The sequence below is a fragment of the Moschus berezovskii genome, chromosome 21 (assembly GCF_049115385.1).
Source record: "Moschus berezovskii isolate FMDL1 chromosome 21, NW_MosBer_1.0, whole genome shotgun sequence".
Lineage (NCBI taxonomy): Eukaryota > Metazoa > Chordata > Mammalia > Artiodactyla > Moschidae > Moschus > Moschus berezovskii.
The window spans coordinates 13062771-13206949 of NC_142480.1; positions in this window are offsets into that span (position 1 = coordinate 13062771).

Consider the following 144179-nt stretch of genomic DNA (forward strand, 5'->3'; position numbering starts at 1 on the left):
ATGGACAGGGAGGCCTGGCGTGCTGTGATTCATGGGGTCGCGGAGAGTCAGACACGACTGAGCGACTGAACTGAACTGAAAATATGGATAAGACTTGCCTATGAAAATAAGGGCTTCCCAGGTGGCACTAGTGGTAAAGAATCTGCCTGCCAATGCAGGAGACACAAGAGTTGCGGGTTCAGTCCCTGGGTGGGGAAGATCCCCTGGAGAAGGAAATAGCTACCCACTCCAGTATTCTTGCCTGGAGAATCCCATGGACAGAGGAACCTGGTGGGCTACAGTCCATGGGGTCACAAAGTGTTGGATACAACTGAGCAACTGAGCCAGCACTGCTTTGCTGGCCCTCCCATAAGAATAAGTCACGGGAAGACTGCCTCCTAACCTGTTCCTTTGGCCTGGGTTTCTAGTTCCTTCTTCACACAGCCCCATGCAGAGCCTCACCCAGTTCTTCCAACAACCCTAGAGTAGGAGGCCATGTTCTATTCTTCCCATTTTACAGGTAAGAAAACAGACATCTAAAAAGACTGACTTGCTTGGCAACTTGATGGAAAAGCTGAGTGGTATCCATCTAAAATAAAACTTCCATAGAGTGTGGAGAAAAAGGAACCCTCCTACACCCTCGGTGGGAATGTAAATTGGTGAAACCACCATGGAGAACAGTATGGAGGTTCCTTAAAAAACTAAACATAGAGTTACCACGTGATCCTGCACTCCTACTCCTGGGCATATATCCAGAGAAAATTATAATTTGAAAAGATGTGCACCCCATGTTCCCCATTGTTCATAGCAGCGCTATTTACAACAACCAAGACACAGAAGCAACCTAAATGTTATCAGCAGATGAATGGATAAAGAAGATACACACACAAGGGAATATTGCTTGGCTATAAAAAAAAAAAAAAGAGTGAAATAATGACATTTGCAGCAATGTGGATGGACCTAGGGATTATCATATCAAGCAAGAAAGACAAATATCATATCACTTATATGTGGAAGCTTAAAAAATGATACAGATGAACTTATTTATAAAACAGACATAGACTCACAGACTTAGAAAACAACTTTCGGTTACCGCAGGGGATAGTGGGGAGGTGGGGGTAAATGAGGGGCTTGGAACTAACGTATACACACTGCTGTACATAAAATAGGTAAACAGCAAGGTTTATAGTATAAACCCATGCTGTACAGTACAGGGGACTATACTCAACATTCTGTAATAACCTAAATGGAAACGAATCTGAAAGAGAAGAGACATATACATATAACTGTACACCTTGCTGTACACTTGAAATCAACACAACATTAGAAGTGAACTATACTTCAATTATTTAAAATAAGAAGATAAAACTTCATGGTTCCCAAAGAGCTTTCAAATGCATCATCCCATTGAGTCCTTTGCACAAGGAGCCCCAAGTTTGGGAGCTGAAGCTAAAACGTAGGACTGGCCTGTCTGAGCTTCCATCAGCTGGCCAGTACAGCTCCTGGGAAGAAATCTCTACCCATTTCAGCGAAGCCTGCATCTGGCAAGAAGAACATATAAGACTGGGTCCCTACAGCCTCTGACTCCCTGGAGAAGCCTGAAGAGGAACACCAAACCACCTCCCAGGGCGAGCAGAACCATCTCTCAGGTTGCAATGACACCTGGAATTCCTCTCCCAAAGAGGGGGCCCCAGTGTGTCCCACCCCTGCAGCGATCCTGGCTGGTATGACCTGGTGGGTCACCCCCGTGTCCTCTCCCAGAACAGCTGGGTGTACTGGCCCTGGGGTTCCATCAGATGGACTCAGCAAGCAAAAGGGAAAGAAAACAAGGACATCCAGACAAACAAAATGGGGAGTGGGGGCGGAACACTGACCCTTCAGGAGCATGGTGAGAACAAAAATGGAATACTCTCAAATGTGACCTTTTCAGCTGTTGGATAAAGAAGGTGAGTTGCTTAGCAGCACAACTGATTAATGTCTATACAGTACGTTTCAAATGCTTCTTGCTACCCTTTCCCGTTCAGGGTCACAAAACCATCTTTCCTCAGCTCTGGTTACGACTGTCTACATCCATACCATCTTGAGGCCAAGTCAAATGCCTTGGGAAGAATCTCTTACCGGGATCTGTGCAATTCTTAGCTGCCTCAGTCCCATTCACTGGTGCCATCAGCCTTCTACTTCTCCATGTGTCTGGGAGAACATATTTGCTCACAGAAGCTGTTCTGTGCCCTGGATCGGAAAATAAGTCACAAACACCATGAGATCAACATGGCACCTACATTCTCACAAGGGCCTTACAGTACACATCTAACTCTGTCAGCAACAGCCCTGTTTGACTATTTAAAGCCATCTGCAGGCAATGGCAAGCCACTCCAGTACTCTTGCCTAGAAAATCCCATGGATGGAGGAGCCTGGTAGGCTGCAGTCCGTGGGGTCGCTAACTGAGCGACTTCACTTTCACTTTTCACTTTCACACATTGGAGAAGGAAATGGCAGCCCACTCCAGTGTTCTTGCCTGGAGAATCCCAGGGAAGGGGGAGCCTGGTGGGCTTCCGTCTATGGGGTCACACAGAGTCGGACACGACTGAAGTGACTTAGCAGCAGCAGCAGGGAGTGATACAGTGACTGGAAGCACAGTATCACCTGCTCACCTACAGTAATCTGTTTCCTAGATCTAGTTCATTGTTTCTAGTCCCAGATAGGTCAGCATGCGCTCTGACCTTGGCCAAGGTTGCTTTGGTCTCAGCCCCCCACAAGTGCAATATAGGGTTTAGACAGGTGACCGTTAAGTTCTTAGCCAGTAAATATGTTCAAGTATCCCGGCCCTGGAGGATAAAGTCAGCAAACAGGGGGAGAAAGGTAATGGGGTCCGACCCGGGACTTTGCACCCTTGAATGTGCATACAAATCACCTGGGAACATTGTTACACTGCACATTCTGATTCATTAGGTCTGTCTGGGCCAGGACCTGGAATTCTACACTAACAAGCTCCCAGGTGACACTGATTCTGATGGTCCAAGGGCCATACTGAGTAACGAGGAAGATCACTGATGTGGATGCTGATGACCAAGTGCAGCTGAACTCCTAAAGGCCTTCCTGATCCAGCAAATAAAAAATAAGTCTCACTTTAAGACCTTTAAAGTATTCATTTACCTCTCCTGAGGTGCACACTGCTTCAGCTGGGTAATAATACCCCTTCTATAATGCTGACATCTAACAGCCTCTAGGTATTTTTGTTATTTCTAGTGTGTAATTGAGGGAGAAAACACACCAACTTGCCCAATTGCAAAGCACCAGGTACTATGGTGTTCAAACAACCTTTCTGGATTTCTTTTGGAAAGGGCCAGTTTTGTTTAATCTTTCAGCCTCAAATCACAAAGTTTGAGTTTTGAAAGGCTGTATAAAGTTTAATGAAGCGCCACCTGATTTTTATCAATCAACATGAACCTCTCTAAATTGTCCCTAACTACTCGAGAAGGTACCATCTGCTTTATTCCCCATATCCTAATTGTTAAATCACAGCATATCTTTAGTTTTCTTAAATGTTTGAAAATACACACATAGATACATATGCACCTATATGTATAACCAAATCACTTTGCTGTACACTTGAAACAGACACATTATCAAGCAACTATACTTCAATTAAAAAGTTGAAATAAAGTTGCCAGAGAACATTAAAATTAAAATAGAACATTAAAGACAACACTAAAGGGTCCCCAGCATCCATAAAAATGGGAGCGTTAGCCACTCTGAATGTCTTCTGAAGGTTCCACCTGGGCTCACATCCCCTACTCCATCCCTAACATTTTTTGTAAGTTTCTTTTTCTCGCCATCTTAAATTTGCATATCCTAAGCAACTCCCAAATTTCCTTGTCTCTTCTCGGGTAGAAGGCGTGTGGATAGTGGTTCCAGGCACCAACACTCTAATTCCGCGGGGATTAAGAGGAGTTGAAAAGTGATTTTGAAACACAGCGGCAACCTCCCCACCATTTTTAGGGTTTGGAGAGGACACATCAGGACACCCCGGGCGCCCCTTCGGTAGGGGCGGGGGCGAGAGCTGAGACTCAGTTCCCAGCCTCAAAACCTGGGTTTTCGAGGGACGCGGAGAACAATCTTCCGTGCTCTGCAAAATTGGAAGGTGGTCCTTTCAGTCTCGTCCGCCCCAGGCCAAGAGAATCCACACATGGACCTCGCCGCTGCGCTGCCCACACTCCCTGGGCACCCCCAGGGACAGAACTCTGGCGCCGAGGGGCCAGTGGCTCATGCTTTCGCCTTAGTAACACAGACCTATCAGCCGCGTTCTGAGCCCCCAGGGGCCGCGCGCAGCTCAGGGGAACAGGCACCGGCGCTCAGAGCGTAGCCATCAGCCCTCCTGGGTGCGCTCTACCTGTCCGATGGGGAGGGGACTGGATGAACCCTTGGAGCTAACCTGGCTGGGAAGAGAGGGAAGACCTCCCAGAACTGCCCCGCGGTTTTCCAGCCCAAACCCCCCAACTCCCTGGGCAGGCCCGCACCATTACCTACCCCAGGTGCCGAAGAGGCCAGACGCACAGCACACCAGGGCAAAAATCGCGCACACGAAGCCAACTTGCTGCGGCAGCATCTCTTGCCTCCGGCGAACTTTGCGTGACCCGGGGGGCTCGCGGAGCGCCATCCCGCAGCGCCTGGATGCTGCCTGTGACAGAGGATGGGGAGCCCCAGCGGCCGGAGTGCTATCTGGGGCAAGCGGCGTGGACTGGAGCGGGCGACTCGAGGCTCAGAGGCCAGGGGCTCCAGGCCAAAGGTTCATGGCCCGCGGGCGAGCTCGGCAGGAAAGCAGGGAGAGGAGGTGCGGGGCGCGCGGCGCGGCCGGAGCTCAGAGTCCCGCGCGCGGTGTGCGCGCTCCGCGCACCATGGCTCGGTGGCAAGGAGGCGACGCCGGCACGGTGGCGCTGGCGGCCCTGGATCGCAGGGCTGGCGCAGTCCCGGCGCTGGTGCCGCCACCTGCCCGCTCAGCCTCGGCGCCCTCGCCGGGCCGCAGCCCCGGGAGCAGTGCCCGGGGGCGCCCGCGGGAGCACTCAGTGCTCCCCCGCGCGCCGCGCCGCCGCTCCCACTCGGAGCATCCTCCCCCTCCAAGTTTGGCGGCGGTCGCCGGCCAGCGATGCTTCCCTGCTTCCCGGCGAGCCGAGCCGGGCCGGCCCAGGGCGCTCAAGTCGGGAGGCAGACTGGACGCGCGGGACCTGCGACCCTAGCCGCCAGCCGCCTAGACGTCAGCCCTCCGGGGGCGAGCTCTCCCCGGGAACTTTGTCTCCGGCTGCCGGCGCCTGCGTCTGCGAGGCCTTGGCGCCTCCCGCCCGCTGCTCTCGCCTCCCTTCTCCTCCCCTCCCGCCCCTCCTCCCCAGCACGTGTACTCCTCCCCTAGGGCGCACTCGCCGGTGCGCTCCTCCCTTCCCCGGCGAGACTCAACTACTGACCCTCACAGTCGCCCTCCTTCTCCCTTTTTCTCTCTCCCCGCCCCTACGGAGCCGAAACTAGCCCTTCTCTAACCCTGCGGGGCTGCTGCAGAAAGGAACAGGTTATGGCACCGCAGGGACTCTGGAAACGAGGGTTTCTGTAGAGCGGTCGCTCTAGTCCGGGCTCTGCACGACCCCCGAGGCGACCCGAGGCCCCGACACCCCCGCGGGGCGGGAGATGCAGGAGAAGATTAATTGCTCGAGCTGAGCTAACAAACACGCTTGCACCAAGCCAACTAGCGCCCGCGCCCGCGGGGACCGGCTCCTGCAGGGCTCTCGGGGCGGGCGGGGGAGCAGGCGGCGGGGGCGCAACGCTGACCTGCAAAACGCAGGAGACCCGCTGGAGAGAAACCCGAGAGTTCTGCCGCCCCGCCGCGGAGAGCTGAGCTTTTGATGTTCTGGAGCCGTACCGCTTCACGGGGCTTTCTGGGTTTGGTTTTGTTTTTCCTCCTTCTCTCTGATCGGCCCTCTAGTGTAAACCGCTTTAAAAATGGGGCAGGAGGCAGAATTTCAGGAGAGCAGCTGCTGAGTTGTAATCCAGGTGCAAGCAGGTGGTGGGGACCTTGAGCGAGAGGGCCTCAACCCCTGGGAATGACTTCTTTCCCTGGCCATCGAGCACCTAGTTAGAGCGTGCTAGGGGTTAAGTCCATGTAAAATCCTTTTTGAAACAAGGCCAAGTCTGTTTAATTAAATAAATACACACCCACCGAGTGCGGGATCACTGCCAAGTGCCAGTCAGAGAACAAAACAACCAAAATATGTGTACGATCCAGTTCCTGCTTTCAAGGAACCCCAAATCAAAGGGGAGCCGGACCCTTAGATAAATGCCGGTTTAACAGAGTCAGTTACAAAAGTCACTGTTTTTGCAGAATGTGTGTTATTTTATTTATCATTACTCAAAATGTGGTCCACAGCAGCATAAGCACTGCCTGGGAGCTTGTGAGAAATTCAGGCTTTAGGGTTCCAGCCCAGACCTATGAAGAATGTGAATTTTTAACCAGACCCCCTAAGAGGTTTGTGTGTACATTCAAGTGTCAGAAGCGAGACCCTTTCAAATCTGACCCACTGATTCTAGTGGGACACCATCTGCACAGTTCCTCTCAGACTAAGCACTGCTTGTGTTGGCCTGGCATAGTGACACAAGTGAGAGGTACCTGGAGGGCCAGGGGAGGGAGAAGTTTCACTAATTATTTTCCGTAGTCTCTTTTCAGTACCCACGGATACTGAAGGCATGAACACAGACTAATTGCAGTGGAAACCCCTAGAGTAAATGAGATGGAAACAGCCGGGTAGGCCTTGTATAGAACAGCTCAGGGTTCTGTTTTGTCTGTAGAGCAGCCTTACCACTGAGGACCTCCCTCGATTATGGGTGACCTCTACCAAGCATCCCTGCTGGTGACCAAAAAAAAAAAAAAACACTTTTCATATGTTTGAAGAATTTTCTTAATGACCAGGCTGTACAAAGACTGCTATTTAGCAATAGCAAATAAAAAACCATAAAACAGTGTTAAATGTGGCATTTGGAAAGCTAGCAAAGAGCTGATGGCATCCTATTTTCGCCAAAGGAAAAAGAGTTAAAGTGATAATATGCTTTCATCCCATCCACAGGATGGGATCACATTGGTTAAGGCAACTCTAATGGGAGAAGGCAATGGCAAGCCACTCCAGTACTCTTGCCTAGAAAATCCCATGGACGGAGGAGCCTGGTAGGCTGCAGTCCATGGGGTCGCTACAAGTCAGATGACTGAGCGACTTCACTTTCACTTTTCACTTTCACATTGGAGAAGGAAATGGCAACCCACTCCAGTGTTCTTGCCTGGAGAATCCCAGGGACGGGGGAGCCTGGTGGGCTGCCATCTATGGGGTCGCACAGAGTCAGACACAACTGAAGCGACTTAGCAGCAGCAATGAACAAAATGGCATATTATACATGCACCTCAGTATTTATTGCAGCACATTAATAATACAATAGCCAAGACATGGAAGCCACCTAAATGCCCATTGACAAATGAGTGTGTAAAGAAGATGTGGTATATTTGCACAATGGAATATTACTTAGCCATTAAAAAGAATGAAATAATGTCATGTGCAGCAACATGGACGGACCTACAGATCACTAAGGGAAATAAGCCAAAGACAAATATTATATATCACTTATTGTAGAATCTAAAAAATAATACAAGTGAGCTTATTCACTTGTATTAGAAAACAGAATTAGACCTGAAGACGTAGAAAATAAAATTATGGTTACCAGAGGAGAAAGTGTTGTGGGGAGTGGGAAGGACAAATTAGGAGTTTGGGATAAACATATGCACACTACTGCATGTAAGACAGATAACCAATAAGGACCTACTGCATAGCCTGGGAAGACATACTCAATATATTGTAATAACCCATCAGGGGAAAGAATCTGAAAACACATACACGCATATACGTATAATCGAATCATTTTGCTGTATAGCTGAAACTAATACAACATTGTAAATCAACTATATTTCAATTTAAAAAAACTTATTGAAGCTTTAAAAATGGAATCTTATCACTAGGATTCCCAGGTGGTTCAGTGGTAAAGAGTCCACGTGCCAATGCAGGAGACTTGGGTTCAATCCCTGGGTTGGGAAGATCCCCTAAAGCAGAAAATGGCAACTCACTCCAGTATTCTTGCCTGGAAAATCCCATGGACAGAGGAGGCTGGTGGGCTATAGTCCACAGAGTCGCAAAGAGTTGGCTATGACTTAGACCCTGAGCATGCAATATTTTCTTAAAACTGTTGTCCATGGAGCGCACATAGGGCTGGCGAAAATAGACATTTCTGAATAGAAAACAGGCCAAAGGAGTCATCAGGTGTCCGTCTTTAAACATTTAACCTGCTCTTTAATAGAATGTTTCTTTGACATCTTTCACCTGCTCTCAGTTAATCGAACCCTTGGAATAATTTCATATGCACAAATGGATTCCTTTGATTTGACAGTTTAAAAAGCAATTCATTTGAAACTGTACTTTTTGCTTCATTTAAATAGTGCCCATTACCAAATAGCCTTTGCTGCAGTTCTAATGACTCACCCTGCAAAAGAGAGAATTGGGTCTTATGTTCTTTTCAATTCAAAGCATCCAGGAGCATTCTCTAAGCAGGGCCATGGAGACAAGTGGAAAGTGCATTTCTGGGTTTGTCTTCATTCGCCTAGTTCTGGCTTCAATGACGTTGGATTCTGAGTATTCCCTCTGCAAGAGTGTTCTCTGTCATGTGACACAGTAGGAGACTGTCCACGTGACCAGTTTTCACCATTTTGATAGGACGGCTCAGTTGGTGGAGATAAGTAAAATATTTTTTTTCTTAAAAATTCATTCCTATAATGTCAAGAGCCTTGCCGTTTAATTCTTCGTTTCTGCAAGTTTACCAGGAAGACTTCCTCTATGAATTGGAACTCCTGCTCTGTCTTCCAGATGGCAGTGTCAGTTAGCAACACCTAAGGCAGCAGTTTTCATGCTTTAGAATCCAACTGCTGAGCCCCACCCCAGGGTTTCAGCTTCAGTAAGTCATGCATGGATGTGAGAGCTGGACTGTAAAGAACACTAAGCGCTGAAGAATTGATGCTTTGAACTGTGGTGTTGGAGGAGACTCTTGAGAGTTCCTTGGACTGCAAGGAGATCCAACCAGTCCATCCTAAAGGAGATCAGTCCTGAATACTCACTGGAAGGACTGATGCTGAAGCTGAAGTTCCAGTACCTTGGCCACCTGAAACGAAGAAATGACTCATTGGAAAATACCCCGATGCTGGGAAAGACTGAAGACAGGTGGAGAAGGGGACGACAGAGGATGAGATGGTTGGATGGCATCACCGACTCGATGGACATGAGTTTGAGCAAGCGCTGGGAGTTGATGATGGACAGGGAAGCCTGGGGTGCTGCAGTCCATGGGGTCGCAAAGAGTCAGACACAACTGAGCCACTGAACTGAACTGAAGTCTGGGGTGGGGCTAGAGAATTTGTATTTCTAACAAGTTCCCAGGTGAAGCTGATGCTGCTAGTCCAGAAACCATATTTCGAGAGCCACTGGGCTAGGTTATGCCCTGATAACCATAACAAATGGTAAAAAAACAAAAGTTTGCTTCAGGGTAGCAGAATATTTGACCCCAAAACATGCCACTTTGGCATAAGGATTATTTTGAGCTGAAGGTAAGTAAGAAGAAGCAAATACAAGAAAAGCTTCCTCTACTTGCCTTTCCCCTATTTGCGTAAATGTAGGAAATAAATTTGTAGAGATGTCCCCCCTTCCTTTCTACCAGGAAGGACGGAAGTTAATCACTGGAACAACTCTTATCAACCCAGGGACAGCACCAGAGGAATCTAGCTACAAACTTTGCTAAAACTCACCCTTATCCACCATTGATCTCCCCTTATATTTTTGTTGCTGTTGTTATTGTTTAGTCACTAAGTCGTGTCCAGCTCTTTGTGAGCCCATGGACTATAATCCACCAGGCTCCTCTGTCCATGGGATTTCCCAGGCAAGAATACTGGAGTGGGTTGCCATTTCCTACTCCAGGAGATTGTCCCAACCCAGGAATCAAACCTGCATCTCCTGCATTGGCAGGCAGATTCTTTACCACTGAGCCACCAGGGAAGCCCTTACATTTGCCTCCCCACAATTTGCCACCCCTTAGAAACACAAAGCGGAGAAGGCAATGGCAAGCCACTCCAGTACTCTTGCCTAGAAAATCCCATGGATGGAGGAGCCTGGTAGGCTGCAGTTCATGGGGTCGCTAAGGGTCGGACACGACTGAGCGACTTCACTTTCACTTTTCACTTTCATACATTGGAGAAGGAAATGGCAACCCACTCCAGTGTTCTTGCCTGGAGAATCCCAGGGACGTGGGAGCCTGGTGGGCTTCCGTCTATGGGGTCACACAGAGTCGGACACGACTGAGGTGACTTAGCAGCAGCAGCAGCAGAAACACAAAGTCTTTTTCCTTTGTCTTCTCACTTCTCTGAAAATGTACCTTTTATAACTTTTTATTTTACATTGGAGTACAGCTGATTAACAATGTTGTGAGAGTTTCAAGTGCACAGCAAAGGGTCTGAGCCATACATATACATGTGTCCATTCTCTCCCAAACTCCCCTCCCCTCCAGGTTGCCACATAACACGGGCCAGAGTTCCCTGTGCTATACAGTAGGACCTTGTTAGTTAGCCATTTAAAACATAGCTGTGTGTACATCCCTGACTATCCCTTCCCCTTATTCTTTCTTCCTGGCAATATAAATCTGTTTCTGTTTCATAAATATGCTCATTTGTATCATTTCCTTTTAGATTCAACATTTAAAGGATGTCATATTTTTCCTTCTCTGTCTGACTTACTTCACTCAGCATGACATTCTCTAGGTCCAACCATGTTGCTGCAGATAGCATTCTTTCATTCTCTTTAATGGCTGAGTAATATTCTATTGTATACAAGAAATTATTTTTATATTCCATTGTATATATGAAATGTACATTAAAATGTTATGCAAGCCCAAGTTCTTACCATCCCTTTGAATTACTCATTACTGGGTAATCCCATGTGTATGCACAATGCACATGTTAATAAACTTGTTTTCCTCTTGTTAGTCTGTCTTTTGTTGGTCTAATTTACAAGGGCCCAGCCAATGAACCTAAGATAGGTGGATGGAAAATAGTTTTTGCTCCCCTACGTTTGTTGTCTATAAAGAGGTTGTGTCTTGAGGGCAGTTACTTGGGTACTTGGGAGCAGCCACAATCTCAAAGACTGCTGCTTGTCATGCCAAAGAGTAGAAAGCCCTCTAGAGGATCTTTAGCTGGCAGTCAAGGACTCTGGGCTCTGCACCCCACTACTCACCACTCATTGGCTAAAGCTAGCCACATGGCCCCAGCATCATGGGAGGGGCCAGAAGTGCCCTTCCTCCCCTGCCAGGCTGAGCTCTGCACTCTGCATGGGCAACCCCCCATGACAGCCATAGCAGTGCAAACCTCAATCTGCCTCCTTGCTTTCTGGAACCTTTCTTGCCTGCCCCTTCCCTCTCCCTGATAGAGTTGGTCCAGCTGTTCCAAAGCCCCTGGCGTGCATCTCCAGTATAGCAATTCCATCACATGGTTTCATGAAATGGATGAGAGTATCTGTCTCCTCCTGGCCAGTGAGGACTTCAAGGACCTGCCGTCTTATCCACAGCTCCGAACACAGTGCCCAGCACATTAGGTGCTTAATAAATGAAGTATTTATGGAATGAATAAATGAACATGTCTTGGTTACAATGCGAAAAAAAGAATACTTGCTTCTGTTAGGTGGAGCTCATTCTCACCATCACTTCAATGCCACCCCAAGTTCCCATGCATCTTCACTGTCAAGGCCACCGGTGACCTGGGGATACATTCCAACACAGTTGGACACTCTGAGCAACACACCCTTCTTACAACAGTCACATCCTTAACTTAAGATCTTAACAATGTGTGCTTATAGTTTTTCTCTTCCTTCTCCAACCAGCTCTTCCCTTGGTCCTCTGTGCCTCTGTCCTAGGCTCTCTTTTCTTCTCTTTTTATACCCCTCTTCCCAGAAAAGCTCATTAATTCTCCGGCTGAAGTTACTCACTCTCTGCTACTGACTCATATGTCTATATCTGGAGTCTTTTCAGGAATTCTGAGCCTGCGTCAGGAATCCGGGGCTCATTCCTGTCTTGCCTTCCTGCCTCTTCCCCCTTCCCTCCAGTCTGTTGTCGCTTAGGCCTCAGGTTTGTCCCCTTCTTGTCATCCCCATATCAGCTCTGGCTCCATTTGTCACCTGCACCCCCAGGCAGCCTTCTTAACCAGACTTTACATCACATTCCTTCCTCCATCCAGCAGCTATTCTTGTTGTTGTTCAGTTGCTAAATCATGTCTGACTGTGACCCCATGGACTGTGGCATGCCAGGCTCCTCTGTCCTTTCCCAGAGTTTGCTCAAATTCATGTCTATTGAGTCAGTGATGCTGTCTAACCATCTTATCCTCTACCACCCCCTTCTCCTTTTGCCTTCAATCTTTCCCAGCATCAGGATCTTTTCCAGTGAGTTGACACTTCCTATCATGTGGCCAAAGTATTGGAGCTTCAACTTTAACATTAGTCCTTCATATAAATATTCAGGGTTGGTTTCTTTTAGGTATGACTGGTTTGATCTCCTTGCAGGCCAAGGGACTCTCAAGAGTCTTCTCTAGCACCACAATTCAAAAGCATCAATTCTTTAGTGTTCAGCCTTCTTTGTGGTCCAACTCTCATATCCGCACATGACTACTGGAAATGACTACCCAGCATCTAGGGTAAAGGAAAAATCCAGTTATGTCCTTTCCTCCCACAGAATCCTCAAAGATACCCTGCTGCTTTCAAGCTAGACCTCCAGCTCCTGAACTAAACAAATAAGATACTGCTTGATCTAATCAGTACTTTCAACATTAGCTGCATTCAATTCACTTGGGTTTTTTTTAACCACCTGGGGGTGGGAGCTGGGCATTGGTATTTCATACAAGCTGCAGACAAAATTCAGAGAAGGCAATGGCAACCCACTCCAGTACTCTTGCCTGGAGAATTCCATGGACAGAGGAGCCTGGCAGGATACAGTCCAAGGGGTTGCAAAGAGTCAGACACGACTGAGCGACTAACACACACACAATAGCACCCCAGAGGACTCCCTCTCCCCTTGTAGGGACACAGCAATAGGATACCCATCTATGAATCAGAAGTGGATCTCATCAGTCCCTGAATCTGCTGGCACCATGATGTTGGACTTTCCTGCCTTCAGAACTCTGAGAAATAACTTTCTGTTGTTTATATTTGCTATGTGTACTGCTGTTAGAGCAGCCTGGACTAAGGCACCTGGCTAACTCTTTCTGTTGCTTCCAGTCTTAAAGGATATATCATTTCCTCTGAGAAGCCTCCCAGGACCACTGAAGTCTGAGGTAAGAGCATCGTCTTCTATGTTTTTCTGGTGCCTTGTACTTCTGTCAAAGAATTCATCATGCTGTATTGTGATTGGCCATTTCCTCGTGTATAGTTTCCAGCAGACTGCATGCTCTGTGAGGACAGGAACCACATCTCCGCTGCACACTCACCGGACTCGGTAGATGCTCAGCAAATACAGATGGAAGGAAGAGACAATGTTCCACACTCAGGAAATATGACTTGACCTGTTTCTCCCACTGGCAACTGCCATATGTGGTGTTTTCACCATCTTGTGTCCTTTGACCCCCATAATAGCCCTGGGGAACAGACACAGCCAGAATTAGCATCCCCATTTTATGGATGCTTCAGGAAGCTAAGGATCCTCAGTTAAGTGCCCTACTTAAGGTTGCAGAAGGAGTTAGAGGTACAGATAGGATTTGAAGCCAGTCTTCTGCCCATTCCCAGGTGGCTCAGTGGTAAAGGATCTGCCTGCCAATGCAGGAGACATGGGTTTGATCCCTGAGTTGGAAGGTTCCCCTGGAGCAGGAAATGGCAACCCACTCCAGTTTCTTGCCTGGAAAATCCCATGGTAAGAGGTGCCTGGCGGGCTACAGTCCATAGGGTCACAAACAGTCAGACACCACTGAGCGACCAAGTACACACATATTCTGCTCATTAGCCATACCATCACCTACCACACCAAGCCACAGCTCCTCCTTCTGACAGATCTCATAGGTGTGCTAACTAGTTCACTGGGTAGAGATAGAAGGCTATACATGATATCCTTGTTTACTGCCTGGGTCAGCTCCTGGTTACTGACTATGATGGGAAATCTCAGTCAAGGCCAATTAGCAGAGGAAAGATGTTCAAACAGGTCCATCTAGTCAAAGCTGGATGAGGTGATTGGATGGCATCACCGACTCGATGGACATGAGTTTGAGCAAGCTCAAATTTGAGTTGGTGATGGACAGGGAAGCCTGGCATGCTGCAGTCCATGGGGTCACAAAGAGTCAGACACGACTGAGCGACTGAATTGAACTGAAGAATGTCTTAGAGTGGCTTCGCTAGTGGCTCAGCAATAAAGAATCTGTCTACAGTGCAGGAGCTGCAGGAGTTGTGGTCAGGAAGATCCCTTGGAGAAGAAAATGGCAACCCATTCCAATATTCCTGCCTAGGAAATCCCACAGACAGAGAAGCCTGGCAGGCTATAGTCCATGGGGTCACAGACGAGTCGGACATGACTTGGCGACTAAACCACAAGAGTGTCTCTGAGAACAAGTAGTTTCTTTTATGCAAGAGTCCCCACAGGGCCTTCCAGGTTTGTGGGCTAGCTCTTCTCCTCCTCATCACTCGGACTCCTGCCATGCCGTGGTTCTGCCATCCTCCAGGGCGTTCTCAGCATCTTCATGGTCAAAGCTGGTTCACCAGCATGGCTGGGTTGCAATCCACAGGACAGAGGAGAGCACAGAACAGAAACATCCAGTGTCAGAAGTCCCAGCCCAGTCTTACAGTCCACTGGGGAAAACCTTAGTCACGTGATCAGCCTACCCAAGGAAGGCTGAAAACGCCTATCTGTGCAGCCTGTGCCCAGGAGGCTCCTGTTCTTGTGGAAGCAGAGGAGGAAGGATTTAGGTGGGCAACTGTCAGCCTCCACACAGATGTCAAATTGTGACTTAAGGAGACTAAGTGATTTAGCCAAAATCCCCAGGGTAACCAGCCACAGTCCAAGTCTCCATTCCAAGGTGCAGACTCCTGAGTGCCCTCTGAGTGCCTCTCTGACCACCCGGCGCTTGTCAGTCTGAAAGTAGAAATGAAGCAGGTAGGGCTGACCCCAAGGGACAGTTGGAAGGGCTCTTTGGCAAGGGACACGGCTCAAATGTGCCTCCAATTTAGACCCTTGCTAATTTTCTGCTTTTAGATTGACCTCTCCACACTCAGTATGTAACATGACATTGCACAAAAGCTGGGTTTTCCTTTGTAATTAGTGTACCGCTCAGCCAAAGGTTAGAGCAGCTTGGGTTCTTGTTTTTCTGTGGAAGTGCTTTGTTTTCACTTTTCTTTCTTTCTAATGGCTCAGACCTCAAAAGCCCTGACTTCTCTGCATCTCTGGAAGGGCCTGAATACACGGGGAGAAATGTCAGTCATGCCAGGAGGAAAATGACAAGGGTGGGGAGAAAGGGACAGAGGAAGTGTTGGAGGAAATTTTCATCAAAGGGAGAGGGACTCGGCCACAAGGGGAATTAATAAGTGACTCTGGACCACGGGGACAAACGTGTCTCCAACTCAGGTACACTGTCAGCAAACCACTCCCCACCAGAAACCAGTTTCACATGGTAAGCATCCTTTTATCCCTGGCTTCCTCAGGGAGGGTGTTCCAGTTTGAGTTCTAATGAGGAAACGTTTCACTTTGCCCACTTTGCAGGCTTCTCCACAACCCTTCTGCTAATTCCCACTCAAGGGACCACCATAGGAAAGACAGGGGAGATTCAAGACCTGATGACTGAAATGGGTTTGAACATGGGCTGCTTTGAACTGGGCTGCTGCTGGGGAACCTGAGTAGCTTTTTGTGGCATCTGGGCAGAAATACAGCCCCATTGTCCAGAAAGTGAGGGCAGCCAGCCCGGGTGGCCAGACTCGGGCAATTGTCTGTGGGGAGCTTGCCAGAGAGAAGTCCAGGGCTTGCTGGACATACAAGCTCTTGTCCCCAGCCAGAGAACTGGGTGTCCTTTGGCTCAGTCACCCAGATAACATCAGAAACTTGGAGACAAGACATTGAACAACCACAAGCAGGTCCAGCCCCTCAGAAAAGATGTTTGAGTTGCCACGAATGTCCACACTAGCCTGGTGCCTGGCCAAAGATCTCACTGGCTTAGTCTGAACTGGATGTCGAGACAGGCAGCACTTCTCCATGTGGTGAGACAGAGTTTCCAGTCCCTTCCCTCTCGTGGCCATGTAACACCATCTTCAGCGCTGGGCTTCTAGGGGTGCCAGGCTCACCTGCACTGAAGCATCAGTGGGAGAAACGGAAAATCCCATCTCCAGGGGAGATTTTTATGAGTCAGACCTGGACATGGCGATTTCATTTCCACCCACACTGGGAGGTTAGAGCTCCGCCGTGTGCCAGGGCTGCAAGGGAGGCTGGAAATGCAGTCCAGCTGAACAGCTGGGGAGCCGAGGATATGGCGAGGGGTCTGTGCCCTGCACACAGAGTCATCTCGCCAGGGCCTCAACAAGAACAATCATAATAGTATATAACCCATTTACCAATCCTTGCTCAGGGGCCAAACAGTGTTCAAAGCACTTTACATCTATTGACCCTCTTAATCCTCCCAACGAGGCTGTAATCATCAGTTTACAGATGAAGGAGCCCAAGGCTCTGAGTGGTTAAGTAACTTGCCTAAAGTCACCCAACTGGTAAATGACAAAGCTGGGATTCAAAGCCAGGCAGTCTGGATCCAGGATCTCTGCTCGTCATTGTCCTGCCCCAAGAAGGTGGCTTCCTGTCCAAGCCCTCCTTTGACAGGTGGGGAAACTGAGATCCAGAAAAGCCAGAGTGAGATGGAAGCTCAGAGTTCCCCCACCTGTGTTGCACGGAGGGGAATCCCTTCCAGGGCCCACGAGCAGGTTCTTGTCTAACACTCAGAAATGAATTGTCCAAGGAGACACACGTGCTGACAAAGCAGGAGAGTTTACTGGGATCAGGTGCCTGGGTGGAGAGCAGAACTGCTCTGACACACGGCTCCCAGACTCACCTGTTATGGTGATAGTGCCCGAGTGCTCCGTTGCTTCTGTGGTGTCCGACTCTTTTCCGACCCTGCGGGCTGTGGCCCACCAGAAGACTTCTGTGTCCATGGGATTCTCCAGGCAATAATACTAGAATGGGTTACCATTCCCTTCTCCAGGGGATCTTCCTGACCCAGGGATCGAACCCATGTTCCTTCACATGTCCTGCATTTCTGGCGGGTTCTTTACTTCTAGCGCCACCTGGGAAGCCTTATGACGATACGGTTAGTTTCCGGATTGTCTTTGGACAATCATTCTGACTCAGCCCCCTTCCTAATGGTGCACGCATCGCTCAGCCAAGATGGATTCCAGCAAGGAGGATTCTGGGAGGTTTGTATGACATTATGGACTGGTGTCTCCTTTTGACCTGTGCCCAAATTCTTCCGGTTGATGGTGGCTTGTTAGTTCCGTATTCCTTATCAGGAACCCTTGTCATAAAATAACTCAAATGGTCACTGTGGTGCCTGGGCAGGGTAGGTGGTTTCGGTCAGTGCTTCCCCTCACCCCTGCACATCTACTGCTACTGCTGCTAAGTCACCTCAGTCGTGTCCGACTCTGTGCGACCCCACAGACGGAAGCCCACCAGGCTCCCCCGTCCCTGGGATTCTCCGGGCAAGAACACTGGAGTGGGTTGCCATTTCCCTCTCCATTGTGTGAAAAGTGAAATTGAAGTCGCTCAGTCGAGTCCGACCCTTAGCGACCCCACGGACTGCAGCCTACCAGGCTCCTCCATCCATGGGATTTTCTAGGCAAGAGTACTGGAGTGGCTTGCCATTGCCTTCTCCGCCTGCACATCTAAGCCATTGGTAAATACCTGCTAAGTGAATGGATGGGTGATTCTGCTTTGGTAAATGATTTAAAGTCTCTTTAAAACATCAAGCAAGGTTTTCAGGCCGGACACGAACTTTCACACGGTCCACCATGCTTAAGCTGAAACAAAAAGCTAAATAGAAGGCTGGGATCAACCCAGACTCAACCCACTGGAAAATAAATTAGCAAACTGCAACGCTTTGAGGGAATTGAAGGCCCAGAGGAGATTCATCACTGGGTTGCATAATAAAGAGCCCCCCAAAGTAACACTAATACTTTCATGACTGTTACGCAATGTGGATGGGTGGGTATGACTCATCATTTTAAATTAATTTAAAGGATTTTGGATGAATGCTGGCAATTAGCTCTGGGGGTCTGACCTTCCTGTCTTCCCCCGTTTGAACCAGGTTCTGAACGTCAATTCTTACCTGCAGGGTGGAGATATTTCTGAAGATATAAAGAAAGACCTTTTGTGAGAGCACACACAGTAAGTGATGCTCTCCCCTCGGACTGCTGCTAACCCCGTGCTTCCTGGGATCATGTGTGTGAACAGTCATGAGGGCATTCAAGCAGAGAGAATTCTAATCCCCAAGCTGCTGATAAATAATAATGCATAAACTTATGATTAGTATTCTGTTGCAAAGGCCAGTGATCAAAGGGTGGTCAGAGTGGTAAACTTGACAACTCTCTGAATTAACACTTCAAAGTCTCCTTCTGTGGATGTAGCCTTCTGGTTTTGGTTCCACCAGAATCTTCTTTGAGCCACCCCCGCGAATGCCCCAGTGCCTCCAGATACATTGGTCTGTGTGGACTCTGCTGTGGAACCAGGGCAGTTTCCTGCCACTGTTTCTCAGCTTTTCAGCATCCTCACCGGTTTTCATGTACAGAGTCCAGGGTGGAGGCCTCAGTGTCTTTGAGGAAGAGAAAGTACCTGGCCTCGAGGAGACCCATACTTTCTGGACATTTGTGCCCTTGAGCAAGAATTTAATAAATGGAGCCCTGGCGACCTGTAAGAGATGGAGACTTTCTGGGGCAATGGTAATTTTCTCCCTGCCTTGGAGCATTAATATTCAGTAGCTGAGTTCCAGCGCTAAGAATCACGAGATGACTTTTAAAGGCACTCACAGGGGAAGAGGGAATAAACCGGGGAATGCTGTGCCCTGCCCCGGATGAGTCACTGCTGGACCCTCTTGCTTTCTGCATCTTCTGTCTACTTGGCAGTCACTTCTGCTCCCTCTTCCTCCCCTGCCCTGATTCCAATCAAGATAGCAAAGTCTCGGGCCTTCCCTGGTGATCCAGTGGTTAAGAATCCGCCTTCCGATGCAGGAAACTTGGGTTTGATACCTAGTCAGAGAACTAAGACCCCACGTGCTGCAGGACAACGGAGCCCACATGCCACAACTAGAGAGCCGACGGGCCGCAACTGGAAAGCAGCCCACGCACTTCAACAAAGGCCCTGCGTGCCGCAACTAAGACCCAACACAGCCAAAAATGAATAAACACTTTTTAAAGGTTTCAAAGTCTCATTCACATTCCAACAAAATCAAACCATTTCTACCAAGAGCTGGAACACAATGTTTCACCGTCTTTGGGGTATAAATGCCTTTGAAAATTTGAGAAATACTTTACTCTGGTCCCCCTGGGAAAGTGTACAAAGTAGACACACCTGCTTTGGAATACAGTTTCTGCCAGAGAGGCAGAAACTTCCCTACCAAACCCTTCCCTACCAAAACCACCTTCTGAGGACTTTCAAGAGCCTCTGGTTTAAGGCGAATCCTCACCCCACCCCTAAGACCTCAAAAGGACGATTTACATTTTAGAAACAAACTGAAAAACCAAATAGCCTGAGACGCTCAAACAAGTGAAGATGGATGACTTTGCAGGCTCTCCAAGGAGAGAAAAAGAATTCTAATACTGACCCTGAAAGCGTTTAGAAGGTCTGTGTTTAAATAAATTTTGGAAATGTGCTGTGGTCACTAAGTTGTGTCTGACTCTTTCGTGACCCCATGGACTGCAGCCTGCTAGACTCCTCTGTCCATGGGATTCTCCAGGCAAGAACACTGGGGTGAGTTGTCATGCCCTCCTTAAGGGAATTCCCGACCCAGAGATAGATGCATCTCTTGCGTCTCCTGCATTGGCAGATGGATTCTTTACCACTGACCCACCAAGGAAGCCTAAATTTTGGAAATACCTTACGCTATAATCTTTTGGAAATCTGCAAAGTGTATTAAAGACTCTGAGCACACTCACAGCAATGGAGCATTTTTATTTTGCTGAATTCTACATTTCCCAAACTAATTTGGTCCCACTTTCCTTTCTCCTCTTATCTCCAGTTAATAATCTCACAGAGCTGGTGGTTTGAGGAATCCTGCTATGTAATCCCTGCACTTTACGGATGGGGAAACTGGGGCCCAGAAAAGGGACAAGACTTTCCCAAGGTCACGGTGAGTCAGAGTTGAAGCCAGATGGTTGTGTCCTGGCTTGGAGTTCTTTCTATTTGGCAAACTGCCCCAGCAAAGAGGCCCTTCTCTGGGAGGGGATGCTGTAATCAGCCTTGTCTTTCCTCGGAGGGGAGGCGGGGAGAACGAACAGAAAGCAGATTCATGTCAATGTATGGCAAAACTTTACAATATTGTAAAGTAATTAGCCTCCAATTAAAATAAATAAATTTAAAAAAAGAAAGAAAGAAAGCAGAAACAATATCCGAGGCACTGAGGCCAGAGGGCATTCTCAGTGCCCCAGGTCTAATGCTCAAAATGCGATCCCCAGGTCATCACAGCCTAGAACCTTGATGTGAATGTGAATTTCCTTCCAGACAATGCCCTGTGGATGTTGCCTCCTCATTAAGAGGGCCCCAGGCAACACCAGCCCAGCACAGGTTACTGAATGGGGATCTGAAGCCCAGGCCTGACTCTCAGGGACGTTTATAGATCTGGGACCTGCTCTGGTCTCACTAGGAAACCTCATGTGCCATCCCTGGGAGTGCAGACAACTGGTAAACCCCCCTTGGCCACTCACTCCTTTGTCATCAGCATTCTGATGGCTGAGGGGGCAGAATCAGGGCCCCTGGGATGCGGATGACAAGGCAGAAACACTATACATCAACTATATTAGGGATGAGCTTCCCCTTCCGTTTGCGTTTTTTAAAACCTGGAAATGATGGACTCCATCCTCCCACTGCTCCAAAGTCTGTTTGGCAGCTAAATGGGGGAATCCCCCCTCCTCACACACTTCCCAGAGTATTCACCATTCGGAATGGCAACCTCCTCCCATAGGACACCACTGGTGGCATTTTTCTGAGCCCACTATCTGAGTCTGTCTTCAGCTTCCTAAGGTTAGGGGTGTACTTTGGTTCTTTGCTAAAGATACAGCAATCATGTGATCATTTGCTCAGAAATCAAAGGATGCTAAGGGTTGCTAAGACTTTGAAAATAAAAGGTCTGAGAGTTTTCTATTTTAAAAAACCCAACAATCATCCTTGCAATGCTTATAACTATGTGGAAAATGTGTGCATTACTATACGTGGGTAGAGACTAGAAAGAAAAATATCTCCTTTGATGAAGAGATAAAAGCAATGCCTTTACTGGGGTCCTAAGCCGTTCCCCACCTAGCAGGCTGAGTTTCTAGTTTCTTTAGTGGAGGAATTTCCCCTACAGTGGAGCTGCCTGAGCCTGGAGCCCTCTGAGGCCCTCCTAGCACCCAGTGGTGTTCTTCTGGGCTGGGGGGAAAAGGACATGTGGCTTTCCTCCAGGCTCCCCTGCCTGGATGGATCAGTGCCTTTCCCTGAAGCACAGGTTGGGTGCCAGTCTGGGTTGCCTCGGGGAACATTCCTGCAGTCAGCAAGCCCAGAGGAAGCAATTCTCAAGACAAGAGACACAAATGGTGTGGCCCCCAGCTGCTGAGGAAGCCCCAAGTCAGGCGGCTCTGGACAACCAGCATTGCCCCTGTACGAGACCCCTGGAGGAAAAGGGGGGCACCCTCATCAGTTTCCTGCCTCTCTAAAGTTTCCCCGTCTCTGCCACACTCCTGCCCACTTCTGCCTGTCAGCTGCGTTTCCCCCCCAGACCCCACACCCACCAGCACTTGGCTTGGTCCCCCATTTTTGGCTCCACTGTCCTTTGGGGCTGTTCTGTCTCAGCTTCCCCTCCATCCGTTCCTTGGAGCCCTTCATGGACTCGCTTTGCCATATGCTTCTTGTTGTCCACGCTTAGTTCCTCTCTGATATTCTCCACCTGGCTCTGCCCCTCTGTCGACTGTTGCCTGGACTGAGCCAACCCTTGAGTCCCCTTGAATGGGCATCTTTTGGGGCATATGCATATGGGAGCCCCAACCTCGGTCAGCGTCTGGCTCCCAGAAGATGCTCAGTTGAGTTACTTTCTTCCTGCCTTATCTTCCCGTTTCTTGGATCTCCAGGCTTCTGGAACATACGAGTGACCCCACTGATGCCATTCTCTTTGCGATACTGGATCCAGTACTGCCATGCTGGATGGCAACCCATCAATCTCACATGCCATTTCCAACCAACTGGCAATGACTTTCCAGAGTGTTAATGCTAGAATTAAGAAGCACAAGTCTAGGCTCAATGGGAAAGAATTCCAGGATGGACCAACAATGTCTGTCATGAGCACAGGGGTGCTGGGGGACCGCACGCGAGGTGAGCATGTGCAGTTCCCTGGACTCGCCCTAGCTCTGGTCTTCACTCCATCACAACCCGTGTGACAATAGGAAAGTCACTTCCCTTCTCTCTCTCTCAAGCCTCTGTCTCTAAATGACAGAGGAATCCCTGCCAGTTCAGTGAGTCACCCTGAGTCCCTCATATACTAAGAAAGAACACAGTATTGGTGAGTGACTTTTGGGCTCCTTATCCATCAAGGATTTGGCTCAGGCCTTCTTTGTCGTGTGTTCCCACAGCGCGCTGCTTCTGAGCGGCTTCCCAGGATTGGAGTCTCGCCTTTATTTCTGACGGCAGGCCTTCTGGCTGTGGCTCCAAACCCCTAAATTGGGAAATGTTCAACTGCAGATTGTTTACATTGTGTATTCAGCGTATGAAGTGGTGTTTGAGAAGTGTTGCCATGGAGACAGGGAAGTGAGGAGGCAGCTAACTATGAAGAGAAATAATCCAATATTAACACGCACAAGCTACGCTCTTGGGCTGCTGTGCTAATAAATAGCACGTTATTGGGCAGGCAGCCACTGTACATGTGCTGGTCTTGGTCTTAGAAATTGGAAGAAACTACCTCTTGGGTCTAGTTTATTAAAGAAACCATAGCAGATTCTGAGGTTCCCTGACTTTGGGGCAGAAGTCCCTCCCAACTCTAGGAGGTGATGCCTAGAGGCTCAGGCATCTCAAACTTTGTCGATGGCTCTCCAACTTTGTGACCTGATTGGATAAAAGATGCCCCATGGACCACTAGCCCCCACCTGTCCCAATTTTCAGTAGAAAAGGAACCGTGTGGTAACATGCAATGCCACCATCCAAGCAAATTTGAGGGTACCAAAGTGCGTGTTCACATCTGCCTTCGCAACAGGCGTGTGGATAGTTTGCATGTGAATTTAACGTTATTGATGTTGTTCAGTCATTAAGTTGTATCAGCCTCTGTGACCCCATGGACTGCAGCCCACCAGGCTCTTCTGTCCATGGGCATTTCCAGGCAAGAATATGGCAGTGGGTTGCCATTTCCTTCTCTAGGGGATCTTCCTGAATCAGGGATCAAACCCATGTCTCCTGCATTAGCAGGCGAATTCTTTACCACTGAGCCACCAGGGAAGCCCAAATATAATGTTAGCATCGAGTTATCGGAAAATGATAGATTCCCCAAATAGCTGATGCAAATGGACATCACTGTACACTGCAGGGTTAACCAGATCGCTCGCTACCAACGCCACTGGTGAAGCTGAAAACACAGGCAGCTCAAGGCAGCAATGGGACTCTGGCAGTGTGTATTCCTTCCCAAAGTTGCAGGATTCCCAGCCGTTTCTGATGCCAAGAGTTGGGTGACAGCCAGGCTTCTCAGTAGAATACTGAATTAAGAGTCCTCAGTCAGCTCTAGCAATAGGCTCATCTTATCTATAAACAACAAATATTAGAAACCCTTGACACTCATTCATTAACCTTGGTCTTATGTGAAATGACAGCATTTGGGATGGAGTGCTGAGGAAAAGGTTTACCTGTTTGTATCAGGACCCCCCCCCCACCCCCGCCCTCCCATGGCTACAGGTCACCCTGAGAACTGGGAGGGGGCAAAGCCAAGTAGGTGTGTTGCCTTGGTTCTGCAGCTCCATCCCCAGCTCCCCTGGTCTCTCGGTGTAGCCTGGGGCCCAAGACCTTTGTCCCCCAACCTGGACTGTGGGCCAGCTGCACCAGGGTCATCATCTATGGAATTCTGAAAAAAAATACTGCCCTGGACCACAGCCCTGGAGATCAGGGATGGAGACCAGGGATCCATATGTTTGAAAATGGGCCCAGAGGGTGTGACAAACAGCCAGGTGAGGAAGCCCTGGGCTCTGTGAACCTCAGGTCACCTTGGGACCCCACCTGGGATCTTGGTCTCATTGGGAGAGGTTCAGCACCTTGGTTTCTCTGTCTCCAAGCTGAGCATGGCATGCTTGACTCCCAGGGGAGGTGAGAGTGGCAGAACAAAGGGAAAAAACAGAACACCCTCAGCTCAGCTTGGCTCCTGAAGGGTCCCTGGCAATATCTGTGTGGAGGCAGCATGTCCCATGGAGAGCCCAAGGGCAGGTTCACCAGGGACATGTTTTTTTCTGTTTGTTTGTTATAGGTTATAACCTACATCCTGGAGGAGGGCATAGCAACCCACTCCAGTATTCTTGCCTGAAGAATCCCCATGGACAGGGGAGCCTGGCGGGCTACAGTCCATGGGTTCACAGAGTCGGACATGACTGAGAAACTAAGCATAGCACATAATCTACATAAGTTTACATATATCCTTTTATATGTATCGATTCTTCATATCTTAAAAAAGAAAACCTATTGGGGAAGAAGAGAGAACATGATTCGGAGTCAAAAAGATCAATGTTCCAATCCCAGTTCTGCCTTTAGCTGTGCCCACTAGCTATGCTTTGTCCCCACTCTAAGAAGCAGTTCAAGGACTTTAAAATGGAAATAATAATCCTTACCTCACAGGCTTTTGTGAGGGCCAGAAAACAAATTTACCTTAAAATCCTTTTGAGGTGAATCCAGCTATCAGGATATGAATAAAACAGATGACTGGATCAAAACGGGAGAAAGCACAGAGAAGAGTTGGCACAGTGCCTGAGGGCAGAGGGGGCACTCGAAGGGCTGCTCCTGGCTGGTCCTGACAGGTCCCCCAGCAGGTCAGCATGGGGAACCTGCAGCCAGACAAACAGCAGACACCCCAGGCGGACAGAGTCGTGGCTGACAGCGGAGGGTCTGCTGGATGGCAGGAGAACAGCGTCTATCTGTCCCACGTCAGGGGTGGGGCCAGCACCCGACATCCAAGGTGACATTTCCTAAGATCTCTTTGAGCCCAGTTTCAGAGAACTGAAAGGAACAAAATCTTGAGTCATTGGTATATTCTGCTTCGTGGGCTCAGAGCTGCAAACTGTATCACCACACAGCAGAGGCCAGAGCACAGCTCACCCTTCTGCATGCCGGCTTGACCAGAGATATCCAGACTTTGGTCCTGGGCCCTCCGCCCTGTATGGTTCAGGAATCCCTCAGTGGTGCCTCTGTGTACCCTGGTTCACTGAGGTCTGGTCTCTGATATCTTCAACCGTGTCCTTAAACTCAGGCAACCGCACGAGTCAGAAATTCTTAAGGTATCATTTGCAGACTGCCCCCTCATTATCAGCAATAGTATCTCCTGTTAGAAATTTCTTGTTAGAAATAACTAAACAGACATTTCTCCAAAGAAGATACACAGATGGCTAACAAACACATGAAAAGATGTTCAGCATCACTCATTATCAGAGAAATACAAATCAAAACCACAGTGAGGTACCATCTCACACTGGTCAGAATGGCTGCCATCAAAAAGTCTACAAACAATAAATGCTGGAGACGGTGTGAAGTAAAGGGAACCCTCTCACACTGTTGGTGGGAATGCAAACTAGTACAGCCACTATGGAGAACAGTGTGGAGATTCCTTAGAAAAAATGGAAATAGAACTGCCATCAGTTCAGTTCAGTTCAGTCGCTCAGTCGTGTCCGACTCTCCGCAACCTCATGAATCACAGCACGCCAGGCTTCCCTGTCCATCACCAACTCCCGGTGTTCACTCAAACTCATGTCCACAGAGTCGGTGATGCCATCCAGCCATCTCATTCTCGGTCGTCCCCTTCTCCTCCCGCCCCCAACCTTTCCCAGCATCAGACTCTTTTCCAGTGAGTCACCTCATCGCATGAGGTGGCCAAAGTATTGCAGTTTCAGCTTTAGCATCAGTCCTTCCAATGAACACCCAGGACTGATCTCCTTTAGGATGGACTGGTTGGATCTCCTTGCAGTACAAGGGACTCTCAAGAGTCTTCTCCAGCACCACAGTTCAAAAGCATCAATTCTTCGGTGATCAGCTTTCTTCACAGTCCAACTCTCACATCCCTACATGACCACGGGAAAAACCATAGCCTTGACTAGACGGACCTTGGTCGGCAAAGTAATGTCTCTGCTTTTTAATATGCTATCTATGTTGGTTATAACTTTCCTTCCAAGGAGTAAGCGTCTTTTAATTTCAATGCTGCAATCAGCATCTGCAGTGATTTTGGAGCCCCCAAAAATAAAGTCTGACACTGTTTCCACTGTTTTTCCATCTATGTCCCATGAAGTGATGGGACCAGATGCCATGATCTTTGTTTTCTGAATGTTGAGCTTCAAGCCAACCTTTTCACTCTCTTCTTTCACTTTCATCAAGAGGCTTTTGAGTTCCTCTTCACTTTCTGCCATAAGGGTAGTGTCATCTGCATATCTGAGGTTATTGATATTCCTCCCAGCAATCTTGATTCCAGCTTGTGCTTCTTCCAGCTCAGCGTTCCTCATGATGTACTCTGCATATAAGTTAAATAAGCAAGGTGACAATATACAGCCTTGACACACTCCTTTTCCTATTTGGAACCAGTCTGTAGTTCCATGTACAGTTCTGACTGTTGCTTCCTGACCTGCATACAGGTTTCTCAAGAGTCAGGTCAGGTGGTCTGGTATTCCCATCTCTTTCAGAATTTTCCATAGTTTATTGTGATCCCCACAGTCAAAGGCTTTGGCATAGTCAATGAAGCAGAAATAGATGCTCTTCTGGAACTCTCTTGCTTTCTCCATGATCCAGCGGATGTTGGCAATTTGATCTCTGGTGCCTCTGCCTTTTCTAAAACCTGCTAGAACATCTGGGAGTTCACGGTTCACATATTGCTGAAGCCTGGCTTGGAGAATTTTGAGCATGACTTTACTAGCATGTGGGATGAGTACAACTGTGCGGTAGTTTGAGCATTCTTTGGCATTGGCTTTCTTTGGGATTGGAACGAAGACTGACCTTTTCCAGTCCTGTGGCCACTGCTGGGTTTTCCAAATTTGCTGGCATATTGAGTGCAGCACTTTCACAGCATCATCTTTCAAGATTTGAAATAGCTCAACTGGAATTCCATCACCTCCACTAGCTTTGTTCGTAGTGATGCTTTCTAAGGCCCACTTGACTTCACATTCCAAGATGTCTGGCTCTAGGTCAGTGATCACGTTATCATGACTATCTTGGTCGTGAAGATCTTTTTTGTACAGTTCTTCTGTGTATTCTTGCCACCTCTTCTTAGCATCTTCTGCTTCTGTTAGGTCCATACCATTTCTGTCCTTGATCGAGCCCATCTTTGCATGAAATGTTCCCTTGGAATCTCGAGTTTTCTTGAAGAGATCTCTTGTTTTTCCTATTCTGTTGTTTTCCTCTATTTCTTTGCATTGATCACTGAGGAAGGCTTTCTTATCTCTCCTTGCTATTCTTTGGAACACTGCATTCAGATGCTTATATCTTTCCTTTTCTCCTTTGCTTTTCGCTTCTCTTCTTTTCACAGCTATTTGTAAGGCCTCCTCAGACAGCCATTTCGCTCTTTTGCATTTCTTTTCCATGGGGATGGTCTTGGTCCCTGTCTCCTGTACAATGTCACGAACCTCCGTCCAGAGTTCATCAGGCACTCTATCTATCAGATCTAGCCCCTTAAATCTATTCCTCACTTCCACTGTATAATCATAAGGGATTTGATTGAGGTCATACCTGAATGGTCTAGTGGTTTTCCCTACTTTCTTCAATTTGTCTGAATTTGGCAATAAGGAGTTCATGATCTGAGCCACAGTCAGCTCCTGGTCTTGTTTTTGCTAACTGTATACAGCTTCTCCATCTTTGGCTGCAAAGAATATAATCAATCTGATTTCGGTGTTGACCATCTGGTGATGTCCATGTGTAGTCTTCTCTTGTGTTGTTGGAAGAGGGTGTTTGCTATGACCAGTGTGTTCTCTTGATAAAACTCTATTAACCTTTGCCCTGCTTCATTCCGTGCTCCAAGGCCAAATTTCCCTGTTCCTCCAGGTGTTTCTTGACTTCCTACTTTTGCATTCCAGTCCCCTATAATGAAAAGGACATCTTTTTTGGGTGTTAGTTCTAAAAGGTCTTGTAGGTCTTCATAGAACCGTTCAACTTCGGCTTCTTCAGCGTTACTGGTTGGGGCATAGGCCTGGATTACTGTAATATTGAATGGTTTGCCTTGGAAACGAACAGAAGTCATTCTGTCGTTTTTAAGATTGCATCCAAGTACTGCATTTCGGACTCTTTTGTTGACTGTGATGGCTACTCCATTTCTTCTAAGGGATTCCTTACTCAGCTATAAAAAAGAACACATTTGAGTCAGTTCTAATGAGGCGGATGAAACTGGAGCCTATTATACAGAGTGAAGTAAGCCAGAAAGAGAAATACCAATACAGTATATTAATGCATATGAATGGAATTTAGAAAGACAGTAACGACCACCTTATATGCAAGACAGCAAAAGAGACACAGATATAAAGAACAGACTTTTGGATTCTGTAGGAGAAGGCAAGGGTGGGACGATATGAGAGAATAGTAATAAAACATGTATATTACCATACATAAAATAGATGGCCAGTGCAAGTTTGATGCATGAAGAAGGACAGTCAAAGCCGGTGGGGTGGGGAGGGAGGTGAGAGTTGGGAGGGGGGTTCAGGATGGGGAACACTTGTGCACCCATGGCTGATTAATGTTGAGGTATGGCAAAAACCACCACAATATTGTGAAGTAATTAGCCTCCAATTAAAATTAATTAATTTTTTTTAAAAAAGAAATCACTTGTCGGAATTGATTATTAGGCCCCACCCCAGAAACGCTGGGGGTGGGCCCAGCAATCTGTGTTTTAACAAGCCTTCTGGGTGATTCTGATGAGTTTGGGTTTGAGAACCACTGCCACAGGTTTTATCCTCTCGGGGATGGTTGAAGTTGGGTCCCTGCCACATCCTGTATCCCAGCTGGTGGAGGGAGGGGGAGAGAGAGAAGGTCCTAGAGAAGCTCTGCCAATTTTTCTCAGACCGAGACCAGCAAGTGGCTCACAGTCCACTAGTGAGAATGTTACATGGCCGCACCCACCCGTAGGGAGGGCTGGGAAATGTCGTCTCAACTGGGTGGCCGCCTCTCCAGCTCTGATTCTATTATTCTGTAACTAATGGCAGGCGAGCGCAGACTTTGTGGACCATGAGCCATTTCTGCTGGACATGTCCTCGGTCACCCTGGCCATCACAAGATGGGGGACGGAAGCAGCCCTTGGGACCTTGCAGGGGAGGGCAGAGAAGGTGGGTGTATGGCTGACCCAAGGGCCTCTTTTCTTAGACTTTCTGCCTGTCCTCTCTAGCGGTTCCAACACCCACAAGATCCCCACCATCCTGTCCCCAGGGTAACCTCTCTGCTGCTGCATTCCGTGCTTCCCTCCTATCAAATTTCACCTTTCCTGTGTCTCACTTGCTGTTCCAGGATCTTTTGGGAAATCTTACCTTTCCTCTGTCTCATTATTCTATGATTTGTTTATCAAATCTTACCTTCCCTACATGAAGGGTAGACTTTATGCAGACTCTGGTGGTATTAATACAAGTCCAGGGTCCTAATCCAAGGGGATAGTAACAGTTCTACTCTGTTTCTCAGGCCACAGGTAGACTATCATGTCAATTTCAGATAGGTTCCATCTTTAAAGGAATATTGACAATTTAACACATTCAAGAAAAGTTGACAATGATAGTGAGGGTTTCTAGAAACTTTGGGGAGTTTTTTGGCTTAAAGGAGACCTGGGAATGTAAGGTATAAGTATCCTCAAAGACAGAAAAGATTGTCATGGAGAAGGACTCAACCTACTCCATGTAGCCGAAGAGGGTCGTCAAATAAAGACAGACAGACATGGGCTCCATAATATAAAGGAGAACAGAATGACGAGGAGGCTTGAGAAATAGTGGAACCGAGCACTTGTCTTGTGTGGAAGTAAATTCACTGCTTGAAGCATCCAAGTGGAAGTGAAGCGACTGCCTGCCTAGGAGGCTAAGATGCATCTGAGAAGAGACACCTGGGACTAGATGAGCTCTGAGTCCATCCCAACCATAAGAGTCCTTGGTTCTATTGTGTATCTGCTGGTGACTCTGAGTAAGTCACTGAACCTGTATAAGCCTCGTTTCTTCATCTATAAATGTGGGAGTCTCTGCTTCACGTACCTCAATCGGGGTATTGCAAGGGTTAAATGGCAAACCAACAGGAGCCCCTTGTAACTGTGAACACGAATCAGAGCACAGCTAATGAGCATGGGACAGTGATGTGGATGGTGGTGATGATCAGTGCATCTCCTACTTCCGTTATTTAGAGAGAAGCTTTAGGGACCCAGTGCCTCCAATAATGTAAAAGACTGGCTTGCCGTTGGACACTTCGGGCATGAAAGGAGATAAAGAGGCAGAAGATGGCATTTTCTTCGAAACAGGACACCATGAAACAGCTCAGGTCGCCTCTGTCCTCCACATCTGTTTGTGACCAAGTCTGGGAGAAGCCCTGTATCAGCTGGAACTCTGCAAGCCAGGCAGGCCCTGGCATCTCACTTTGCCCCTGCATCTCAGTCTCACCTGGCATTTGAGTTTATTGATTAAGGTTCTGCCCACCCCGGGGCTCGTGCTCAGGAACAGCCCCTCCTCATTATAGCCCAGCTTGCTTTCGCTGAGGTGTCTTTTCAAGTTTCCAGCAGACATGGGGGCAGGGGGACGCATCGATGTGTGTTTCAAGGCGCGTTTGTTTCAAAGTGGGCCTGGAATAATGCTGCGGTGCAGAACTGAGCCATTGTGAGCGGATAAATGCAGGGCTGACGCCTGTGGGTCTATTATCTGAACTGTTATAACTGCCCAGGAAGGGCAGGCTTGCTGACCATCGCGACTCACTTGACCAAACAGCAGAGGGGAGTGGGGGCGGAGCACCCAGCTCTCTGCTGATCACGTCACTTTGCTGATTGTGTAACAAGGGGGCTAGAGAAACTTCCATCAACTCGCGCCGCACATCTCGGGTGAGGCAGGAATTGGTGGGGCTTATTCCTTCCTCTGGCTCTTGAACACCACACTGACAACGAAAAACAGCACTTGCTCATTCTGTACTTTTCTCTCTATTCTGTTGGCGCCTTGGTTTCCCCTGTTTCTAGTATCAGTTGATATTATCTGGGACCCGGAGAGTAGATGATGACATTTTAGAACCCATGACGTTTATAGCATTTTGTTAGATTGGTTTCTCCCATGCAGGAAGTTATATGGGGAGATGATGTGGAATTATAGGTATTCAATATTATTAGGATCAAAACTTCAATTACTTAATGGATGAAGCAAGTCATTTTCATAGATAAAGAAACTGGCTTGCTCACACTCAGATCCCAGGATTCAAACCCAGGTTTCCAGAATTCTTTCCATTACAACATAAATGCCTTCATTCCTTCATTCATTTGGAAAAATATTGACTGATCCCCCCCACCCCCACCCCCCACCGCCACTATGTGCTAGGTACCATAATTGCTGTTGTTTAATTGCTAAGTCGTGTCCTACTTTTTTGTGACCCCATGGACTGTAACCCACCAGGCTCCTCTGTCCACAGGATTTCCCGGACCAGAATATTGGAGTGGGTTGCCATATCCTTCTCTAGCATAGGGACTGGAAATAAAGCGGTGACTCAGACAAGCCAAGTCCCTGCTCCATGGACCTTATATTCTAGTGGGGGAGGACTTGTGTGTTTTTTTAAATTAATTTTTATTAGAGTACAGTTTCTTTACAACGTGGTGCTATTTGACTTGTGCTTTTTGATTCATGTGTGTGTACTTCCTACTTGCCCAGTGCTGGGCACCTAATCAGTTGTTAATAAATATTTGATAAGTGAATGAATGCAGAGCAGTGACCTTGATCCGTGACTTCATTTGCTTCCCCAAGGCTGCATCAATGGGGTGTTGCAACTAACAGGACACCTAGACCCAGGCGAGGTCACTCATGGACGGGTACACTAACTCCAGGCCAGGGAGCAATTTGTAACTTTTCTCATGAAGCATGAATTTGGAATCATTTCTAAATGGCAGGAAAGGAGAAGACAACTTGCCTTCCCGCTTTCCATCATGCAAATCTTTCAATCGCCATAGGGAATAAGTGGAAATAGATCGAGGAGATCCAAGATTTGCACTTAACTGTTTGGAAGAATAGTTGTCACATCACGGCCAAGAGCAGCTGAACTCAACTCGGGGCTGGTGGGGGTCGGGGTGTTTCTGAGACGTGGCTGAACTGCAACTGAGGCAGATGTCAGAGCAGAGAAGGCAGGAGAGCTGAGTTTTAGAGAGAATTTTTACAATTTTTAATGTCAAAGTTTAGTATTTCAGGGTCTGGGGAGCAATCGGTATTTGTCTTTGTTTGGTCAGCTGTGCCTTCAGGATCAGACTCCATGGCCTTGGCAGGGTGGGCAAAGCCCTTCAAGGCCTACACCACCCCACCCCCCACCGACCCCATCTGCCTTTCCAAGCTCTCCTGCAGGCTCTGCACTCACTCCGTCCACCCCAGTTCTCTTCCTGGGGACCCTTTTCTCTTCCAGAACACAGCACTTTCACCTTGCATCTCTGCTCAGGCCGTTTCCTCTTCCAGGACAAACCCTACTCCATCTTTCCAGGACCAGTTCCAGTGTTAGCTCTCAGCAAAGCCTTCTGTTAGACCAGAAAGGTCGAAGCCCTCCTTCCGCTGTATTCTTACGGCCCTTGGTTCACATCTCTCATGCAGCATGTTTGAATCCCTCTCTGGTTGTTCAGCTGATCTCTCTCTTCAACTAGATTTTGGGTTCCTGAAGTCTTAATTACCTTTGAATTATCCACAGTACTTAAAACTGTGCCTGGCATCCATGTGTTAGAGCAAGATGATACAATACCAATTAAACTTGAGGTTCAGATTGAGGGAAATGCTTGTTGGCTAGAAAGGACTGGGCAATGCACTTAGTTACTAAAGCAGGATTACGGAACAGGCTTTTTGGAATATCTTAAAGACGTTCATTAGTCTGAGATACCATCTGGTCCTTTACAGAAAAAGTTGGCTCACACTCAATGTGCACTAACTGTACATTAAGGGGCCCTACTTTAAGGTCTATCTGCAAAGTGCCCTCTTGACATTTCAGCTTTAAAGTCTTGTTCTATCTCCCACCCCCCTTCCATCACCCAATCCAGGGGTCCCCAAACTTTTTGGAACCAGGGACCGGTTTTGTGGAAGATCATTTTTCCACCGACAGGGGCAGAAGGATGGTTTGGGGATGATTCAAGTGCTTGACATTTATTGTGCAATTTATTTCTATTATTATTACATTGCACTATCTAATGAAATAATTATGCAGCTCACCAGATGCAGCTTAATCGTCACTTTCCACTCACTGATAGGGTTTTGGTAAGAGTCCGCAAGCAATGCATTTATTATGGTCCCTGTGCAGTCAAACCTCTCTGCTCGTGGTCATCTGGATTGGTAGCTGCTTCCCAGCACTAGCATCACTGCCTCAGCGTCACCTCAGACCATCAGGCATGAGACTCTCATCAGGATTAGAGAGGCTCTCATCAGACTCTTATCCTTCCCTCGCATGCGCAGGTCACAGTAGGGTTCAGGTGCCTGTGAGGATCTAATGCCGCTGCCGATCTGACAGGAGGTGGAGCCCAGGAGGTGATATAGGAGATGGGAGCAGCTGCAAATACAGATGAAGCTTCACTAGCTCACCTGCCGCTCACCTCCTACTGTGTGGCCGGGCTCCTAACAGGTCACGGACTGGTACTGATCCGTGGCCCGGGGGTTGGGAACCCCTATCCCAATCCATTCTTCACTGGACTTCTAGACAGATCTTGTCAAAAGACCAATTTGACCCTTCCCACCCACCTTCAGGCAGCTCCACTAGATCAAGTCCAGAATACAACAGTTCTCCCCATTTCCTGCCTTACCTGCTATGCTGTCTCCTCTGATCCAATACGCTTCTGATTCTGTGACGCACCATTGATTTATTAAGTTTCTCGGGGCAGGGGTGGGGTGGGGGATGAAACTATGTGTGTCAGTTTCAGAGCATGTATGAAAATTTCAGAAATGTTACACATAAAAAAAAAAATCAGGCACATCCCTGAATAGAGGAACAAGAGTAACAGGGAGAAAGAAAATGTGCCAGGCGATGGCTGAAGCGTTCCTGGGGAAGCCAGCCATAGCCGCTTCCTCAAGGACTTGGGTGTCAGGCCACGGGGCTGGGTTAGTGTCCTGGAGACAATGCCAGCTCCTTGGGGATTCGGCATGAGTGAGTGAGTGAGTGACGTGGTCAGATTCGACTTTGAAAGAAACCACTATGCAGCCTGTATGAAAAGATGGTTTGAAGAGGGACCAAAGGAAAGCAGATGGAGGAAAGCCAACTGACGGGGTGAAGGGGCAGACACCAGGGTTCGGACATGGAAGAAAGTTAGCAGATGAATGGACTGCAGTTGCTGGCTGACTGAAGATCAGCGGGGTCAGGGGAAGGGACGGGAGGATGACTCCAGGCTCCTGTCTTGGGAATCTGGAAGAACCAGATATGGGCTCGGAAGGGAGTTTCACAAGAAACCTTATATTTCCTAGATTCTTATGCCCAGGTTCAGGTCTCATCCCCTTGAACAGGTTCCAATCTGACCACTACACCTTGTCTCAATTTTATGAATTTAGTAATGGAACTAAACTACATGGCCTAGAACTGCAGGGAAGCAGGGGATAACCAAAGATGAGCTTCATGTGCCTGGAGGCAGTACCAGAGCTGCCCATGGAGGGGAAGGGATCCTCCTTTTTGCTGGAAGGTGGCACTGAGGGGTACGGGTGAGACAGGCACTGACAAGAGTGAAGAGCCTCATTCTCCTTCTGAAGGACTGCCTGCAGAATGGCCATCCTCAAGCTTCCCAGGACCGCTGTGTCCCCGCCACTTCTCCGCCAGCCCACTCCACGGATCAGGGTGCCAAAGAAGGAGAGTGAGCTCCAGCCAGTGGCAGAGCCTCTTTGAGGATTGGTCTCACCACCACCACCACCACCTTCCCCGGCAGGGAAGTTTGCATCAAAGCCCCCGAGCAAGGACCTCACAGTTGCTGGGGACCAATTCTCTGGGACCTCCCAGAGCACCCTCCCTGCCAGAGACGGGTCCAGCCCCACCTTGGGCCCTGGGCCTTAGAAAAGAGGGGAGATTTGACAAGAGTGAGGGGTGTGTCCTGGGGCCAGGCTTTGTTTTGAGCTTTCTGATCAAAGGTGGAAATGGAGGCGTGGTGTGGTCCACTGTCCCTGAAACCTATGAGTGGCAGGCAGCAGTGTCTGGACCTGCAGCTGCAGGGCCAGTAGGCAGCTGGAGGTTCCAAGCTGAGGGTGGCCTCCCCCTCGCTGTTGCTCTAAGGCTTTGCTTTCAGCAGCCATGGGGGAGCAGCCACGGGAGCCACAGGACCACAGGGGATGGAAGGACTAAGTTTGCTGTGGGAGATCTCTGGGTACGACACTTTCTTTGCGGGTAGTGCAAAATCAATGGGGAAGGAAATGTCAGGGAGTCCTGAAGAGTCGTCCCCTTTGAATCAGAGTGTCAAGGCCAACTCCCGAGAAGGGACTGGGCTGGAAGCTCACTTGATATTTAAGTCAAAGAAAGTCATAATACAGGGGACATCTACCAACCCCATTCCGGTCTCTCTGTGGTCGCTCAGATCATTTACTACATGGAGAATAGCACTTCCCACTCACAGTTTTGAAGTTTGATGTCAAGGTTGCTGATCGTCTCTCCTGCGGATGAGGCAAGTAAGCTCCACTGCCCTGCTGAGAAGCTCATGACCCCTATGCTTTTCTGAAGTCCCATAGTTAGTAGGAATGGAGGCATTTCCAGCCTGGGGTGGTGGTTATTATCTCCCTGGTGAGATGACACCACATGATATAATCGAAAGGTCTCTCCCTCATATCTGTAATCAGATCTTCAAACAGGTCTCCCTGAAACAAGCAAGCTTTTCATTGCCCGACAAGAGACCTCACATGAAAGAGATGTTCTCCTGGTCGGGGTCACCTGCTGGGTCCACATCTGCCAGGAAAGGCTGTTGGCTCAGGTATGTGTTGGTTTCAGCCCCACTGAAACATGCATGACATAGAAATAAGTTTTAACTCCGTCAAGCTGTATTTTTTAAATCTTAACAATGGTAGACATGTTCGTCACCCCCCTCTAAAAGTTGAGACAATTATTCTGGAGTATTTGATTAGTCCTAATAACCACAGGCTATTAAAAAATCATCAAAACTCATCCAATTAATTAAGCCTCCAATTACAGGGAAGGTAAGAAGAGAAAGCGGCAAGATTTTCTGAATGCTACTTAATAAGGCTTTTAGTTTGAAGAGAATCGTGTCATTTTGTTCTAACACCACAAAAACCTGCCTTGGGGGAGATTAAAGTAGGGATTCTTCAAAGAAGATAATTTCTGTTAAAGTACATAGTGAGCTCTTTCTGCAGAGACTTGGCTGAGAACACTGAATTCATTCTACTTGAAACCTTTCAGGAGAAAGCCGGGGTTTGAGAGGGAGAGAAAGAGGATAAGGAACAGAGCACAGAGAGAGGGTAGGAAATGCGAGGGGGAGGCAGAGGCAGAAATGTCCCAAATTGTAAAAAAGAATTCAAAGAAGAAACTGTGAAACAAGCTATTAGAAATGATCCCTGAAAGTACAGTCTTTATTGTACTAAGTGAAGTAAGACAGATGGAAAAAGACAAATGCCATGTAATAACACTTACACGTGAGATCTAAAAAGACACAAATGAATTTACAAAACAGAAACAGATTCACAGACTTAGAAAACAAACCTACGGTTGCCAAAGGGGAAAGGTCGGGAAGGAAGGGTTAAATGAGGAGTAAATTTATAAATAAGTTAGGGATAAATTTGGGATTAACAGAGACACATTATTATATATAAGACAGGTAAACAACAAGGACCCACTGTATAGCACAGGGAACTCTACTCACTATTCTAGTATTTCCCTAGATTCGAAGAGCCGACTCATTGGAAAAGACCATGATGCTGGGAAAGATTGAGGGCAGGAGGAAAAGGGTAGGGGGTGGTGGAGACAGAGGATGAGATGGTTGAATGGCATCATCGATTCAACAGACATGAATTTGAGCAAACTCCAGGAGATAGTGAAGGACAAAGAAGCCTGGCCTGCTGCAGTCCATGAGGTTGCAAAGAGTCATGACTGAGTGACTGAACAGCAACAATCTGGAAAAGAATCTGGAAAAGAATGGATACATGTATATGTATAACTGAACGGCCCTGCTGAACACCTGAAACTAACACAACATCATAAATAAACTATACTCCAGTACAGAATAAAAAGTGAAAGTGAAGCCCGACTCTTTGTGACCCCACGGACTGTAGCCTGCCAGGCTCCTTGGTCCATGGGATTCTCCAGCAAGAATACTGGTGTGGGTTGCCATTTCCTTCTCCAGGGGATCTGAGCCACCAGGGGCCTGCCTGCTAAATAAAAATTAGAATAAATAAATAAACAAAAAACAAATGTGTAGAGGCTGTTGTCAATCCTAAAGGAAATCAGTAGTGAATAGTCATTGGAAGGACTGATGCTGAAGCTGAAACTCCAATACTTTGGCCACTTGATGCGAAGAACTGACTCATTTGAAAAGACCCTGATGCTGGGAAAGGTTGAAGGCTCAACAGAGGATAAGATAAGATGGTTGGATGGCATCACTCACTCGATGGACATGAGTTTGAGCAAGCTCCAAACTTGAGTTGATGATGGACAGGGAAACCTGGTGTGCTGCAGTACATGTGGGGTCTCAAAGAGTTGGACATGACTGAGCAACTGAACTGAATTGAACTGGGAGGCTGCTGGAGTGAGGAATGGGGCAGAATGGTGAATTTTAGAGAGCCAAACTCTGATTAAAGATCTCTGGTTCTGCTGGTTGACCTTGAGCAGATCTCCATTCTGAGTTCTGCTTTAGAAACATCCTGGTATTAAATTCCTGCCGCCTCCCACTCTAATACTTCCTCCCTCCCTCCTTAGAAATTGGGTTTTGTGGCCATCGTGATAAAGTCAATACCTTAGATTTGTAAGCAATTTCCATTTCAAACTGGTTCACTCATATTCACTCTCATTTGATAAAAAAAAAAAAAAACCCAAGAAATTGACAGGACAGGAATTATAGACCCAGTTTACAGATGAGGAACTGGAGGTTTACAGATCTTAAGCATCTTATCCAAGGTGTTAGTCATTAGATTTCAGAGGTAGGTCTTGTAGTCAATGGCCTTCTACAAGAAAGTGCAGAATTTCTTGGGCTCAGGAGTAAATTCATACCCTGAAAACTGGATCATGTAAGGCTTCTTTCTCCAAATCTCCCCTGTTGTAACTAAATTGTGTTACCTGGCTGTTGAGACTTAACTCAGAAGGTCGTGGGATTCTTCAAAATTGGGAAGCAGTGGACTACCATGGGGTCCAGTGGCTGAGATTCCACCCTCCCAATGCAGGGAGCCCAGGTTCAATCCTTTGTCAGGGAACTAGATCCTGCATGCTGCGGCTAAAGATTCCACATGTCACAACAAAGATCAAAGGTCCTGCATGCTGCAATAAGACCTAGCACAGCCAAATAAATAAATAAATATTTTTTTAAAAAAGATTGGGAAGCAAAAAAATGACACAGCAACTCCAAAAGGTGGCCATAGCAAGCAGAATGGGGTATTTGCAAGGTCACTCTGAGTCAGTCTGACAGGTTAGGACCTGAGTTTCTCTGAAGAGCCAGGGATGGCAGAGATTGGGTCTTGTTCTAACTGGGAGAGGACCTTGGGGCCCATGGTGGCTGTAAGAGTTTGCTCAGGCTGCCATAACAAATTACCGCACAGAGGGAATCTTCAAACAACAGAAATTCTTTCTTTCACGCTTTTGGACCCAGAAGTCCAAGAGCAAGGTGTTGGCAGGGTCATACGTCATGGTCTAGGAACAAAGTCTACATTGCCTCTTTCCAGCTTTCAGGTGGCTTCAAACAATGTTCATTGTTCTTTGGCTGGCAACTGTACCAATCCCACCTCTGCCTTTGACTCACTTTTTGCTCTGCTTCTATTTCTGTATCCAGATGACACCAGTCTTTGGATTGGGTCCCACCCTAATTGGGTGTGACCTCATTTTTAATTGATTACATCTGCAAAGACCTCATTTGCAAATAAAATCTTATTTACAAGTTCTGGAGGTTTGCACTTCAGCATATCTTTCTGAAGAATACAATTAAACCAGAACACTGGATACCTTCTATTCCACCACTTTCCAGAGCTTCTTAGACAATTATCAGGATGGCTTGCCACAGTGGACACATTTCAGAAGTTTTGACTTTGAAAAAGATAATCTTAAGCAACTTCAGAGAAAAATCTTTACTGCAATTATGCAAAAAAGAGACTTTCAACAAGTTCTGGCCAATTTTCCCCAGCACCGAATTACCTAAAGAAAACCGAAGCCCCTCCATTGGATACCCTCTAGATGGGACAAATACTTAAAGCTAAAAGACGTTTTAAGGCTCTCTGAATAAAGTACTGTTTGTTAATGGAGTTTGTGAGGCTGCTCTTTCTCTCTGCATTTAAGATGCTCATTAGATGCAGAAAGAACGCAGTTTCAGTCTAAGCCACTTGAATACTTTCCTAATACTTGCTGAAATGACATGAACTGTCTTCTGGTCCCACGCAATGAAGTGAATTTTTGCCAGAAATTTTAAGAAGAATTTTTGCTTTTCTTACTAATGATATGGAGTATTGGCAAACAAATAAAGCAGTATAAAAATTATAGAGAAGCTTTATGTTCTAATTTTGGCATCTATCACAATTGGTTATGCCATTGGAGAAGCAGTTTTACTTTTTGCCAGTCTGAACCAGGAAATATGGTACTGTGTTCATTTACGTTATGCCTGATTTTATCCCCTTTCCTGATTCTTTGCATTTCTTTCCCCAACTTGAAAAAGAATGCATACGTGCGTGCTAAGTCGCTTCAGTCCTGTCTGACTGTTCGTGATACTATGGACTGTAGCCGGCCAGGATCCTCAGTCCATGGGAATTCTCCCGGCAAGAATACTAGAGTGGCATTGCCAAGCCTTCCTCCAGAGGATCTTCCCAACCCAGGGATCGAACCTGCAACTCTTATTCTCCTGAATTGGCAGGCGGGTTCTTTACCACTAGCCCCACCTGGGAAGCCCCTGAGAAAGACTCTATCACAGTAAATGGATAAAAACATAAGAATATTTCACAGTAAATGGACAATACACATTTTCCCCCACTTTGTTTTTGTTTTTAAAAAGTAACCCTATTTGCTGGTCCTCTGGATCCCACAGAAAATGCCATCATTTCTGTGGCTGAGAAGCGAAAGCTTTCCTTAGGAAACACACAGGATGGAAGGAGCCCAGTCCTGCTCGGCGTCAACAGTGGGTTACAAGAGAGAAGCATGGTCCTGCAGCAGCTGCTGTTTGGCTTTCTTCAAGTTCAACCTGATGGAGAAGGAAATGGCAACCCACTCCAGTGTTCTTGCCTGGAGAATCCCAGGGACGACAGAGCCTGGTCGGCTGCCGTCTATGGGGTCGCACGGAGTCGGACACGACTGAAGCGACTTAGCAGTAGCAGCAGCAGCAGCAGCAAGTTCAACCTGAAGTACCCAAGTTCCGATTCTAAAGCTTGAAAATAAAGCTGCTGCTGCTGTTGCTAAGTCTCTTCAGTCGTGTCGGACTCTGTGCGACCCCGTAGACAGCAACCCACGAGGTCCCGCTGTCCCTGGGATTCTCCAGGCACCTGGCTTAAGAAGATGTGGTACATATATACAATGGAAAATTACTCAGCCATAAAAAAATGAAATATTGCCATTTGCAACAACATGGATGGATCTAGAGACTATAATGCTTAGTGAAATAAGTCAGAGAAAGACAAATACTATATCACTTCACGTGGAATCTCAAAAATAATATTAATACAAACGAATCTATATACAAAACAGAAACAGACTCACAGACATATGACACAAACTTAAGGTTACTAAAGGGGACAGGGAGGGAGGAAAGGCCAAGTTCAGAGTAAGGAATTAATAGATACAAACTGAAAGTGAAAGTGTTAGTCACTTAGTCACGTCTGATTCTTTGTGACCCCATGGGCTGTAGCCTGCCCGGTTCCTCTGTCTGTGGGATTCTCTAGGCAAGAATACTGGAGTAGGTTGCCATTCCCTACTCCAGGGAATCTTCCTGACTCAGGGATTGAACCCTGGTCTCCCACACTGCAGGCATATTCTTTATCATCTGAACTATCAGGGAAGCCCAGAGATACAAACTATTATGCATAAGCATCGAGGATCTATTGTATAGCTCAGGAAATTATACCAATATCTTGTAATAATGTATAATGGAATATAATCTGCAAAAAAAAAAAAAAAAAACCCACTGTGTTCTGTACCTGAAACTACCCCTGTCTTCCTTGAACAAGAGTGAGGAAGTTTGTTGCTTTGGAAGTTTCTGGAAGCCACCTTGTGTCTGTAATTGGTGCCGGCCTTTGGACAAAGTCAACACTACATACAGTAGAGAGATAGTAGTCCTTGATAATGTTGCTGAATTGCTAGAACTCACCCTTCTTTTAGACCATTTAGTAACGTGGCTCAAAACACTCCTCTTATGATTTAAAACCACTGAGATGGGTTTTATATTACTTACAACTGAAAGGCTATTTTTTTCCCTCTCTTATGTCTTTTTGTCAGCCTTTTCCATGCACACCAAAGTTAATCTGATAATATACTTGAGGCAGGATGAATTTGAGGTGTTTGTGGAATATTCAGTTCAGTTCAGTCACTCAGTCGTGTCTGATTCTTTGCGACCCCATGAACTGCAGCACAACAGGCCTCCCTGTCCATCACCAACTCCCGGAGTTCACCCAAACCCACGACCATCGAGTCGGTGATGCCATCCAACCATCTCATCCTCTGCTGTCACCTTCTCCTCCTGCCCTCAATCTTTCCCAGCATCAGGGTCTTTTCCAATGAGTCAGCTCTTCACATCAGGTGGCCAAAATATTGGAGTTTCGGCTTCAACATCAGTCCTTCCAATGAACACCCAGGACTGATCTCCTTTAGGATGGACTGGTTGGATCTCCTTGCAGTCCAAGGGACTCTCAAGAGTCTTCTCCAACTATTCAGGTGGCAATAACTAGAACAGCATGTCCAAGAGAACTTTCTGCAGGGAATTCCCTGGTGGTCCAGTGGTTTGGACTCTGTGCTTTCACTGCCAAGGGCCCAGGTTCAATCAGTGGTTGGGGAGCTAAGACCCCACAAGCCACAGGGCTGGACAAAAAAAACCCAAAACTTTCTGCAATGATGGCAGTGTTCTGTAGCTGCACTGTCCAACATGAAAGCCACACACAGCTATCAAACCCTTAAAATGTACTTTGTGTGACCATTTACAATAGCCAAGACACGGAAACAACCTAAATGCCCATCGATAGATAAATGCACACAGAAGATGTGGTATATGTATATGTAACAAAATACTATTCAGCCACTACAGAAAGAATGAAATGATGCCATTTGCAGCAACATGGATGGACCTGGAGATGACTATACTAATTGAAGTAAGCCAGGCAAAGACAATATCATATGATATCATTGATCTGAGGAATCTTAAAAAAATGCTACAAATGAGCTTATTTACAAAGCAGAAATAGACTCACAGACATAGAAAGCAAACTTATGGTTACCAAATGGGCAGAGGGGGCAGAGAGGAATAAATTAGAAGTTAAAGTAGATAAAAAACAAGGACTACAGACTATCACAGGGAACTATATACAATATCTTGTAATAACCTATAATGGAAAAGAATCTGAAAAGGAGTAGACATACATATATATATATATATGTGTGTGTATATAACTGAAGCTCTTTGCTGTACACTTGAAACTAATACAGCATTGTAAATCAACTATACTTCAATTTTTAAAATGTAGTTTATGTGAATGAAAATCCAACTGTTAAATTTTATTTTATTTTGAGATTTTTAATTTAAAAGGCCACACGTTACTAGCAGCAACTGTGTTAAACAGCACAGATCTAGAAAGAATTTGGAAACATGGAGCTAAGACATATAATGGGTGAAGACAGAAAGCCGAGCGTCTCAAAGCTGCTCAGAATGTGCAGGGTGAGAGGAGAGTGAAGGACAGCCCTTGGGACATTAATATTCAAATACAAGTGGTGATAAGGATCCGGCAAAGGATATGAGAAGACGGGGGTGAGAAACAGGAAGAAAAGCACAAGATGTAGGTGTCATGAAAGCTAAGAAAGGCACATTTCAGGGGGCCAATATCAGTGCCACATGAAGCAAGGGATAAAATATGATAAATGACCGTTGGCCTCAATGAAAAAGAAGTCACTGATCGTCATCAGAAGAGTAGCAGTATGATAGGAGGGGAAGCCAGATGGTTTGAGACATCAGAGCTGAAACATCTTCAATCATGGTCATTTAATGACCATAAAGAAGAACTCAGATCCTGGAATGTCCAGAAGACATCAGCCAAGTAAGGACTAAATTTATACTTTCCTGGGTCTTTACCTTGTTTGCCTTGATCTGTTTCTAAGGGACATGGCAACATTTCCCCCCAGTTGGCCCTTAATTAATAGGTATTTTGCCAAATCAAATATGGCTCCCTAAAAAAACATGGTGGTATCATATCCCATACTTATAATCTCTCATTCCAGTTTCTAGATTGTCAGCTTAAACCGTCAAGCGATTCATTCCAAATCACCATTTTCTCTTTTCTTCCTCTGATATATATTTATTTATTTGGGACTTCTATTTTTAGCCTGTCTGAAGGGGGAAAAAATAATAGGAATTCACAGGATTTATTGCACAAATTACTTCCCTGGCTCCCTCCAACCTCCATCAAGGCTTCTGACAGTGGCATTGTATTTCTTATTTATTAGATTTTTAAGTGCTCTGTTAGGTATTTTACAAGCTTTCCTTAATGTCTCTGCAACCCGAGTGCACAAAAGCCACTGAAAATTGATCACAGGCCATATCTGGCCCATCTTTAAATTTAAATCACACGTAGCCTTCTTCATCTCCACACTGGCTTCCAAGGGAGATTGTTGCAAACCTTACATAAAAACCAAGGAGACTATGTTCCAAGTTATTTAAAATAAATACACAGAGCATCATTTATCCTTAATGCTAATGGTCCAAGTGAAATAACAAATATTCCCCCAAGTGTGGCTGGATAGAGAACGAACGAATGAACGATGCCTACGGAATCCAAAGCCAGCTAGGTCTGCAAAGTCATCGCAAAGCACATTCACAATGAATGTGGATTAACGCAGATATTCTCTGGGGAAACTGGGAAAGGGGCGCTATGCTGGGAGTTGAGAAACAGGAATTCTAGGAGTGGCTCTGTCACTAACGACTTACATGACTTTGGGCAACGGCTCCCATCTCCAGATGCTCACTGTAAAAGAGAGGGCAGGACTGACTGATCACGATATCCCTTCCAGTTCTTGTGTGTATTAGCCGCTTAGTCATGTCAGACTCTCTGCAACACTATGGACTACAGTCCACCAGACTCCTTTTATCCATAGGATTCTCCAGGCAAGAATACTGGAGTGGATTGACCCTGCCAGTGGACTCCTCCTTGGAGTCTTCCCAACCCAGGGACTGAACCCACATCTCTTACATCTCCTGCATTGGCAGGCAGGTTCTTAACCATTAGCGCCACCTGGGAAGCCCCTTCCAGCTCTAATCCCAAATCACAGGATGGAATTCCAAAGAGCCAAAGTTACGTTGATGGTAACTTGCTACAGACAGATGTCAACAACAATCAGATCTAGAGAGAGGGGGAAGCGGTTTTCACAGGTTTGGGTCCAGCTTGTTTCCATCATTAGGACAAAGATCGTATCTATACTTCTTTGTAAACCACTCATTTTTCTCCCCAGCATTCTTTCCCTCTACCCAGCACAATATAGGTATAACAGAGGTTCCATAGATGTTGATTGATTGATTGATCCAAACACATCTAGGTTAGCCTTCTCCACTTTCAGTTCAGTTCAGTTCAGTCGCTCAATCGTGTCCGACCCTTTGTGACCCCATGAATCACAGCACGCCAGACCTCCCTGTCCATCACCAACTCCCGGAGTTCACTCAAACTCATGTCCATCGAGTCGGTGATGCCATCCAGCCATCTCATTCTCTGTCGTCCCCTTCTCCTCCTGCCCCCAATCCCTCCCAGCACTTTAGTGAGTCATAATTTTATTTACTCATCCATTAATCTATTTATTTATTCAACCAGTCACCTGTTCATCTAACGGTTCATCTGTCTGTCCTTGTATGCATCCAGTAAATATTTACTGAGTACCCTGTATGTGCCCAGCTTTAGGTTACTAAGTACTGAGGTAGTGACAGCTGCCACTTGGATGTGAATAACTGTGGATGGAATTCACATGCCTGTCCTGGGAAGTAAGTGAACTGTGCCACTGGGGAGCTCTCCCCAAAGGGCTCCTGTCACAACACCTCCTTTATGTGGGAAAAGTGTAACGCTGATGTGGGTTCCCACCTCCCACAGAGGTAGTGCACAGAACTAGGGATGATTAGTTTGAGCAAGAGAAAACCTCCAATCCTTAAGCTTCTCTCTGCATGACACAAGCAGTCCAAGCAGGCCCTCCTCTAGAAGTATCAGCTTACCCTATCATCTGGTTCCATCACTTCATGGCAAATAGATGGGGAAACAATGGAAACAGTGGGAGACTTTATTTTGGGGGGCTCCAAAATCACTGCAGATGGTGACTACAGCCATGAAATTAAAAGACGCTTTCTTCTTGGAAGAAAAGCTATGACCAACCTAAACAGCATATTGAGAAGCAGAGACATTACTTTTCCAACAAAGGTCCTTCCAATCAAAGCTATGGTTTTTCCAGTAGTCATGTATGGATGTGAGAGTTGGACTATAAAGAAAGCTGAGTGCCAAAGAATTGATACTTTTGAACTATGGTATTGGAGAAGACTCTTGGGAGTCCCTTGGACTGCAAGGAGATCAAACCAGTCAGTCCTAAGAGAAATCAGTCCTGAATATTCATTGGAAGGACTGATGCTAAAGCTGAAACTCTAATACTTTGGCTACCTGATGTGAAGAACTGACTCCTTGGAAAAGTCCCTGATACTGGGAAAGATTGAAGGCAGGAGGAGAAGGGGATGACAGAGGATGAGATGGTTGGATGGCATCACTGACTTGATGGACCTGAGTTTGAGCAAACTCCGGGAGTTGGTGATGGACAGGGAAGCCTGGTGTGCTGCAGTCCATGGGGTCACAAAGAGTCAGACATGACTGAGCAGCTGAACTGAACTGAACCCTATGAGAAAACTGGCAAGCAGAGCAATCAGAAAATGGAATGGGCTGCCTAAGAGAGTAATGAGTTCTCTGGCACGGGAAGTGATTACATAGGGGTTAGATAATCAACATTTGCTGGGAATGTCACAAAGGTAGGTCAAGCGTGGAAAGAGGGGCTAGACAAGGTGACCTCCAAAGTTCCTTCTCACCCTGAACTTCCAGAATTCTAGGAGCAAGACCGTATTGTTTGTGTCCAATTTAGCACCCGGGCAATTCATTTAGTGCTTGCCATCCTCCCCTTTCCCCAAACCCCTTAATTCTCCTGGAGATAAGTTGGCAGGGAATACAATAGCCTTGCCACCAGAACAATTGGTTTGCATCCATGAAAACAGTTTAGCAGCAGGAATCCTTCAAGATATCAAATTCTCGCACAGGAAAAACAGAAAGGAAGAGATCCATGCAGAAGAAATCAGATGAATATCAATCCCAACTCTTTTTTTTCTTTCTTTTTTCAAAAAATATTTATTTTTTATTTTTTGGCTGCATCGGGTCTCAGTTGCAGAGAGTGGGCTTCTCTCTATTTGTGGCATGCAGGCTTAGTTGCTCCAAGGCATGTGGGAATTTAGTTCCCCAACTGGGGATTGAACCCATGTCCCCTGCATTGGAAGGCAGATTCTCAATCACGAGATCACCAGAGATGTCCCAACCCCAACTCTTAAAACGAAATTTGTACCTAAATTCACAATGTCAGGCAGAAATTCTCCAGCAGTCTTGGGTCACCAGGAGGTAGGAAATATCCCCAGCCTGCATTTCTATAGCTTAGTACTTGGAGTCAGTTGGGTTTGCTAGCAACACACCCGTCAGCTCTGCTTTCCCTGACAGCTTAGCCACTCTCTTAGAACAAGAATCTGAGATTCTCTTTTTTCCATATTAAAAATTAGAGCAGTCAGTAGAACAAAGAAAAGAGTTCTGAGATTTTTTTCCCACTAAAGAAGCTCATTTAACCCTGCAAACACAGGAAACAAATGCCAGGGAAGCAGCCTTGATCAACTGCTGGCTGGTGGTGAGACCGAACCAAGTTTCCCTGGTCCCTTTCTTTTGCATTCCCCAGCACCAGAGATCTAGGTGCATCCTATCCCTCCATTTCTCAGTAGGAAGAGCAGAAGAATGTGGCTGTCTGGAGAGCAGGCTTTATTGGAGAAATAAATCTCTTTGGCTAAATATGAACCGTGCAGAAGAAACAAAGGAACTGCTCTTTAATGACCAAGGTTTAAATGAAGTCCAGTACCCTAAGGCAGAACCCCAATTAAGAAGAGATGGGAAATTAATGTCCAAGAGATCACGTAAGGTTACATAAATATTTACCAAGCACCAAGGATATACTAGAAAGTATGTTAGTTGCTGGGGTTTCAAAGAGAAAGAAGACAGTCCTCCTGTCGCCTGGGGCTGACAGGGAGCGGGGGCATTGCCAGGGGGGGTTGAAGGATGAGGACAGAACAGGATGGAAAGTGCTATAAGCAGGTATGACCTTGCACTGCAGCCACAAGGACTTATCAGGAGGCAATCGGGGAAGGCTTCCAGAGGAGGTGCTGTTGGGTCTTGTCTTAAAAGGTGTGTAGTAGTTTGCAAGGGGGAAAGGAGGGACCATTCTTCCAGACAGAAGGACAAACGTGTAGAGGAATGTGGAAAGGGTAGGACCCACACTTGCAAGGAACAATGACAAGTTCACCGTGAGTCCTGTAGTGACAAACAAGTCTGGATAAGTAGACCAGAGTCTAGCCATGAAAGATGCTAGTGCCGCAAAGACAACTGAACTTTATTCTGTAGGTCAGGATGCCCCAAATTTAGACAAAAAACCGGAATCACCCAGGGAGCTCATATGAGTGATAAAGTATGGATTCCAGGGCCACGTCCTCAGGAACGTGATTCTGCAGGTCCAAGAGGCAACCTGGGAATCTGCATGTTGATAAGCAGTGAGGCAGGTGATCCATATACTAAAGAATCTCTCTGTAGAAGCCCAGGAATTGCTATGGGATTTCAAGGAAGGGGCAGGGCACTGTGTTTGGGAATTCTCAGCTGGAAGCTCAGAGAAAATGATCTGGAGGAGGAAGCAGTGGAGAGAGTTATCACAGAGGGACAGGAAACGCAGAGCAGGTGGCCCCGAGGGAAACTGCAGGGCCATCTCTGGCTTGATGCCAAAGAGGCCTCTCTTGGTGGGTGGACTTTCTGTGTCACCTGGAGCAGTAAGGCCAACCCGGGCCAGGGAGAGAGGTTGGGGCAAGATCTGCGGCACCCAGGGAAGAGTGGCCATCCCAGGGGAGCCAGACTTCATTACTGTGCCATGCCGCTAATGAAGACTGAGGCCCCAGGGCTGGGGAGGGGCTGGCACCCAGGCTGGGAGCGAAGCTGGAGCACAAACAAGTGTCAGGGCCAGCAGGGTGGCCTGCCCCAGGGTGCAGGCTGCACACACACCCCGCCCTGCCCAGTGACGTTGCCGGTGATGACCTTGTCCCCAGGATTCTGTCCCAGCCGAGCCTCCAGGTGACTCAGCTTCTCAGGCTGTTGCCAGCTGCTTGGTACAGGTAGCCGGGTTCGGGGGAGTTGTGCTTTCAGCCGTGCCCTCATCCACAGAAGCCCAGAAACCTCAGCCATGACCGATTCTCTTGTCTAAAGTGATGAGTAGTGACCAACACAGATGCCAGCACCTCTCCGGGTGAGAGGCAGGAGAAATGACAAGAGCAAAGAAGTTCCCTTCTCTCTGAAGGAGCACCACTGCAACCAGATCACCTGGGATGTCAGGGGCACCTGTGCCCTGGGGCTGAAGAAATGAAAAGTCCCCAGAGAGCCACACTGACCAGCTGGGCACAAGTCAGTACCCATGTGGTGCCTTTGAGCAGAATTTCTCAACCCCTATACTAGAGGCACCATTTAGAAATATTTAGCATTCACTTTACAATCTTTAAGTGAAATTCATAGATAATATAACTACCCAACTCATAATTTCAAGAAAATATATGATGCCCTGGGATGGAAAAAAAAAGTAAAAGGGATGGAAGGAAAGTAAATTAGGACTATATATTTCACAGGCTTGCCTGGTGGCTTGGGCAGTAAAGAATCAGCCTGCAATGCTGGAGACTCTGGTTCCATCCCTGGGTTTGGAATATCCCCTGGAGGAGGAAATGGCAGCTCACTCCAGTATTCTTGCCTGGCAAATCCCATGGGTAGAGAAGCCCAGAGGGCTCCAGTCCATGGGGTTGTTGGACACAATGGAGTAACTAATAGTTTCACTTTTCATTTCAGTTAAGCTAGGAGACAGCCTGAGGAGACATCCGCCCCTCTAGTTGGAATGGACGAGGCAGCCACACATGCAAGCTGGTACAAGTACGTCTTACCAATGACTCAAGCGCCATGCACAGCACTGCATTAGAGGACTGTTTTCTGAATCTGTTGCTAAAAATGTGAGTTTTCTAAAGTGATGAATAATTTTTGATATAGTTCCAAACAAAACAAGGCACAATCTTCCCTTGATTTGCTGGTAGTGCCTTCCTGTAAAAAGTACACATTTAAACTTTGCAAAACCAAATCCTTTTTGTTTACATGTAAAATAGAATTAGGTGCTAGGTTCGGATGATTATCGGTTATTTTTTTCACCTACATGAACACACAGAGGATATTAGAACGTCGTGAGTGACAGAGGACCGTTCTTGGTGTGAAAATATCCCCCACAAAGCAGGACAGCTCCTGGCTCCTGCCCTCGAAAGGTCCTGAGGTCTTCCATCTATGGTGACAACCCAAAGCAGGAAGCTGTAGACTTAAAAAAATGTTCCCATTTGCAGGGCAGCGATGAAGATGTAGCCATAGAGAACAGACTTGTGGACACAGGGCAGCGGGGAGAGGGCGGGGCGAGTGGAGAGAGCAACATGAAAACAGACATTACCATGTGTCAAGTAGACAGCCAGTGGGAATTTGCTGTGTGACTCAGGGAGCTCAGGCTGCGGCCGTGACAACGCTGAGGGCTGGAAGATGGGAGTGAGGGGACACATGTGTACCTCTGGCTGGTTCATGTTGGTGTATGGCAGAAACCAACCCAATAATGTAAAGCAATTACCCTTCAATTAAAAATAAATAAAATTTTTAAATGCTCCCTGGGGGATGCTGCTATCCCTCCCAGGACCACCCCTTTGGAGATGGCCAAGCACTTTCTTGAACAGTAACTAATTTGAGCCTCCCAGGTGAGGGAGGCAGAGCAGATGGGGAAACTGAGGCCCAAGGGAGGATGTCACACCTAGGTTCAGGGGGAGTTAGCAACAGAGAGGAGACCCTGAATTCCTGAACCGTGGATGGAATTGAGGACTGAACTGTGTCCCTGCAAATCCATATGTTGAAGTCCTAAATCCTAGTAGCTCAGAATGCAAATGTATATGGAGAGAGGGTCTTTAGAGAGGTAATTAGGTAAAAATGAAGTTATTAGCATGGACCCTAATCTAATATGACTGGTGTTCTTATAAGAAACGATTAGGACACAGGCATAGAAGGGAGACCATGTGAGGACACAGGGAGAAGGCGGCCACCGATAAGCCAAGAGGAGAGACCTCGGGAACAACAAATCCTGTCAATAACACGGTCTTGGACTTCTAGCCTGCAGGCCTGTGAGCTAACACATTTCAGTTTAAGCCACTCAGTCTGTGGTTCTCTGTCGCGGTGGCCCTAGCTGACTAATACAGGTGGGATTTGAAGATCACCCAGCCTGACTGCCTGCCCTCTGTGTAAGTGGTCTGTGGATTATCAGAAGCCAGTCTGATGGGTTCCACCTACTTTTCTCCACACACCACAGGGCTGAAAGTATAGACGCTGCATTTAACTCTATAAGCCAGGTGAAGTCACTCACATCCCCCCGGGTGAGCTCAGAGAGTCTCCCACCAGGCGGTCAACAGGGAACAACCTCTAATTTACTGCAAATGTTGGTGAGACCTGTATAGTCCAGATGAGACCAAATCAGGTCAATTAATTCCCCAAATGATTTTAATTACCCAAATCTCTGTGTTGAGGCTCTGTCTGCTTTGCTGAAGAGAAACTTACTCACTGCCTGAGGTTCTTAGACTCATCAGGTGTGCTGACTCATGTCTGGAAATCAGAATTTTTGTCCTCACATTTGGCTTGTCCTGAGGGTGGGGAAAAAAATCAAGTGCCCCACCCATGATGGCCAGAGTCCACTGACCCAATCCACCACCACCTCTGACATCCCATTCCCAGCTGTTTAGGATTCAGGCCCCCCATCTCATCCCACCAGCTCCAACTTGGAGCTAGGACAGCTCCAAGTTGCCTTTCCAAATAAAAACACCTTCGGTTTAAGCTTAGGCAAGAGGGTCCCACAGCAAAGCAACCTCCTTGAAACTTGTGACTTGATTATCCCATGTGTCCACTGGGCTTCTCAGACTTGACACATCCACACAGCACTTCTGACCTTCTGTCCCTACAAACCAGCTCCTGCCACAGGCTTGCCTCATCTCAGTACACATCCACTCCACTCATCCTAAATACATGACATGACAGTTCACTGGACTCATCCTAAATACATGACCATCAGTAAGTTGCTTCACTTTGCGGTGCCTCAGTTTTCTCATTTGTAAAATGGGGTCCACATAGTCTTTATCTCATAGAATTTTTATGAGGATTAAATGGGCTTGTCATGGATTGAGACCAGGGTCTGCAGAATTGTAAGTTCTGTCAGTATGAGCACGGACATGACTGATTGCATGAGCACACTAATTACCTCTTCTTTCTTTCTCTCGCATCTCACGTCTAATCTGTCAGCAAGTCCTATTTGTGGCCCCACAAAGCAGTGCCTGTTTCTCACCACTTCCCCCCTATCACTCTGGTTCAACCCAATGATTTTGAGTAAATGTGTAGTTACATAACCATCACCGCAGTCTCGTTTCAGAACACTCCATCACGTCTTTTCTGGACATTTCATGTAAGTGGAATCATGAAGTCTGTGGTCTTGTGTCTGGTTTCTTTCATTTAGCAGGGTGTCCTTGAGGTGCTTCCATGTTATAGCAGGTTTCACTTTGTCCCTTTTTATTGCTGAGAAGTATATCCCCTTGTGTGGACTTTGACTAATGTTTGCAACAGACTTCTTTTGGGTCTCCCTGTCCTCTTGTCCCCTCTGTTCTGGGCAAGAAGCCAGCCAAGATTTTTTAACCATAGGTCAGTACATGCAACTCAAATTCAAACCCTCCCAGGGCTCCCAACTCAGAGTAAAAGCCAAAGTCCCTACAGAGGTGGCATAGTTGGCTCCAGTGGCCATAACAAATTCTACAGACTAGGGGTCTTAAACAACAGACGTTTATTTCTCATAGTCCTGAGGGATGGAAGGCCAAGATCAAGAGGCCAGCATGGTCAGGTTCTGGTGAGACCCTCCGCTTGGCTTCACTGTGTGCTCACTGATGTGATATCTCTCTCCCTTTGCTTATAGAATCTTATCAGATTTGGGGCTTCCCTGGTGACTCAGACAGTCAAGAATCCACCTGCAATGTGGGCAACCTGGGTTGGGAAGATCCCCTGGAGAAGGGAACAGCTACCCACTCCAGTATTCTGGCCTGGAGAATTCCATGGACAGAGGAGCCTGGCGGGCTACATACAGTCCATGGGGTCACAAAGAGTTGGACACAACTGAGTGATTTTCACTTATCAGATAAGGACACCCCCAACCCCCTGTCATTTCACTTTGCCTGCTAAAGCCCTGCCTCCAAACACAGCCACCTGAGGGTTAGGGCTTCAACATGGGAATTTGGAGGGGACATGGCTCAGTCCACAGTAAGAGACCTACAAGGCTTTGCCTGATCTGACCTCAAGCACACCCAGCACCCTTCTGCCACAAGGCCTTTGCCCTTGTGGTCCCCTCTGTCCAGACCACCCTTCACCCAGACATCCACATGGCCTTGATGTCACCCTTCACCCAGACATCCACATGGCCTTGATGTCACTCACCTCCCATGAAACCCACCTGCCCACCCTCCTTCACACTGTGTCGCCGTCAGCACGGCTCTCCTACCCACACCCACCCTCCCTCTCCCCCTTCCAGGCTTCATTTTCTCCATTGCACCAACTGACAAAAGAAATGTTTTACTTATTTATTGCTTATTTTACTTAGAATGTGAACTTCATGAGGGTGGGGGACGGTGTTGCTTTGCCAGGGCTCCACTGCTTTAGGGATAATGAGCCAATATGATAGGACTTAAAAACTTTATATTTGTAGAATTTTCTCAACAGGAAATTTTCTGCTAAAATTTCTTTCTGAAGTCCATACATTTGCTTTACTGAAATCAGCTACTATTTGGTTAGACATGAAAATTCTTACACATATATCAGCTTTCCCTGGTAATAAATGCTGGAGGCAAACAGTGAGATGGACAGCAGTAATAATCCCTCTCTATACTATTCATAGTAAATCATGTCATCTACCAACATTACTGAAAACAATGAGGAAAGTTCTTACCCATCACATGACTCTTAAAGATAATTTCCTAATGAATGTTTTCTTTCTTCCCCCCCGCCCCCCGGCAGGTAAAGTACTAAGTCAGGAAATGTCGCTAGACTCATTCCTGAAAGATCAAACTGTCTTGTTTTCCCTTCTTCAACTGCTTTCTCATCTATCTGACTCCAAAAGAGCTTGACAGGAAAAAGAAACTCCTCATGCTGGGTTACGGAGTCAGGCTGGGGAGACGAAGCAGAGGACAGACAGACCTCACATCCTAAGTTCCTGCTGAACTGATGCAGCAGGAATTTGCACAGATCTTCACTTTCATGCAGGATTTCCAAGGCCTCTTTATCCTTCAAAATTGCACCCTGGAATATGGGAAGGAAAGACTCAGTTAAGCTGAGAGTTTTTTGCTCTCACCAAAGGGCTTCCCTGGTGGCTCAGACGGTAAAGCAGCTGCCTGCAATGCAGGAGACCTGGGTTCAATCCCTGGGTTAGGAAGATTCCATGGAGAAGGAAATGGCAACCCACTCCAGTACTCTTGCCTGGAAAATTCCATGGATGGAGGAGTCTGGTGGGTGACAGTCCATGGGGCTGCAAAGAGTCGGACACGATTGAGCGACTTCACTTTCTTTCTTTCTTTCTTTTCAGTGAAGGTTTAAGTGAAAGTTGCTCAGAGGAAATTAACCATGTTCTCTAGTGCTCTTGACAAAATCTAGGTTTGTGCAATAATCAGGACATAGAATCCCAGAGACAGCGGAGCCTGGTGGGCTGCCGTCTATGGGGTCACGCAGAGCCGGACACGACTGAAGCGTCTTAGCAGCAGCAGGACATGCTGGGTTATGCTGCAGTAAGAAATAACCCCCCAGTTTCAGAGACCTAAGAAAAACGGGTAATTCTCTCTTCTGTTACATGTCTATCTAGGGTCAGCTGGATACTCTATTTAACACAGCCACTCAGAGACCCAATCTCACTGAAAAGACTGCTTCTCAAACACTGTTAAGACCACCAAAGGGTTTCACCTCTCACCTCCATGCTCTGGCCTGGAAGTCATGTGCAAACTTCCCCTCGTAACTTATTGGCCAGAATTAACCACATGGTCCCATCTAAACACACAGGGATCAGGAAGTACAATCCTACTGCTTGCCCAGGAAGCAGAGAGCAGGAAACTCCTGGCACTAGCACTTGACCACCTCAGCAGAGACCCGCCCCTCTGTTCTCCCTGTGCTTTCCTTATTCTGGAATTCCACTTTCCTCTTGATTTCCAGTAGCGGAGAGTAGAAGGAGAGGGCAGGTGTTGCAAGGTGTGACAGATCACCTGAAAGTCTTCACTGAATGGATGCTCCTGCCGCCATGTTTTTCATATCAGGAAACTCACCGTCAGAGCAGAGCTGTCCCCAAGGGAGGTGCTGAAGCACAGTGACTCGCTAAGCTCCAAGGAAGGCCAGATGCAGGTCTCACCCACAGCTGGGAGGGGCCACCGACGTCCTCCAATACAGCCCCGTCTTCTCAGGGTTGAGAACCGGGGCCCTCGGGAGGTTTCCCTGAGGTCACCTCAGGGGCAGGACTGGAACCCAGCTCTCCTAGGACCGAAAAAAGAATTTTCTCCATGGCTCACCCACTGCCATCCGTGAACAGACCCTGGTCTTTTGAAAGGAGTGGAGGGGAAGACAGAGGCTGGAAGGCAGGGGTGTGACCCCCGAGGCATATAGCCCCTTTCTGAGGTCACTTGATCAAGGCCTTTCCTCATGTCTAAACCAGTATCTCTGGCAGGCCCCCCTTGGGAATGCCAATTCATGTTGGCAAAAGCTGCCAATCCAGATGCTTCTTCTCGCTTCCTGTGACATTTGAGGAAACCGGAGCTGTGTATGTCAAAGAGAAGGAAAGTGATTCAGAGAAAGAAACAAACAGAGGTGAATGGGATGAGAGTGTGGTTCACAAAAAAGCACTAAATACGGGCCTTCCATCTGCCAATCTGTCCATGATTATGTGCTCTGAGAGTTACAGTCTGGAATGTTCTGGTTTGTTTTCACTTGTTCAGTCCCACCAGGAGACAGACTTCCTCTGAAGTCTTGCCTGTGACCAGCATCAATCCCAGGTACAGAGAGCCACAAGGCAACCTTTGCATAAGGAGTTCCATGTGTATTTGTTGAAAAAATTCATAACAATGGGAAGTCATTTAAAGGTTCTAAACACAGAGGTGACAGCATCATGTTTGTCTTTCAGAAAGATCAAGAGAGTGATGTGTACAGGCAATGTTTGAGCTGAGTTAAGGATGGTACAGGAGGAGCTGGAAAAGGGAGCATGTGAAGAACATCCCAAGCCAAGAAGGAGCAGGAGGGTCCGACGGGGGGAACAAGCAAGGGGCAGATCAACTTCATCCATTCATTCACTCACTCAGACCATATTCTCTTCCCTTGGAAGTGCTAGTGAGGGCAGGAGCAGGTGCAAATGAGAAAAACTCAACAGATAACGCCATTCCAAACCATTTTGTCCACATTAGGGCTTCTCCAAGACTGCCTGGGAGTCGATGTGAAACCTGGGTTGCATTCTTCCTGCGCCCAGCACAGCTGTGCTTCACCAACCACTCCTGGAGAGAAGGAGCCAAAAGCAGAAACATAACGGGGGTCCAGTGACCCCTGAACTGGACAGACAGACAGCAGTAATGGAGGGCTGACAGGGCTGGTTGTCAAGGAGGCATTTTTGGACCCAAGGTCAGAGTCAAGGTTGATGGGACAAAACTGTGGTGGAGACTGAAACCAGACTCTGGTCTGCACCACTCCGAGGGTCTCTGCTCTGCACCCCGACCCTGGCCTCGCATGCCCCCCTACTCTTCTCTGCTCCCCCCAGATCACCCCAACCCCCCTTCACTCACTCAGTTCTTCACCCAGCTGTTGAGTCCTTTAATCTCACAAGTCCCCAGGAAATGCTCACTTTAGGGGACTAGCTTGGGGATCCATGCATTTGTTCTTCTGATTCACAGATTTTTCTTGGTCAAAGAGAATAATCACAGGGAAGTAACAGCTGGGTGCTATTTTTAGATCATCTTTGTGATTGAAGAAAGCCCACTTCACAGATCACCAAGATTACCATCACCACTGTTACCAACCTGGGTTCCTGGACTCCTTTTAATCAGCAGCAATTGAGAAGAGGCCAGATGAGAAATTCAGGCAAGGCTTTATTGGGGTTAGCACTGCAGCAAGGGGGAGCGAAAAAAAGTAACAGGTGCCCTTGTTTGTTCTCTGAGGTGGGGGCGTGGGGGTAGGTGAGCTTGTTCCTTAATTGGGGTAAGGGGCAGCAGCAGATCAGTGGCTTAGGTGGTCTGCCCACCCTCTTTGTGGTGCTGCAGGAATCATGTGCCATTCCTTGCTTTGGCTCCAGGTACTCAGAAGTGGCAGTTCGGTTTTGGTCTGTCTGCATCATGTTGTTCATAATTAGTCCCAATTGTGCATGTGTGCAGTTATGTGTAGTCCCTCAGGGGTTTTTTTTGTATCCTGTCGCTCGAGGAGTTGGTTGTCCAGGTGCAAGCACTGCAGTAAAGGGTCCCTGGTCTCAGGGCCCAGACTACATCACTACAACCACACAAAGTTCACCAGGAGCCACAGCAACTTGTCAGACCCCTGGGGAAGCCCAAGCATAAGGCCCCTCCCAGCCTTGGGAAAAAAGCATCCAACATCAGGAGAGTCAAGTGGCAGCCTTTGCAAAGATGTTAGAACACCTGTAATTAAAAGCAAACTCTGATTAATCTGTGTGAGGGCATCTTGGCTTAGTTTCTTCCTCAAATCCAAGGCAAATTGACTTTCCTCCGCTGGGCCAGAAGGAAAAGCATTTCCAAGGTGAGGGTCTCCCAGACTTGAAGCAGTGGTGGGGGAGGAAATCCCAGCTTGAATAACATGTCAAAAATAATAATCTTGTTATTTAAAGCGGAGGCACAGGGAGAATCCTGTAAAAGCGCTGATGACATTGTCATTAATGCCAAGAGAGTTCAGCATGACTGATGGCTCCAATAAACGGCCAGCGAATCAGAAGTGATTGATTAGTTCTTCTCTTTAAAGCGTTGCCAAAAACTGCCTAGGCCAGCATCCTTGCATTTTCACCAGTGAAAAATGCACGTTCGAATAATGTCAGCTGTATTAAATGATCACCCTTCTGCCCAAATATGTGCAAATCAATCTGCTAATACCTGCCCAAGCTGTGAAGTCTAGATTTGGGGATGTGTTATATATGCGTGTCTGTGTACAGGCTTCCCTGTGCTGTCTGGAAGGTCAGTTAAAGCTGGGGTGCATGAGGTTGACTTCTGGGGGTGGTCTCAGGAGAAAGGTGTGAGGGAAGCAGGATGGAGGCGGGAAACCAACTGAGCAGGAATGTGGACTCAGCTGGGACCGGCTTCATTTGGAGCTTACGGGAGCTCTAGATTGTAGCTGGACCCCAGAGTTACCCCCACACAGAACTGTGGCAAAGATAGCAGCTGGGTTGCAGCCCATGTCCGTCTTTGCCCGTGATCTGTAATGGTAGAGATGGAGGTAACCTCCCAGGTGAAACTCCTTCCTGGCAGAGGGCACCGCTGCAGGGAAATGGGTATCAGTGAGGGGTTAGCAGCCAGCAAGTGCAGTAGCTGGGTGATACCTGCACTAATCTGTAAAGGTCACTGAGGGAGGGACACCAGCAACATCCACTGTGCCGATGGGTCTCAGACCTGAGTGTAAAATTCTCTGCAAGGCTTCTTAGCACACAGACCACTGGATCCCAGCCCCAGAGATTCTGATTCAGGAGGTCTGGGTTGGACTAACAAATTGCATGTTCAACAAGTTCCCAGGTGATGCTGATGCAGCTGGTCCAGACGTCGTTCTTTGTGAGTCACCTTCTCTTCCCTTCCCCTCTCTTCACCCTGTCACCAGAATGGAAATAACCACACCCTCACGAGGTTCACCCAACACCTGGGCAATTGCACCATACAACCACAGCGGCCTCATGTGCTTCCTTGTTCGTTGTTTAGTTGCTAAGTCGTGTCCGACTCTTTTGCGACCCCATTGACTGTAGCCCACCAGGCTCCTCTGGCCACAGGATTTCCCATGCAAGGATACTGGAATGGGTTGCATTTCCTTCTCCAGGGGTCTCTCTGACCCAGAGATCGAACCTGCATTTCCTGCATTGGCAGGTATATTTTTTACCATCTGAGACAACTGGGAAACCCCATTATCTGCTCTCAGTTCAGTTCAGTTCAGTCGCTCAATCGTGTCCGACTCTTTGTGACCCCATGAATCACAGCACGCCAGGCCTCCCTGTCCATCACCAACTCCCGGAGTTCAGGTAGCTTCTAATAGGACATTCACCTTTAAATGCTTCTGACAAACACATCCCAGCTCGGTGCCCAGTACAGGTAGGTCTCAGTAAATGTCTTGAGTACATACATGAATGCCTCAATGTAAATGCAACAATGTATTTTTTGCTGTGCCAGGGGTCAGGAGCAGGCTGCTATTTTAATGTTGCCTTGCTCTAGGAATGACTGCAGAAGTCACATTGGAAGGAAGGAAGCTCTGATTGTTTTGAAAAAACCACATCTATGATTCTTCTCACTGGCAGAAGTGAAGCCAAACTGGGGGCGTGAAAATCAGAGGCTGAGTTGTGCTGCAGTAATAATGTCAGAGCCAGTCTTCACTGTAGAGAAGCACCTCTAAGAACGATTGGAATAGTGATTGGGAAGAGGAGCATGGATGCTAGTGATCTGGGTCCCAACAGATCAGGGTCCTCTGTTCGGGAGAGATGAGGCTGAGCACCCTCAGCAGAGGCCATATTGATCCACGTCAAGCAGCAGCAGGCTGGTGACCAAGGAGAGAGAACCAGTCTGGGCAAGCGTCCCGGGTGACCAGGGGCTTTGAGATCCACAATAAGACATTAGGCTGTTCTCTTACCCATAATATAATTTCCAGGTCTTCGGAGAAATTACAAAGCAAGAGACAGCCTGGTTTAGGCTGGGCTTTGGAGAAGCACGCGAGGTAGGCAAAGAAGAATCAGCTTGGATAGGTGAGGAATGAGAGAGTAAGGGGTGACCCCAGGGGCCTGGAGCAGCTGTTCAGGTAAGAAGTTGACCTGGAAGGGTGGCCAACTACCCCTGCTTGCCCTGGAAGGAGGAGCTTCCCAGGTGATCGGATTTTCAATGCAAACACTGGGAAAGTTCCAGACGAACCAGGATAAGTTGAGAAACCAACTAGATGGGGTGATCAGAGAAAACCAGTGCCCATGAAACCTGTAAACACTCCTCCAAGATCTCCCTAACCTGTCAGGAGGAGAAGTAGTTAAAAGCTGGCCTTCTTTCCATCTCTCAGAAAGGGGACTGGGCTAGTTGGCTAGTAAAGGGATGGGTGATCTTGAAGGCTGCCCGTCTGGGGGACATGCAGGATATACCACTATAATCTGAAGGTATTTTGAAAATTTGTATCACAGATAATGATTTTATACTAATCTTCACAAGGGGAGAATAGCCAGCAAAGGTCATGGAGTGGAGCCAGCAGTGGACTAGGAATCAGAAGATTTCAGCTCTTTCCCAGCCCTTCCACCAACCAAGCTGTGGGACCACAGATAAGTCAATTTCCCTCTCTGGGCTCCCTTTTTCTCCCTTGCAAAAATGAAAGTTTCAGCTAGGTCCAGGGTTTTATGTACCATGGATCCCTTTGGCAGTTTGGTGAGGCTTCTGGACCCCTTCTCAGAATAATGTTTAAAAGTGCAAAAAATAAAACTGAATTTGCAGGGGAAGCCAATTATCATAAAGTTATCAACATACTGAGAAAACCACGTTATATAGCAACATATAGGCTTCTTAATAAATGTAATGAAGAAAAACAAGCAGTGGGTTTAACAACTGTAATTTCAAAGTAGTTATAAATATAAATAATATTTTAGGATATCTGCAACAACTATAATTTGATGTGAAAATATTTGTGACTTTTATTGGTAATAATGTCACAGGTGCTGCCAGTGCAACCATGGTTTATTGCCCACATTTGTAATGTAGGGAGGAAATGTCACATTTCAGATAGAGGTTTGTGAAAATAAAAATGTCACTTGTTTTCCTTTCTACTTTCCTCTAGCTTTATCCATAAACCCTATTGGGAGCTGAGTGGTCCCTCACCCTTAGATTGGTTATGTTGAAGTCTTAACTCCCAGGACCTCAGAATGGGGCTATATTTGGAAATATGGTCCTTAAACAGGTAGTTAAGTTAAAATGAGGTCAATAGGCTGGGCTCTAATCCAACAGGACTGGGGTCCTTAAGAAAAGAGGAGATCGGGACAGGCACATACAGAAGGAAAAGTGTGGGAAGAAACAGGAGAAGGTGGCCGTCTGCAAGTCAACAAGAGAGGCCTCAGGAGAAATCAAACCTGCAGGCACCTTGATCTTAGACTTCCAGCTTCTAGAACTGTGAGAGAATAAATGTCTGTTGTCTAAGCTGCCCAGTCTGTGGTGCTTTGTTATGGCAGCACAAGCAGACTAATATAAACCTCCAAGCCATAGACCCAGTTGAAGAATTCCAGATCATAAACAAGGACCTGCTATATAGCACAGGGAACTATACTCAGTATCCTATAATAAGCCATATGGAAAAGAATATATATGTATAAGTAAATCACTTTGCTGTACACCAGGAACTAACACATTGTATATCAACTATACTTCAATAGAACTTTTTTTTTAATTAAAAAAAAAAAGAATTCCAGATCAGAACAGTCCCTCAGGTTCTTTGACTCTGCCCATGCTAACAAAGCTCTCAATGTGGTAGAAGAAGGGCTCTGAGAATGAAGGTGAAAGGACATGTTCTTTGGGCCACAGGACAGAAGGAGAAGGATTCCCACATGCTCCAGGCCCCCTTCATTTAATGTGATGGCTGGTGGTCCCCAGCATGCCACCCACATACTCTCACCTCTGAGAGTATGTACAATCTGCAAGCTTCGGAGGGCAGCCCCTGAGCACCTCACATTGTATCTGCAGAAACCTTCGGCCCAGATGGATTGATGACCTTGAGCCCAGGACACAGTGGATGGTGCCTGCCAGCAAAAAAGCGAGGTTTGAGGAGTATCTCTTGCCAGTTCCTGGTGAGAAGCTGATGTTCATTTTTCCCGAGCTCTCATCACTTTCCCAGCACCAAGGGTCTGCCACAGGGGTACCACACCCAGCCAAGGGGCACGAGCTGTGGGCCTGGTGAGGATGGGTCTGGACTCCCTGGAGCTCATGACGAGGAGACAGAAAGTGGAAGAGAGTTGGGGGCTGAGGAGAGGGACAGGGAGCCCAGGGAGGAGAGAAGGTGAACACAAAGAACAAGGGGATTGTTGAGCAGAAAGGAAGAAGGTAAAAGAAGGGAGATGGAGGAAGAATGAGATAGTTAGACATGGGAGACAGGAGAGAAATGCAGGCAGAAAGAGAAGAAAGAGAAGGGGAATGGGTGTGAGCAGTTAATTCTGCCTTCAGGGAGGGCTGTGCAAGGCTCTCTGGCTTCTCCAGGGACTTCCATGACCTAGGGCCAATGATAACCAGCAGAACACAGAGAGGACCCCTCCCCTTCACATCAAATGTGGAGCCTCAGCAGCTCCCACGTCTGTTGTTTCCGCAATTGGCAGTTACACAAAAGGCACTCCCCTGCAGAGCCTCAACTGCTAGTTGTGGGGAGGCAGCACAAGAAGGGGCTGCCTCTCAGCCTGACCTGTGACCATCTCTGAAGGGAGCTGTGGCCATCCATGCAGCAGGGTGCCCTACCCACAGCTGGACAATGACGCCTCTCCCCAGAGCTCCAGTCCTCTGTCTTCTCATGGAAAAATCAATGACAGGGTTTATTTTCTTGATGCTGGCTTGTTTTTCAGCCCTGTTGGCCCTGATATGATGCTTAATACTTCCCTGGGGAGTTGGGTGAAGCCAGTGCAATCTCTTAGATAAATACCTAATTAGGATGCTTCTGAACAGAGTACTATTTACTTGGGAGAATGTATCTTGGGTCAGTGTGCGATTAAGGAGGTTATTATTTTCTCAAGAGAGAGAGGTGGTTCCGGCAGGTTCTGTACTTAAATATGTCATTAGATGCTTAAAGCAGCTGGGGTACCTGGAAGCCACCCTTTATTTTTAAGAAACTCACCTATTGCAACGTTCATACCACTGAGCCACTGGGATGAGGAGAGACAGATGATGGCTCTATCTATGCAGTTGAGGGAGGCAAAGCCATACTCTGGGGTCACCATTCAACTAAACTAGTAGCAATGAGTGATGTAAAACTAAATAGGCCCATTGATTCAGGCAAGAATCAAATCTATACTGGCTATGGTGCTCAGTGTTTCATTTAGGAATTCATTTGATCCTCAGCACAACCCTACAAGGAGCTCTTCTTCTTTTTCAGGGAAGAACACTCCACAAATGAAATTTTTCCACTTAAAAAAATTTAGGAAATTCCCTGGTAGTCCAGTGGAAGACTCCATGATTTCACTGCCAAGGGCACAGGTTCAGTCCCTGGTTGGGGAGCTGAGACCCCATAAGCCATTTGGCATGGCCAATAAAAATATTGATGCAGTCTTTAGAGTTTACGTTCCCTTTACAGTTACTACAAAATATTGGCTAGCATGTTAGCCATGGGAACCCCATGTTATACAATACATCCCTGAAAATACACCTTATACTCAATAGCATGTACCTTCTACCCTCCTACCCCTAAAATACTCCCCCAACTAGTAACTACTGGTTTGTTCTCTGTATCTGTGAGTCTGCTTTCTTTTTGTTATATTTGCTTGCTTGTATTTTTTAGGTTCTACATAGAAGTGATATCATATTGTATTTGTCTATCTCTGCCTGACTTATTTCATTTAGCATAATGCTCTCCAAGTCCAGGTTGCTGCAAATGGCAAAATTTTGTTCTTTTCTATGACTGAGTAGTATTCCATTGTATATATACCACATCTTCTTTATCTATTCATCTGTTGATAGACACTTAGGTTGCTTCCATATCTTGGTATATTACTATTCTTATTTTAGAGGTTAGGACATGAGCTCAGTGAAGAAACATGCCCAAAGTTAATGAATCACAAAGCTGCACCAAGGGTGCCCCAATATGATAATACTGGATTATAGCTGAAAGGGATGCCAGACACAGACTCTTTTTAAGGAAGAGTGCTTCAGTCAGTTCAGTTGCTTAGTTGTGTCCAGCTCTTTTTGACACCATGGACTGCAGCATGCCAGGATTCCCTGTCCTTCACCAACTCCCAGAGCTTGCTCAAACTCATTTCCATCAAGTCAGTGATGCTATCCAACAATCTCATCCTCTGTCATCCCCTCTTGCCTTCAGTCTTGCCCAGCATCAGGATCTTTTCCAGTGAATAAGTTATTCGCTTCAGGTGGCCAAGTATAGGAGTGTCATCTTCAGCATCAGTTCTTTCAATGAAATTCAAGACTGATTTCCTTTAAGATTGACTGGTTAGATCTCCTTGCTATCCAAGGGACTCTCAACAGTCTTCTCCAACACTGCTGTTCAAAGCATCAATTCTTCAGCACTCAGCTTTCTTTGTGGTCCAACTCTCACATCCATACACAACCACTGGAAAAACCATAGCTTTGACTAGATGGAACTTTGTCAGCAAAGTAATGTCTCTGCTTTTTAATATGCTGTCTAAGTTGGTCATAGCTTTTCTTCCAAGGAGCAGTGTCTTTTAATATCATGGTTGCAGTCACCATCTGCAGTGATTTTGGAGCCCAATAAAATAAAATCTATCACTGTTTCCACTGTTTCCCCATCTATTTTGCCATGAAGTGATGGGGCCAGATGCCATGATTTTCATTTTTTGAATGTTGAGTTTTAAGCCATCTTTTTCACTCTCCTTTTTCACTTTCATCAAGAGGCTCTTCAGTTCCTCTTTGCTTTCTGCCATAAGAGTGGTATCATCTGCATATCTGAGGTTACTGATATTTCTCCCAGCAATCTTGATTCCAGCTTGTGCTTCATCCAGCCCAGAATCTTGCATGATGTATTCTGCATAAAGGAGAAGGAAACGGCAACCCACTCCAATACTCTTGCCTGGAAAATCCCATGGATGGAGGAGCCTGGTAGGCTGCAGTCCATGGGGTTACGAAGAGTTGGACACGACTGAGTGACTTCACTTTCACTTTTCACTTTCATGCATTGGAGAAGGAAATGGCAACCCACTCCAGTATTCTTGCCTGGAGAATCCCAGGGGCAGAGGAACCTGGTGGGCTGCCATCTATGGGGTGGCACAGAGTCGGACATGACTGACTTAGCAGCAGCAGCAAGCAACAACACTCTGCATAAAAGTTAAATAAGCAGGGTGACAACATACAGCCTTGATGTACTCCCTTCCCAATTTGGAACCAGTCCTTTGTTTCATGTCCAGTTCTAACTGTTGCTTCTTGACCTGCATACTGGTTTATCAGGAGGCAGGTAAGGTAATCTGGTATTCCCATCTCTTTAAGAATTTTCCACAGTTTGTTGTGATCCACACAGTCAAAGGCTTTAGCATAGTCAATGAAGAAGAAGTAGATGTTTTTCTGGAATTCTTTTGCTTTTCCTATGATCCAATGGATGTTGGCAATTTGATCTCTGGTTCCTCTCCCTTTTTCCCTAAACCAGCTTGAACATTTGGAAGTTCTCAGTTCACATACTATCAAAGCCTAGCTTGAAGAATTTTGAGTGTTACATTGCTAGTGTGTGAGATGAGTGCAATTGTGCAGTAGTTTGAACATCCTTTGGTTTTGACTTTCTCTGGGATTGGAATGAAAACTGACCTTTCCCAGTCCTTTGGCCACTGCTGAGTTTTCCAAATTTGCTGGCATATTGAGTGCAGCACTTTCACCATCATCTTTTAGGACTTGAAACAGCTTAGCTGGAATTTCATCACTACCACTAGCTTTGTTCATAGTGATGTTTCCCAAGGCCCACATGACCTCGCACTCCAGGATATTTGGCCCTAGCTGACTGATCATACCATCATGGCTATCTGGGTCACTGAGATCTTTTTTGTTTAGGGTTTTTCTGTATATTCTTGCCATCTTTTCTTGATATCTTCTTTTGAATGCCCAGATTCAAGCAGGAACATAAACAAGGCAACTAGAGAAGTTGAAGCCTCTGGAACACAGGGCTGCAGCAAACATTAAACACAGTCCTACTCCTAGACAGATTAACATTAACTTTCACACTAAAGGCAATTTACCCCATGCCTTATTGCCCAATGCATGCCTGGCTTTCCAGAAGAAATAACAAAGTCTGACAAAAGGCAAGAGAGAACAGCCCAAAGAAGCAAAGCAGTCATAAGAGCCAGACTCAGACATGCCACACCTGTTGGATATCTGAGAGTACTGAAATAAATGTGGTTAATGTGTTGAGGGCTCTAGTGGAAAGAGTAGACAGCATAGAAGAACATATGAATAATATAACCAGAAAGACGGAAGCTCTAAGAAAGAATCAAAAGAGAAATGCTAGAAGTCAAAAACACCATCAGAGAATGAAGAATACCTTGGATGAGCTCATCAGGAGACTAAACGCAGCCAAGGAAAGAATCAGTGAACTGGGAGACAGGTCAATAGAAATTTCCTGAACTGAAATACAAAGAGAAAAAAGCACGAATAAAAACAGAAAATCCAAAAACTGTGGGACACTATCAAAAGGTATAGCATACGCATAGTTGGAATCCAGAAGGACAAGAAAGAGAAAATAGAGCAGAAGAAACATTTGAAGTAATAATGGCCAAAACCTTTCCAAATCACAGATCTAGGAAGATCAGAGAACACTATGCAGAGTAAACACCAAAACAAACAAGCAAGCAAACAAGCAAAATAACTTTACACCTAGACACATCATATTTAAATGACAGAAAACCCAAGTCAAAGAGAAAATCTTCAAAGAAGCTGGGGGTGGGGGGGGGAAAATATCAATAGAGGGGAAAAAAAGAGAATAGTTACAACAGACTTCCCAACAAGAAGAGAATGGCATGAAATATTTTAAATGTTGAAAGAAAAAGCCCACCAACCTAGAATTCTATACCCATAGAAATTACTCTTCCACAGTAAAGGAGATATAAAGAAGTTCTCAGGCAAACAAAAATTGAGGGAATATAATACCAGCATACCTGCCCTGCAAAAAAAAAAAAAAAATATATATATATATATATATATAAGAAGTTCTGTAGGCAGCAAGAAAATGATATAAAGAAAAGGAAAGCATTAGAGAAGGAAAATATTTTTACTTTTCTTATTCTTAATTGATCTAAAAAATAAATTTGTTGCAACAAGAGTAAAATGTATAATTATAGCATATGGTAAGGGAAATGAATAACAGCAATGTCAAAAGGGATAGAAGGAGAAATTGGGGGGAAGGTACCTGTAACACATGGGAAGCGGTATAGTGTTATTTGAAAGTAGACTTACATTGGGACTTCCCTGGTGGACCTGTGGCTGAGATTCCATGCTCCCAATGCAGGGGGTGGGATTCAATCCCTGGTCAGGGAACTAGATCCCACAGGCTGCAACTCAGAGTTCACATGCCATAACTAAAGATCTTGCATTCCTCAGCTAAAAAGATTGAAGATCCCAGATGTCGCAACTAAGACCCAGCCCAGCCAAATAAATAAATAAACTTAAAAAAAAAAAGTAGACTAACATCAATTAAAAATGTGTTTTGTAAGCTACCACCAAAACAAAGGAGTTATAATTGATAAGAGGAGAGATTAGATGAAATAATATAAAATGTTCAATGATAACTAGAGAAAGGAGACTTCTGGTTTCTGTTTTACTATATAAGAAGCTCTTGGAAGTCACCAAACTATCCTAACAACAAGCAAAATGTCAAATAAACAGGAAAATCAATACCTCTCCTTAGATCTGTAAAAGTGAGGTCAAGCAGCAAACAAACCACTCCCCCCCCCCCAAATTGTAGAGGTCAATAGATAAGTATAGAGAATTACAACTTACTGGAGTAGAAACCCACAAGCTGCAACCTCTAAACATGACCTGTAATTAACAAATTGCTGGAGGTTCAGTGTGATCAAGTCTGGGAATAAAACACTCCAGGGTGATCGCATCATCAGGAGGTCCCTAGACTTTCGTGTAGCACTAGCCTTCTGAATGGAAGAAGGGAAATACTCAACTTCTAGCCATCCTATCTCACCTAAGCGGGAAAAAAACTGAAAAGCATGAGTGAAGTTCACAATCCAGAGGTACAGGCTCACGGAAAGGCCAATACCTTGTCATGGGACTACAGAATGCTTCCCCCACCACAGACACACACCTCATCATTGCATTACTAAAGGTCTGTCTACAGCAGTTCATTTTACCCAGTGTATCATGTCCATTTATCAAGAAAACATTACCAGACATGCGAAAAGGCAAAAACAAAAACAAAAAAGCCATAGTTTGTAGAGACAGAGCAAACATCAAAACCAGATTCAGATATGGCAGTCATGTCAAAATTATCAGACCAGAAATTTAAAAGAACTAGTATTAATATGCTAAGGGCTGCTGCTGCTGCTAAGTCGCTTCAGTCTTGTCTGATTCTGTGCGACCTCATAGCCAGCAGCCCACCAGGCTCCTCTGTCCCTGGGATTCTCCAGGCAAGAACGCTGGAGTGGGTTGCCGTTGCCTTCTCCAAATATGCTAAGGGCGCTAAGTGATAATGTAGACAGTAAGCAAGAACAGATGGGAAATGAGAAATGAAAATTCTAAGAAAGAACCAAAAGAAATGCTGGAAATTAAAAACAGTAACAGAAGTGAAGAATGCCTGCAATGGGCTTATTAGTAGACCAGACTCAGTTGAGGAAAGAATCTCTGCCTGAGGATACAGCAATAGAAACTTCCAAAACTGAAAAGCAAAGAGAACAAAGATGGAGAACCAGAACAGAATATCCAGATTGTGAGACAACTACAAAAGGTGTAAGATACACATCATGGGACTACCAGAAGGAGAGGAAAGAGATGAAAGGGACAGAAAAAATGAATATAAAATGACTGAGAATTTCCCCTGCATCAATGTCAGACACCAAACCACAGATCCCGGAAGCTCTTAGAACAGGCCAGATAAATTAAACATACACATAGAAAACAAAAAAAAAACTACACTTAGGTATATCATTTTCAAGCCACAGAAAATCAAAGATAAAGAAAAAATCCTGAAAAAAAGAGAAAAAATATTACTTGCAGAGGAAGAAAGATAAAAATTACATCCAACTGCTCCTCGGAAACCATGCAAGCAAGGAGAGAGTAGAGTGAAATATTTAAAGTGCTGACAGAAAAAAAGCACCAAACTGGAATTCTGTACTCTGCAAAATAATCCATCAGAAATAAAGGAGAAATAGACTTTCTCAGACAAACAAAAATTAAGAGAATTTGTTGCCAGGAGGTTTCTATGGAAGAAACGTTAAAAGTTCTTTAGAGAGAAGGAAAATTATATAGGAAAGAAACTCAGATCTACATAAAGAAATAAAGAGCATTGGAGGAAGAATAATTACAAGTAAAATAAAAACTTTTTAAGAAAGCTCAGTTGATCTAACAGACAATGGTTTGTGCAAAGTAATAACGGCAACAATGTATTTGTTACCTATATATATGGCTTAGGTATAAATGAAATAAATGACAGCAATGATAAGAGGGACAAGCTGGCAAAATTAGTATTATTGTTATTGCTTTGTACTTACACTACCCATGAAGCAGTTTAGTATTATTTGAAAGTGGACCTAGATTAGTTGTAAATGTATATTGCAAACTCTAGTGTGTATGTATGTGCCAAGTTGCTCAGTTGCGTCCGAATCTTTGTGACCCCGTGGGCTATAGCCCACCAAGCCCCTCAGTCCATCGGATTATCCTGGCAAGAATACTAGAGTGGGTTGCCATTTCCACCTCCAGAGAATCTTCTCAACCCAGGGACTGAACCTGCATCTCTGGATGATCCCGTATTGGCAGGCAGATTATTTACCACTGAGGGAAAACCACTAAAAAAAAATTTTTTAATGCTCAGTTAAAACCACAAAAAAAGAAAAAGAAAAAAATATAAGCAAAGAACAAGGACAACTTATAGGAAAAAATAAGTGAGGTAAATATTAGTCAAACTGTATCAGTGATCCCTTTGACTAAATCAGTGGTCTAAACTCCCAATTAAAAGACAGCGACTATCAGAAGGGATCCAAAAAACAAAACACAATGATATGTTGTCTACAAGAAATGTAATTTAAATATAAAGACACATATGTATTAAAGGAAAATGGATAGAGAAAGATATACATTGCTAAGACATCAAAAGAAAGGAATAGCTATAGTAATATTAGAGCAGACTTCAGAGCAAGGAAAGCTATCAAGGATGAATAAGGGCATTACATAATGTTAAGGGGTCAATTTCCATGAAGACAAAATGATTCTAAATGTGTACGTGCCTAACAACAGAGCAACAAAATACATAGGACAGAACTTATAGAACTGCAAGGAGAAATACATGAATCCACTATCAGAAACTTCAGTCCCCCTCTACCAGAAACAGACAGTTTCAGCAGGCAGAAAACCAGTAAGGATGTGAATGAATTCAACGCCATCAGTCAGCTGTGTATAAAGGACGTCTGTGAACTACTTCCATCCCCACATATCTGGAGATTAAACAACATATTTCTAAATAATACATGGGTCCAGGAATAAATCTCAAGAGAAATTTAAAAATATTTTGAACTGCATGAAAATAAGAGGAGAAGGAAATGGCAGCCCACTCCGGTGTTCTTGCCTGGAGAATCCCAGGGACGGGGGAGCCTGGTGGGCTTCCGTCTATGGGGTCACACAGAGTCAGACACGACTGAAGTGACTTAGCAGCATGAAAATAAGAACACAACAAATTTGTGGAATGCAGCAAAAACAGGGCTTAGAGGGAAATTTATTTATTATGATCTTAAAAAAGAAAAATGCTCCCTGAAAAATAAGCCCCCAAGCATGTATACACTTTCAAAGGATAACGTATATCAATTAAACCTACATGAGGTAAATTGGAAGCATGAGGAGGGGATGGCAACTCACTCCAGTATTCTTGCCTGGAGAATTCCACGAACAGACGAGCCTGATGGGCTACAGTCTCTAGGGCTGCAAAGATTCAGACACGACTGAAGTGACTTATTATCTTACTGCAGAGTGGACAGCTCTAGGGGGAAGGGCCTAGTATGGGGACCGTGTGAAGGAGAAAAGATGATCAAGATAAAAGAGGATCTGGGCACAGGTGGATGGTGATGGTGAGTCATAAAATGGGACATTAATGCCCCAAGTCTGTGCATCTGAAATTCCTTAACAAAAGGAAGTTTTGGTTTAGAGACAGCATTCTGGGAGGTTGTGCGCGGTGGAAGCAGAGAAACACAGGACACAGGTATGTGGCTCAGCTACATGGAACAAGTCTGCTGTTACCACCTGCATCCACCTGATCTCAGACAACATATTTAACCTCCTACATCCTGTTTCCTCATCTGTCAAAGGGGGAAAATAATCAAGCCGACTTCTGAGACTGACAGTGAGACTTAAAAGAAGTGAACACATAAAAAGCACTTACATAATGTCTGACACATAAAAGCTTGATAAATTGATAAATGGTCGCTATTATCACTTTAAATGCTTTTCTGTATTCAGTATACTTCTTAAGCCAGATTTGTAATAATTTCTTGCAGGAAGCATGTTTCATTGCCTGCCCTCAGCCCCCTTGTCAGAATCTGCCCCTCCCAAGGGCAGCCCACACAGCCTTTCCCCTGCCTCCCCACTGCCCGTCCCGTCCAGACCACCCTGATGGGATGTGCGGTCTGACTCAAGAGAGCTGGGCAAGGCCAGGATCTCTCTCCATAATGTAATCAGAGAGACCAATGATCTTGGTTGGTGAGACTGCGCTGGACTTGTATAATCTCAGGGAGTTGTGGCCTGAGCCAGCGGACTGCAGGGAAGCCAGCATCGCCCCACGGGCAGATGTTCTGGGGGAGCAGGAACCACATGTGATGTGGTTTGCAGATGCTCGGAGAGGCAGAGAGCAAGATGAGGCCAGGTCCCTGAGATCTAGCTGTACTTCCTGAACTTTGATTCCATCACATTCCCTTATCCCTTTCAATAAGACTCCTTGAGTTTTTTTTAATGGGTTTCTGTTTCTTACAAACAAGACAGCCTTGACTGAAACATTAATTTACAAGCCTGTATTGCCCACCAGACACTGTCTGCATTCCTAGCACCTGATGTGGTTCTGGCTAAATAACTACCTGTTAAAAGAAGAATGGGCATCCCTGGTGGCTCAGTGGTAAAGAATCCGCCTGCCAATTCAGGAGAAATGGGTTCAGTCCCTGGGTCGGGAAGATTCCCCTGGAGAAGGGAATGGCTATCCACTCTAGTATTCTTGCCTGGAAATTCCATGGACAGAGGAGCCTGGTGGGCTATGGTCCATGGAGTCTCAAAGAGTCAGACAGTTCTTAGCAACTAAACAAGAGCAAGAGAAGAATGGATGAATTAATGAACAGACAACACGACAGGCCTGTCCAGGCCCTCGCTCCTGGCCAATGTCCCTCCATCCAGCCTTGGGTACCTCCCTGGTCCTTTGGTCTGAAGAACCCTTCCCCACCTGTCCTAGGATCAGGAGAGGCCAGTGGAGACGGATTCTCTTGAGTTACAGAGCCTGCAGTCCCACATAGACAGGGGTGGCAAGGGAAGCCACTGACAGTCAAGATGGCATCCCAAAAGACATGGTTAACCCCTGTTTAACCTGGCTGGCTGTTTCCAGGGGCGGGAAGGACATGCGCTTCATTGATGGGGTTGGCACTGTGCCGGGACGTTTACACAGGCTTCCCCGCCAAGTCACTGACACCGTGATGCAGGTCCTGAGCACGTTCATGCTCGGAGCTGGTCCTCCCCTTTCTCGCTCTGCCCTGGGGTTGCAGCATGGCTGACACCAGCAGGCCATGTTTCCCAGTGCCCAGCTACTTTCAGCCAAGAGAAGCAACGGCAGAGACTGGAGGGTGGCGGAGGGAAGAGCAGGGACACTTCTCCTGCTTAGTTCTGGTTGAGGTAGCATCCTGGCAAGGCTGTGTTCTCTGTGGCTCCAGCTCCTTCTCCATGACCTGACCCCCGGGCTGCGGAAACGCTGCCTCCTTCCTGGGCCTCCAGCCCACAGCTGTCTTCCTTCTAATCTCTGATTGCCACTCATTCCCCCACATGGCTTCCCATGTCTGCCTTCTCCTCTGTAACCAATTCCCTACGTTATATCACTCTATTTTAAATCCTCCAGGAGTTTTTATTTATATTTTTTGGTCAAACATGGCATCATCTGTATGCTATCCTGAAGAAAAAGAACCACAGGGATAAGGTATTTGCCATGGGTTGAACAGCCTGCAAGTGGCAATGGATTAGAATCTGGCTCTGTCTGACTCTGCCATGTACTTCCTCCCACTGCCCTTGAACATCCTTTCACCTGCTAGGGGAACTGGCCTGGGTCCCACCTGTACCATGGCTGCCGTGAGAAATTCTCACAGCCCTCCCTGGAGAGTAGACGCCAGGCAATTTGGCAGCAAGTGCTGGGCTCCCTGCTAAGTTCAGACTTGTAGCCCCAACCTAAGCTCTGTTCCTAATGTTGGAAAGTATTTACCCTGCACCTTTCCTGGAAACTGTGAGAATAGACTGTTCCAATGAGACTTTAAAAAGCTGCCTTTGATTGACTCACTTCATCATCCCCTCAAAGAATGTCTACCCTGAGGATCTGTAATCGTCTTACCACCAAAGTAAGACATGAGTTATTTTTTTCTGACTGTTTTCCACCTCTGCATCCACCCTGCAAGGAACTGGATGTTTTCTAGCTGATGACTTGCTAAATGATCTAGATCTTTGAACCCACAGTGTGGCCTGTGGACTGGCAGCATCACCTGGCAGCTGAGAGCCTCTTGGAAATGTAAGATCCCAGGCCACGCCCCAGCCCCACTGAATCAAGATGTACTTTAACAAGATCAAGATCCCCGGATGATTCCTGTTTATGTTGAAGTTGGAGAAGGGCGGCTGTAGACGCTTCAGTAGATATTTACTTGGCATCTATTATGTATAATGTCATAAGAGTAACACATACCTTGTTGGGAAGCAGGAAGACGTAAATGAATTAGTATATTAGCTCGGAGTCTGTCGCATGGTACATGGCTGTATGTTTTAGTATAATGATCACTAGTAGTATAACTGTTCGCTGGACCGCAAGTCAAGCACTAGGGGGCTCAAAGATTAATAGATGAATAAGACAGAGCCCTGCTTCAAGGAGCTCTCAGGCTGTTGAGAGACGTGCATATAAGCAAATAACTCTAAATCACATGGAGTCTGTGCTCTGATAGTTACACACCAAGCTACAGGACCTGCTGCTAAGTCGCTTCAGTCGTGTCTGACTCTGTGTGACCCCATGGACAGCAGCCCACCAGGCTTGGACAGTACTCTGTGACTTAAAATCGCATCCCATATCACTTGAGCATAAAACTGCTTTGTAAAGTAAATGACATGACCATGTTACCCCATTATTGAACCCAGAGGGGCAATGCCCAAGATCACACAGCAACTTGAATCCAAACCTTTCAACTCCAAATCCAGTGCTTTGCGGTCCCTCAGTGGCCTCTCAGAAAGAGAAGCTAACAAGTACCTGTGGGTCTTGAAAAGGTCAAGGTAGAAAGAAAACTGCAATCAAGGACCAGTATCTTAGGGGACATTGGAGTGGCTCCTCGTTTTTTGCTTTTCAACTTTTAACATCTTTATTTACTTGTTTGCTTTTGGATGTCCCGAGTCTTCACTGCTGCCCCGGCTTTTCTCTGGTTGTGATGAGTGTGCTTTTCATCGTGGTAGCTTCTCTGGTTGTGGAGCATGGGCCTGGGGTGCTCAGACTTCAGCAGTCATGGCTCCTGGGCTTGGAGCACAGGTTCAAACATTGTGGGGCATGTTCCTCCGTAGCATGTGAGATCTTCCCAGATCAAGGATCTAACCCAGGACTCCTGCACTGGCAGGCTGATTCTTACCCACCGAGCCACCAGCGAAGCCCTGAGTCCTGGTTTTGTATTCATCATTTTTTTTTTTTAATGAATTTGGAGAAGAATAGTGATCAGGGTTGGAACGAAGTGGCTCCTTCTGAGAACATAGAGACAAGTGGAAATGAAGCCCAGCCAGCCTATGGGGGTGCAGGCATGTTCTGTTGGGGTGGGGTGGGGTTTTATTTGGCAAATTCAAAAACATACTCCACTATCACACCAATGTTTGCTTTTAGAAAACTGGTCCCAGTTTCCATCTGGAAGCTTGGCTCAGGGAGCTGTGTCCACCAGATCTTCTTTCACACCATCAACTCAGGATCAGCACACAGGGCCTTCCAACCAGGCGCTCCAGTGACTGGTGAACAGAGCAGCGGTTCTGAAACTAGGGGCCCTGGAAGAACCACTATAGCATCACCTAGGAAACCATCAGAGGTAAAAATCCTCCAACCTGTCCCAGACCCACTGAGATAGAAACTCTGGGGTTGGCTGGGGGAGAGCATGGGCAATATTAGATGTTTTAACAATTCCTCCAGATGATTCTGAGGTTGAGAACCACAGCTCTATCACTATGCAATAAAACTTTCTGCAGTGGTGCAAGTGTTTATGTCTGCCCTGTCCAGTATAGAAGCCACCAGTCATGTGTCGCTGTCGAGCATTTGAAACATGGCTTGTGCAGTGGAGGAACTGGATTTTTAAATTTGATTGACTTTTCAATAAAATATCCAGGTGTGACAAGCGGTATAGAGGGCAGTCTTTCCCACCCCTACTTCACATATTAGAAATAATCACTCCCCAACCAGGTGGAAGGTGGGAAGTCAGGAGAAGTACACGATGAGATGTTCAGAAAGAGACGCTTGATTGCCAGGCCTGGGGAGAAACAGGATCCCACTGAGGCTGAGCTGAGACCGCAGCAGGAGTGGACATTGCCTAGAGACCCCTGGTCCTCTTGTCCCTGAAGGTGGCCCGAGAGGAACCCTGAGGGAGAGGCACTGAAGCGGATGTGGGAGGACAAACAGGGCAGGGCTGAGTGGAAAGGGGGAGGACTCATCGACTCATAAAGTAGCAATTCAAATAGACTAGCAAAAGGCCTCTGCAAAGATGCAGCAAAAGACGAGCATAAATTGAAGCAGGAAAGATTTGGGTCTGACATGAGGAAGAACGCCTGATGAAGATTTGTCAGCAAGAGACAAATCTTGCTGACAATCTAAGACATTGCATACCCTGCAGGGGAGGGTGGGCTGGTGAAAGGTCCCTGTATCCTGCTGCTAAGTCACTTAAGTCGTGTCCAACTCTGTGCGACCCCATAGACAGAAGCCCATCAGGCTCCCCCGTCCCTGGGATTCTCCGGGCAAGAACACTGGAGTGGGTTGCCATTTCCTTCTCCAATGTGTGAAAGTGAAAAGTGAAAGTGAAGTCGCTCAGTCGTGTCCGACCCTTAGCGACCCCACGGACTGCAGCCTACCAGGCTCCTCCGTCCATGGGATTTTCTAGGCAAGAGTACTGGAGTGGCTTGCCATTGCCTTCTCTGCCCTGTATCCTAGCTCCTCTTTTATTGACTAACTAGGTGACCATGAACTAGGGGGCTTCACCTGGCTGGCCTCAGTTCTTCTATCTGCAGTAGAGAACCCAAGAGGCCGAACACCAGGGGAAGGAGACAGGATAGCAAAGTGATTAAGAGCTCAGGCTTCCGGAGCCAGATGTGGTATGACACTCAGTGTGGCCTCAGCTACAGGACCCTCTGAGTCACCTGACACTTCTGGGGCTTTAATTTTCTCACCTGTAAGACAAATCTGCTAATAATAAAGGTGCTAGAAGGGCTACATAGGGCTCCCCTGGTGGCTCAGCAGTGAAGAATCCACCTGCAGTGCAGGAGACTCAGGTTCAATCCCTGTGTCAGGAAGATCCCCTGAAGGAGGGCATGGCAACTCACTCCAGTATTCTTGCCTGGAGAATCCCTTGGACAGCGGAGCCTGGCGGGCTATAGTCCACAGGGACACAAAGAATTGAACATGACAAAAGCAACTTAGCACACAGCCCACAGGAACTAGATAAGTGCAAAACAGAGCATGGTGGTGGGCACATATAGGAGCACTATAATAATTTTACTTTTTTAATAATGATTTTAAAAGCTTACTTTTAAAATTACACATATTCACTCCTTTATTCCTCACAATAACTGAAGGAAGCAGTCCAGTCATTATATCCACTTTTTTCAGGTGAGGAAACTGAGGAACAGAAAGATTATATAACTTACCTAAGGATACAAAGCCAGAAGTCAAGCTCCACTGTCCATGATTTCAAATGCTGCTCTAAAGTGCCTCCAATACCCACCGACTTTTACTAGTATTCACCTGCAAAATAGCCAGGTGGAGAAGAAAGGGCAACCGCAAGAATCAGGAGCTGAGGGACTTCCCTGGTGGTCCCGTGGTTGAGACTCCATGGGCGCAGGTCTGATCGCTGGTTGGGGAACTAAGGTCCCACACGCTGCACGTGCACTAGCGCATGCTCAGTCATGCCCTACTCTTTGTGACCCCATGCATGGTAACCTGCCAGGCTCCTCTGTCCATGGGACTATCCTGGCAAGAATACTGGAGTGGGTTTCCTCCTCCAGGGGATCTTCCCCATCCAGGGATCAAACTCATGTCTCCTGCAACTCTTGCATTGGCAGGTGGATTCTTTACTACTGAGCCACCTGGGAAGCTCATGATGTACAGTACAGCTAAAAAAAAAATAAGAAATTTAAAGAAAAAAAGAGAATGAGGAGTTGAAGGCGTAGATTCCAGACCCTTCGTGTTGTGACCATAAGCTCCTCCTCCCCACCCCAGCATCCCCACCTGTGCTATAAAAAGCACTACATGGACCCTGAGCCTCAGAAGCTGTGACAGTCTTTGGGAAGAAGTGCGACAACTCTGTTCTGCAGAGTTTAAACCCACCTACGCCAGCTGGTCAGAAAGAGACTGGCCCAAATGTCCCTGGAGGCTCCTTCCAAGCTGAAGACCGTTTAACGTTATGAGCTCATTCCAAGGACTTGGAGGGAATTCCAAGGACTACTGGGAAAGGGCAAAGTGTAAGTTGGAACTGAAGAACCCAGTCCTGGCTTGACAGGGTGAACTGAGGCAAGCCATGCCTTCCATCTCCCCTGCTGGTGCAGGTGCCCGTTCACCCTCCCAGCCTCAGGGGATCGAGGCTGCCAGTCCAAGTCAGTCATAACTCTGCCCCTCAGCTGGTGATTGGCTTAGACCTAAATGCAGGACTCAATCCTGGCCAATGAGGAGAAGTCACCAAGGCACAGCTGGGAGAGGATTCCCTCCTTAACAGCACAAGACCCCTAGGAGAGTCTGCTTTCCTCTAGGACTCTAGGAGTGCTGCTGCAGCCACCTTTTGACCATGAAGAGGAGTCAAGAGAGGCACAGAGAAGCTGGGAGTTGGTGTTACAGAGTCCCTGAATTAACCTGCCCTGCAGCTGCCAGGACTACTTCTCAAGAAGATAATAAACCTATTGCTGTCTAAGTCATTTTGGTCCAGTGTTCTGTTTCTCAGGATCAAATGCATCCTAAACTTTCACATTTAGTTTTTTTATTTCTCAAATGAAGATAATACCACCAGGTTCTTATGAGGATAAAATGAGATGAAAGATGTGAAAATGCCTAAAACATCCATGAGAGGCTTAGTATTTCAGTGCCCTGAAATCTAACAGCTTTACAGATGGGAATGGGGAGGGACTATTAGTTCTATTGTAACCCACTGGGAGATGATTTAATGCCTAAGGGGTTTTTTTATGGGGGGAAAGAAGCTTTTCTTAATTCTTAATTTGTTACAATTACATCTAATTAAGAGAACTCAGAAAACCTATTTTTCTCAGTTACAAACATAATGAATGATACATTCTTAATTTGAAATGCATTTACAAACACTCCATTTGATTCTTTTGAAGATCAAAAGAATTCTTTCAAAGATCTCAAATGGCAGACAAAACATTCAGAAATGCAATGGTTACACAACTTATTACTGCACCTACTGATGTCCACTCTAGAACACACACACCCCAAGACCTTAATTCATTATTCTGCACCTGCTGTGTTACCTTCTCAGGATTATTGCTACATTTATTTTTTACTGCATTTCTTATATCATCCTAGGGTTTCAGTAATATTTACTCCTTCCTGAGGAGTCCTGCTAGAGCCAAAAGACAGAGGACAATTTCTCAGACAAGCTGAGGACATAGAATGGGGTAATTGGCTAATTGGTTCTTGGCCGGGACATAGGACCTAGATGTCCAATGTAAGGTGATGCAAACATGAGTCCCTGGACTCCAAGCTGGGTCCATTTTTATAAAAAAAAGAATTTTTACTTGTGATGACTTGGTAATTTTAAGCATCTGGTTTTTATTATGGATTTTTAAAAAAATATTTACTTAGCTGTACCAGCTATTAGTTGAGGTGTTCATGATCTTTAGTTGTGACATTCAATCTCTGAGTTGCAGCATGTGGGATCTAATTCTCTGACCAAGGATCGGACTCATGCCCGCTGCATTGGGAGCATGAAGTCTTAGCCACTGGACCACCAGGGAAGTCCCTATGAAGTATTTTCTTTAAGTTTTTAAATTTGGGGTCTTCCCTGAGATGATCCACTGAGAGGGGCACTTAAGTTGTGAAATACTATTCCTCTAAACCCATCATTGTTGTCTAACCTTGAGAAAATTATCAGAAAAATATCAGCCCAAATCAAAGGATATTCTACAAGATGCGTGAGCAGTAATCCTCAGAAAACTAAGGAAAGACTGACACTGTCACAGATCCTATGAGATCCTGACCAGGAAGAGGGCACTCAGTTCAGTCGCTCAGTCGTGTCCAACTCTCCGCGACCCCATGAACTGCAGCACGCCAGGCCTCCCTGTCCATCACCAACTCCCAGGGTTCACCCAAATCCATGTCCATTGAGTCGGTGATGCCATCCAACCATCTCATCCTCTGTCATCCCCTTCTCCTCCTGCCCTAAAGTCTTTCCCAGCATCAGGGTCTTTTCAAATGAGTCAGCTCTTCACATCAGGTGGCCAAAGTATTAGAGTTTCAGCTTCAACATCAGACCTACCAATGAACACCCAGGACTGATCTCATTTAGGATGGACTGGTTGGATCTCCTTGCAGTCCAAGGGACTCTCAAGAGTCTTCTCCAACACCACAGTTCAAAAGCATCAATTCTTCAGTGCTCAGCTTTCTTCACAGTCCGCCTCTCACATCCATACATGACCACTGGAAAAACCATAGCCTTGACTAGCTGGACCTTTGTTGGCAAAGTAATGTTTCTGCTTTTCAATATGCTGTCTAGGTTGGTCATAACTTTCCTTCCAAGGAGTAAGCATCTTTTAATTTCATGGCTGCAATCACCATCTGCAGTGATTTTAGAGCCCAGAAAAATAAAGTCAGCTACTGTTTCCACTGTTTCCCCATCTATTTGCCATGAAGTGATGGGACCGGATTCCATGATCTTAGTTTTCTGAATGTTGAGCTTTAAGCCAACTTTTTCACTCTCCTCTTTCAATTTCATTAAGAGGCTCTTTAGTTCCTCTTCACTTTCTGCCATAAGGGTAGGGATCATCTACATATCTAAGGTTATTGATATTTCTCCAGGCAATCTTGATTCCAGCTTGTGCTTCCTCCAGCCCAGCGTTTCTCATGATGTACTCTGCATAGAAGTTAAATAAGTAGGGTGACAAGATACAGTCTTGACGTACTCCTTTTCCTATTTGGAACCAGTCTGTTGTTCCATGTCCAGTTCTAAATGTTGCTTCCTGACCTGCATACAGGTTTCTCAAGAGGCAGGTCAGGTGGTCATTAGCAATTGATGAAATCTGATGAAAGCCTGGAGTTCAGTTAGCAGTAATGCTCAGGGTTAACCTCTTAGGTTTAACAAATGGCAAATGATAATGTGTGGGTATAAAGTTTCAATTATGCAAAATGGATAAGTTCTAGAGATCTGCTGTATAAAATAGTACATATGATTACCACTATGAATGGTGAACTTCAAAATTTGTTAAGAGGGCAAATCTTATGTTAAGTGTCCTTACCAAAAAAAAAAAAAAAAAGGAACAGGATACAAAGATACTTTGGGAGGTGCTGAGTATGTCTATTACCTTGATTGAGATGATGGTATTCTGATGTGTGCATATTTCCAAACACATCCAATTGTACAGGTTAAATATGTGCAGTTCTTGGTATATAGATTACACCTCAATAAAGCTGGGTTGTTTTTTTTTTTTTCCCAAGAAATTAACTTTGGAAGGAACTGAGTGAGAAGTCTCTGTATTATCTTTGCAACTTTTCTCCAAATCTAAAATTATTCCAAATGAGTTTATCTTTTAAACAGTGCCTTAGTCTCATCTCCCCCAGAAGCAGACAGAGACAAGAATATAAGTGGAAGTAGTTTTTTTTTAGAAGGCGATTTTTGGAATCACCCAGCAGGACTCAGGGACATGAGACCAGGAAAGGAGGAATCCAGAGAGGCCGTGTCAGCAAGCAGGTGACCACTGTGGGTGACCAGGAGCAGTCCTGCCCAGAAACATGGGATATGGTATAGATCGGCACCTCGGTTACCCCAAGTAGTAGGCAGGGGTGCTGGAATATTTATCCACCCTTCTCCTCAAATATTGGTTGAGGGCTGCCCTGGAGATAGACACTTCCAGGCTGCTCATGTGGACCATGTAGGTTTCAGTGGCCAGAGACAGACTTCAGGCAAAGAGTGGCAGAGCTGGTGGTCCAAAGCTTTCTAGTCAGGTGAGGAAAGGATGATTACCAAAGGGAGCTGGACAGGACACAGATGACACCTGCCTCTCTTGGCAGCTTTCCCAGAATTGATTTTACTTTTAGACATCTCTTGGCCGAGAGTAACTAACCCATGGTCTTATTAGGATGTACTGACTTGGTCCAACAATATTATTTAAAATTTATTGTTCTTTTATTTGCATTTTATTATAATTCATATAAGACCATCTAAAAATTGCATCTCCTGGGATTGAATGTGCAAAGTGAGTCCCCCACCTCAGGAAACGTGCTGAATATGTCACCAGGAACGTCCTGCAGAACCCCGTCCTGCCTCGATTTTTGCATGGACTGCCTCTTGGCTTTGAGCCCCCTGCCTGGATTTTATGCCACAGAAGTACTCACTGACTGTTCTCACCCTTGCCACTGTGTCCGTTTATTCTGGGATTATTTGGTTTACTCACAGTTCCCGGTGTTTACTCTTTCCTGCCTCTGTGGATAGAAATGATGACATATTCTATTAGACACCAACTGGGAAACAGGTCATTTCAGTCATTTACATGGAGGGGATTGATTGAAGAGAATTGACTATACAGCTGGGAAGACAGAGGACAGTGAGATTAGTGATTCAAGGAAATTGCTAGCACCTTTGGGCTGGTGGGACAAAGGAGAAGGTGCTAGTCGAGCTCTGGGGCTGGGGCTGGGGGATCCTCAAAAGAACCTGGCAGTGTGGAGCCTCCAACAGGCCAGCAGCTGGAGCTATGGAAGGCAGTGCTGGGAGGTGAGGCAGTCGATGCTGGAGACAGAAGCATGGGGAGAAACAGCCTGGCTTCTCCTTCCTTCTCACTCTCCAGCCTCCCTCCCAATTGGCCATGCCCAGCCAGGAGCCTGGGAAATACAGCCTGTGGGGGCCAGTGCCTGTGTGATAAGCAGCAGAGGAAAGAGGCCAGGAGTGAACCAAAGGCTCTCACACTCATCCCCAGTTATTACAACCAGTCACATGACTTAGAGAAGAAATAAAATACGCACACATGTGAACAATCCCTTGATCTTAGAATAAAAAGTGACTACTGTACCCTACTAGTCATCCACCTCAAATCATTCAATTACCCTTTCGTTTGATGTCAAACTAACCATTCATAAAAAACCCATGGCCTTTCACAAGTTCTCTCCAATATACCACACGATTAGAAGGTCAAATTGTCAAACTTGTCCATGTGAGCACCTTCAGGATGTCCTTGGCCCCCTTGATAGCATTTTTTCCTTTCTGACAATAATAAGATGATCCAGAACTTTCCAGCTTGATTTATCTCCTTTCCCCTCCCCCATCCAAGACATGATCGCCTACCTCCCAAGGAGACCAGACTTTCCCTTAGTGGAGAACAAATATTAAAAGCCAAAATCTGGCCACAAGGAGTTTACCCTTGATAGCGACACAGTTGGAAACATTTCTTTGTGAGACTATGGATTTATATCAACAGTTCCAAATCAACATAATGTCTTGTGGAATCTCACTTTTAGAAAACAGTATATAGTTTTCAAGATCACCCCCTGGCAGGACCAACGTGCCTTGGAAGAACTGAACTGGGGGAGCGTTGGCTTCAGACAGGACTAGCGCACAAACTCCTCGGACACCGATGCCTGTGAAACACTCTGCACGCGTGCCCGGAGGGCCCCAAGCACTTTACCTGCATTATCTCATTTAATCATAGTTGCCCTTTACAAGTGTGATTACTGCCCCTCTTACAGACAAGAGAAGAGCTTCGAGAGAGTGGATGAAGTGCTCCTGGTCCTGTCATATTGACAGCATCCCACCTAACTGCCCACCATGCCCGGACTCTTCAGCCCTGCACCACGTGGCCAGGCTGGAGGCATCCCTGGACCCCAAACAAACTGCCGCTCCTCTCTTCCCGCTGCGTCCGTGTGTGCCTGCAGCTCTCCCTCCTGGGCTTGGGACGCCTCCTTGAACGTCAAATTCCAGCGTCAATGTTCCTCTGTGCTCCTTGCTTCGCGCACACCTCAACACACATTAGAGCCGCATGTGTGCTTACGTGCGTGTGTGTGCGTGCACCCCCTTATACCGCAAGCCCCTCGTGGGCAAGTTCTGAGTTTCACTCATCTCTGCATCCGTAACGCACAGCGCCTGACATTTTCAGGGGCTCAAATCGCACGTGACGGAGAAGGGAGGAGGGCGACCTGGCTCCCAGGTAGCTCAACACCCGGCAGGTGCCGAGGGATGCCCTCTCCTCCACAGTCATTTCCGATTCTAAAAACGGGCCTTCCTCCAAGCTGCGGCTTCCCTGGGGGCTCAGACGGTGAAGAATCTGCCTGCAATTTGGGAGACCTGAGTTGGATCCCTGGATTGGGAAGATCCCCTGGAGGAGGGCATGGCAACCCACTCCAGTATTCTCGCCTAGAGAATCCCCATGGACAGAGGAGCCTGGGGGGCTGCAGTCCATGGGGTCGCAAACTGCCCCCCAAATACACACCAGTATTAGACGGCTGCTTTTCCTATAATGAATGAGTTTTTATCTGCTTAGGAAAACAATAGTCTGATTTGCTCTCCTCTTTAAGATTTCAGTGACAATCTGGGAGTCCAACAAGGAAAACTGAACTGTAGTCCAGACCAAGGACTTGCATCTTCCCGGTCTAAGGGCTTGTGGCAAAATCTCCACAATTCAAGTGAGGCGCTTGCCAGCTGGTGTTCAGTCTCTCTCTCTCTCTCACGCACACACACAGGCACGCACATGCTCGCACACGCTGCCTTGGCAACTAGCGGCTACTAAAAAAAATGCAAATGCAGCCACTTTCCCAGGAGAGGAAATCCTCTGCCAGTACACAAGGCCCAAGCAAGCTTCTTCCGCCGAATCTCGTGTGCGTTGCCTTGTCACCACCCGTGCACGTGAGTCCAGGCGTGTCCATAGCTTCCGGAGCCTCGTCCGTCAGGGTTCCTCGGGTTTAAAACTGTGAGCATTGGGGCAGTACCTGCTGTAATACATGCATAGTTAGCACCGCGTTCTTCTGCCAGGAGCTACAGCTCCTCGCAAGAGGTCTGTTCCCTGAAATAGGTTAGACCCTCCTCCACCGCCTCTGTTCCCGCGTGCACACTGCTGACTCAGCCACTGTGGCCAGTAGCAACTCCCCCAAAGACGTGATTCGTGTTGGCATAGCAACAATATGTTAATAGCGTCTTCCCTGGAGCAGGCCCGCAGGACCTCGACCCGGCGTTGGTCCACTCACTGTGCACTTCAAACTGGAGTAAAAACCAACTGCCTTCCTTTGAACAGAGGCTGTAATTCAGACCTTCCTCTCCTTTAAATCCAAGTTAATAAGGTTTGCTGCTGCTATCATGATAAAAGAGAAAAGAATGACACTAGGCCCATGAAACTGTCTTGACGTTGCACCGTTAGAGAGCCGAGGTCATCGTCTTTTCCTCCTTTTCCCTTCGTCCTCACTCCCAGAGTCGCGCTGTACCTTTGAAGTCCGACTCCTGAACTAAGCTTAACGAGGGCACAGCGTATAACAGCTGCTGTGTTTGGGTTGCAAATAATAAGAGACTGGACTCAAGCCAAATTAAACTGCAGAGATGATGGTCAGCTTCAGCAAAGACTTCCAGGCCAGATGGACTTCAGGCTCAGGGAGGAACCAAGGACTCAGGTCCTTTTCATCTCTCTGTTCTTCCAGCCTCAGCACCAACTCCTTCCAAGTCTGAGCCCCTGTGGTCTTAGCTGCCAGCACCCCAGCAGAGGGGGAGGGAGACAGAGGCAGAGACACACAGACCAACAGGGTGAGACACAGCAAATGGATCTGGCTTCTCATCCCCCAACAGAAGGCAGAGATACTTCCCAGAGACCCTCAGCAAACCATTCCTTGGGTCCCATTGGCAGTATCAGGTCATATGCGTTCCAGAACCAGTCAGTAGCAGGGTGAATGGGATTGTCCTCCAATGCCGCAGGGTCACCCAGTGAGCTGAAGTTAATTCTTCAAACTGAAGTTGTCCTGTGCTTAATGGGAGGGGTGGAATGGACAGTGGGGAGGCCACCACTATACCCACTGTTATAACATGGGCGCTGCTAGAATACAGGTTAACACTACTAGCTTACGGGTGAGCACTAATAGAATGGCTGGGTGGCTCGGTGGTAAAGAATATGCCTGCCTATGCGGAAATGCAAAAGATGCAGGTTCGATCCCTGGGTCAGGAAGATCCCCTGGAGTAGGAAATGGCAACTTGCTCTAGTATTTTTGCTTGGAAAATTGCATGGACAGAGGAGCCTGGTAGACTACTGTCCATGAGGTCACAAAAAGTCGGACAGGACTGAGCGACTGAGTGCATGCGCACGCGCACGCACACACACATGCGCGCGCGCACACACGCACACACACGCACACACGTGCACACGTGCACACACACATGCGCGCGCACACACGCACACACACGCACACACGTGCACACGTGCACACACACATGCGCGTGCACACACGCACACACGTGCACACATGCACACACACGCGCGCGCGCGCGCACACACACGCTACTAGATTACAGGTGAGCACTACGAAGACACGTGTCCTCTAATTGTTGCCACTGCTGCCTCCCCTTAGCCACCCTCAAGTTTGGCTCACTCACACGCAACCCAGCAAAGCGGTGGGAGCTGAAATGGGGTCCAGCTGTCCTCCCTTCACTTGCCATCAGGACACATCCTCGCCAGCGCATCTTTCTTCAGCCCTCAATTGTGACGTGTGAGCCTCTCTCAGTGAGCATGCTGGGCTCCACCTGGGCCAGCGAGAGCTGCGTCCTGAAGCTGGGGCAGGTGACGTGCCGAGGAACTCCTGACATCAGCTACTCAGCCACCATCGACCTCTAACACCCTCCTGGCCAAGTCTCCTGGGCTCTTGGGGAGGAAATTTTGCTCCAGCAGTGACACACAAGGTATAGGTGTCAGCAGTTGTCATTTCTCCACACAATTTCCTTTCATCTTGAACCTTTTTATTTGTCAAGTACCTGCTTAGAACGAACATAATATTATGCAAATAAATACCTGCTGGTCACAGATCATTCACACAAGAACCTGCTGCTGCTGCTGCTGCTGCTAAGTCACTTCAGTCGTGTCCGACTCTGTGCGACCCCACAGACGGCAGCCCACCTGGCTCTCCCGTCCCTGGGATTCTCTAGGCAAGAACACTGCAGTGGGTTGCCGTTTCCTTCTACAATGTGTGAAAGTGAAGTCGCTCAGTCGTGTCCGACTCCCAGCGACCCTGTGGACTGCAGCCTACCAGGCTTCTCCGTCCATGGGATTTTCCAGGCAAGAGTACTGGAGTGGGTTGCCATTGCCTTCTCCGACACAAGAACCTAGGTAATGCAAATAGCAAAGGCAGTTCCTTCCCAACTACCAATGTTTCACTTGCCTTTGTCATTTGATCTTCAGAGCAACCTCTGGAAATAGGCAGAGAAAACTACATACGTTATCCCCATTTAATGAGGGGAAGGCCCAGGTGCTTAAGTATTTGCTTAAACCTTGTCTCCGATCTGACAAAGGACTTCTATCCAAAATACATAAAGAAGTCTTAAAACTCAATGGTAAGGAAACCAGCATCACACTTTTAAAAATGACAAAGGTCTTGAATAGACCTTCACCAAAGAGGATGTAAGACCGGCAAATAAACATATGAAAAGATGTTCGACATCATTAGCCATTAGGAAAATGCAAATCAAAACTATAGTGAAATATCACTTCATCCCCACTGGAATAACTGTAATACAAAAGGCAGACAATACCAAGGGCTGACAAGGACACAGAATTATTGAAACACTTCTGGTGGGAATGAAAAAATGGTAAAGTCACTCTGAAAATGGTTTAGTGGCTCCACATAACCTAACAATCTCAGTCCTGAATATTTACCTTAGAGAAATGAAAACTTATATGCACACAAAGCCTGTACACCAATGTTAATAGTAGTTTTACTTCTGATAGCCAAAAGCTGGGAAAACCCAGATGTCCCTCACCAAAAGGTGAATAAGCAATACAATGGAATATCACTCAGCAGTAAAAAAAAAAAAAAAAAAAAACAGTTGATAGATGACAACTTGTATGAATATCAAAAGTTTTGTACTGAGTGAGAGAAGCCAGTCTCAGAATCACATATGATTTCATCTACATAATATTCTGGAAAAGACAAAATTATCATGATGCAGAGCACATCAGAATTTGCCAGAGTTTCTGGGTCGGGGAAAACACGGCTATAAAGGAGTATTTTGGGGTCATAGAACTATTCTATATCCCAATTGTGGTGGTGGTCACATACATTTACACATGTGTTAAACTTAATGAAAAGGGGAAAAAAGATCATCATCTTGCTGGATAATCATTTTTTAAATAAAACTTTAAAAAGTTGGTGATTTGAGACCAGGTTAACTCCTTGCCCATGCTGTCTCTACCAGAGTACGCAGCCTGCATAGACTCCAAGCTTTGTTCACAGCACAGTCCTCGGACCCTCGCCCAAAGTCTTGTCTTTCACAGAAAATTGCAATAAAGTTCACTCTCAAGTTTCCCAGCCCATAGGGAAATAAGAATTAGAAGGAGAAGGAAGGGAGCTGCTGGAAGTGGGCACACTGGCAATGCCCGCAGCAGCAGCTGGCAGTGAAAGCGGAGGCAGAGAAGTACGAGGTGCAGACATTTACATTTAGAACACACTAGTGTCTGGGCCATTTTGTTCAAGGGCTAACAGCCCAAGCACGCACCTCTGAGATATGGGAGGACTCGCCTGCATATCAACCCTGACTCCTGATGAGAAGGGTCACTTCAGTGCACTGTCTCTCTCTTTGAAGTGGCAGGAAGGACTCAGTAGAGTAGGCATCTGGTCTACTCACCAGCAACCCTGAAGGTTAGATGCAATTTGCCTTGAAACAGGTTAAGAATTTGGGCACGTAAGTACACCTGTCAATGGCCAGCATCTGCCCTCAGACCTTGATGTTGTCTATTATTCCCTTGACCAGCAGCCATCACCTCTAACATTTATTGAGCACCTACCATGTCCCTGGCACTTTCTTAAGAGCTTTATGTGGATTGTCCTATTTGATCCTCACAACATCCTCATGTGTAGGAACTAAAATAAGTCCCATTTTACAGATGAGGAAACTAAAGCCAAAGAGGTCAAGTGATTTGCCTAAATTCATACATCCAGTAAGCGGTGAAGCCAAGACTGTGTATCTGCAGAGCATCCCGTCCTAACCACAGTGCCCCACTGCCTCCAAGAGGAAGCTCAGGCATAGGAAAGAGCACAGGGAAACAGATTTTCGAGGTATAACACAAGTGAAGAGAAAGTGAGGAGAACTAAAAAATTGGTGCTTCTTTTGCGGGAACGGAGAAGGCAATGGCAAGCCACTCCAGTACTCTTGCCTAGAAAATCCCATGGATGGAGGAGCCTGGTAGGCTGCAGTCTGTGGGGTCGCTAAGGGTCGGACTCGACTGAGCGACTTCACTTTCACTTTTCACACAATGGAGAAGGAAATGGCAACCCACTCCAGTGTTCTTGCCTGGAGAATCCCAGGGACGGGGGAGCCTGGTGGGCTTCCGTCTGTGGGGTCACACAGAGTCGGACACGACTGAAGTGACTTAGCAGACTTAGCAGTTTGTGGGAAACAGATGTTTAAAGTAACCTACAGAATAAAGTGTCTCATTTATGCCACAATGTGTTTATACCGTAAATACCTTTGTTCGCCCTTTGCATCTGAATATTTGTCAGTTATATCATTTCTAGATCGCTTAGACTCTATTCTTCCTCATAGTCACTGCATGTGTTTTGTCTTAGTCTACAGAGGTATAAATTCAATGCCCTCTGCCTGTTCTTTTGTTGAAGATTTTCCTATCATCTCTCAAGGGATCTGAGTTTATCCTCTAATAGATCCTGTGATTCAAACATACAGGAATTCTCAGTTGCCTATGTACTTGAATGACAGCTTGGTTTGGAATAAAAAATAATACTCATTTTTTAAATAAAGAATGAAGGGTTTAATTCAATGGTGGTTCACATATAGGACATAATCAAGTCCCCTAGAAACAAGAAAAATTGATTCTCAAAGCTATTTTAGCAACTGCTTCAACCTGCACAAAAGTTTTTAATCAAGTGAGAGATTTCAGGAAAACTTACAAAGTTATTTAGTTAACATAGTATGTGTTTACAAGAAAGAAAGCATCATGGAATTGTGATTCCTGAGAAATCCAATCATACATACACAACTTTTCTTTTATAATCTAGGTATTCTCAATGGTCTCAGGAATTAGATTCCAGAATTACACAGGTCTCCTGTACAGTGTGGAAAGAACTTGGGTGCTCAAAGGGAAAAGACTTCAGTTGTCTGGAAAATCTACTTTGTGGAATATTTATGCTCAAACCACAGAAGATAAAGACTTTATAACCCCAGGATAGAATTTCCTCTCCAGTGCCAAGATCTAGATTCCTGAAAACTCCTTTGCAGGAATGTTTGTGGTTGAGGAACTTCTAACATTAAAGAAAAACATAGTAGGGACACCAGGATAATAATTAAGCCACAGAAATCCCTGAAGTATTTGTGATGCTTGTGTGTTAGTTGCTCAATCATGTCCAACTCTTTGGGACCCCATGGACTGTAAGAAAAGGCAAAATCTGTGGAAGTCAGCCTTTGAGGTGTGGGCTCCCTCCCCACCCCCAATGATCACTACCTCCTATTTTCACATCCTTGTTTCACCCCTTCCCTTGAGTATGGGTGGAGCAAATGACTTGCTTCTAACAAGCAGAATGTGCCACAAGTAATGGGACCCTGCTTTCAAGATTAGGTTATAAAAAGACTGTGGTGTCTGTCTTGGGCTTCAAGCTTTCTTGTATTACTCACTCTGCAGAAGCCCCTTATCATGTCACAAGGCAGCACTGCAGTGAAGCCCACATGATGAGGGACCAAGGACTGCCAACAGCAGGGGCATGAGCTCAGAAGCTGATCCTCCACCTCTGTCGGGGCTTCAGATGAGTCTGCAGCCCCTGGCCGAAAGCTTGACTGCAATCTCCTGGGAGATCTTGAGCCTAAAACCCTGAGCTAAGCCTCTCCTGATTTCTGACCCACAGGAGCTATGAAATAATAAATACTGCTTTGTGCTGCTGTCTGGAGGTAATGTGTTATACAGCGATAGATAACTAAGACACAAATTAGACTGTCAGTGACAGTCTACACATTGTTGTTCAGTTGCTCAGTCATGTCTGACTCTTTGCAACCGCATGGCCTGCAGCATGCCAGGCTTCCCTCGCCTTCACTATCTCCCAGGTTTTGCTCAAGCTCGTGTCCATTGAGTCTATGATGTCATCCAACCATCTCATCCTCCATCACCTGCTTCTCCTCCTGACTTCAATCTTTCCCAGCATCGAGGTCTTTTCCAGTGAGTTGGCTCTTCTCATCAGGTGGCCAAAGTTTACATATTATAATTTGGTTTAAAAAAAGACTCCCTTTATATTATATTCCATTTACCACCCCTTGCATACTAGAAACTTAAGATTCTGTCATTGACACTGTAACTGTTTCAAAGAAATATTACCATTTGTAACTGGGTTTGTACTGATCACTTGAGTGGACGGCTAGGCATGGTAAAAATAAATCTTGCTTGATGAGGTCTAGGTATAATAAAAGAAACGTCTAAGCTCTTCTAGGCTATTGTGCAAGACACCCCAAAGCCCTGTTTCCCGAAGCACCATTTATTTTTTGCTTTTATGGAAAATGTGTGCATAGTGCAAAATATGATAGTTTGCTAGAATTTTCCAAGGGAGGAGGAGTGGATTTACTCCATAAAATTTGGATTACTGGCAGGAAAACTTACTCCCTCAGGGCCTTGAACTCCTTCCCACATACTCAAAAGAAAGGAGCCCAGGGGTTTTCAGGACGTGGGGACCTGAGTCTACTTCTGCGAATTGCAGAAGGGAATCCATGGTTGAGAGAGGACCCTGTGAACAGAAGGAAACCCCCACTCTGAGGAGCGTTTTCCTAGGAAAGCTGGCTTGAGGAACTTTCCTGAACCTCCTCTGGGTCTCACTGTCCACACCTCAGCCTCAGGGCTTCTGCTGTCTCAGCGTCTCCACAGGGCAACGACCCTCCCAGGCCTTAACTGGAGACTCCAGGAAGGAAGGAGGGCTTCACACTTTGAACACTGTGACACACGAGCCCCAGCCTGACCCCTGGATTCCTCAGGTGTCTTTGGTGGAAAATAAAGCCCAGACTCTTCATCCCAGGCTGGGCTGAGGAGGTGAAGCGAGGAAGGGGAACAGGAGGATGATGACTGCAGCCCCCACAGTCTTGGCCTGGAGAAGCACCCTTCCCATATTTCACAGAGATGGGGAATGAGACTCTCTCTTGACTTGGCCCGTTCGTTCCATTGTTTAGGAATGTTTTTACTCTCCTTTTCTTTAGTTCAATTCATTTAACAAGCTGAATTTCTAGAACTGGCTTAGATTTGATTTCTTGCTTCAAGACAAATCATTAAAATAACAAAAGTCATTCAACCACCTGTGTCTCTCATAATCAAGAGACTGTCTGCATCCACAATAGCCTAGATTCAGGTCAGAGTGAGGTAGGGGAGGGAAGGAGGTAACCCAGGAAATCCAGGGGGTATTTGGGATGAGGCAGACCTCAGAGGGCCATAATGGATTGTTGGAGAAGACGGGTCGAGCTGGCCTGGTGTTCCTGAGTCTGCTTTCAACTGAAATCTTTCAGCATTATTAGTTCCCGTTGGGTAGATATGCCTGAGGACAGAAGCTTCATCTTCTCCCTTTGGGACCCGACCTCCACCACAACCATGGCTCAGCAGGGAGTGTTATTGACTGATGGTGGCTGCCCCTCTGAGCTCAGGGTCTTGCCCAGCAATGTCCTGAAATGGAGGCAAGGATGGAAAGTGGAAAGGGACCTCTGGGGGAAAATCAGTTTTTAGCTGCTTATGTAGGATTCCCGACCTGGTGCAGCCCTCTGTGTTACAGCCCAGAACTAGGAGGTGGAAGGAGTCAACCGTCTACATGGATAAAGAATGGAAAGAATGCCGACTAAATTTTATTGAGTCCTTGTGCTCAGAACTGTGCCAGACCATGTATTACTAATTTGCAAAGCAGAAATTGAGACCCAGATGTAGAGAACAAACATATGGTCACCAAGGGGGAAAGGAGGAGGGGGATGAACTGGGAGGCTGGGACTGATGTACGTACACAACTATGTATAAAATAGACAACTAATGAGGATCCACAGTATAGCCCAGGGAACTCTACTCAATACTCTGCCATGACCTAAAAGGGAAGGAAATCCAAAACTGGGAGCATATATGTGTACACATGACGGATTCACTTAGCTGTACAGCAGAAAATAACACAACATTATAGAGCAACTAAAGGAGATCCAACCAGTCCATTCTAAAGGAGACCAGTCCTGGGTGTTCATTGGAAGGACTGATGCTGAAGCTGAAACTCCAATACTTTGGCCACCTCATGCGAAGAGTTGACTCACTGGAAAAGAGTCTGATGCTGGGAGGGATTGGGGGCAGGAGGAGAAGGGGACAACAGAGAATGAGATGGCTGGATGGCATCACCGACTCGATGGACATGAGTTTGAGTGAACTCCAGGAGTTGGTGATGGACAGGGAGGCCTGGGGTGCTGTGATTCATGGGGTCACAAAGAATTGGACACGACTGAGTGACTGAACTGAACTGATACTCCAAAAACATTTTTTTAAGTAAAAGAATAGCTACAGTGTGATGAATACAGACTCTGTGTCAAGTACTTAGCATAGGTTATGAGGGATGCCATTTGATTCTAGGTGGGATTTGGGCGTGCCTGGACACATCTGGAATACTAGTGGAGAAGATCTCTTCAGAAATCTATTTTCATGAAGACTGAGAGATCACCTGGCAAGAATGCACCCCAAGGAAATTACCTAGTGTGAGTGAGTGTGGTATCATCCATTAGGATCAGTTTCAGCTGATTATAATTTCAGCTGATTATTTCCTTTTTTCACCCTCGAAATGATGATCTCAAAAATAAGATTGAAGCTTATTCTTCTTTGATGAAAAGAGGTCCAGAACCAACAATCCAGGATTGGCATGGAGATTCCAGTTTCATAAGGGACACAGACTTCAATCTTTCTGCTCCACTGTTTAAGGACATTGCTTCCATCTACAAACTCTCCTCAGGCTCCAAAATGGCTTTTGGAGCTCCAGTCATCACACCTCAGGCTGTCAGCTGGAGGACAGATGGAAGAGGGCAAAAAGGGACACACTGACTTCTGAGAAATGCTGTGATCAGCCTTTCTTACACACCACACTTCTGCTTATGTTCTGTTGGCCAGAACTTAGTCAAATGGACATACTCATACTAAGTTCCAAGGGAAGCAAAGAAATCTTGTCTTTTACTCTAAATGGCAAGGGACCCAGCTGGAAATCAGTGTTCACTGCCTAAGGAGAAAGGAGAAGATGGATTTCTATATAGGCAACAACAAACTTCAGCCATTGAAATCCAGATGGAAAGCCCGATGGCTGCGTGTCTGAATCTCAGAGAGGGGGCAGGCTGTCAGAAAACTGAGACTTGAGGGCCTAAGGAGTGCTAAATGGGATCCCTCCCACTCAGAGTAACATCAAATAGGATAGAAGAGCTTTTTCCAGCAATGTTTCCAAACCATAGCTCATCTTTGATAGAGGTTCCCCTGGGCTGAGTGAAGGACAAAGGTTAAGGTGTCTGGTGGGGCAGCACCCAGGCGTGGGTGTATCCGATGTGTTGGTGAGCACGTATCTAGTGTGAGTGCTAAGTCACTTCAGCCGTGTCCGACTGTGACCCTATGGAAAATAGCCCGCCAGCTTCCTCTGTCCATGGGATTATCCCAACAAAAATACTGGAGTGGTTGCCATGGCCCCATCCAGGGGATCTTCCTGACCCAGGGATCGAACCTGTTTCTCTTATGTCTACCTGCGTTGGGCAGGTGGGTTTTTCACCGCTAGCACCACCTGGGAAGCCCGCACATGTGTAGGGCATGTTTTAAATATTCTCAGCAATACTTGAGGGCTTCCCTGGTGGCTCAGAGGTTAAAGCGTCTGCCTCCAATGCGGGAGACCTGGGTTCGATCCCTGGGTTGGGAAGATCCCCTGGAGAAGGAAATGGTAACCCACTCCAGTATTCTTGCCTGGAGAATCCCATGGAGTAGGCTACAGTCCACGGGGTCGCAAAGAGTCGGACACGACTGAGCGACTGAACGGAACAGAACGGAACGGCAATACTTGAAGTAGGGGAGGTGGGATTCACAGGTCATGGAGAACCATGGAACCTTAGGCTACCACTGTCAAAGGGACACTGTTGATCCTCAAGACCAGTGAGACTGTGATAATCCCACTATGTTAATCCTCACAGCCAACTTTTTTTTAAGGCCACAAATTTATTTATTCCTTAAAATATGACAAAATTAAGAGGGTCTCTTTTCTGTTTTAAATAAAGTAGAATCATACGAGTAGGAAATCCTCACAGCCAACTTTAAGCCACGGAAGATTATCCCCTTTCCAACAGCTGAAGAAACTGAGGCTCAGAGAAGTAAAGTGACACGGGCCCAGCGTCACACACCTGCGCCGTGGCAGAACCATGAGTAAATCCAGGTGTGCGGATTTCAAAAGCCCTGTTTCCACTCCACACCCGACCATGCCTTCTCTCTGCTGAGAAGAGTCTGGGGCTGGAAGAGAGGATGAGATGGGACAACACAGGAAGCCTGGGAGATACCTGTGACATTTTTCTGTCTAGAATCCCTTCTTTTGAGCAAGGATCTTGTTCCAATCCTTATGGTGTGGGGTCCTATGCAGGTCCACTCCCCCTGTCCCCCAATCAGCAGCTCAGGCAAACTTAGACTCTCTTTCTCTTTGAGTAGGGTCACAGGGGCTGAAGGCAACAGAGAAAAATAATGCCACAACAGCTTTCTAAAGAGACTTTCCATGGGTTGCTGAGATAGTCGAGTCCCTGAACTTCAGTTCCATGAGCTACCCAAAATCAACTAAGCCTGGGACTTCCCTGGCAGTCCAGTGATTATAACTCCATGCTTCCACTGCAGGGGCTCGGGTTCGGTCCCTGGTCAGGGAACTAAAAATCCAGTTAGCTGTACAACAGGGCCAAAAAAAGAAGGAAGAAAGAAAAAGTAAAAAACAAAGGATAGGTGCCAATACCTATTCTCCCTTCTTCCCTAAAAACAAAACATGGAGTTTATTGGGAGTGTAAATATACCCAGCTTTAAAAGCACTCACTCATTTGGAAGATGCACTTTTTTTTTTTATCCCTTCTTCCTCTGAAGCGCTGGTGTGATGGCTAGTGCTGTTCTGTGTGTCTGCTCAGTTGCTCAGTTGTGTCCAAGTCTTTGCAACCCCATGGACTGAAGCCCAGCAGGCTCTTCTGTCCTTGGAATTTTCCAGGCAAGAGTACTGGAGTACGTTGCCATTGCCTGCTCCAGGGGATCTTCCCTACCCAGGGACTGAACCTGCCTCTCCGATCTCCTTGCATTGCTGGGATGATTCTGTACCCTGCGCCACCTGGGAAGCCTGATGGCTGGAGTTACAATGACTATATTGCAGCCATAAAGTGAACTTGAGGATGGAAACCAGCCCAAAGGATGGTGACAAGGAAGGCAGAAGGAGCCTGAGTCCCTGAGGAATTTGTGAAACTACTGTGGATGTGTCGCTCCAGTTGTGTCTGACTCTTTGCGACCCTGTGGACTGTAGTCCCCCAGGCTTCTCTGACTGTGGGATTCTCCAGGCAGGAATACTGGAGTGGGTTGCATGCCCCTTCCTCCAGGGGATGTTCTGGACCCAGGAATCGAACCCGGGTCTCCTGCATTGCAGGCAGATTCTTTATTGACTGAGCTATGAGGGAAGCCCTGTATTACCCACCTTCAGACTTGAGATGAGAAAAGAAACAATCCTTCAGATTATATGGGCTGATATTATTTCAAGTCTCAGTCATTAACAACCACGATAAGTTCAAAGCAATGCACCCATTTTCTTGCTTAAGTCAGAGACAGTAACTTTGCTTCCAGTTAGAAATGAGACAGATCCCTTAGAATTAAAGTCTAACTGGGAGCCCAAGGGGCAAAACATATCCCTCCAAAACTACTAAGGTCATTTGTCTCTCCTCATACTTCTGCCTTTGGCCATGGCCTACTGAATCCCCCACTGGCAGGTGGGAGACTAGGCAGGTAAAGGAGAATATCCAGGAATGTGGTTACAGTAGTAGGTATGTACAGGATGATCCAAGATTAACTGCTTCAAACCCTGATCCCTGGGACTAGTTCTGGAAGACCACAAATGTGACATCAGCGGACCAGATTCAAGCTCTTGGCCTGTGACTGATTCTATGATCTTTACTCTCTTAACCTCTACAGGCCTTGGTTTCCAAATCTTTAAAAGGGAAAGAAAGTAAAAATTAGTGAATATACAAATACTTCAAAATCATAATGCTCTTTACACATCATTGGTGCTAGTTTTATTAAGTTTTAGTTATGTTAAGAGGTCTTAATGTGTTTGGGGGCTCACTCAGAAATGATATTCACAACATTGGCTGTGTTGAAATGAAGTCAGTGCCAAACAGTTCACTTGCTTTTGAAACCCCACTGACTCCTAAATGGAGGTCAGTGCTGTTTTGTGTTCCTCTTGAGCTGTTGCTTGTGGTAATGTACACTTGACAATTTAAACAACTTTTAAGGGAGAGATAGTCAAGTCAATCAATCCTAAAGGAAATCAACCCTGAATACTCATTGGAAGGACTGATGCTGAAGCTTAGGCTCCAATACTTTGGCCACTTGACGCAAAGAGCCAACTCACTGGAAAAGACCCTGATGCTGGGAAAGATTGAAGGCAAAAGGAGAAGGTGGATGAGATAGGGTTGCAGAGTCAGACATGACTTAGCAACTAAACAACAATAATTATACCCAACTGGCTTTCCCTTTTGGAGTTGGTCAAAATCCAAAGGTTTGGAAGACTTGTGCTTGGATTAAGTTAGGACCCACAGCAAAATATTTTACTGCCTTCATTGTGCTCTGCATTCACCCACTGTGCCTATGGCCACAGCCCAGGTAAAATTAGTTTTTCATAATTTGACAAAGGAATTTTTGCCCTGAACTTTTCTGTTTCTAAGATAATCCTTTGCATTTGCAAATTTACTATTTCCAAAGTGCTTCTGGGCCCAGCAGATCTTCCAGACTCACAATGACTGGTTCTAAGGACAGATATTATTTTTCCTGTTTTACAAATGAGCAGATTATTTCCAAAGAACTAACCAAAAGTGAAATGATTTTCCCAGCATGGCCCAGAAGTGGTAGAAATGGGACTTGGAGGCACCTCTGTTTCCTTCTCCATCCCCAAGAAGTGTGCGGGGCAGGCTGTGTGATGGTGACATCTCCCACCACACCAGTGCCCCACCCACAGATGCTCTTAGCTTCCTCCTCTTCCCATCAGCCCTTGCTTGCTGGATACTCTTTGCCTTACAGTCTAGACCATCTGAAGTGTAACTAGATCTTCCAGAAATAAGGAGCCTAGGAGGGATTTGGCAGTTAATCTGATGGATGGGGAAGGAAGGATAACAAATACATCAGAAATAGCCGAGAAAATCCACCCAAACCAGGGATCACAGAGAAGAAGACAGAAGAAGTTCAGTACTGGTGGTGAAACTATGTATACTTTAAGGGAAACCTAGTATGAACATGTCTGAGACTTTTTAAATCATCAGAATACTTTCTGGTGAGAGCTATTGGATATCCAGGAAGCCTTTGGAATTATTTTAATAGGCTTCATTAAGCTCTATTTTCAACATCAGGAAATTGTGTTCTGCCAGGAGAAGATTGCTTAGATATCAGATCAAAGCCTCTAAGATTCCAGAAAAAAAACTTAGCATGGGCACACTCCCTGTGAGACCCAGTTGGCTAACTTGACCTCCCACACACACCCTGGCACTTCTCTCCAGGTTCTTGTCCAACTGGTAACTCTGAACCCAGGGGTGTTAGTAAGCTCAGGCTACCACTACAGATTAGGTGGGTTCGACAATAGAAATTCATTTGTTTACAATTCTGGAGGCTAGAAGACCAAAACAAGGACCTGGCAGGGCTGATTTCTGGCGAGGCCTCGTGGCCTGGCTTGCAGACGGCTACCTTCTTACCGTGTCCACAGATGGTCTTTCCTCTGTGCACACACGGAGAGGAAAAAGAGAGAGCTCTGGCATCTCTTCCTCTTCTTATAAGGACACCAGTCCTATTGGATTAGGGCCCCATCCTCATGAACTCATTTTACTGTAATTACCTCCTTCAAGGCCCTATCTCCAAATGCAGTCACATTGGGGCTTGAAGCTCCAACATGTGGATTTGGGGACAGGAGACAGAATTGAGACCGTAGCACCAGGGTTGAGAATCTGGGCCCAAATCACTCAGCAAGATGCAGCAAGTGGTGCCTGGTGGCCACAGCCCTGAACAGTAGGAGCATGTCCTCACCTCTCCACGTGTGTTTCCTCCTCTATAAGGAGTGAATCCAGCCAGTCCATCCTAAAGGAGGTCAGTCCTGGGTGTTCATTGGAAGGACTGATGTTGAAGCTGAAGCTCCAATAATTTGGCCACCTGATGTGAAGAACTGACTCATTAGAAAAGACCCTGATGCTGGGAAAGATTGAGAGCAGGAGGAGAAGGGGACAACACAGGATGAGATGGTTGGATGGCATCACCGACTCAATGGACACGAGTTTGAGTAAACTCCTGGAGTTGGTGGTGGACAGGGAGGCCTGGTGTGCTGCAGTCCATGGGGTCGCAAAGAGTTGGACACGACTGAGCAACTGAACTGAACTGAAGGAATGAAATGGACAAAGCCCTGTTGTGTTACTGGAACCCCTAAATTCTGATTCTGGCTCTGCCACCATCTGACTGAAGGTCTTTGGATAAGTGCAACCTTCCTGTGACCCATTTAATAACATATATAATATGAGGTGTTAACAACAATCACAAAAAGAAACAATTTTAAAGTGGGCAAAGGGCCTGAATAGACATTTCTCCAAAGAAGATATGCTGATGGCCAATAAGTACATGAAAGTGAAGTGAAGTGAAGCAAAAAGTCATTCAGTCATGTCCAACTCTTTGCAACCCCATAGACTATCCAATCCATGGAATTTTCCAGGCCAGAATACTGGAGTGGGTAGTCTTTCCCTTCTCCAGGGGATCTTACCAACCCAAGGATCCAACCCAGGTCTCCTGCATGGCAGGCGGATTCTTTACCAGCTGAGCCACCAGGGAAGCCCAAGAATACTGGAGTGTGTAGCCTATCTCTTCTCCAGTAGATCTCCCCAACCCTGGAATCAAAGCAGGGTCTCCTGCATTGCAGGCAGACTCTTTACCAACTGAGCTATCAGGAAAGCCAAGTACACGAAAAGATGCTCAATATCACTAATTATTAGAGAAATGCAAATTAAAATTACAGCAAGGGGCTTCTCCGATGGTCTAGTTGTTAAGAATTCACCTGCCAAAAGTGAATAAATAGATAATAAAAAAGAAATAATTCACCTGCCAATGCAGGGGACACCAGTTTTCTCCCTGATCCTGGAAGATCCCACATGCTGCAGAGGAACTAAGCCCGTGTACCACAATGATTGACCCGACATGCAGGAGACACAGGTTTGATCCATGGGTTGGGAAGATCTCCTGGAGGAGGGAATAGCTCCCTACTCCAGTACTGCCTGGAAAGACCTATGGACAGAGGAGTCTGGCAGGCTACAGTCCATAGGGTATCAAAAAGCTGGACACGACTGAAGCAATTTAGCATGCATGCACTGTAAGATTAAGAATGTTTTCTTCATTTTTCATGTTTTGTTTTTTTTATGTGTTATTTGTGTGAAAAGTATTATAAACCTATTCCAGTAAAGTACAGCATAGCGACTATGTTTACTGGGTACCTAGGCTAACTTCATTGGGCTTACAAACACGCTCTCAGAGCAGAACTTGTTCATGTGCAGGAGACTTACTGTACTGAGTTTCAGTTTGGGAAAGATAAAAAGTTCTGGAGATGGAAAATGAAGAGCAGTCATTGGACCAAATCGAAGGTGTCATCAGCTCTGAAATTCTAAGTCTCTTGGTGCCAACAGAGCATAAGAGGAGATCCCTCCTTTCCATCACCAAAGGGCAAAACTGAATCCTCAGCCCCTTTCTCAGCACTTCCCAGACCTGTTTGGGAGACAGACACTGGAGGAGAGTCTGTGGGTTTGGCTGGTCTAGACAACTGAGGGGAAACGGGAAGCCTCTGAAGAAATTTGCACTTGCAGGCAGCTCAGGGTAAATATTTTGTGATCCTTGGAAGGATGAAATTCTTTAAAAAAAAAAAATCAATGTACTTTGGGATAAGTCTTACTTATTGTATTTCTGAGCTGGGCAACACTGCTGGTACTTAGATTCAGGAAAACTTAATTCAGTGCCTATCTGTTCAGTATGTGGAGCAAATTAAGGGGAGTACTAGGGCTGAAAATGTGTCTGGAGTTTTAGAGGTGGTCTTAAAAACAAACAAACAAAAAACCTTCAACCACCATGTAGATGACTGGAGTATCTTAAAACATACCGCCTCGTGAAAACACGCCAAATACCATCTTCCACTTTCCTGACCTTTGGACATTCTAATTTCAGATGTCTGCCCTTCAAATGTGATGAGTGGCTGTCAGTTCAAATATCAGACTCTTAATTCAGGATGTGCTTAAGGAACCAGAGAGTCTGGTAGCTATTCAAAGGAATGGTTTCTAACCCAGTTGTCCCCCTCTGCTGGTGCTCACTCCATGGAAATCCTTGGCCAGAATACAGCTTGAAGTGTGTTCAGTGTGTGTGTCTATGGGTTTTGTCCCCTCATCTCCTTCAAATCCAGGGCTACGGCTGGGGCTCATCTCCAAGGCCTATGTGCAAATTAAAAGAGGGAAAAGCTATCCTATTCACCCCAGTATCCCCAGCTTGGAAGCAAAATGGAAACACGCAGATATCTACTGAGTTGAACTGAATCTCTTCCTGAGTGGTAGAGAATAGAACATCCAGATCAAACTCTTTCAGTTCCAAATAAGCCAACTTAAAACACACATCCCTCATCTCCTTCATCTTCCCAGCCAGGTAAACAAAAAAGAAACACTTGAAATTTGTTCCTTGTACTAATTAATGATCCCAATTTTAAACTCTGAAATCTTTGTACTATTTTTATGACCTAAGATTTATTAATGCTGAAAAACAAAGGGCAATTATAACACGAGGTTGATGATTAATTTTTCTCATTTGGGTTTACCCCTTCTGGCCAGTTTTTTCTTTCTAATAAAAAACAAATTTGAGAACAGGGTGACTGCACACAACTCAAACAGATCTTCCAGCCCTTCATGAGACAGCATCCACTGGCCCACCTCATCCCTAAATACTGAAAGTCCTTGGTTTTGCCACCAGGTGTGTTTTTTTTACTAAGTTCCTATGTGTAAAACCCTTGAATTTTGTGTTACACTTTGCACTTCTCAAAGCCTTTCGACATATATCTATACCATTCTAGTCTCACAACTGTCTGGTTAAATCAAAAGGATTTCCATTTTGCAGAAGAGAAGGCTGAGATGTGGAGAAGCCAACTTGATCTGCTCACTTGAATTAATGTTGTTTGGGCCGTAATTACATCCCTACTTCTTCTGGTTAATAATTTCCCATTTTAATGCACATTTATAAGTTCAAAGCTCAGTAGTGTTCTGCTAGTTTTTTAAATAGTCTGCCCACCTTCCCTTGGGCACACAACAGCCAGAGCCGACACCCAGGATGCCTGCCAGCTTCCAGTCACTTCTCTTCTGGAGCAAAAGCCTTTTTCCAAACTAGCAAGTTTCTTGGACTCCAAGCTGTCTGGGCTCCTTGGTGGCTTGGCACAGAACCTGTTTTCTCAGGAATTTGGGGGGATTTATGGTCAGAATCCAGAAGCAGGGGAGCTTAGAACACGACAAAGAGTTGAACCTCAGAATGACAAGCAGGGGATGGCTGGTTCTGGTCCAAACCAGGTGACCCAGAGTCAGTGGCAGCAAAGTTTGTAGAATTTCACCCCTCCCTGGAATGTTCCTGTAATGAGACTCAGCTCCCAGAGAGACTGTTCAGGCTGTTTATCTCTGTTGTCTTTATTTGTCTTATGCTTTACTGCTGCTCAGAGTATGTGGAGGTAATGCTTTAAAGTCAGCACAGTAGGTGAAATTCCAGTAGAGACCAAATTTACCCTTGAAAATTCTTTTTTTTTTTTTTTTTTTGGTCTTATCACACAGCACATGGGATCTAATCTCCAAGACCAGGATCAAACCCATGTCCTTGCAGTGGAAGCTTGGAGTCTTAACCACTGGACCACCAGGGAAGTCCTTGAAAATTCCTTAAATCCCCCAGAGTACAGTTGACATGGTTTGTTGCATCCAGCCCTATTTCGTAGTATGAGTTAGATGCAGCATGTGTGAGGTAAGAGTCCTTACAAAAAACTTTCTTTTCCTGACACTGACCTTTAAACCATCCCAGTAGGGGGCATCCTTTTCCAGTCCCTGGATGAACATTTGGGCCAGCCTGTTGACTTTTTCTTAAATGAGGATAAAACTCACATAACATTAAATTAACCATTTAAAGTGAACAATTCAATGGCTTTTAGTGTTAATACATCCACAGAGCTATACAACTGTCAACTCTATCAAGTTCCAAGATATTTTCCTCCCCACTAAAACGAGACTTGTACCACTCCCCATCCCATTCCCTCCTCCCCCAACCACTCCCACAGCCCCCAAACCCCAACCCCAGCTACTCTAGTCAGTTCACTTTCTTCTTCCACAGATTTACCTATTCTGGGAGTTTCATATAAACGGAATCATATAATATGTGACCTTTGTGTCTGACTTCTTTTGCTGTGGATAATGTTTTTGCGGTCCATCCACATTGTAACATCAATGTTTCATTCCTTATTCGCCCCTCAATTTTTGTTTTGTGGTTAAGGCTCCGTGGTTCCAATGCAAGGGTTTGATCTTTGGTCAGGGGACTAAGTTCCTACCTGCTACCTGGCACAGTCGAAAACAAAAGAACTGAATAAATAAATAAATATTTTAAAAAAATGAAAAGTCCTTTGAGTAATTTTCTTTGCAACCATTGTCTCAATTTAGAAATTCAACTCTCCAGTCCAATCAATACACAAGTCTTGACTCAGATGCGACAACACCCAAGACTTCTGTCCCACCTGCAGCCCTCCTGCTCCAGCACTGGACTGTGGTCCTTCACTCCTTTTCCCCTCCCTCTCTGGCTAACTCCAGTTTCTGGTTTCTGCTGGTTTCTGTGGGTTGGACTGTGGAGGAGGGAAAGCAGGGAAAGGGGCACGAGATTTGCCACCTGACTGATTCTACAGTAACATGGCTCACCCGAGTCTCCTTGCTTACATTACTGTGGATCTTTCAGGGGCTCCAGCTGGGGCACTGCAGTTGTAACACCTTAATGTGGGCAATGCATTCTTTTCTTTTCCTCTGATCCACTCACTTTGCATGGTCACTATGGTATCTCAGCCTTTCCAAATAGTTTTCTGAGCAGGATTTTAAAGTCTTGGACTGGTCTCTCTCCCATGAGGGTAGAGGATACGAAAAGTCATTTAAGTTGTATTGTGTGCTATGCTAAGTCGCTTCAGGTGTGTCCGACTCTTTGCTACCCAATGGACTGTAGCCTGCCAAGCTCCTCTGTCCATGGAATTCTCCAGGCAAGAATACTGGAGTGGGTTGCCATGCCCTCCTCCAGGGGATCTTTCTGACCCAGGGATTGAATCTGTGTCTCTTACATCTGCTCCATTGTCAGGTGGGTTCTTTACCACTTGACCATCTGGAAAGTTGTATTAAATATATTTATATATGATCAACAAACTGGTTTTATGACATTGGTGGACCCATAAAATAATTTGATTCAAAAACTATATTTAAAGATAAAATTCTCAAAGTAAAAATAACATACCTGTATATGCCTGAACAAAATTTTTAAAGTATTTATACTAATTGCGTGAACATTAAAAAAATTAGAAGGATCATTACTTCAGGTACACAATCAAGTACTTTATTTTGTAGCTGTATCTAATTCTAATATTGTATCATACATACTCTTCTGAAAAATGTTTTGCTTTTTCAACTTGGGCTCAGTATTTTTAGGTTTTTATAATATAACCTGAAATTATCTTCAGTGTTGCATTTAATTGTTAATCTTGAAATTACTGAGATCTTCAAAAGACTCCTCTACAGACCATGATTTTTTAAATTTTTATTTTTTAATTTATTTTATTGAAGTATAGTTGATTTACTATATGTTGTTGTGTTATAGCAAAGTAATTCAGTTAAACATATACATACATATTCTTTTTTATACTCTTTTCCATCATGGTTTATCATGGGATATTGAATATAGCTCCCTGTGCTACACAGTTGGACCTTGTTGGTTACCCATTCTATATATAACAGTTTGCATCTGCTAGTCCCAAACTCCCAATCCGTCCCTCCCACACCCCCTGCCCCTGCAGCAACCACAGGCAGACCATGATATTTTTAATTGAGAAACTATTCTTTACAGGTACTGAGGTGCCTGGTAAGCTCAAAGGAAATTTTGCTAGATGAAGGAGATTCTCATTTCTAATGTATTTCATATCAAAATGTATAACATTTCAGTCAAGGTATTTTTACACATTGCTTTTTTATCTCCTTTCAGATTACTTTTCCTTCAGTTCAGTTCAGTTCAGTCGCTCAGTCGTGTCCGACTCTTTGCAACCCCATGAATCACAGCACGCCAGGCCTCCCTGTCCATCACCAACTCCCGGAGTTCACTCAAACTCATGTCCATCGAGTCGGTGATGCCATCCAGCCATCTCATTCTCTGTCGTCCCCTTCTCCTCCCGCCCCCAATCCCTCCCAACATCAGGGTCTTTTCCAGTGAGTCAACTTTTCACATGAGGTGGTCAAAGTATTGCAGTTTCAGCTTTAGCATCAGTCCTTCCAATGAACACCCAGGATTGATCTCCTTTAGGATGGACTGGTTGGATCTCCTTGCAGTCCAAGGGGCTCTCAAGAGTCTTCTCCAACACCACAGTTCAAAAGCATCAATTCTTCGGCGATCAGCTTTCTTCACAGTCCAACTCTCACATCCATACATGACCACTGGAAAAACCATAGCCTTGACTAGACGGACCTTTGTTGGCAAAGTAATGTCTCTCCTTTTTAATATGCCATCTAGGTTGGTCATAACTTTCCTTCCAAGGAGTAAGCGTCTTTTAATTTCATGGCTGCAATCACCATCTGTAGTGATTTTGGAGCCCCAAAAAATAAAGTCTTAGTAAGTGTCATTATAAGATAAAAAGGCATCAACTAATAGATCTCCATTTATGACTCTTGAATGTTCTGTCAGACTTGGATTGTAGGCCTTTCTTAATGTTATTCCATCTGCTATTGAATACAAATGTATACATTTAAAAACAGAAGTTCCATCCAAAGATTCTCCCCTCAAGTTAAGATTTCCCAAAGCACATCCTAGAATTTTTCAGTTCCTCTTTTTCATTTTCATGGTTTCCTATTTGCAAGCTTTGTCTTCAATCATTGCATTTTGCTAAGAAGCTTAAAAAGCTGAAGTTTTATTTTAGTGCTCCATTCATTGAGTACTTTCATTAAATATTTCCAACTAATTTTTGACAAAAATTTTGCAACTCCCTTTAAGAAAAGAAAAAGCTTGGTAAGACTCTCGGACTGATGTACAAAGTAGTTCTTCCACAGCTCAAGCATTTCTAACATCTGATTAATGACTCACCAGCACAAAAAGAAAGTATTTTTTAATGCTGCTTCAGCAATATCAGTTACTCTGAGAATGTATAAAAATATTTGTAATGTTTAACAATTGCAGTTTTTATTTCCGTTGGTGAATATCACAATTAGTTTAAATGAATTAAAAACTACATGTATATCACAACCAAATCCAAGGTCATTGCTGATTTAGTAAAGACATCATTTTTATCATGAAGGTGTGATTCACCAGAGTATATATGTGTATTGAGACCACAGAAACAATTTTATCTTCAGTGTTGGATATTTTAACTAGATTTACAATTATGTTTACATTAATTTCTGAAGTTTTATCCTTGGCAGAATGAACTGCTTAAAGCTTTATTTTTATTTCACTAATTGAAAAAATCAAATCCCCACTAGAATCAGTTCAGTTCAGTTCACTAGAGTCAACTGATATACTTAAAACACTGGAGGACACTGATATCAAATTGCCATCATTTAACTGTTTGCAAGGTTGTTCTTTTACCAGTGGAGCCCACACACTAAGTTATCACATCTCTTTGTATATGTACAAGGAAACTGGGAATAAAAAATAAATATGATTGATTTTTATTGCGGTAAAATATACACAACAAAATTTACCATGTTAAGGGTACAGTTCAGTGGCATTTAGTACATTCACATTGTTGTGCAACTAGCCCCAGAACCTTTTTATCATCCCACACTGAAACTCTATACCTGTTAAAAAAATATGCTCATTTCTCTCTCCCTCTAGCTTCTTGCAACCACTATTCTACTTTCCTTCCCTATGAATTAAACTATTCTGAATTTAACTTATATGCAGAGTACATCGTGAGGAACGCTGGGCTGGAAGAAGCACAAGCTGGAATCAAGATTGCCAGGAGAAATATCAATAACCTCAGATATGCAGATGACACTACCCTTATGGCAGAAAGTGAAGAGGAACTCAAAAGCCTCTTGATGAAAGTGAAAGAGGAGAGTGAAAAGGTTGGCTTGAAGCTCAACATTCAGAAAACAAAGATCATGGCATCTGGTCCCATCACTTCATGGGAAATAGATGGAAAAACAGTGGAAACAGTGTCAGACTTTATTTTTTGGGGCTCCAAAATCACTGCAGATGCTGACTGCAGCCATGAAATTAAAAGACGCTTGCTCCTTGGAAGGAAAGTTATGACCAACCTTGATAGTACATTAAAAAGCAGAGACATTACTTTGCCAACCAAGGTCCGTCTAGTCAAGGCAATGGTTTTTCCCGTGGTCATGTATGGATGTGAGAGTTGGACTGTGAAGAAGGCTGATCGCCAAAGAATCGATGCTTTTGAACTGTGGTGTTGGAGAAGACTCTTGAGAGTCCCTTATACTGCAAGGAGATCCAACCAGTCCATTCTAAAGGAGATCAATCCTGGATGTTCATTGGAGGGACTGATGCTAAAGCTGAAACTGCAATACTTTGGCCACCTCATGCGACGAGTTGACTCACTGGAAAAGACTCTGATGCTGGGAAAGGTTGGGGGCGGGAGGAGAAGGGGACGACGGAGAATGAGATGGCTGGATGGCATCACCGACTCTGTGGACATGAGTTTGAGTGAACTCCGGGAGTTGGTGATGGACAGGGAGGCCTGGCGTGCTGTGATTCATGGGGTCGCGGAGAGTCGGACACGACTTAGCGACTGAACTGAACTGAACTGAACTGAACACTTCAAGTAGAAGCACAGAATATTCATCTTTTTGTCTCTAGGTGGCGCCAGAGGTAAAGAACCCCCTGCCAATGAAGGTTAGACGTAAGAGACACAGGTTTGATCCCTGGGTCAGGAAGGTCCCCTGGAGGAGGGCATGGCAATCCACTCCAGTATTCTTGCCTGGAGAATCGAGGAACCTGGCAAGCCGCAGTCTATAGGGGCGCACAGAGTCGGATGCAACTGAAGCAACCCAGCACGCACACAATTTAACTTAGCATAATGTCCACAAGGTTCATCCATAGTGTAGCACATATTCAAATATACTTTTTTAAGCTGAATAATATTCCGTTGTATGTCTCTATCACCTTTTGTTTATCCACTTATCTGTTGATGGACATTTTGGTTGTTTCCACCTCTTGGCTATCATGAATAATGCTTCTATGAACATGGAACTATAAAGATCTGTTCAAGTCCCTCATTTCAACTTTTTCAGGCTTATTATTAGAAGTAGAATCACTGGGTCAAATGTCAGTTCTATGTTTACTATTTTAAGTAACTGGTATCCCATTTTCCATTGAGACTGTTCCATTTTACATTCCCAACAGCTATACACATGACACCCACTTTCCCCGCATCATACCAGCACTTGTTATTTTCTGCTTTTTAGTAGCAGTCATTCTGATGGATGTGAGTTGGTCTCTCATTCCGATGTTAATTTCCATTTCTCTAAAGGTTAGGGACATCAAGCATCTTTTCATACTTTTCAGCTGTTTATATATCTTCTTTGAAGACATGTCTATTCACGTGCTTTGCCCCAAGATAAGCAAGATTAATTTTAAGGCGCAATCATCTGATAGGAATGAGAAGTCCTGGTTCACAGAGAGATGTGTCAATTGACTTTTCTGAAGCTGCGCATGTTAAAGTCATTCACTTAGGGCATCACATCCTAAAAATAATCACTACCTTTTGCGGTGGATGTTGATGCCTCTTCAGTAAATTCACGTCTTCTGGTTTCACTGTGGTCAGTCACCATAGCTCCCGTCGTATCTGCGTAAACATCAGCGTTTTGTGCTAGATACATGCTCATCATCGACTTTCTTGAGAAACAGAAACATGGTGCTTAAGCTTTCATTAAATACGCACATGGATGTTTTTGAGCTTCATTATGACCAGAAGGGTTTATTGAAAATGTAAACAGTGTTACAAAGCACTGCAACGAATAAACAGAGCTCCACCATGTGATAAGAGAGAGCACCCCTACAGCGAGAGCATGAGGACTTCTCTCCGTGCTGCAGGATAGAACTGCTCAGCTTCTATCCCACACACATGCCATACACCTCATCTTGAGCCTCCATATCTCCCGTTGACACCATCAACGAGCAGCCTGGTGGCTTTGAGCATCACAGCCTCATTGGCACAACTGGCTGGCACAACAAATGGTCACCAGATCATCAGTATCAAACACTTTCTTCCACTATCAGATGAGGCTGGCAGCAGTTGGCTGTCCCTGGTCACCCATGTCACCGTGCACTTTATTGCTTTGTGAGCACCCTGCGTGCTGTCCTTCAAAGAAAGGTGCTGGTTAAGTTATGCACCTGGAAAAGACAGGCATTGCTGGGAAACATCTGGCTTGAGCCACACATGTCACACACAACTGGATGAGGTGGTGGCAGCTACAAGTGTCAAGGGAGGTCCACCATACCCATGAAGTCTATTTGAATGAAACTATTAATAACAGACTTTGGTGGGGTCTTCCCTGTGGTCCAGTGGCAGGGGGCTTGGGTTCGATTGCTGGTCAAGGAACTCGACCCCACATGCTGCAACTAAGACCTGACACAGACAAATAAATACACAATAAATAAAACAAATATAGGCTTCCGGTAGAAAGATGTGTGCTCATCTCCTCCTGCCAGAGCACCAAAATTGCAACTAGCTGCTGAACGACCGTTGATAGGAGGACACTGGAAACCACCAAAAAAGAAGATACTCTATGTCCAGAGACAAAGAAGAAGCCACACTGAGATGCTCAGAGGGGTGCAAACACGATAAAATCAAATCCCATACCTGCCAGATGGGCAACCCACAATCTGGAGAACAAATCAAATAAATATGAAAAACAGACTTTGTTTGTGAACGAACGACACACTGAACAGAAGGAGACCTCAAGACAACTGCTAAACTGGAGCTGCCTGCACAAACTAGGGCAGGTGGCGGTTTATCGATGGTCCCCAATAGGTCCACGCAAAACCTCTCACATTCTCAGCTGGACAAGCTCTGATGTGCACACAGCAGCAACCCCCCTTTGCTTCTCCACCAAGGCAACTTACAAGCTCATCTTTCTTGTCTTAAAGACTTCCTAGGCAGGACTCAGAAAACTAAGATCATGGCATCCGGTCCCCTCACTTCATGGCAAATAGATGGGGAAACAATAGAAACAGTGACAGACTTTATTTTTTTGGACTCCAAAATCACTGCAGATGGTGACTGCAGCCATGAAATTAAAAGACGCTTGCTCCGTGGAATAAAAGCTGTGAACCTCCTAGATAGCATATTGAAAAGCAGAGACATTACTTTGCCAACAAAGGTCCGTCTAGTCAAAGCTATGGTTTTTCCAATAGTCACGTATGGATGTGAGAGTTGGACTATAAAAAAAGCTGAGTGCCGAAGAATTCATGCTTTTGAACTGTGGTGTTGGAGAAGACTCTTGAGAGTCCTTTGGACCACAAAGAGATCAAACCGGTCAATCCTAAAGGAAATCAGTCCAGAATATTCATTGGAAGGATTGATGCTGAAGCTGAAAATCCAATATTTTGGTCATCTGATGTGAAGAAAAGACCCTGATGTTGGGAAAAGACCCTGATGAAAAGACTTATTTGAAAAGACCCTGATGTTGGGAAAGATTGAAGGCCAGAGGAGAAGGGGATGACAGAGGATGAGATGGTTAGATGGCATTACTGACTTGATGGACATGAGTTTGAGCAAACTCCGGGAGTTGGTGATGGACAGGGAAGGCTGGGGTGCTGCAGTCCATGGGGTCGCGAAGAGTCGGACACAACTGAGCAACTGAACTGAGACAGGACTCAAACACCAACCCACTATGTCCCCACTTGACCACAAAGAATTAGCAACAGAGAATGCACTGCTTTGAGGTCATCTGGGTGTACAACCCAGCCCTACTACTTGGCCGCTATGTGAACCCGAATTAATGGCAAAGACCAGGAGCAGTTAATACTCTGATCCCTCATCTATAAAATGATCATGAGTACTCACCTTATGGTACATCGAATTGTCAGATTCAAGGCAACACCCAGCTAAATCTGAATTTCAGATAACAAAGGAAATGTGAAATAAACAAATGTTTAGGAAATGTATGTTCCAAATGTATTGGGGGAGCCTGGATTTTTCATTGCTGAAATCTGACAACTGAACTGGTGCAGCCATTGGGAAAGTGCCTGGCATAGAGTAAGCTACATAGGGTTAACTGTTGTTTTATTAAATTTCATTTTATTTATTATATTTTAATGTTTTCATTGTAGTAAAAGTCACATGATATAAAACATGATTTTTAACCATATTTAACTGTACATTTCGGTGGAACTAAGTACATTCACATTGTTGTGCAGCCCTCACCATCAGTTCAGTTCAGTCGCTCAGTCATGTCCGATTCTTTGCAACCCCATGGACTGCAGCACCCCAGCCTTCCCTGTCCTTCACCAACTCCTGGAGCTTGCTCAAACTCATGTCCATCGAGTCAGTGATGCCAGCCAACCATCTCATCCTCTGTTGTCCCCTTCTTCTCCTGCCTTCAATCTTTCCCAGCATCAGGGTCTTTTCCAAGGAGTCAGTTCTTTGCTTCAGGTGGCCAAAGTATTGGAGTTTCAGCTTCAGCATCAGTCTTTCCAATGAATATTCAGGACTGATTTCTTATAAACTGGGATTCTGTCCCCATTGAACACTAACTTCCCATCCTCCCTCCCCACTACCCACCACCCTCTCCCTGGCCCCCGGCATCCACTAAGGTATTTTCTGGTTCTATGAATTTGACTATTCTAGGTATCTCATATAAGAAGAATCAAACGGTATTTGTCCAATGTATATTGGAATGCATTTTAAAAGTTCAGTTCAGGATGCATTTTAAAAGTTACCTTAATATATATCCTGGGCTTCCCTGGTGGCTTAGCAGTAAAGAATCTACCTGCAATGTGTGAGACCTGGGTTTGAGCCCTGGGTGGGGAAGGTCCCCTGGAGGAGGGCATGGCAACCCACTCCAGTATTCTTGCCTGGGAAATCTCATGGACAGAGGATCCCATGGGGTTGCAAAGAGTTGGACACAACTTAGCAACAAAACAACAATAATATACGTCCTACAAACAGACATATTCTTTTTCCTTTTTCTCGTGCTGTTAAATTCTCATCAGCTGTTTGTATCACACACAATAGTGTATACTTTTGCTGTTGTTAAAGCTTTAGGGCAAAGGGGAAACCTTTCAGCACAGGGAAAGGGGACTGTGGGGGTGGGGCACAGTGCTGTTCCCTCTATTTCTCGGGTGACTTCTATTTTCTATTTCTTTGTGGGGGTGGGGCTTTTATTTTCTTGTCTCCGAGAGGCCTCGTTGACCCACACAGTCTGCTTCTCCCAGACCCACATTTCTGTGGCCTTCATGCTAATGTCCCTCCCCACACAGCCTTCTGCCTCCAGTCTACACAACCCAGTAGACCCAGCCTTGTCTCCGTTTGGGTTGTTCCAGGAGCAGACCCTGACGAAAGGAATCTAGGGATATAGTTTGTTTGGAGGGTACCCTACAAACACTGCGGAGACAGAGGAAGTAAGAGAAGAAGGAAGCCAGTATGAAAGATTTCACTGAGCAAATTATCACCACATGCAATGAACCTCAGTCCTGCTGGGAAACCCTGGAAAACAGAGTCATCCCAACTGGGGGCTGAGGAAGCTGGCTATCTATCCCCTGGATCTACTCATCAGGCTGAAGGCTGCTTCTCAGGGCATTAACTCTCTGGCAATTCTGTCTGGCCTGGTGCTATGCGTGCTCCCGCTGCCAGACAGAAGTCCTCAGGTGGAGAGCACAGGTGTGGCTCCTACCTGCTGGGTGAGCAGACAGGAGGGTAGAGGGGACATGTGGGGGTGGGGGGATCTGGAAGCATCTCCTCTGCATGCACCCACCCCTGTGGAGGAATCTGTGTCTCAGTGCAAATTCTCAAGGGAGAGCACCTGATTGGTCACCGTCCAGCCAATGGGCTGGTTGGTATTGGGTCACATGGTGGCCCTCACTCCACTCTTCCAAGGCTGGGTGGTCAGGGTCTGGGAAGGCATCCTGACTGGCTCCTTCAGCTACAGCACTGAGCTGGGTAGTTCTCAGCGCAAAAAAACACCCCACACACAACCACCACATTCTGTGGTTCATTGTGTTTGTGTTTTCCTTTGAGGCTAAGATTCATCTCTTAAATCTGCCCCTTACCAGTCAGGAACCTTCCAGACCAGATCCAGTCAATCTTCTGTGGCATACCTTTCCAAGGCCACATTCACGGGCCCTGTTTCCTCTCCTTTCTGGACTAAATCAACATCCTCAATTTCTCCATCTTTTCTTCTTAGCGTACTTGTATTTTCATCCGGTCAGAAGAACTCTCCGTCCAAAAGAGGGAGGAAGGTAGGGTCAGGAAGCTCGATCCTCATGTTCTGACTTGGGCCCTGAGTGTTTAGATGGCTGGCAAGGTGGCCGTGGGGCAGAAGGTCTGGCCTCGGTCTGAACCGCCTCGTTCCAAGTGAGGCTTCATCTCAAAAGCCAGATGGTGCCGCACCCTGCTGTCTCCACGAAGAGCCACTGGGCAAAGAGGTGAGGAATCAGCTCCCACCGCCCACACCATGCCAGCTGCCCAGGAAACCAAAGTAAACCACCTTCCTGGGGGCTGAAGAGACTGCACCACTGCCCATGGGACCCCAGGAAGACAAAGGATTCTCTGTAACAAGAACATCTCCTGAGGCGGGCCTCTAACTAGGCCATTTGTCTCAACGGGGACCCACTCATTAAAGAGAGCAAGTTTTCATCAGGGATGCTAACTAGGAAGGGACAAACAACAAAATAGGAGGACAAACGAAAGTCAGACCAAGAGGCACGCAAACACCCAGCCTTGGCTGGTAACTGAGTTCTGGTCTCTGTGTTCAGCAGATCTAACTCACCTTGGCCCTTCTTAGAACTGAATCCTCCCGAGTCTGGCTGATGACTCGATGCCATCCAGAGGCTTTCTTTAGTTGTTAGTGGCTTCTGTCCCCATCAGGGTCAGTTTTTCCTTTAGTTAAGCTTATCAGTTTATTAGTTTCCGGAGACTGCCACAACCCATAACCACCAACTGGGTGCTGAGCATGTCAGGAATTTATTACCTCCCGGTTCTAAAGGCTGGAAGTCTGAAAGCAGGGTGTCAGCAGGGCTAGCTCCCTCTGATGGCTCCAGAGAAGCTCTGTCCTCTGCTTTCCCAGCCTCAGCAGGAAGCCCGCATTCCCTGGCTTCCCTGGCTCATGGCTGCATCCCTCCAATTTCCACTTCCATCTTCACACCATCTCTGCTATGGGTGTCTGCATCTCCTCTCCTTTCTTTGTAAGGCCATGTGTCATTAAAAGTAGAGTTCAGTTCAGTTCAGTTCAGTCGGTCAGTCGTGTCCGACTCTCCGCGACCCCATGAATCACAGCACACCAGGCCTCCCTATCCATCACCAACTCCATCCAGGATGGCTCACCTGTCATCTCTAAGATCCAAATACCTTTTTCCCAGAAAGGTCATTTTCCCAGGCTCCCGGGACCTATCTTTTTGGAGGTCACCATTGAACCCCCTACACCAGCTAATTTAAAAGTCTTGAGAAGTTTGCTCTTGAAGGATTTATTGAAAGCCAGATCCATGCCAGGCTCTGTGGAGTGGAGTCTCCTTTACAACATCCCCTACCTGGGGTCCAGCAGTGTCTCAGGGAACTACTCCATTCTCATCTCACAGTCATCACCTGGCCGGACAGCCATTGTCCCCAGCAGCTGTTGTTCCCAGCAAGCCAGGGAGGACCTGGGCTGACCAAGCAAATCGTCCCTTTTACCTGGTCAGCCTTGCTGGGAACTGATCGTGGGCACACAGCAAAAGAGCTCGGCCGGGAAGCCAGCACCATGTAGTCTGCATAGCACAGCAGCCTGGAAGCACCTACTCAGACTTTTGATCTGGGATTGAAGGGCACTCATTGGCTGGGGCTGCCCAGACAGCCACCAACTGGATGGTTTAAAGCCAGAATTTAGAATTGTCTTTAAAACTGGAATAAACAGAATTGTATTCTTTTACAGCTCTGGAGACGAAAAGATTGGAATTGGAATGTCAGCAGCGGATGCTCCCTCTCATGGTTCTCAGGGAGAATCTTCCTATCTCTTCCTAGTTTCTGGTTGTGATTCTTGGGGTCCCAGCAGCACCACTGTGGTCTCTGCCTCTGTAGTCACATGGCCTTCTCCTTGTGTGTCTGTCCCTATGTCATCTTCCTCTTCTTGTAAGCACACTTGTCATAGTGGACTGACTTAGTTACCACCTCATCTTAATTGCATCTGCAACCACCCTATTTCCAAATAAGGTTACGTTCTGAGGTCCTAGGGTTAGGACTTTGACATATATTTTGAGGGGACACAATTCAGCCCATTAACAGTGAGCAAAGATTTGCTGTTGTTATTGTTCAGTTCTAAGTCATGTCTGACTCTTTGAGACCCCATGGACTGTAGCATGCCAGGCTTCCCTGTGCTTCACTGTCTTCCAGAGTTTGCTCAAATCCATGTTCATTGAGTCAGTGATGCCATCCAACCACCTTGTCCATCCAATCATCCCCTTCTCCTCCTGCCTTCAATCTTTCCCAGCATCAGGGTCTTTTCCAGTGAGTCAGCTCTTCGCATCAGGTGGCCAAAGTATTGGAGCTTCAGCTTCAGTCCTTCTGATGAATATTCAGGACTGATTTCCTTTAGGATGGACTGGTTTGATCTCCTTCAATCCAAGGGACTCTCAAGAGTCTTCTCCAACACCACAGTTCAAAAGCATCAGTTCTTCGAAGCTCAGCTTTCTTTATGGTCCAACTCACATCCACACATGACCACTGGAAAAACCGCAGCTCTGACTATACAGACCTTTGTTAGCAAAGTGATGTCTCTGCTTTTTAATACACTATTTAGATTTGTCATAAGTTTCCTTCCAAGAAGCAAGCATATGTTAATTTCATGGCTGCAGTCATGAAATTAAAAGCAAAGCACTATGTGTAGTCAAACACAGGCTGGCACCTGGGGCTTGATCAAGTCCCCTGGGATGGCTCGGGCCACACCACAAGCCTGGTGTCTCGTGGCAATCCTCCAGGGCCCCACCTCCCAGGCCTGGGATAGTATCTTAGAGGGAACCACTGATCTGGAACCCTTCTCTCAGGGGCCAGGAGGATATAGCAGCCCCAGCAAGTCCCGGCTGCCTGGCCTGGGGGTGCTGGTGTTTGTGCCCTTCCCTCCTCTCCTGCTTCCCTCTGGTGTACGATGATGTTCGAGCCATCATTACTGATTTCAAGCATCTCTCCACTGACCCGCAGGGCTCCTGCTCTTCTGTCTTCTCCTGGTCACTACTGATAGCACCGAAGATTGTGCTTGGTGTTTATTTACGACATTGATATATTCATTCATGACAGAAGACAGATCACGTCACTTTTCTACCCAACAGCCCAAAGGGCTTCTGTCTAGCTTAGAGTATTCCTTTTTTTTCTTTTTTGGTGCTGCTCAGGATCTTAGCTCCTGATCAGGGATCTAATTCAAGCCCCCTGCAATGGAAGCATTGAGTCTTAACCACTGGACCACCAGAGAAGTCCCTCTTGCTCAGAGTAAAAGTCCTTACAAACATACACTACCAGGTGTAAAACAGCCAGCGGGAAGCTGCTGTATGGTACAGGGAGCTCAGCTCGGTGCTCTGTGAGGTGGAATGGGGGAGGGCTGGAGACTTAGAGGGAAGGGATATATGTATACATATGGCTGATTCACACTGTTGTATAGCAGAAACGAATACAACATTGTAAAGCAACTGTATTCCCAAAAATGTCCTTAGGTGTTCCCAGGGCCCTGTGCAGACCGCCCTGTGCATCAGTTCTCCACCCTTCACCACGTTCCCCCATTCTCCACCCTTCAGCCTGCTCTCAGCGCCCAGTGGCCGACCTACAGTGGGTTCTCGGGCTTCCAGGAGGATTCAGACAATAGGGGGCCCTGGGCAGGCAACCAAGGGAGAGAGGAGAGGAGAGCTGGGGTGCTTGTTCTCTCAGGGAAGCCCTCCCTGCAGGGCCCTCCATGGCTCCCAGTGTCACTCACCCAGCGCGCAGCCATCTCCTCTCTGCCCAGGTTCGAGTAGCTTCTCTTTTCCTGCCCCTTCAGTTTCAGAAATAGTAATGGCACCCAGGGGCTACTGAACTGTCCCGTGGGGTGCCCCAGAATCCTGTCTACTCTGCAAGCAGTCCTTTCACTAAGCTCTGCTCCAATCACCCAGTGTGCGCAGACCATCTGCCTCCAGGCACGACCTTGACCGACACTCCCCTTCTCGTCTCTCTGCCTTTCTCCCCTTGCTCATCCGCACAGCCACACTGGCCGCCTCGCTGTGCCTTGCTCTCCCCAGGCTCCCTCTCACCTCTACACAGGCTTTTTCATTTTATTTTACATTTTTAAAAATTAATACTTTATCCTTTTAGGGGAGTTCTAGATTCACAGCAAAACTGAATGGAAGGTGTGGATATTTCTCATATATCTCTCCCCTTCAACAGGCATAATCTCCCCACAATCCACAGGGTTTCCCAGGTGGTACTGCTGCTGCTGCTGCTAAGTCGCTTCAGTCGTGTCCAACTCTGTGCAACCCCATAGATGGTAGCCCACCAGGCTCCGCCGTCTCTGGGATTCTCCAGGCAAGAACACTGGAGTGGGTTGCCATTTCCTTCTCCAATGCATGAAAGTGAAAAGTGAAAGTGAAGTCACTCAGTCGTATCCGACTCTTCGCGACCCCATGGACTGCAGCCTACCAGGCTCCTCCATCCATGGGATTTTCCAGGCAAGAATACTGGAGTGGGGTGCCATTGCCTTCTACTAGTTAGTGGTAAAGAACCCATCTGCCAGTGCAGGAGACATAAGAGACGTGGGTTCGATCCCTGGGCCGGGAAGATCCTCTGGAGGAGGGCATGGCAACCCACTCCAGTATTCTTGCCTGGAGGATCCCATGGACAGACAAGCCTGGTGGGCTACAGTCCGTGGGGTCACGAAGAGTCGGACACGACTGACGCGACCTAGCACACACTCACGCATCCACCCTATGATCAACAGCCCTTGCTAGTGTGTGTATATGCTACAGTCTGAACCTACACTTGTTGGGGCCGCTGGCAGAAGAGCAAGAGGGAATCCATCTTGAAGACCGTCAGCCGTCTTAAGGCAGGATGTGAACTGGGCCTGAACCCTGTTCACCATCATTAAAGAAAAACCAGGAAACCCCCTCTTCACAGGTGGCAAACACAGAATAGAAGTAAAGGTCAGGTTGTCTCAGTTAGATTAAGGATAGCGCCTGCACCTGCATGTTGTAAAACTAATTACTAATGAGCAACCAGTCACGCAGCGGGGGTATAAAACTGAGTCCTCTGCCCTCATCAGGGAGCCTGTTGTGAACGGATACCCTTTGGATCCTCTAGCGTAATAAACCGAACTCCACTGTCTCGAGTGTCCTTCGAGGAGTGTTTTGTGACTCCGGATTCTACTGATGCATCCTCATCCTTTGATACATCACCCAAAGTCTGCAGTTTACATCGGGGTTCACTATAGGTATTGTACATTCTATGGGTTTAGACTAAATGTATAATGACATCTGTTCTTCATTATGATATCAGAGTAGTTTTGTTACCTAAAATTTCTCCATGCTCCACCTATTCATCCTGCCTTTCCCCAACTCTGGCAACCACTGATCTTCTTACTGTCTCCATAATTTTGCCTTTTCAGAATGTTATACGACAGGAATCACAGAGTATGTAGCCTTGGCAGGTTGGTTTCTTTCACTTAGTAATTCTGCATGTAAGGATCCTCCAGGTTTTTTCATGGCTTGACAGATCATTTCTTTTTAGCACTGAATAATATTCCATTGTGTGGATGTACCACAGTTTATTCATCCATTTACCTACTGAAGGATATCTTGGTTGCTTCTAACTTTTGGCAGCTATAAACAAAGCTGCATAAATCTCTGCATACAGGTTTTGTGTGGACATAAATCTTCAATGCACAGGTTTCTTTCCCTTTAACTGGGAGTTCTCTTTCCCAGACACCTACTCAACCAGTTCTCTTATCTCTTTTCAAGTCTTTGCGCAACAATGACGTGGGGGAGACCCACCCTGAATCCTCCTCCTTACAGTTCTAACACCCACCCACCACCCCTCCCCAGCACTTCCAAGATTCTTAGCTTTCTTTGTTTCTTTCAGGTACATAACTCCTTCTAGGATGCTCTATGGTGTCTATATTTGGTGTTTTATTGTCTGTTTCCCCTGCCTGTAAAATGGAGATTCCACAGGGAATGTCTGATGTTTTGGTTTTTGTTCATGGATGTACGGTACGGGGCTTCCCATGTGGTGCAGTGATAAAGAATCCACCTACCAATGCAGGAGATGCAAGAGACACAGGTTCAATCCCTGGGTCGGGAAGACCCCCTGGAGTAGGAAACGGCAACCCACTCCAGTGTTCTTGTCTGGAAAATTCCATGGACAGAGGAGTCTGGCAGGCTACAGTCCATAGGGTCTCAAAGAGTCAGACATGACTGAGCACACAGCACACACGCATGAATATACCCCCATACCTAGAACAGTTCCTGACCTGTGTTAGTCATTCATTCAACAAAAATTTACTGTGTGTCTAAATGTTGTCAGGCACTGTCTAAGCACACAAGCACACGCTTCATCCACATTCCTTGCCTTTTTTCCACTCTCCCTTACCTGGCCCTCTGGTTCACAGCTGCCCAAACCCTCTGGCCTCTGGGCGCCCTGCACTGCCATCCCACAGCGCCCGCCTTCCAGCCCTGGCAGGAGCTCTGTTCTTTACTGTGGCTGGAATGACAGTGAGGGCCAGTGAACCCCTTCTGTGTGGCACGATTACAGAGGAGCCTCTCCTGACTGCTTCCCGCCGCTGTGTGAGGCTGAGCTCTTTGAAGCCAGAGTTTGCGGGTTGGCTCATTTTCAAACAATGATATGGTTTACACATTCAGCACTTCTGCATGGGGCCCTGAGCAGCTGCTCCAGCCAGCTTCCTTCCGGCTCTCTCTGATAAATCGACTTCTAAGCCAACAACCTCTTTCGGTTCAGCAAGAACTTAGGTGAGTCTCACCTTGGAGACGCGCTTCATCAGAATGTGACAAGACCATGACGGCAACCATTCGAGAGAGTTTCTCTGCATTCTCTCTCACGCACAATGGATTATGGAGTTGACCAGAGAGTCTCCTGTAACTTTCCCTTGGGGCTCCTGGAAATGTAGCTGGACATAAACCAAAAAGAAAAATCTCTGCATGCAAACTACCCTGGTTCTAGCAAGCATGTTGCTTCTGTCACTTTTTAAAAGCAGGGGAGCTGCTCATATAGATGGGGGACTTGTGTTTGCTAAACCCTGGAGGCAGCAAGCGCTCCCAAAGGGGATTGAGATAATAGGTTCTGGGCCTTGTCTCATCTGAAGCTTTATTGAAGTGCGTTGGAAACCCTGTGGGTCAGTACAGCACAGGTGTTAAAAATATGGTGAGTTGTGGGCATTTCTGGTGCCTTTCTGGATGGGACAAGACACCCAAGGTATGATCCTCACTCTTCTCTGCTTCCAAGACGCAGAGGGAAGATCAATGGCACGGGGTATTCTGGGATGCTCCATTGCATCTCCGGATGAAAGATACTGCTTCAATTAGCACATGGAGGTTTGGGGTTTTCCTTAGTCAGGAGGCAAGAAGACGAAAGGTAAGGTGTGGGCTGGAGAGAACAAGGGGGTGTGGGGTGCCACCTGCTGCCCTCAGAGTACAGAGGGCCCCCACCTGAGGGGCCCCCGTGTTGATGATGTGTCCTCCATAAGGCCTCAGAGAGCAAGAGTCAGAGCCTGGCAGGGCTGCTGGGATCTAGGAGTGCAGCCCCCAATGTTGGATGCAAGGCAACTGATGCGATTGTCAACTATAAATGGGCACCTGCCAAGAGTATTGCCAACAACTGAACAACAAGGGCATTTGCCGTCTGCCTCTAGAGATTGAACCCCGCGCTGCTGCAGGGGTTGACCTTCAGCCCCTGCGGGAGTTCAGGGTGGAGTGAGGCACTCCGCGCTCCAGGGAATCTGGTGGGACAGGTCTTGAGCTAGTTGGATATTTTGCGGGACAGATTTTATGATCCAAATCCTTGCATCTCCTCATATCTAGAGAAGCACTAAATTGCTTCATGGTGACATCAGATCCTCCTGACTAGGAGAGAACCTCTTGTAAAGTAAGGTCTTGATGGCACTGAATTCCCCCTTCACCAAAATCTTACATATTGACCTCCCCTCACTGCCTCTTTGGAGCACTCTCTCTCTGAGTTATCTGAGATTCTGCCTCCCAGGCTACAGTCCTCAGTTCAGTTCAGTCACTCAGTCGTGTCCGACTCTCCACGACCCCATAAATCACAGCACACTAGGCCTCCCTGTCCATCACCAACACCTGGAGCTTGCTCAATCTCATGTCCATCGAGTCAGTGATGCCAGCCAACCATCTCATCCTCTGTCATCCCCTTCTCCTCCTGCCTTCAATCTTTCCCAGCAACAGGGTCTTTTCCAAGGAGTCAGTTCTTTGCATCAGGTGGCCAAAGTATTGGAGTTTCAGCTTCAGCATCAGTCCTTCCAGTGACTTCATTTTGCCCCAAATAAAAGTCAACCCTCAACTCTCAAGTGGTGCATCTTTTTTCAGTTGACACGATAATTTGTGACAGAAATCTCTCCAAGGCACCCCCGCTCCTAACCGCCACAAGTATGATGTGGAAGGACCCTTGACAGGTTGAGGTTTGCCTGTCAGGAGTCAGTTGCAAGCTTCAGGTTTTGGACCAACAGTATCTGAGGTTTCCTCGGCGAGTCTGAACACAGCTCAAGCAAGGGCCCTCCCCGACCCTCCCTGCTCAAAGGCACCTGCACTCTCATGAGCACCCTTCTAGGGTTTGGCCACTCCCAGGTCCCTCTGCTGAAGCTGAAGCTCCAATACTTTGGCCACCTGATGCGAAGAACTGACTCATTGGAAAAGACCCTGATGCTGGCAAAGATTGAAGGCGGGAGATGGGGACGACAGAGGATGACACGGTTGGATGGCACCACTGATTCACTGGACATGAGTTTGAGCAAGCTCCGGGAGATGGTGAAGGACAGGGAAGCCTGGTGCGCTGCAGTCCACGAGGTCGCAAAGAGTCGGACACGACAGAGCGACTGAACTGAGGTCCCTCTGGGGCCGGTGAAACCAGTCTTATCGGCATACGAGGGGAGGGTGCTGCTCCACCGCGCCCCCTGATGGCAGGGGAGGGAGTGCAGCGCTTCCTCGCGCAGCAGAGCCCTGCCGGGATCCACCAGCAGGGGGCAGTGTGCTTCCCTCCCTAGGCTCACGCGGGCATCTAACTAGCACCGCTGATGCCCCGCTCTGCCGCCCCGCGGGGTCAGGCCAAGAAGTCCCTTAGAGAGTTTCCAACCCTGTGTCCTTTTCTGTTCAGGAGTTCCGTTCTGTGCAAGAACTCCTCCAGCTGCAAAGCTTCATATTTGTCATTCTTGATTCCGCCCACCGGTTCACTGCTCTAGCTGAGAGGTAGCTTAGCCACAGCCACAGGCACACAGATTTTCAGCTTCTGTTTGTTTCTTGGTCTCTTAAGCCAATCGTTCTGTCTTTGGGTTAGAAGTGCCTGCAAGGTGTGGGGAGCTGAGAGGCCAGGGAGGTGGCCCAGAGCGCTCAGGTTATGTATGGCCTTAGGCTGTGTCCTGTCCACCTGGACCCTCACTCCGTTCTACCCTTGCTGATCCTGGCTAAGGGCCCTGGGGTGTGTATCCTGTGTTTCCATCTTCTTTGTCTCTTGTCCTTGGCATTGCCTTTCTGCCTTTGACCTTGGCTTCCCCTTGAGAGTTTTCTGGATTCCACCCAACACATTGTGGGTGTGCTGTCTTCAACAGATGCGCGTCCCAGCTCAGCCTGGCCCCAACACCCTCTAATTCCCCCACCCTTCACTTGCTGTAGGTGGTGCTCGGCCTGGGCACCACAAGTAGGAAAAGAAAATGTTCTTAAACTTAGCAACCTGGGCTCGAACAGAAGGGGAAGAACTGAGGCAGGTGTTATATAAATCTTAGCTACATCTCCTGGGGCAGAAAGGTTTGGAGGAAAAAAAAAAGGGTGGATGCATGGTTTATATGGACGTAGCTTTAATGTAATCTAGAATGCACACATCTCAGGAGAGATGGTCGTAAGTAAGTGTTAGTCGCTCAGTCGTGTCTGACTCTACTATCGTGTGGACCGTAGCCTGCCAGGCTCCTCTGTCCGTGGAATTCTCCAGGCAAGAGCACTGGAGTGGGTTGCCATTCCCTTCTCCAGGGGATCTTCCCAACACAGGAATCAAACCCAGGTCTCTCACACTGCAGGCAGATTCTTTCCATCTGAGCCACAGGGGAGCTTTAATGTAACGGAGAATGCAAACATCTCAGGAGAGATGTTCATGGTCCAGTTTAATTAGATGAATGGACTGGGAAGGGATAAGGGCTGGGTCTCGAACTGCCCATGCTGGGGCGGTAAGAACAAAGATGGGGGCTAGGCTGGGGGAAAGAATCCGTAGTGAGTGTTAGAAAAAAAAGCTCTTTTATACTCAACAAAGCCAAGGATACTTGATGGGAACAGCGATTAGCAGTCAATAGTAGTCCAGATAAAGAGAGGGTGGAAGGATCAGTGTGATATTAATGGGGAATCCAGGTGCAGGGACTAGCTAACAACCCAACAGGTGGGGTGTGTAGTATAGTCTGGTGAGCGTTCCTAAGGGTTGAGATTGAGTTAAGTTTCCTGGAGAAGGAAATGGCAACCCACTCCAGTATTCTTGCCTGGAGAATCCCATGGACAGAGAAACCAGGGGGGCTACCGTCCACGAAGCCACGAAGAACTGGACCAGACTGAGCGACTCACACACACACAGTGGGTTTCACCGGGTTGGGCATGGGAGGCTTCAAGTTCTCCTGCTCCAAGGGCGGCAAAATTAAATGCCTTTTGAAACACACTAGGCATCACCGACTCCATGGACATGAGTTTCAGCCAATTCTGGGAGATCGTGAAGGACAGGGAACCCTGGCGTGCTGCAGTCCATGAGGTTGCCAAGAGTCAGACATAACTTAGCAACTGAACAACAACAGTTAAACATAAATGCATGGGCTTCCCTGGTAGCTCAGCTGGTAAAGAATCTGCCTGCAATGCAGGAGACCCTGGTTCGATTCTTGGGTCGGGAAGATCCACTGGAAAAGGGATAGGCTGCCCACTCCATTATTCTTGGGCTTCCTTGGTGCTTCAGCTGGTAAAGAATCTGCCTGCAAATGTTAGAGGACAGACAGGTGGAGATCGTGCCTACCGCAGAGGGCACATCTGTGGCCATCATTAGAGCTGTTCCCCATCAGTGCCGACCTGCTTTCCAGGCACTTGGTAGGATTTCACGTCCCCACCTCCTCTGGAGTCAGGAGAGTCGTGTGGGTTGCTCATGCCGATGAAACCCACAGGGCATGTGTCCTTCCAGGAGGAAGCTTTAAGAACAGGTGAGCGGTTCACTCCACCCTCTTCCCTTCATGGCTGCAGTGTCCTGTCAGCACGTGTCAGCATGGAGCCTCCGCCAGCCTGAGTCCCTGAGTGGACACATAAGCAGAACCGTCTGCTGACACATGACCAGAAATAAACTTCATCTGTGTTAAACCACTCAGATTTGGGGGGTGCTGCTGCAGTATAACGTAACCTGGCAACCCACTCCAGTGTTCTTGCCTGGAGAATCCCAGGGACAGGGGAGCCTGGTGGGCTATCGTCTATGGGGTCGCACAGAGTCGGACACGACTGAAGCGACTTAGCAGCAGCAGCAGCCCACCCATTGGACACTTCAGTGCATGAATCCGTGTGACGATGACCAAAGAGTTTTCCCTCATTGGCAAGGGAATTTTGAAATTCCCCTTCGAATTTCAAGAATTTCTGAGTCCTTTGCCAGCCTTATGTGGTTAAAAGAAGAACCACCAAAAAGCCAACTCCCCATGCCTGATTTTTCCCACTTCATTGAAAAGAAAGTGAAAGTGTTAGTCGTTCAGTTGTGTCCAACTCTTTGTGACCCCATAGCCTATGTCACCCACCAGGCAACTGTCCATGGAATTCTCCAGGCAAGAATACTGGGGTGGGTAGCCATTTCCTTCTCCAGGGGATCTTCTTGACCCAGGGATCAAACCCGGGTCTCCTGAATTGCAGGCAGATTCTTTACCATCTGAGTCACCAGGGAAAGCTCCCACTTCATCGAGGAATTATATCGTCACAATTAGCCTCATTAAGACAGCGTTCAGTGGTGGCTGCCTACTCGTGGTCCGAGGAATGGAGAGTAGCCTGGTTCAGGCAGAAGCATGGATGGAAAGAGCTTTGGCTGCATGCCTGGTCCTAGGGCTAGACACAGCCAGTACACAACTCTCAAAGGGGGACAATGACACTGGGCTTGATTCCAGTTGGTGTCACCCTCTTAGGAAAGAGGTCATCCCAAGTGGATCTGTCAGGCCAGGAGGCAGTGCTGGGGGTTAGAAGGTTCAAGGAGTAGAACTGGGAGGCAATCTCCCTGCGTTCCTGTTTCCTCATCTGTAAAATGGCACGGTGCAGATCCACTGGGTCCCCCTCCACACTGAACACTCACCGGGCCCTGGGGATACAGATGAACATGTCATAGGATCTGTCCTCAAGGATCTCACAGTCTAGCACGCCACTGCACAAGATGCCTGGCAAATGGTTACTGGTCTGCAAGAAGACAGAGAGCTTGTACCATAATGGAAATCGATTTTCATCATTAGGCACACTGCCTAGATCAGCTGACTTTTTCTTATAGTAAGACTTTCTCAATGAAGGAAGCTGGGGGTTGATTTACAAATTCTTCATTGTGAATGGTAATGGTTTGTGACACTGATTCATTGGCTGCGCCTTGAACACAACTGTCTAGTAGTTGCAAGACTCACTCTAAAAGGTAAGCGGCAGTGAAAGCATGCTGCTGGTTTAGCGATGGCAGAGCTGTGGGTGTCCCTCCCCCGTCCCCTCAGCACTGGCCATTCTAGAGGCCGTGCTGATGATTCCTTCCTGCGAGCATTTGTGATGTTCCACCTGAGGGCTTTCTTTGAGGGCCAGCATGAGGTGAAGACAGAGGTGCTGAGAGCTGATGCCCCTGGGAGCCACCCTTGGTCAGTGGAAAGGATTTTGAGTAAAAGAACCCAGCTTTTTGTCCCTTGAATGGGACAGTTCTGTTGCATGCTCTGTCGTCTCAGAGGTCCCCAGCCAGACTACACTCCAGTTGCCATGGTAGTAACCTGCTGGTTACAAACTGCATCTTGTCTCCTTCCACTCCTTCTCCCCCATCCAAATTCTACTTGCAGTGCTGCCTGAGATCACCTTCCAGTTAACTCCATGCCCTGACAGTCTTGTCTCAGGATCTGCTTCTGCGGGAGCTTTAGGAGACACCGTGCTAAGTTAATGATCCCAGGAAACAAATGTGCTTTAGAAGCACTTTGGAGGAGGCAAGAAAATGCTCTCTTAGAGCTTCTGCTGTCTCCTGGAGTCCTTTTCTGCTTCCCATCACTCACCACTCAGAGGTGCCCACAGGCAGTAATAACTCTTCGGGTAAAGTTTGTATTTTCCTAACTTTAAGGAGGCAGTGAGTAGGATGGAAAGAATACCAGCTCTGGGCTCTAAAACAGAACTCCAAGCCTCTTCCTCTCCCCCGAGATGGCACCAGTCTCCCAGTTCCCAAGCCCCAGCCTGAGGTCAACCCTGATTTATCCCTTCTCCACACCCTGCACATATAACCCATCAGTAAGTCCTGTTGCTATGGCTTGGGAACCTGGCTGGAGGCTGTTTAGCCCCCTCCAGGCCACCCCCTAATTCTAAGCCAGCATTCCTCCGCTCTAAGGCTGTATCAGTAGCCTCCCAACTTGTCTTGTTGCCTCCACTGCTACCCCTTACCATCCAATTCTCAGACAACATCCAGAGACCTAGCAAAAATGTAAATCAAAGGGACCCCCCCCCCAGTGGTCCAGTGGTTAAGACTCTGCCTTCCAATACAGGGAGCATAGGTTCAATCTCTGGTCAGGAATCTAGGGACCCACATGCCTCGGGTATGGCCCCCAAAATTTTAATGTAAATCAGATAATGCTTTCCCTTAAACTCTTTCAGTGACTTGTCATCTCAATCAATAATAGCCAAACTTTTCATAAGGCCCTACAAGGTCCTACAGTAGCTGACTCCTGCCTCTCTCCAACGTTAGCCGCCTCCATTCCTTCCAGAGCTCCAGTCAAGTGGTCTCTTTTCGGCTTCTCAAATGTCCCCAGCTCTTTGCTGCCTCAGGGCCTTTGCACATGTTGCTCCCTCTGCCTGGAAGGCCCTTCCCTGGGTCCCCACATGGCAATGGCAACTCTTTCTTGTCTGTCAAGGTTTAGTTCAAATGTGACTCCTCCACAAAGCCTTCCCAAGTTACCCTATCTCAGATGTTCACTCCCCCTCCAACACAAACCAGAAACCCAATTACTTTCTACCATATCACCCTGTTTATGATCTTTTTGGTAATAATCACTAATACAAAATAACATGCCTTGGGACTTCCCTGATGGTCCAGTAGGTAAGACTCTGTGCTCCCAATGCAGGGGGCCTGGGGTTTGACCCCTGGTTGGGGAACTAGATCCCAGTGCCACAACTAAGAGTCTGCATACCCCAGTGAGAAGCCCACAAGCCGCAACTAAGACTTACCACGAACAAAATAAATAGACAAATATTATAAAATAAAATAACCGTGCTTATTGGTTCACAGCCTCCTCTACTGGAAGGGAACTTCCATGAAAGCCCAGATTTGTCTGTCTCCTTAGCACTGCCTTCCCAGTCCCCGGAGAGGGCCTACCATGTAGAAAGTGCTCTATAAGTTTTTTGAAGTCACAACAGACTAGACTTTTGCTTCTGCTACTTAGTAGGTGACTTTGTGCAGGTTACTTAATCCTCTAAGCCTCAGTACCTCTTCACAGGACACAGCCTTGTCATGGCAAAGGGGCTTGTGTAACTCGGTGAAGCTATGAGCTACGCTGTGCAGGGCCACCCAAGATGGACGGGTCATAGCGAATGTTTCTGACAGAATGTGGTCCACTGGAGCGGGCCAAACCACTCCAGTATTCTTGCCATGAGAACCCCAAGAACAGTATAAAAAGGCAAAAATATATGACACCAGAAAATCAGCCCCCCGGGTTGGTAGGTGTCCAGTATGCTACTGGGGAAGAGTGGAGGGCAATTTACTAATAGCTCCAGAAAGAATGAAGTGGCTGGGCCAAAGCAGAAATGACACTCAGCTGTGAATGTGTCTGGTGGTGAAAGTCTGATGCTGCAAAGAACAACATGGCATAGGCTGAGCAAACTCTGAGAGACAGTGAAGGACAGGGAAGCCTGGCATACTGCAGTCCCTGGGGTCACAAAGAGTTGGACACGAGTTAGTGGCTGAACGACAACACCAACAAAAACAAAAAGCTTCAGTTTCCTCAAATGTGTGATGGCGATAAAACAGTAATAGCCTTTAAAAGGCTCCTAACACAGGCGTACACACTGGGAGTTTGGAAAATGCTGGTTTATTTGTTTCCACCAGAATACTTTCAGTTGTACAGAGCAAAAGTCCCAACTATGAGAGGGGTTCAGTTCAGTTCAGTTCAGCCGCTCAGTCGTGTCCGACTCTCCGCGATGAGAGGGTAAGCAGCAGGAAAGGAAAGTGGAAAGTGTTCATCGCTCAGTCGCGTCTGACTCTTTGCAACCCCATGAACTGTAGCCCACCAGGCTCCTCTGTCCAAGGGATTTTCCAGGCAAGAATACTGGCAGGTTGTCATTTCCTTCTCCACAGGATCTTTCCAACCCAGGGATTGAACCTGGGTCTCCTGCATTGCAGGCAGATTCTTTACCATCTGAACCACCAGGGAAGCCTGTAAACAGTAGGGGTTTCGTTATTTCACACAATTCACCTACTTGAGGGAAGGTTCAGTGCTGGCTCTCAGCGACGTCACCAAGGACCCAGACCCTTTCTTCATCTTTCCTCAGCACACAGCTTGGCCTAGGCTTGGCCTTATGGTCACAGCATGGCTGCCACACTTCCAACATCACATAGATGTGACCACACCTGGCTAGAGAAGGGCATTCCCATCCATGAATCTCCTTTCATTAGGAAAGAATACCTTCGAAAACACCAACAGACTCCTCCTCTTGATGGTCCTGCTGGCCAGAACCGGAGCAGACACCTACTCTCACACGTCCGGCCATCTCAGCCTCTTTGTGGGAGGAGAGGAAGCAGGGGTGGAGAGTGGTTGGCGGGCTGGTGCGCATCCCGGAGGGCTCCTGTCCCTCCCTTCTCTTCCTCTCGGCTCTGCAGGTGCTTCCTTTTCCCAAGGTGCCCTCCCAGGCTTGGATGGTTTTCATTTAGGGAGTCGATACCTTTCCTCTCAGCTGTGCTATTCCCTGTTTGAGAAGAATGGCCGGCAGGTGGTATTTCTAGGTGTGTGGCTGTTTCGAGGCAGACATCCAGGATGTGCTGAGGGTTTGTAAGTAGACAGAAAGATATCCAGAGATTTGCTGGAAGGGGGAAGAAGATGAGGTGCTGAGCAGCCTGGGAGGGTCAACAAAGGCTGAGACCAGAGGTAGGTGAGAGCCAGGGCTGCCTGGAGCCGGACCTTCTCTGGGACAGGGCAAGAGGACAGAGGAGAAGCAAGGGCTCATATTTCAAAACCCCAGCTTGACCTCTACCCTTCCTCCTCCGCCCACCTGACCCCCTGTCCTCCTTCCTGTTCTGTCAGGACACTGACGCTACTCAAAACTCCAGGCTTCCCACCTGCGTGCCCAGGACGGCGGTGTCCCCATGCTCCTCCTCTGGTTCTCTGGGGACCCGGCTTCTCCTTAGCCAAAAAAGACACTCCTGGCTGAAGTCGCTCATGGTGCCCAAGGGCCCAGGTGGCATCCCAGTGTGGGCAGGGCTGAGAGGAATGGCTGGGGCCAAGGGGAAACCCAGAGCTCCCCACTGTCATGGTGGAGAGAACACGGCTGTGGGGCACAGTTATTGACCGCCCCCCAGACCTCCTGGCTCTGGATCCTGGGGGCAGTGTTCAGGCACCACCTCAAGAGCTGCCATGTCGTGATGAAGACTTTGTCCCTGGTTGATCAGGGCTCGAATCCCTATTTTCATATTTACTAGCTACAGTGGACATTTGTCATTCCTTTTGGCCTCGAGCATCTGGACTCCCTCAGTTGATGGTGAATCCGCCACCTGAAATGTTGAACGTGCCAGAGATTCCCAGACCCCGCCACCTCCCTTGCTGCTAAGGTACAGGCACATGACCTGGGCCCCATGTATTCCATCCATTCAGCTTATGGATTAAGTCGTGTTTTGCTTGAAAGCCTGAGGTGCTTTCTGTTTTTTTTTTTAACTGGACACTCACTCTGCTAAGCTCAGAGTCCAGTCTGAATCTGGACATTCCTCATGGCATATAGTTTCCAAACTAGATCCTCTGGCCCTTCCAATGACACCCCCACCTTTTATCAGACTTATTGCAGTACATTTTTTGCAGCTTTATTGAGACATCAGTTGATGTCTATCAGTGTCTAAGCTTCAAGTGTACTTCAAGTGTGATGATTTGATACACACGAATATATTGCAAAACATTTGCCACAATAAGGTTAATTAATCCTTCACCTCACATAATTACCGTTTTTTGGCCATTGTTGTTATTATGGTGGGAACACTAAAGCTTTACTCTCATAGCAGTTTCGAAGTACACAGTATAGTATTATTAACGTAATCACCACACTGCACTTTAGATCCCCAGAATTTATTCACCTTACACCTGGAAGTGTGTACCCTGTGACCTGCATCTCCTCATTTTCCCACCCCTCAGTGGCCAGCAACCCCCTTCCTACTCTGTTTCTACAGGCTGATGTTTTTAAATTCCACGTATAAATGAGATCACACAGTATTTGTCTTTCTCTAATTTCACTTAGCAAAATGCAGTCAAGTTCCATCCATGTTGTCGTAAATGGCAGAATTTCCTCCCTTTTCTGGCTGAATAATACGCCACTTTTGTGTGTGTGTCTGTCTGTCTTTTTTATCTAGTCATCCATCTGTGGACACGTAGGTTGTTTCCAGGTCTTGGTTACTATAACTGATGCTGCTGTGAACAGGAGGGTACAGATATCTCTCGGCGATAGTGATTTCATTTTCTTCAGATATACACCCAGAAGAGGGTTGGGCACCACGGACCATATGGCAGTTCTATTTTTAATTTTCTGAGGAGCCTCCATACTGTTTTCCTCAGTGGTTGCACCATGTTACCTTCCCACCAACTCTTTGTTATCTTTTCTCCACATCCTTGCCAGCATTTGTCATCTCTCATCTTTTTGAAAACAGCCATTGTAACATGTGTGGGGTGACATCTCATTGTGGTTTTGACCTGCTTTTCCCTAATGATTGGCAATGTTGAGCACTTTTCATGTGCTTGTTGGCAATTCACATTGGGCTATATTTCATATACCCTATTCATGTTTTTAAGTGTACAGTCCTATGAATTTTGGCAAAAGTATACATTTGCATAACCATTTCCTTAATCAATATAGAGAATATTTCCTTTATGCTCCAAAATTCACATGTGGCCAGTCCCCTGGCCTACCTTCACAACCTGGCAATGACTGACCTGATTTATTTTCCCTGTTTTTGGCCATTTCTAGAATGTCATATAAATGGAATCCTAGCGTATGCTGCCTTTTAAATCTGGCTTCTTTTCCGAAGCATAAATCATCCATGTTGCTGCATATAAAGGAGTTTGTTGCTTTCTCCTGCTGGGGAAAAAAAGTGTTAGTCACTCAATCATGTCTGACTCTTTCAACCCCGTGGACTCTAGCCTGCCAAGCTCTTTTGTCCATGGAATTCCCCAGACAAGAATACTGAAGTGGGTTGCCATTCCCTTCTCCAGGGGATCTTCCTGACCCAGGGATTGAACCCAGGTTTCCTGCACTGCAGGCAGATTCTTTACCATCTGAGCCACAAGGATCATATTCTGTTTTGTGGATGCATCAGAAATTGTTAATTGATTCACCAGTTAATGGACATTTGAGCTGTTTTCTGTTTGGGGTGGTTATGAATCAAGCTGCTATAAACTTTCACATATAGATTTTTGTGTGGACATATCTTCATTTCCTTTGGATAAACACAAAGGAGCTGAATTGCCCAGTCATATGGGACCTATTTGTTTCATTTTATAAAAGACTGCCAAAACTATTTTACGAAGTGGCAGTACCAGTTTGCATTACCAGCAGCTTCTACCAGCAATGTATAAGAGTTCTAGTTGCTCCACATCCTCACCAGCATTTGATATTGTCAGGTTTTTCAAACTTGAGACATTTCAATAGGTGTTTATTGGTATTTAGTTGTGATTTGAATTTCCATTTGCTTAATTATAAGTGCGTGCTTGTTCTTATTGTTCATGGGGTTCTCAAGGCAAGAAAACTGAAGTGGTTTGCCATTGCCTTCTCCAGTGGAAGAAAAGTATGAACAGTATGAAAAGGCAAAAAGATATAACACTGAAAGACGAACTTTCCAGGTCAGTATTGAGCAGAAGATATTAAGAAGAGGTGGCAGGAATACACAGAAGAACTGTACAAAAAAGATCTTCACGACCAAGATAGTCACGATAATGTGATCACTGACCTAGAGCCAGACATCTTGGAATGTGAAGTCAAGTGGGCCTTAGAAAGCATCACTACGAACAAAGCTAGTGGTGGTGATGGAATTCCAGTTGAGCTATTTCAAGTCTTGAAAGATGATGCTGTGAAAGTGCTGCACTCAATATGCCAGCAGATTTGGAAAACTCAGCAGTGGCCACAGGACTGGAAAAGGTCAGTCTTCATTCCAATCCCAAAGAAAGGCAATGCCAAAGAATGCTCAAACTACCGCACAATTGCACTCATCTCACACGCTAGTAAAGTCATGCTCAAAATTCTCCAAGCCAGGCTTCAGCAGTATGTAAACCGTGAACTCCCAGATGTTCAAGCAGGTTTTAGAAAAGGCAGAGGCACCAGAGATCAAATTGCCAACATCCGCTGGATCATGGAGAAAGCAAGAGAGTTTCAGAAAAACATCTATTTCTGCTTCATTGACTATGCCAAAGCCTTTGACTGTGTGGATCACAATAAACTGTGGAACATTCTGAAAGAGATGGGAATCCCAGACCACCTGACCTGCCTCTTGAGAAACCTGTATGCAGGTCAGGAAGCAACAGTTAGAACCGGTCATGGAACAACAGACTGGTTCCAAATAGGAAAAGGAGTGCGTCAAGGTTGTATATTGTCACCTTGCTTATTTAACTTATATGCAGAGTACATCATGAGGAACGCTGGGCTGGAAGAAGCACAAGCTGGAATCAAGATTGCTGGGAGAAATATCAATAACCTCAGATATGCAGATGACACTACCCTTATGGCAGAAAGTGAAGAGGAACTCAAAAGCCTCTTGATGAAAGTGAAAGAGGAGAGTGAAAAGGTTGGCTTGAAGCTCAACATTCAGAAAACAAAGATCATGGCATCTGGTCCCATCACTTCATGGGAAATAGATGGAAAAACAGTGGAAACAGTGTCAGACTTTGTTTTTTTGGGCTCCAAAATCACTGCAGATGCTGATTGCAGCCATGAAATTAAAAGACGCTTGCTCCTTGGAAGGAAAGTTATGACCAACCTTGATAGTATATTAAAAAGCAGAGACATTACTTTGCCAACAAAGGTCCGTCTAGTCAAGGCAATGGTTTTTCCCGTGGTCATGTATGGATGTGAGAGTTGGACTGTGAAGAAAGCTGATCGCCAAAGAATCGATGCTTTTGAACTGTGGTGTTGGAGAAGACTCTTGAGAGTCCCTTATACTGCAAGGAGATCCAACCAGTCCATTCTAAAGGAGATCAATCCTGGATGTTCATTGGAGGGACTGATGCTAAAGCTGAAACTCCAATACTTTGGCCACCTCATGAGACGAGTTGACTCACTGGAAAAGACTCTGATGCTGGGAAAGGTTGGGGGCGGGAGGAGAAGGGGACGACGGAGAATGAGATGGCTGGATGGCATCACCGACTCTGTGGACAAGAGTTTGAGTGTACTCCGGGAGTTGGTGATGGACAGGGAGGCCTGGCGTGCTGTGATTCATGGGGTCGCGGAGAGTCGGACACGACTGAGCGACTGAACTGAACTGAACTGATGTGCCCAATATGCTACTGGAGAAGAGTGGAGAAATAACTCCAGAAAGAAGGAACAGACGGAGTCAAAGTGAAAACAATGCCCAGCTGTGGATGTGACTGGTGATGGAAGTAAAGTCCGATGCTGTAAAGAGCAATATTGCATAGGAACCTGGATTGTTAGGTCCATGAATCAAGATAAATTAGAAGTGGTCAAACAGGAGTTGGCAAGAATGACCGTCAACATTTTAGGAATCAGGGAACTAAAATGGACTGGAATAAGTGAATTTAACTCAGATGACCATTATTTCTACCACTGTGGGCAAGAATCCCTTAGAAGAAATGGAATAGCCATCCGAGTCAACAAAAGAGTTTGAAATGCAGTACTTGGGTGCAATCTCAAAAATGACATAATAATCTGCTCATTTCCAAGGCAAACCATTCAATATCACAGTAATCCGAGTCTATGCCACAACCAGTAATGCTGAGGAAGCTGAACAGTTCTATGAAGACCTATAAGACCTTCCAGAACTGACACCCAAAAAAGATGTCCTTTTCATTATAGAGGACTGGAATGCAAAAGTAGGAAATCAAGACATATCTGGAGTAACAGGCAAATTTGGCCTTGGAATACAGAATGAAGCAGGGCAAAAGCTAATAGACTTTTGCCAAGAGAATGCACTGGTCATAGCAGACACCCTCTTCCAACAACACAAGACTCTACACATGGACATCACCAGATGGTCAGTATTGAAATCAGATTGATTATATTCTTTGCAGCCAAAGACGGAGAAGCTCTATACAGTCAGCAAAAACAAGACCAGGAGCTGATTGTGACTCAGATCATGAACTCCTTATTGCCAAATTCAGACTTAAATTGAAGAAAGTAGGGAAAACCACTAGGCCATTCAGATATGACCTAAATCAAATCCCTTACAATTATACAGTAGAAGTGAGAAATAGATTCAAGGCATTAGATCTGACAGAGTGGCTGAAGATCTATGGACAGAGGTTCATGACATTGTACACGAGGCAGTGATCAAGGACATCCCGAAGAAAAAGAAATGCAAAAAAGCAAAATGGTTGTCTGAGGAGGCCTTACAAATAGCTGAGAAAAGAAGAGAAGCTAAAGGCAAAGGAGAAAATGAAAGATATACCCATCTGAATGCAGAGTTCCAGAGACTAGCTAGGAGAGATAAGAAAGCCTTCCTCAGTGATTAATGCAAAGAAATAAAGGAAAATAATAGAATGGGAAAGACTAGAGATCTCTTCAAGAAAACCAGAGATACCAAGGGAACATTTCATGCAAAGATGGGCTCGATAAAGGACAGAAATGGTATGGACCTAACAGAAGCAGAAGATATTAAGAATAGGTGGCAAGAATACAAAAAAACTATACAAAGAAGATCTCAGTGACCCAGATAACCATGATGGTGTCATCACTCACCTAGAGCCAGATATCCTGGAATGTGAAGTCAAGTGGGCCTTAGGAAGCATCACTACGAACAAAGTTAGTGGAGGTGATGGCATTCCAGTTGAGCTATTTAAAATCCTAAAAGATGGTGCTGTTAAAGTGCTGCACTCAATATGCCAGCAAATTTGGAAAACTCAGCAGTGGCCACAGGACTGGAAAAGGTCAGTTTTCATTCCAATCCCATGAAAGGGTAATGCCAAAGAATGTTCAAACTACTGCACAATTGCACTCATCTCACACACTAGCAAAGTAATGCTCAAAATTCTCCAAGCCAGGCTTCAACAATATGTGAACCATGAACCTGCAGATGTTCAAGCTGAATTTAGAAAAGGCAGAGAAACCAGAGATCAAATTGCCAACATCCGTTGGATCATTGAAAAAGCAAGAGAGTTCCAGAAAAACACCTACTTCTGGTTTATTGACTATGCCAAAGACTTTGACTGTGTGGATCACAACAAATTGTGGAAAATACTAAAAGATACGGGAATTCCAGACCAACTGATCTGCCTCCTGAGAAATCTGTATTCAGGTCAGGAAGCAGCAGTTAGAACTGGACAAGGAACAACAGACCGGTTCCAAGTCAGGAAAGGAATAAGTCTAGGCTGTATATTGTCACCCTGCTTATTTAATCTATATACAGTGTTCAGTTCACTTCAGTTCAGTCGCTCAGTTGTGTCCGACTCTCCGCGACCCCATGAATCACAGCTCGCCAGGCCTCCCTGTCCATCACCAAATCCCAGAGTTCACTCAAACTCATGTCCACAGAGTCAGTGATGCCATCCAGCCATCTCATTCTCGGTCGTCCCCTTCTCCTCCCGCCCCCAACCTTTCCCAGCATCAGAGTCTTTTCCAGTGAGTCAACTGGTCGCATGAGGTGGCCAAAATATTGCAGTTTCAGCTTTAGCATCAGTCCTTCCAATGAAAACCCAGGATTGACCTCCCTTAGAATGGACTGGTTGGATCTCCTTGCAGTACAAGGGACTCTCAAGAGTCTTCTCCAACACCACAGTTCAAAAGCATCAATTCTTCGGCGCTCAGCTTTCTTCACAGTCCAACTCTCACATCCATACATGACCAAAGGAAAAACCATAGCCTTGACTAGACGGACCTTTGTTGGCAAAGTAATGTCTCTGCTTTTTAATATACTATCAAGGTTGGCCATAATTTTCCTTCCAAGGAGTAAGCGGCTTTTAATTTCATGGCTGCAATCAGCATCTGCAGTGATTTTGGAGCCCCAAAAAATAAAGTCTGACACTGTTTCCACTGTTTTTCCATCTATTTCCCATGAAGTGATGGGACCAGATGCCATGATCTTTGTTTTCTGAATGTTGAGCTTCAAGCCAACCTTTTCACTCTCTTCTTTCACTTTCATCAAGAGGCTTTTTAGTTCCTCTTCACTTTCTGCCATAAGGGTGGTGTCATCTGCATATCTGAGGTTATTGATATTTCTCCCAGCAATCTTGATTCCAGCTTGTGCTTCTTCCAGCCCAACGTTCTTCATGATGTACTCTGCATATAAGTTAAATAAGCAAGGTGACAATATACAGCCTTGACGTACTCCTTTTCCTATTTGGAACCAGTCTGTTGTTCCATGTCCTGTTCTGACTGTTGCTTCCTGACCTGCATACAGGTTTCTCAAGAGGCAGGTCAGGTGGTCTGGTATTCCCATCTCTTTCAGAATTTTCCACATTTTATTGTGATCCACACAGTCAAAGTCTTTGGCATAGTCAATGAAGCAGAAATAGATGGTTTTCTGGAACTCTCTTGCTTTCTCCATGATCCAGTGGATGTTGGCAATTTGATCTCTGGTGCCTCTGCCTTTTCTAAAACCTGCTTGAACATCTGGGAGTTCATGGTTCACATATTGCTGAAGCCTGGCTTGGAGAATTTTGAGCATGACTTTACTAGTGTATGAGATGAGTGCAATTGTGCGGTAGTTTGAGCATTCTTTGGCATTGCCTTTCTTTGGGATTGGAATGAAGACTGACCTTTTCCAGTCCTGTGGCCACTGCTGAGTTTTCCAAATTTGCTGTCATATTGAGTGCAGCACTTTCACAGCATCATATGCAGTGTACATGATGTGAAATGCCAGGCTGGATGAAGCACAAGCTGGAATCAAGATTGCTGGGAGAAATATCAATAACTTCAGATTTGCAGATGACACCACCCTTTTAGCAGAAAGTGAAGAACTAAAGAACCTCTTGATGAAAGTGAAAGAGGAGAGTGAAAAAGTTGGCTTAGAACTCAACATTCAGAAAACTTAAGATCATAGCATCTGGTCCCATCACTTCATGGCAAATAGATGGGGAAACAGTGGCTGACTTTATTTTACTGGGCTCCAAAATCACTGCTGATGGTGACTGCACCCATGAAATTAGAAAACACTTGCTCCTTGGGAGAAAAGCTATGACCAACCTGAGAGCATATTAAATAGCAGAGACATTACTTTACCAACAAAGGTCTGTCTAGTCAAAGCTATAGTTTTTCCAGTAGTCATGTATGGATGTGAGAGTTGGACTATACAGAAAGCTGAGCGCTGAAGAATTAATGCTCTTGAACCATGGAGAAGAGGTGAAGACTCCTGCAAGTCCCTTGGACTGCAAGGAGATCAAACCAGTCAGTCCTAAAGGAAATCAGGCCTGAATATTCATTGGAAGGAGTGAAGCTGAAGCTGAAACTCCAATACTTTGGCCACCTGATGCAAAGAACTGATTCCTTGGAAAAGACCCTGATGGTGGGGAAGATTGAAGGCAGCAGTAGAAGGGGACGACAGAGGATGAGATGGTTGGATGGCATCACCGACTCGATGGACATGAGTTTGTGCAAGCTCTGGGAGTTGGTGATGGACAGGGAAGCCTGGCATGCTGCAGTCCATGGGTCACAAAGAGTCGGACATGACTGAGTGACTGAACTGAACTGAAGTGCATGCTAAGTCACTACAGTCATGTCCAACTCTTGTGACCCCATGGACTGTAGCCCGCCAGGCTCCTCTGCTCATGTGATTCTCCAGTCAAGAATACTGGAGTGGGTTGCATGCCCTCCTCCAGGGGATCTTCCTGACCCAGGGATCGAACCCATGTGTCTTACATCTGCTGCCCTGGCAGGCAGGTTCTTTACTGCCAGCACCACTGGGAAGCCAGTTATAACTACTATTAAGCATCTTTCCATGTGATTGTTTGTCATTCATATATTTCTTTGGTGAAGCATTCAAATAATTTGCTAATTTTTAAAATTGGTTTATTTTCTTACTGTGTTTTAAGAGTTTTTAAAATGTAGTCCAGTTCAGTTCAGTTCAGTCCAGTCGCTCAGTCGTGTCCGACTCTCCGCGACCCCATGAATCACAGCACGCCAGGCCTCCGTGTCCATCACCAACTCCCGGAGCTCACTCAAACCCATGTCCACAGAGTCGGTGATGCCATCCAGCCATCTCATTCTCTGTCGTCCCCTTCTCCTCCCGCCCTCAACCTTACCCAGCATCAGAGTCTTTACTAGTGAGTCAACTCGTCGCATGAGGTGGCCAAAGTATTGCAGTTTCAGTCCTTTATCAGATTTATGTTCTGCAAATATTTCCTCCCAGTCTGTGGCTGGTCTTAATTTTCTTAAATATTTTTCAAAGAGCAGAAGTTTTTAACTTGGATGAAGTTCATGTTATCATTTTTTCTTTTACAATTTATACTTTTGCGTCTTATGAAATATTTGCCTAACCCAAAGTAGCAAAGGCTTTCTTCTGTTTTCTTCTAGAAGTTTTATATTAGCTTTTACATTTAGGGCTACAACTCATGTCAAATTACTTTTTGTATATGCTATAGATTGAGGGTTTGGGGGGGGTTGGTTTTGTTTTTGTATACCGAATAGCCCCATTTGTTAAAAAGACGATTCTTTCTCCAATGAATTGCTATGGTATCTGTATAGAAAATCAATTGATTTATGCATGGGCCTATACCTGCATTCTGTTTTCTGTCCTCTTAATCTATTATCCTTTCTCCAATAGTACACTGTATTGATTACTGTAATAAAGCTTGAATCAGGTAATATGAGCCCTACAGTCTTTTTCTTTATCAAAATTGTTTTGACCTATTTAAGTCCTTTATTTTTCCATATAAATATTAGAACCAGCTTGTCGATTTCTCAAAGGAGCCTGCTGGGAGTTTGATTAGGACTGCATTGAATCTGGAGATCAATTTAGGGAGAACTGACATCTTGGCAATATTGAGTCTTTTGATCCAGGAACAAAATATATCTCATTTATCTAAGCTTTCTTAGATTTCTCTCATCAATATTTTATAGTTTTCAGCTTAGAAACCTTACATGTTACTTATCCCTAAGTGTTTCATGGTTTTGGTGCTACCGTATTTAAAAAATTAATTTTCATTTCTCTTTGGGCCTTCCTATCACACAAAGATGCAATAAATAAATAATTGATAGTATATTGACCTTGTACCCTGCTTTCTTGCTAAACTCACTTGCTAGATCTAACAGTGTCTTTATAAATTCTTTGGGCTTTTCTATGTGGGCCATACTGCCTACAGTTTTATTTCTTCCTTATCCTTATGTCTTTTCTTTCTTTTCCTGGCCTTGTTGTGCTGACTAAGAAGTTGACTAGGAGTGATGAGAGCAGATATCCTTGACTTTTCCCCTAGACTTTGGGGGAAAGTGTTCAGTCTCTCACCATTAAATATAACGTTAGCTGTAGATTTTTTGTAGATTCTCTTTGTTAAAGTGAGAAAGGTCCCATTTATTTCTAGTTCGCTGAGAGTTTTTATCAAGAATAGGTGCCCAATGACCTTTTAATAAATTTCTTTTCTGCTTAAATCAGCTTGCATTGGTTTCTGTTGCAAATAGGAGCCATGACATATACTAGCCTTGCAACGCTGGGCAAATTCCTTAACATCATCTGACCCAGAATTTTAATAAAATCCTGGTGATGAAAACTTAAGTCTTTTTAACTTTACCTCCTAAAGAAAATAGCCATGATAATCTTCAAGGCTATCTACTGTGCTGTAGAAAAACCCTGAGGTTAAGTTATTGTTTTTCTCTAACTCCACCCTCAATAACCTGGCTTATTATATGAAATTATATAAATAACATATACTCATTGTAAAGAACCTGAGCAACTTACTCAAATACAGAGTCAGGGTGACATGGAAGTCACCGTTCTGAGAGAGCCACCATTATTCATGACGCTACATGAATAAGACCAGAACGTCCATGCTGTGTTATCATGGGCATGGGTATCCTCCAGAACACCAGAGCCACCCTTCCCCTCTTCACCATCTCTCGTGGTTCTTGGATTGACTGGGCTCAGCTGGGCTGCTCTCTCACAGGACCTCTTGTCTAGCTGCAATCACACATTTCTTCACTGGAGCTGAGGCCATCTGAATGCTCCTCTGGGCTGGCTGTCCACACTGGATCAGTACTGTGGCCTGCAGTGGATGCTGTCTGTCAGCGAGGCGCTCAGGTGGGGCTACTGACTAGGACACCTACATGTGGCCTCATCACGTGCCTCGGAGTTCTCAAAGCAAGAAGAGCAGGCTCCGAGAAAAAGCATTCCACGAGCAGTTCCAAAACCCCAGGTTAAACCTGTAAAGCTTCTTACAGCTGAGCTACCAAGTTCCCGGGGCATCGTTCTGCCATATTCTAGCACATCATTAAACGTGGCCCAGATGCAAAGTGAGGAGAAATAGACCCTCTCACCCCATTTCAGTGGGAAGATTAGCAAAGCATTTCTGGTCACCATTTTTAATTTACCACATTTATTAAACAATAAACATACATTGAGCACCTCCCACCAGCCAAGTGCTACAGTAAGTACTGGGGATACAGAAGGGCTGAGGCAAAGCTCTTGTTCTCCTGAAACTTACTTCCTAGTGTGGGGACACATACAATAGACAAGCCAGCAAATAAATAAAGCTAAACAAAAAGTATTCAAGTTAATTACATCAATACAGTAAATGATAGTCCTCTTTCTCTAAAGTCCTGGGAGTTTCATCAGTCCTTTGCTTTCGGCACACTTGCTGACTCACTGTGTGCACTGTTTGCTGAGCCCATGGTGGGCAAGACATAAGCTAAGAGGCTGGAAAAAACTCAAGGAGCCATAGGAACTGCAGATGCATTTATTCTCTCCTGGCTGGCGCAACAGCAGACCTGACCTGATCTGACCTGACCTGACCTAACCTCAAGGGCTTTCCAGGTGGGGTTTATATATGCTTACAAAACAAAAGTAGCCCGTGGCCAAGGGAGTACGTCATGACACACAAACACAGTGCTATAAGTGATTCTCAGCTGTTCACTCAGTCGTGTCCAACTCTTTGCGACCCCATGGACTGCAGCACCCCAGCCTTCCCTGTCCATCACCAACTCTCGGAGTTGACTCAAACTCATGTCCATTGAGTCGGTGATGCCATCCAACCATCTCATCCTCTGTCGTCCCCTTCTCCTCCTGCCTTCAATCTTTCCCAGCTTCAGGGTCTTTTCTAATGAGTTAGTTCTTTGCATCAGGTGGCCGAAGCATTGGAGCTTCAGCTTCAGCATCAGTCCTTCCAATGAATATTCAGGACTGAATATTCTCAGCTGTTACATAATCATTATTCACAAAACATGGGGTTAGGGTGAGAGGGCAGGGAGCAAGAGAGCCTGACCACGCCTTCTTGACTAATTTGCTCTTTCCCTACACTTGCCTTTACACCTTGGGTTTCAGGTGTTACCTTTTTTTTAAAAAAAATGTTTATTTACTTAACCGACTGCACCAGGTCTTAGCTGCAGCATGTGAACTCTTTAGTTGCGGCCTGTGGGATCTTAGTTCCCTGAGCAGGGGTCGAACCCAGGCCCCCTGTGTTGGGAGTGTGGAGCCTTAGCCACTGGATCACCAGGGAGGTTCCAGGTGTTACTGTTTCAGTGAAGGGGCCAGGCTGTTTCCATCTTAACCATCTCTGAGGGTTGTGTGTGTAGCAACATTCAAAAGTGACTATACAGCAGGTGGTCAAGAACGCGGGGGCTTTGGAGCTGGATGTTGCGGGTTCGGATCTCACTTCTACCAAGCTTCTCACTGTGCGGCCTCAGCAAACAACTGAATTTGTCTGTCCTCTGTCTTGCACATCACTAAATAAGGAACCAGGGCCGGTAATGGAGCCTGCTTCTAGAGTCGCCGTGAGGACTGACACTTGAGAGCCTCGCAGCACATCGCAGGTGCTTTACCAGCACGCGGTGCACGAATGGACATCTCAGGCCTCTGCGGCTGCTCTTCTGCTGCAGGGGCTCCAGCCACTTGCCCACCCGCAGAGGGCCAGGCTCCACGGTGCTTCTTCACGCAGAGGCTGGAAGTGGTGGCGGTGAGAGGTCCCGGCACTTCAGGACACCAAGCAGATGTTCCCCCAGGGGCTGCTCTCACTCCTTAGCTCAGCGCTGGGAAGGCCTCCAGGTGTGCACTTAGCTCTCTGCGTCCTGCCACGGCCACTGTGTGGCCTGTGACGGGCCCTCACCCTCGTGGGCCTCAGCGTCCCGGCCTGTGAACCCAGGTACCAGCACCCCCTGCCTTCCAGGGCTCATGACACGCTGTGTTCCTGAACCCGGCCACTCCGTGGTTAAGCCGGGTGGCTTACCCCGTGTGCTTTCCAGCCCG